The 128878-nt window shown below is 44.2% G+C and overlaps 1 protein-coding gene across 3 annotated transcripts; it reads left to right on the plus strand.

Moving 5' to 3' along the window:
- Positions 1-19324: 19324 nt before the first annotated feature.
- Positions 19325-116067, plus strand: Lrrc3b (leucine rich repeat containing 3B). Of its 3 annotated transcripts, none has more exons than XM_045135986.1 (2): positions 19325-19437; positions 114814-116067. In XM_045135986.1, exon 2 carries the CDS (start codon positions 114970-114972, stop codon positions 115747-115749), a length of 780 nt encoding a protein of 259 aa, XP_044991921.1. In that variant the 5' UTR covers positions 19325-19437; positions 114814-114969; the 3' UTR covers positions 115750-116067. The 3 variants fall into 3 exon arrangements, with proteins under 3 accessions (XP_044991921.1, XP_004661351.1, XP_044991920.1); XM_004661294.2 differs by lacking the exon at positions 19325-19437 and adding an exon at positions 19865-19957; XM_045135985.1 differs by lacking the exon at positions 19325-19437 and adding an exon at positions 108383-108515.
- Positions 116068-128878: the final 12811 nt, after the last annotated feature.

Raw genomic sequence — 128878 nt, forward strand, 5'->3', positions numbered from 1 at the left:
GAAGCCTAAGGACCCCGGTTCGAGGCTCGGTTCCCCAGGTCCCACGTTAGCCAGATGCACAAGGGGGCGCACGCGTCTGGAGTTCGTTTGCAGAGGCTGGAAGCCCTGGCGCACCCATTCTCTCTCTCTCCCTCTACCTGTGTTTCTATCTGTGTCTGTCAAATAAATTTTTTAAAAAAAGAGGCATGATGTAGAATTTGCCATCATCATCTGGTCTGTGGTATTAAGGTTCTGGGAATGGATCAGAGCTCTGAGAGAAGTATTGGGAAAAGATAAGGGCTGAGGGCAGACATGGAAAAAGAGCTAGTGAGAGAATTATGAGGCACTGTGAATGGAAGAAGTTAAAAAATCATAAAGAAAAGAAGTATATAGACATGCTTATAAAATGCAAAGGTTAGATGAAACATATTTGTCCAGGAGAATGAGATTAAGACATAGTCACAGGATTCTGTCATTTCCTTCTTTGAAGCCACAACCAGGTGAGAAGACCTTTTAGCTGTCTCAAAGAAGTGGGCATCAGAGTCATCTCACACTAAACTCAGACAGACAGAGTAAAGAAAAGTACTTTACTCGAAATCCAAGGGAGCTGTGATTAGAGGGAAGATAAGACAGGGAAGACCACAGCAGAGCTCAGGAGGTCACAGCTACTCTCCATCCCTCACTTAGAAGTTCCACATCTTAAACACTTCTTCTAACACTTTAAATGTAATTCACCATCATAAAGTGTGACATTTATAAACCGAGTCAGAGAATTCATTGTTTGGCCATTTTCTTGAATCATAATCTGGCTTGCCTGATGGGGTAACACAGCTTCTGCATAAACTAGGGCATCTGGATGGTAGTGCCAACTATGAAACTTCACCTGCCTGCCCTTCATCTCCCCAACCAACCACCTGTGTCCATTCTGACAGTGTTTTCCTTTTCTTACAGACCATTTCTACTATTGGGCTAAACGATCCCTGAATACATTGCTTCTCAACTGCAGGTTGGGGCCAGGCTTACCTACCCAGTGGAGAATCTGTACAGTGCTCCACAGCAGCGTCTGCCCAAGGCACTTCCCTCACAGACTGCTGAGGAAAAGAGGGAATGGAATAATGTATTCCAGTTAGCAAGAATTTGTCTTTTCTTTATTAATATCATGTGCTTGAAGTTAAATGATGGATCATGCTCTAATTTATATAAAGTAGCCCTTACCAGCCACAATTCTGTGAGGGTATAAACTGCTTTAGAAATGTTTTAGTGTAGGAGGGGAGAGAGAGAGGGAAAATAAACTGACTAGTGTGCGGGCTCCTGGGTGGGTCAGTGTTACCTTCTGTGTGGTCATTGTCATTGCCATGTCACAGATGGGAAGACTAAGGCTTGGAATGATGGTCCTTTGGTCAAACGAATGCCTCTTCTTACTTGAGCTGCAGTGGTCATCCCCAAGAAAGCACAGTTTTTCTCCTCAGGGGACATTGGCAAGGTTAGGGGGAGGATAGCACAAGCCCCTGACATCACCTGAGACAGGCTCCCAATGTTGCTCCATAGGCTACAATGCACAATGCAGCTCCCCCCGCCACAAAAAATATGAATAGTGCTGAGGTGGGAAAACCTAGGGTAGTGTTGCATTTCCTCAGCAACATAAATAAAAATAAATGAAAGAGTAAAAATGCAAATAAGATTTCTAAAGGACTTGCTGAAATGGCTTCATTTAGTCGTTATTCAAAGTTGCTAATACAATGAACTCTTTTAATGTTTAGATCAGATGTTTTACCATTTATTCTTATGCTTCCACTGTTCTCTGAGACGTGTTAAAATGGTTCTTTGTAATGTGCTAGGAGAGGTGAGGAGGAAAAAGCATCATCTGGCATTATACATGCCATGTGGACTTTTCCCTGTGTGAGCAGAATTCCCTTACACCAAACTGGATAGCAGGTGTGAATCTCAGGCTGCTGTGAATAACACTGTCCAGCAGCAATGCTTGGAGAGGGTTTAAGGTATTGGAAAGAACTGTTATGCCAGTGATTCATACATCTTTGAGGCTGGCACATAGGAGGCAAATGCTGTTGGTGCTTGATCCAGATGCCCCTGACAGGGTGGGGGCAAACCCCCAGTACTCCATAGTACAAGTACAGATCCCAAGGGCTTCCAGCTCTGGGAGAGTTATACTTCATGAGATGGGAGCCCCTCATCAAGGAGGTCACACCCCTCTCATGACCCACCCTTGTGAGCAGGCAGAGACCAGGACTGGCCCTTCTCCCATCAGAACTAGCTCCCCAGGGGTCAGGCTGAAGTAGGGTCTGTTTGAGACATCTTTCTTGATTCCCTCTCTTACCTGGTTTTGATTCCCTTCTGAGAGCAGTCCCTAATTAACCACCTTCACAAAATATTCACTTGGGACTCTGGGCCTATGGAGCCGACCAAAAATGCATGGGGTCAACAGATCAGAATGGCGATCGGTGAACACATCCTACCTCTAAGACAAGCCAGGGAATGAGAGGACACACAGAGGCTCGGGAAACTTCAGGCAGAGGTGACATCCTGTTCTGCTTGCTGGTCAAAGGACTGTGGTGGGCCTGTCCTTCCGAACCTGGACCCCTCCCTGGAAGACATTTGTCTCCCAGACCCCCAGGCAGGTGCAGTACCAGCAGAGACCAAGCTTCCAGGACAGTTAATGGGGAGGAACTTTCTCTGCTTTACCATGCCTGCTGAGTTCACCCTTTTAATATTGTCAGCACAAAATGGTACATAAAATTTTGTTTTCCTTAATAAGACTAATGCATCTTATGTGAATAGAAATGACTAAAGGTTGTTCCCTTTTTGTCTGTGACTCCCCAAGTGCTCCAAAACAATGGTGACTTAATACTGAGTCCACAAAGATAGATATGCTAAGCCAGTAATTAAGTAACAGCTAAGACTATTCCTAAGCACAATTTTACAAATAGTCCTTGGTAAGTGCAGACTTTCCAAAAATGGGAATGCTAAGTTTTTAATGTGCACAGTCATCAAGTCAGAGGGAGGAATTTACTTTTTCCTTGGTGCTCTGGGCATAATCACCTTCCAGAGAGAATTTTTTTTTTTTTCTAAGTGAAGATAGACATCTGTTTGTTCATTCTTCACATTTAATGGAAGAACTTGCTCATGCTGGGAGCTGTTATTGGTATTAAGGACAAAGATGAACAAATGAAGGCCCTGTCCCATGGCACTTCTTTTCTGAGAAGGAGTCAGTCATGTGATACAAGAACCCCAAGCGAGGGTGCACTGAGCTATGGTATCGGCACTGACGATGACATGGAAAGGAACCCTCAGCACGGTGTTCCTTGTTCTCCTTGAAGAGGATGCAGTCTACTTAAGATTGTGAGCTAAAGTTCCTCTAACGCCATGAAAACTCCGCAGGAGCTGAGTGGAATGAAGGAGCAACATGGATGTCTAGTGGTAAGCTCTGCAAATGCTTCCACACTTCCGAATTTGAAACATGATCGACAGATTCTAGAAACAGAATAGGAGCACGGAAGGCAAGGGTGGGTAGCAGAATGGGAAACTGGTTTATGCACCCACCCACCTCAGGTGCTAAACAGCTTGGGCCCATCAGTCTCCACATGTTAACTGCAGGACAATTAGCTTCCTTTGCCCTCAGGTATTAAGAGCTTATAGCATGCCCCCCCCACACACACTGCCACCACAAAAACATCTACCCCACACATTTTCTTAACACCCTGGGATATAGTGTTCCCTTGGATAACTGAGCTTTACAGCAACGAAGTGATAGTGTTTATGTTGCTAAGGTCATTGGAGCTGATGAGTAGGAAGACCAAATGGACTGACATGGAGAAGTGTTAAAGGTGGTTGGCCCTGAGGGTGACAAGGGGGATGGCCAAAGCCAGGTGGAGATGGAAAGCAGATGGTCTGGAGATGCACTTAGAAGGTGGGGCTGGCAGGATGAACTGGTATTGGGAATGAGGGCAAGAGGAGGAGAAAGCTCATGAAAATTTTATGGTCACCTATTGTTATTACTGCTTCTCATTTTGTTTCCAAGAACGTGTTAGAATAATGTATGCAAGTATTTTTATCCTTTTCTGGTATTTGGTGTATGTGTGTGCATTCACACACACTTGCACATGTGCACACACATACAAGCCCAGGTCTTTACTGTCAAAAGTGATGTCTAGGGCTGGAGGGATGATTTAGCAGTTAAGTCACTTGCCTGCAAAGCCAAAGGACCTAGGTTCAATTCCCCAGGACCCACGTTAGCCAGATACACAAGGGGGCACATGCGTCTGGAGTTTGTTTGCAGTGGCTGGAGGCCTTGGAATGCCCATTCTCTCTCTCTCTCTCTCCCTCTTTCTCTGTCAAATAAATAAAAATAAATTTTTAAAAAAGTGATGTCTACCCTTGGACACCTCAGTCTGGGCACCTTTGTGCTGGGCAAATGTCTTGTGCACTACAGGAAGTTTCGTCTCATCCCAGCCTCTACCGGCTGGAAGCATGCAGGGCCATGTCTTCCTGTTTTCACAACACAAGTTGCCCTCAGGCATTGTCCAGCACTGGGAAGGCACAAGTTATACTTTCACTGGTTGAGAATTACTGCTGTAAGCCAAAGTGGTCAAGGTGCCTTCATTCCACCTGTAAGCGTGTGCTCTTGTCTCACACCATTGATGGAAATAGGAAATAGTTTTTCTTTTAAGAATAAAACAAACCGCCCCAACAGTGAAAGAAGTGATTTCTCTACCTGGGCAGTATTTTACTGGGTAAAATGAGCTATTAGGTATTCTCAGATTCTAAAACAGCTCCAGATATGTTTTGCTGTTACAGGGCCTTTAGGGCTTACAGCTACCACTGTCTGTGTGTGGCTTTTCTCTGGGCCTTGCTTGTTGGCCAGGTTGGTCCAGCAAAGCTAGCCTTCAGCTGACAGTGGTGAAGGCAAAGCAGGGGCTCATTGGCTATGCCATGGCTGCTCCTTGGCCCAGTCAGAGCTTTTGGCACAAACAGATTAAATTTGTCACAACAGATCTTGTAGCAATCTTTCCTCAATCATCATAATTCCCACAAAAGTTTTTTGAAGTTACTTCATTTAAATACTTCCATGATTTTTCCTACCTACTTCAGAATGTGGAGCTGAGGACTACTCACTCATCAGCTGGTCCATATGTGAAAGTCTGCCTCCTCATTCCATCAGAATGGAGTTCAGACCAAGCCTGATGCACTTCCGCTCAGGGTGGGGTCTCCTCGCACTAACCATGTGTGCGCCTTGGCAGATACCAGTGAGCAGCCAGCACACAGACACAGGCGAACTGTAAGGTGCACTTATAAAATGATGGGTAAATAGAAAGGAAAGGAAAATTTTATGTCCTTGTGCATTTGCTATGAGGTCGCTAAAGCTATTCTCTCTCTCTCTCTCTCTCTCTCTCTCTCTCTGTCTCTCTCTCTCTCTCTCTCTCTCTCTTTGTGTGTGTGTGTGTGTGTGTGTGTGTGTGTGTGTACACGCATTTGTGTCCCCTGTTTGGATGACCTACATTGTATGCAGGCCTTCTACTTTATTAAATTTATAGATGCTTTTTAATAAATGACAAAGTTAAATTGATGTCTGTATTTATCCTAACAACCTAGCTCTTGAAGCTTGGCTATGGCCAGAGCCTTTTGAAGAAGGTAGAGCCAGCCAGGCTGGGCCTGCCATTCTAAGCTCTTTCTGAATTCTAGGCGACCAAGGATTTCCTTGCTGGTTTTAATCAGCAATCAATGCTTGATATCAAATTGTGGATTGATCCATAGCATTAATTACTTTTAATTAAGCATTTATGTGTGCAGAGCAGCCCCAAGAGGGCTGGACCATGTGGCCTTGACCAATATAACCTTGAGATAAACCTTGCGATTCTAGTAACAATAAAGCAATTAGGTCATCTGAAGACAGCAATAATACAGGTCACTGTAAGGAAGGCTTAGGATTCATCAAACACATTGGCACTGAAGAGCTCTTCCTGGGAGGCAGAATCCATCCTCAGCCCAGGGCAGCTGGTCACCAGTGCACTTTAGAATGTTTTCTGCCTAGCTACTAGGAGTTCTAAATGTTCAGAGAGGCAAAAAAACAAAAAGGTCATTTTTTAAAAATTTCACTCAGTAACTATTTTAGTTTTCATAGAGCTTAATGTTAAGTAATAAGGGGAATGTAGAAAGGGCCAGGTGATATTGCCTTCCCTTAGAACAATAAGCTAGCCATCCATAGTTAGTTGCAACTGCAGTTTCTATATTGCATTGTACATGACAAAATAAAGAGCATTTTATGATAGAACAGGATGCCAAATACAAAAGAATAACAAAATAGTGTCTATAGATTAACAAAGTAAAGTCAAAGTCAATAATAGAATAATAAAATAAAATAATGTCTACTTATGAAAGGAGTGGTTCATACAGCATGAATTAGGATGCTTGTGGTTGTAAGCATCAGGATATACAATTAGAAATGTATTTAACCCGTGCCCGGGATCTGGCTAAAATGTCAATTGTGATTCAATATCATGGCACAATACTCATGATTCTGCATTTGAAGCAAGTGTCAGCTGATGTCAATGCATTTAGCCCATTGACTACCCTTGGAGCAGTAAGAACTTTGAAAATACATCTTTGTGCTACCTTGTACAATAAAATTATGGTTGTGGGCTGGAGAGATGGCTTAGCGGTTAAGCGCTTGCCTGTGAAGCCTGAGGACCTTGGTTCGAGGCTCGATTCCCCAGGAACCATGTTAGCCAGATGCACAAGGGGGCACACGTATCTGGAGTTCATTTGCAGTGGCTGGAGGCCCTGGTGCACCCATTCTCTCTGTCTATCTGCCTCTTTCTCTCTCTCTCTTTGTCACTCTCAAATAAATAAATAAAAATAAGCAAAAAAAAATTTTAATATGCTTGTAGTGTTTACGGGGCTTTTTCACAAATGACACAACCAAGGGTTCAATCTGCGTCTTGCCTTCTGGTCTTCCATCGTCAACATACTGGCTTCTGTCTTCCACACTTTTGCATTTAGATGGCTATGCTGACTCCAGGTATCACCACGCACAGGCAAGGCAAAGCTCATGATAGAAGAAGACGCTGCTCCTTTTGTGAACCTTTTAGAGGGAGAAACGCCTTGTCTAGACCCTTCCAACAAGCTTCCCTTTCTGTCTACAAATAAGAATCGTGATGATCAACACTTAGAAGACATGAGCTCTATGGAAAGAATGTTGGGGAAAATAATACCGTGGATGGTCACTGATTGTCTGTAACAGTGGAACTGTGTTGACTACAAAAGCATTGAACAGTAAGGAATGCTTCCTCAACCTAACACGTGGAACCCATGCAGCATGGGCCACTGCCCTTACCACCAGACCATCTTCCCTATTGATCCTTGCTTTGATACTCCCATGTTCTTATCTTGATTTGAACAATAAGGTTTATCATCCGATGTGCTGTGATGGTAAACAAGTTATTTTCTTGTTTCTGTGACGAGTTACCTGACAAGAACAACTTAAGTTGGACAAGGTTTGTATTTGCTCACAGTTAAGGGTTCAGTCCATGCTGGTGGGGAAGCAATGGTGTCTGAAGCGGAGCAGATAGTATCTGCTGTTAGGAAGCAGAGATATGAGCGCGAGCATTCAGCCGGTTTCTCCTATCGTTGCAGTCCAGGAGGCCAGCCAATGGAGTGATGCAACCTACACGGAACCACCTCGATAACCCAATCCAGAAACTCCCTCAAAGGCCTGCCCAGAGACTTGTTTCCCACGCGATTCTAGATCCTGTCAAGTTGACAATCAATGTTAACCATCACAGGTGGAGTCCTAAGTGGCCTCATTATGCCATCTCTCTACTGATGCCTTCCACATATTCCGAGTGCACAGCCAGAAAGATCTATCCTGAAACACAGTGGAGATGCACCTTGTTCAAACTCTACAATAGGATCCTTTATCTTTTCTCCCAGATAAAATATTCACTCCTCTTGATTTCCCCCTATTGCTTGTCCCACTTTCTGTCCCAGCATGCCCCATTCAAAGTCAAAGCCAGACTGGGGAGATGGCTCAGAGGCTAAAAGAACGTGCTTGCAAAGTCTGCCAAGCTGGTTTAATTCTCCAGTGCCCATGTAAAGCCAGATGTACAAAGTGGAGCTGCATCTCTCCTTCATTTGCAGCCTCAGGATGCCCTCACATGCCCATACTCTCAATCTCCCTCTCCTCTCTAAATACATAAAAATATTTTAAAGTATTTTAAAATTTTTATTTATTCGCTGGCAAGCAGAGAGAGAGTAGAGAAAAGAGAGGCAGAGAGAATGGGCACACCAGGTCCTACAGCCACTGCAAACTCCAGATGCATGCACTACTTTGTGCATCAGCCTTCACGTGGATACTAGGGAATTGAACCTGGGTGGCTAGGCTTTGCAGGCAAGCACCTTAATCACTTAGCCATCTTTCCAGCCCCTAAAAATATTTTCTTAAAAAAAAAAAAAGTCAAGGTCCTACCTGTTTAAGAAGCATAAATAAGGAGCTGGCATGATGGATTAGTGGTTAAGTCACTTGTCTATGAAACCTAAGGACACAGGTTCAATGCCCAAGTATCCAGGTAAGCTAGATGCACAAGGTGACCCATGCGTCTGGTGTTCATTTGCAATGACTGGAGGTTCTGGCATGCCCATTCTCTCTCCCTCTCTTTGTCTCTCTTCCTCTCTCTCTTCCAAATAAAAAATAAGATAGAAATATATACATATATATTATATTCATACATAAATATAAATAATTTTCTAAAACACATGATTAAATTCTATAGGTATAAAGCTGTGGGTTTAAGAGTTCCTTTCAATGTCCTCCCAGCACAGAAAGAGTGATTTCTAGACTCTCTTGATTTTTTATGTAACATCTACATTTCCAAGTCATTCCACCTGATAGATGCTAGATCAGCAAGGTCATCTTTAAATTAGTTCCTACATAAGGCCAGAGAACTTCCTAGTTTATTGATGTTTCAATGTGTTTAACGTTTATTATTAACATGCCTGTTCATCCTCTTGTACCTTTTGTTACTATTCTCATTACTTTCCTTTTTATTTATTATTCAGTTCCAGCATGCCCCATTCACTTTCCCATTTTTCCTCCACCCCTAATGTGAGGGGTTTAGTGAAAATCACAAGCACACAGTGTGATATTCATCAGGCACATTATAAATGTTCTTTTCATTCTCGTCCTTGGGTATTTATTGAATATCCCTTATGTGGTTTGGTGCTAAGGAGATGGAGATTCCATACATGGATTTGGTTTCAGATAATCACATTAGAGGTCCCCATGACAATGCTAATCTATGGATTGCAATATTGGGAATATATTGATGGAGCAGAAGGTATACAGGGTTCCTAGAGGGGTTGACAAAACACCTGACAGCTTGAATCTTAAAGAAAAGGGCTATTTGGCACAGTTTCAAGGGGACACCTTCTATCACAGCAGGGAAAGAAAGGCAGGCTGACTGGTCACATTGCAGCCAGAGTCAGGAGACAATGAATGGAAAGTGGGAGTGAGCTATCAAGTCTCAAGATCTACCCCAGTGACCACTACTTCCAGCAAGGTTCCACCTCCAGAAAGATTCTACAACCTAGCCAAGCAGTTCCTCCAGCTGGGGCTCCAAGTGATTAAACAAACACATGAGTCTCTTGAAGAAATTTTGTGTTCAAACCACAACAGTGAGATAAGCCTAGAAGACATAGAGAAATTGTCTCTGTGAGATAGACAACCCAGAACGTAGTCCACTGAGAGGCACAACTAAGAGTATGTAAATTTGACTGGACCACAGCAGAAGGAAGAAAAGAAGGGGATGAAACTAATGAAATTGGCAGGCAGGATTGTAATTAATCTTGGTTGTGTAATGAAGTCAAGATTTGATCATGAACTATGGAATCATTAATTTTGAGTAAGGCTTGTCGCAGTCACTTTGTAGGCTCAATGCTGCTATGCAGAGAATGGAAAGGGGCGGTAAGGGAGGAGCCAGGGGTACTGAGGCCTCTTAGGAAGATAATGAAATGATAATGTTCCAGTGGGAAGTGATAATGTTCTGAATTAAGACAGCTGTGAGGAGGGGAGGCAGATGACTGACGTGGTGGTACAGACCATTAGTGAAGACACTTGGTTCGACTTGGAGTAAGATGGAAGGGGAGGGTGCCTTTGTCCTGAGGTGGTGTGTGGCAAGAATACAGGCATTTCCATTGCCTGCACATTGAGAAGGTTCCTCTTTGCTGTAGTTGTTCCTGGGCCCCTTGGAAACAGAGTGTGGGCCAGACCTACTCAATAACTGGCTCTGCATAACTCCATCTCCACCTTGACCAACTGAAAAGGTGCCTCTACCCATTTAATGCTTGAAGAAGTGAGAACAGGGCCTCAAAGAGGCAGCATATTGGCCACGTGTGAATATTTTTTTTCTCTTGGAATATGATCTCTATTTTTATTGAACAACTGTCAGTGGGCCATGAGCATTGCCAACAACACACTGAAAATAGAAGGAAGGCAATTACCTCAGCAAAGATTAACACGGAAAGTAAAATTGCACTTATGTAACGCACATCTTCCAGGCACCGGGAGGGATTTGGGTGGGTTTATCTTACCTGTGTGGGTATGCTGGAGGGGCTCTTGCCATCACACCCTGTTTCTGTACGCAGCGCTCCTTTCCTGGAGGAATCGACCTCACAACGCACAGCTTCTTCTGGGAACGATGTGCCAGCAAGGAGCTGTGTGCAGATGAGAGACAATGTTAGTGAGCAACCTATCAGAACTCAGCTGGCATCTGGCAACTTCTCTCAGCAAACTTAAGGAACCTGTCTGTGTGTGGAGAACATCAAGCCTGAGGAGATTTGCAGATGAATCTATCCAATTCTCTCCTTTTACTGCTGAGGAGACTTATGCCTGGGGTGACATGGATTCCTTGTTGGCTTCCTGTGTCCTTTAGTTTTAAGGAACAGATTTAAACCCCCAGGTGCCACTGAAGACAGCTTTCTCCTCACACCCCAGTCTTCTTACAGTGAAGTGGAGTGGACGGAGGCTCCTTGTCAAACTACTTGACACCCACAGTGGATGGAGAGCACTGCTGTGCCAAAGAAGAGGCCACCCTATAATTAGACACTGAACTGACTCCAATGCAGCTAGCAGAAACACTGTGCTGGCTTCATGACACGCCCCGGGATGGAGGAAGGAGAGAGCCTGCCTCAGCCACTGCCAAGCTCACACCTGTGCCTGAAACAATGGTAGCATTTCCATGAGACCCGAATGAAGATGGAAACAGTTAGGTGGAGTACAGAAGAAACATGAAGTTCAGCTTCAATTGTTCATGTCACTCTGCTGCTTTTAAACTCCTTTCCTTGCAAACCTCTAGCATCGCAAATAGAACTAGGTCATTCTACCCATGAAACAGTAGCCACGGGAGTATTAATACATGACTGAAACTCTGACGAGACCTTGCCAAGTCAAAGCTCCCATCTGAAAAGCAACAGGGAGACCTGGAGAGGCAAGGAGATCTAAGGATGAAATGGGATGACCCAGACTCCGAGGTGGTCCTAGACTCTGTCTAGTGAGAGAAGATGGAGAGAGGGTTGGGGAGAGGGAGAGAGATTACAAAGACATTGCAGCATTCTCAGGTGTTCACCCAGCTTCCATTACCATTAACATCATATGAATTGAACCACATTAGCTTTAATGACATAATATTTACCATATGTATATGTGTGTGTGTGTGTGTGTGTTACTATACTATACTATACATTTGTATAGCTACTAGAATAAGCACAAGACAGGGACAACTGCTACTCCAGTCATTTTGGAGCACTGTTACTGCTTTAGAAGGAGTCCCCCTCTCAAGTCCCATGAAACCCCTAATCTTCAACTGTCTCTGTAGATTTCCCTGCCTTGCTTGTTTCCAATGATTGAGCCATATAATATGTGGTCTTTGGGACGTGGCTCCTTTCATTTACCATGTTTCCAAGGTTTGTCCATGCTGGAGCATGTGTCAGTACTTCACTTCTTTTTAAGAGCATTTCTATTTTTAATTGACACATACGTATGTGGTATAGTGTGACAATCCAATACTTTTTTACTATATGGAATAATGCAGTCAGGGTGACCACAAACCTTCCATCTCAGACGTATATATTTCTTTGTATAGGGAACATTGAAAATCCTCTCGTCCAGCTATTTTGAAATAGCCCGTTAACTTTACTCCTTTGTGTGGTCAAACAATATCTATGGCATGGATATAGAATATTCTCTCCCACCTCCTCTCTTTCTCTCTCTCTCTCCCTCTGCTGATGAACATTTGTGTTATTTCTATCTTTTCACTATTTTTAATCATGTGGATCTAATTTTGATAAGGATAAAATTATCCACTCTGGTGCTTATAAAGTTTATTGAATAACATAATTTGGGGTTTGTGTCTTAAAATGACTTTGTGTTTATCATTAATACTTTCTGAAGGAGGTCAACCCAGCACACTACAGAGGGTGCTCTGAACCCATATGGTCCCTGACTACTTCCTCAACAGTGGGGGGCAAAGCATAGACATTAGTTTCTTCTTTTTAAACCCATCCATCACTCAATTTGATCCTCTGTTTTGGGGATCAGGTGTAAGCAGGCTAAGGAAACACCTTAAATTGGGTTGTCCCTGAAACACAGTATTGGGATAAGGGTGTAGATTCAAGAAGTTTGGGGTGTTCTGACAGAGGTAGAAAAGTGAAGCATGGGAGAGAATTCAGTAAAGAGTTCATTTTTGAGCAGGTTAGTGTTGTGGAAAATGAGAGCTTATTCACACTACAGACCCTTAGGAGATGGTGTGGAGAGCACGTTCAGAGTGATACAGTTGAGGAGCAGTGGGTTACTTATCCATCAGTCCCCTTGCCCGGCATTTCTGTGTGTTCTTCAGTGGACCAGGCACCCAGTAGGTGCTTATAGCTGGAAGCTACGTGGCTGAGAATGTGACAGCAGGGGCTTTTGTGGAGCCTCAGCAGCAATTACAAATGACCAGGGTGCCGTGGAGTCTCCTCAAGAGAAGACAATGTGAAGAAGAGTGAGTTCTATCCTGAGAATGGGACCTCTTGAGTAGATGTGGCTAGTAAGTACTGGGGACAGGGTCATTGATTTCCGCTTTCATCTAGAAAGTGTGTTCATTTGACCCCTGACATTGAGAGCTGAAACGACTTATGAAACAAATAACCAGTCCAAGCCTACTTCTTTTCAGCTTTTGGCCAAGGTCAGAATTCTACCCTATATCAAAATATGTTGACAAGATTCTGGTACTAAACGAGGGATCACACGTTGTGGAGAACTAAAATGTGTAGCTGGTTTATAATGTAAGTTCACAAGAAGCAGTTTTTCATCTTTCTAATGGGAGTCAGAGAATGCACAACAATAGAATACTTAACTTGGTAAATGCAAATCCATTAAGCTCCTACTGTGTGCAGAATTCTATCCCAGTTGTCAGAGAATAACGGCAGAAGATCCCTGTCTCAGTCTTCCAGAAGAGTACATTATGGTAATTCACCTGCCAATATCTGTTTTTCATGTTTAAGGCTTCATTTTCAAACATGTAATTTGTGGCAGATTGAATCAGATATCCCCATAGACATTCATGTATTTTGGATTCTTGGCCTCCAGCTGATGGCAACTTGGGAAATGGAGCCTTGCTGTAGGAGGTGTGTGCTATGGGTGGGGGGGGGGTGGGTTGCTGACCATGAGGTTTATTAGCTCCTACCTTCAGCTTAGTCTCTTGCTGATGTTTTCCACCTGCTGAGCCAGAGGTGCTGTCTAACGTCTATTCATGCCACATTTTCCCCTACAAAACTACCCCCCCTCCTATCAGCTATTCTTGGTTGAGTGCTTTGTTCCAGCAATGCAAAGTTACTTACAGCAATATTTTTATTTATTTATTTATTAGATGGAGAAGAATGTATTGCCATGTCAGGGCCTTGTGCCACTGCAAAGGAACTTCAGATGCATGAACTGCTTTGTACATTTGGTTTTATGTAAGTACTGGGTAGTAATTCCTGACTGGTAGGCTTTGCAAGCATGCACCTTTAACTGCTGAGCCATTTTCCTAGCCCTAATACCTCTTTTCTATTGTTTGAAAAACAAGACTCAATTTATGATGTTGACTGAGCTTTTGACTTCAAAAGAGGAAAGTTTTATATCAAAGCATTGCACTCTCACCAAGCTTTAATCAGACATTTTCTGGGAGGCATTTCTCAAATTGTTCTTCGATATTGCATTAGTGGGAATTCTTTTGGTCTCTAGTGACAGAAGCCAAATTTGAACTACTTTAAGCAGAGAAAGAGGTAAATTGATTGAAACAAGAAGATGAATAAAAGGCTATAGGAACACAGAGCCAAGGCTGAGTCTCCAGATAGAAGCCAGGGACACACACCTCCCAGGACGTCACTGCCTCTGATACTATCTCAGGGTGAGAGCTTTAGGACTCACCCTGCAGTTGGCTGATAACACATGTGCTCACGGTGCCTATTGTTCATGTCTTGAGCCAACTCAGTTCTCCCAAGCACCTTGCATAACATTCCCAGAGAGTCAAACAGGGATCTGATTTACATCATGCCATTCAGTAGTGCCGTCATAGTAAGTATATAGCCAGAATACTTGTAGCATCCCCTGGGAATCCATACCACCCAATTCAACAGACCCCCAAGGCTGATCTCCTTGCTGTGAGAGCACGTATTAATAAGAGCTGTGAAAGCTGGAGGAATAAGCAAGCAATTGAGCTGGAAGATGCCATATCTTTCAGCCCATACAAGGTGTTCATTAGCAGAAACAAGCCAACAATGCATTACTTTCTGTAAATTTGTCAAATATATTCAAAACAAACACATTAAAGGGGGATGACTCACCATTTATATGTCAAAAAAAGTAATAATAATGTCTTTATTGCACATATTAATGCTCATGAGTGCCTCTGAAGTACTGTGGAACTTCAAAATATTTTCCACTTCCACAGCATTAATTAGCTCCCCCGTGGAGTAGCTCACGAGTACCTCTGCCATCTTAGAGATAGAATGATTGAGTTGGAAAGGCAAGGGCTGCTGAATTATTCATCTTTTCAATAAGTATGTACCAAGAACACACTCCATGCATGCATATGGGTTGCAAGTTACAGGGACATAACTGTCTGATGCAGTGCCAGAGGATGTTATGGACAGGACCAGTGAGATAACAAAATTGCAGAAGCCTTTGAAAACCATGGTAAGAAATTCAGCCTTCATTATATGGAGTTATTAAAATTTATGTTTCACACGCATACAATTTACACAATTGTTAATGCTTTTAACTGACTAATTCTCCAGTTCTTCATAAAACTTTCTCCATATATAAAAGAAAATTTGATTCACTTGACAATATCATTCAAATGATCAAATGGCTCTCAAGTTCACTTCCAGAGACATTCTGGATTAAAATTTATAATACTATATGAAGATTGGATAAACTTGTATCATTGGCATTAATGAACCATCCAGAAACTCATTATCAAGGGAAGGTCAGATTGCATTTGGGCCTCTCCATGTGAATCCAACCACCAGTTAATGACAAAGACTGAGAACCCATGGGGTTGCCAACCAGAGAGAAACCAAGACTTTTGTCCCTCAGCTCCTGTGGCCTTAGGACCACAGCTTTGCTTGGCTGGGCTTGAAAAGGAGCCCTGTGTGAAGTGTGCTCTATAGGGGGCTCCCTGGAGACCTAAATGAGGCTAAAATGACTTATCCAGAGTCTAGATTCTACAAAAGCAATATTTGGTATTTTACTCCAACAAATTTTGGAGTGGTTTTTGACCTGGAACACATCTGGCAAAGTGTCTGTTGTAGTCACATCTTTATACCTTGATTCTTCTCATTTTTTGCACAACTGGGCTTCAGGCTGGGTTTTAGAAGCTCCATTCCTTGACTGAGAGGATTATATTTGCATGTCTGTAGTCACTTTCAAAGGGGCAATATTATTCCAGGTCAGAACTATATGCAAATTTTTCTGGAGCATAGTGACTATAAAATAAGACATTTCTATTTCTGAAGAAAGTGAAACAGAAAACATCAATAAATCCTACTTCCATCTATGTTTTTGTAACATTTCTAATGTATGTAGGCAACTGTTATAAAAAGCCCCCTGTGAAGCACAAGGGCCTCTGTGGTGGAATTGAAGGTCACTTAAGGCCCTTTGGTGCTAGGTTCCTTTTCTCCTTCGTTACTCAAAATATAGCTACTACAGCTTCTTTTCTCTCTCTCCCTCCCTCCCTCTCTCTCTCTTAATTGGCTGTCAATATGAGGCAGAGGAAACGACCAATCAGCTCCTCACATTAATAGCTGCACTTTGCTGAGTTGGACCTGACTCTAGGTTGTTACAAAACAAATCTAAGTTTACACCAGAGGTGACAAACTCCATGCCCTGTCATTTATCCTCCTTATAGCATGGGTGACACCAGCGCTCCGCATGTCATGTTGATGACTTGATGAATCAACTAGAGCTAAGAGCCACCAAGTCTACCTGTGTCTATGGTTACAAATATTTTTCAAAATTTAATTAAATATACTATGTATTATGGACTATTATTTTTTATTTGCTATCCGTATACTATTTCCTTTGAAGCACAACACCACCAATCTAATTATACAGTGGAGATGTTGGAGATCCATTCCAAGATTATGTATTCAGCACACAGAAATAACCAGATTTAAACCCGACCTATTCAGCCCAAACTTAAATTTTTACTATTTTATGTTACCATCATGTGCATGTAAAAATTTTAACAGAAATTATAACAATCATCATGACAAAATTCACCTACAACAGTTTAATGTTGTACTAATATTTAATGGCATAGAAATACAATATTTCACTATTCCTCTAGGTTAGAGCTCTGAGTTGGTTTTGTTCTCTTTCCACTTCTTTAAACAACAGGCCAAGGGCTAGAGAGATGGCTTAGTGGTTAAAGTGCTTGCCGGCAAAGCCAAAGGACCCGTTAGATTCCCTAGTAGCCACATAAGGCTAGATACACAAGGAGGTACATGCATGTGGAGTTCCTTTGAAGTGGTTAGAGGGTCTGGCAGACCTATTCTCTCTTTCTTTCTTTCTTTCTTTCTTTCTTTCTTTCTTTCTTTCTTTCTTTCTTTCTTTCTCCCTCCCCCCTCTGTCTCCATATATACATACATACATATATACATACATACATACATATATATATATATGTATATATATATATATATATATATATATATATATATATATATATATATATATCACATGTGTGTGTGTTTCTATCTTAAATACATAAATAAATACCAGTCTAGTGAGTGACCCTGCAGGTCAACCTTGTTGAGCATCCCTAATTATTTCCAGAGAAGGAGCTGTGAGAAGTGCATCCACTAGGACTAGGACAATGTCAAGCAGGAATCTTATACTTTCAGCAAAAATGTCACATCTTCTTCTGAACAATTATATCAAATTACACACTTGCTAGGCACATGTATCTGTTTTAGGGCCCTAAAATCTCATTCAAAAAATGCAAACTTTTAAAATATGAGACTTCAAGTCGTTGTTTTTCAAATCCCATGATGATTTGAAGAGAAGATATGTTCAGAATCACTTATTATAATGTGTGACTTGTTTGTGGTGCATGACTGCTCGGGGTGTCAATCCCATAATTCACAGCATATGGGATTAAACAAAGAACAGAAGCTGCACATTTCTTTACCAGTCAGCAATGAACTGCTCCTTAACCCACTCTAAAATGGAGCCAAAATAAGGAAGGCTCCCTGGAAAGGAGGGAAACTGTGGCAGGCTCCCCACATACTTGACACAGGCCATGAAATGATAGAAGGTTTTCTGGTCCCTTTGCACCTGGAATGGGTTTACTGTAGGAGCTCCCCACTGAAGGCCTGACTTCTGCTCTGTGCAGGGGGCTCAAAGGCTGGGCTTTCTTGCATTTGGGAATTCAGCACATGGGAAGAAGAAGATGGTCAATGGGAAAAGATTAAGTAGGAATACCAATGAATGAGGAGCTGGAGAGATGGCTCAGTAGTTATGGCGCTTGCCTGCAAAGCCTAAGGACCCAGGTTTGATTCCCTATTACCGACGTAAAGCCAGATACCCAAGGAGACATGTGTCTGGAGTTTATTTGCTGTAGCTAGAGGCCCTTGCACACCCATATTTTCTCTCTTACTCTCTCTCTCTCTCTCTCTCTCTGACACTTTCTCTCTCACACTGCCTCCAATAATAAATTAAATATTTAAAAAAAAAACAAATAATGAATGCAATAGCTTTGTATTTCCAGCAAAAGAGCCGAATACTCCTGCGTGTCCGCCTCGGCAAACCCCTAAAGGTTCCATCAGTTGAACCCTTCATTCTAGGGGCATAGGAAGCCACTGCTTTTGAAGGAGAAGGTGACCTTCGAATCGATGAGCGTCCCTTCTGTCCCATGGACTCAACAGACACTAACCACCGTAGCATGTTGCAGCGGGAAAGGATGGGGCTCACGGCTGCGGGAGATGATGGAAATGTGTCAACGTGTCAGTCCTACCAACCACTGTAAATGAAACTCGACTACAGCGAAAAGAACGGAAAGCTGCGTTAGGCCTGGAGTGGGAGAAAAGGAAGGAGTGGAAAGGCGCTTTGTAAAGAAGGTACTTGCTGTGCCTGGGGGACGGCAAGCAGTTGCTCAGCCCTAAACAGGTTTCTGGTGCAGGCCTGCTAAATAATTCAAATCACGAAACAAGAACATCACCGAAACCAGCATTCATTCATCCTTATTCTCTCTCTCCTCTTTATCTGAATACTCTATTTCTACTGCAGGTTCAAACCCACCCAAGTTGAATCCTAGTACTTCCTACTTTGGAGGCTGGGGACCAGGGATTAGGGGACCACAACACAATGCCTAAACCTTGCGTCTCATGTTGAAGAATTACAATATCATATGGAGATGCGACAATAGGGCCTTGGAGTGGGCGTGGGGGGCTCTGTCTCCTCCATCCTCCTCCACAGTTAGGCTCCTAGCAGGGTACTTGGCACCCAGCAGGCAAATATGTGTGTAATGAATTTCAAGTATCTTGCTTTTTTCCCCCACGGGTTGAGGACCTCGGGACCTCTCCGGTGACAGTAGTCAGGGGAACAGGGAGGAAGAAATGGGCTCATCGCGAGCTGTCTGGAGTTGTGCAGGGTGGGTGCGAGCCTGGAAGGAGCCGCGGTTCGGTTCCGACCTCCTGGGCTCCTCTCCCGCAGCCTCGCTCCACCCCTCCCCCTCCCCACGCGGGACCCCTCCCCATCTCGGAGGGCGCCGGCGGAGTTCCGATGGTCACGTTCACTCCCTCCTGCTCCTCCACTCTTCGGCAGCCTCGCCCCTCCTCCTCTCCCTCCTCCTCCTCCTCCTCCTCCTCCATCCCCAGCCCAGGTTTGGAGGCGAGTCCCCCTCCAGTGGCTGAGCCGCCCGCAGCGGGGTGAGTGGCTTTTTGCCTCCCGGGCGTCTTTGTCTCCTCCTCCTCCTGGTTGTCCTCCTCCTCCTCCTCCTCCTCCTTCTCCTCCTCCTCCTCGGGAGAGGCGAGCCAGCCGAGGGTCGGCAGCCGCCGCAGTCGGGCCCCGCGCGGCCGTCCCGGGGGCCGCACCCTCGCTCGGCTCCGCTCGGCTCGGTGTCGGCGCGAAGACGCCAGCCGCGTCCACGCACCGCCTGCGTCCTGCGCCCCGGGGCCACCGCGCAGTCACGCCGCCGCGCCCGCCCGCCCGCCCGCCCGCCCGCCCGCCGCTCGTCCCGGGGCGGCTCAGGCTCCGGCTCGGGGTGGGCAGCCCGGTTGGTTGGCAGCCGGCGGGAGGAGGTGGCGGCCGGCCGGCCACTGCAGCCCGGGCCGAGCCGAGCCGAGCGCACGCCCCCTCCGCCCTCCCCCGGGCCCGCCGCGCCGCCCGCCCGCCTCCTCCCTGCGCCACGAGGATGGAGCCGACATCCCAACCCCGGACTGGCGCAAGGTAAGGTGCAGACGCCTGTTGCTTTCCTTCGCCGCCGAGAGCGCGGGATCAGCTCCGGTCTCCAGCTGCCCAGCCTAGGCCGGCCCCCCGGAGAAGTGGAGAACTGTCACCGCACTTCTGAGACCCGCCCGCCCACCCCGCACCCACCCTCTCCCCCAGCCCCACGGTCCCTTAGGCACAGACCCTCGCGGAGACTCCACCTGGCCAGGGGCACGCGACCCTCGACTGCGTGTCGTGCGGCTGTCTGCAAACTTTTGTGACCCTCCCTGCGCGGTGCTCGCCCCGTGCGGTGCAGGTTCGGTTCTCGCGTGCGCCCTTCCCCCGCTCTGCCCATCTCCCTCGCTGGCTTCTCTAGCCGGTTTCCACTTTGCACTCCCCGCAGCTCCCGCTCCAAGGCGGTGGCAAGGTTTTGGGACCCAGCCGTGCTCATCCTGCCTGCCGACGTTGGGGAGAGGGGCAGAGAGGGAAACCAAGGCGAGGTGGAGGTGGGTGAAGGCTGAGGCCACCCGGGGGCTCCATCTGGAGCGGAAGGGGTCCGGAGACTCCCTCACGCCACCCTCCGCCTTCCCGAAGTCTACAATAAAACCCTTGGAGTGGCTTTTGGTTGTGCGCCCTGGGAACTGCAAGTGCTGATCTGGCGGGTGAAGTCAATGGTTCTGGGAGGAAAAATACATACATACATACATACATATATATGTGTGTGTGTGTGTGTGTATATATATATATATATATATATATATATATATATATATATATATATATATATATATATATATATATCGCTGGTAAGGATGCGAGACCTAAGGGAGGGCGACATCTGCCTACGGGTGAGGGGGACTAAGAGGTTCTGCTCATGTTGGGGTGGGGGCAACCCCGAGCGGTCCTTGAGAAGAAGAAGGAGGAAGAAGAGCGATTGAAGTCCGGAGGGCGCTGGCCCGAGTGGATAAATACACGGGGGAGAGGCTGGGTACCTTGGAGGCCCGGAGGTGGGTTGAATCCCTGGAATTCCGGGCCCTGGGCATTTGGGAAGGCTGGCGGCTGGTGCCTGGGTGTGTGGGGCGGGGCGGAGGGGGTGAGGGACGCTCCCTCCCCAGGAAAAAAACAAACCTCGTTAGAATATGCGTTGGCATCTTGGGTAGCAACTGAATATTCAGATTGCAGACCAGGGATGTGTTTCCCCTTGGCTCCAAAAGCACCCCAGCCCCTCTCCTCTCTCTCTCGGGCACCCGCTTGCTATTACAGTTTATCACCTTGGCCCCGGTTGGTAGACCCACGCCCACCTTCCCTGCAATATTTGAGCATCAAGGATGTCCCCACAGCCCGGGTGAGAAGAGGATTCCAAGGCCCATCCCTAAGAGGAAATATGGGTGAGGGACAGGGGGGTCCCCAGCGCCCAGCCGGCTGGCACGCGGGAGGAGAGCGCAGGGCGGAGCCTGCAGTGGGAGCCACCTTCTCCTTGGACAAATCACACCTGGGTAGAAAGGGACTGGGGGAGCCCTGGGCTGGGCCGGGGAGTGAGGGAGTGTGCTCAGCACTTCGCGTGCAGGGAGGCCCAGCTTCCCAACTCTGGGGGCCCAAGGGGATCAGAGGTCCGTCTGCCCACCTTGCAGTCTCCAGTTAGAACCGCCTGGCTGTTCAGGGTGGGTGCAAGAGGCCAGGCTCTTTCCTCCCATGCATCCCAGCTCTTTGAAGTTCGAGACCATTTTTGTTTGCTGCGAGGGGCCTATTCTGGGACTGCAAAGAAAGAAAAGACCTCTCCCCCTTTAGCCCCAACCCTCTTTTCCCGGTGTGGGGAACCCATTGGGGTGCCAGGGCTGCGAGAAGAGGTGCACACCCCTCACTGGTCATGCCTTTGCCTTCGTTCTTTCGCAGGTTCTTACCTAGCCCTGTGGGAAGCATTTAGAGGATGCACTAGTGTGTGGTTCTTTCCAGCACTAGGGTCTTCTGTCCACACCTCACACGTGTTGGCTATGTTCCCCTGGGGGCCCCTCCTCTGTCCTGGGCCAGCCAGCTGAAGGAACAGAAGTGGTGTGGCTCCTTTTCTGTGCGTTGTGGTTAGATCCTTCCTGGGGAGACACGGGCTCTCAGTGCCCAGGGAAGAAGTCGTTTCCATCCAGGGGCAGCCTTAGCTAGCTAGCTCCCTACCTCTGGGTGGCCGGAACCAGAGCCCTCAAGGAGCAAGAACCGGGATTTTCCCTCCAGGGTACGAAGACCTCACCTCACAGGCCAGGCCTGGCTGGTGACAGCAGCTTTTCTCCCCGATTACCTGGATACACCTGAGGTAGGACCCCAGACCCCAGCTGCTCCCTGTGCTGGGGTCAAGGCCTGTTTCTGGAAACTTGTCACGTGGATTTGTACTCTGTGTCTCCCTTTGCACAGAAGCAGGCTAGAAGAGGAAGGGGTACAGGCCCTCGCCTAAGTAGTGTGGGCAGCTGGCTGAGCTGTTCTGGGGAGCCTGGGGTAATGTGAGCAGTGCCTCTTAACATTGGTGCTGCGGGCAGTGGGGCCTCTCCTTCCCCCATGCTGACTGTGCTTGTGCTGCTCTCAAAACTTGAAAGATGAGTGAAGTTTGCATTTTATTTTATCTTATTTACATCATTGCCTAGGTGAGAACATCAAGCCATAGAGAAATGATTTGCTTATTGTCACCCTGCTAGTAGATGGTGGCCTGTTTCTTCTACTGGGCAGAGAATTCTGGGTGGGTCCAATACTCCCAGGCCAATTTGGTACCAAAGACTCCATCTATCCAGAAGCATGAACAAGGTCCCATACCCTTTGTGTTATGCCCCAAGAGCACAAGGTGGAGTGCCACCCCTTCTTGGGGAGTTCCTGCACTTAGAGTATGGGGACTGATGTTGCAAGTCCCCTGAGTCAGGCTGTGAGGGGCGTCTTGGCACCTTGGCAGGATAGGAGGTTAGTACCAGATGCCACACTAGAAAATAGGCTGTTGGTATTGGGCTTCTCTTCTGAACCTGCAAGCAGATGCTCACCTTTGAAATGAAAGGGGAAATGGAACGAGGGGTTCCGATGTGAACAGAGATTTGCTCTGTGGTCAAGAATCAGATTCATTTTGGCTAGCAAGTGTATTCTGCAAATAAGTGTCTTCCTGAGGTTGAGCACTAAGAGAAGATAAGAGACACTGGGATTGTGAGGAAGAGTCAGTGCTGTGCCCGGGCCTCTCTACTCAGTGCTTTTTATTAAAAGTAATGTGGGAATGGCAGTCTTTTTACCTTTGGTCAGATAAACTAGGCTTAAACTAGGCAGAATTAGATTGTATTCACTTCTGCTGTTTTTCAGCATCTTAAAAAATAATTAAGGAAAAGGACTTTATTTTAAAAAGACTATCTTGCTTTTTTTTCCACAAGGGTTTTCTAATCAGCAGGACCAGCAGAAGTAAGAAGGGTACCACCAGTGTGGCTGTTGTTAGGAAAAGAAAAGAAAAACTGCAGTCGAATATTTATAACCCTCCAAATCAACAAAAGTTAACTAACCGTGCAAACCTTTAATGATTCTAAACACGATTAAATGGATTCCCAGCCATGTTTGCAAAGTCCTAGTAGGTTGAGCAGCTCTGACCTATCCTATTCCTAGGCATTTGTAGAAATAGAGAAAATGCAACAGATGGGGGGGGGGAGAATCTTTTTGATGTAACAAAATGAATTGTTGTGAGTTCCCATGGATTTCTGAAACAGACTTATAGTGATGTAATTCTGAACCAAAGCATTGTGCCCCTGGTGGGCATAGTCCTCACTCAGGAAGGGCAGAAAGAATTCTGTGCCACTTCCTTCTCCACACCAAAGACTTCACAAGCCACCCAGGGACTCTGTAGACCTCCAGGCAGTCTTGTGGGGTAGACAGGTTTCTAGAAATATCACCTGGATTTTCTCTGAGGCCATCGTGCTAGGACATCACATTTGGAGACAAAGTAACAGCTGGAGACTGAGAAAGGTCTGTGTTTCTGTCCCCATCAAGATGGGAAGAGCTACGAGTGAATAGGGAAAACTGGGGGCTTTATGTCACCAGAAATAGAATGTCCATCCCCAAATGGTGACATGGCCAAAACAGAGGTCCTAGGCAATGACAAGTGGAGGGGAAACCAGAAGGTCTGTGTCAATGCTGAAAAGGGGTCCCAGTGACAAGAACATGAGTGGAGAAAGCAAGCATGTACCGTGACTACCCCTCCCTTTTCTCCCATCCCCCACCTTCTGACACCTGTGTCAGCCTGGTGGCTTTGCATCTCATAGAGCCCCTTGTCTCAAGGGACTGCATTCACTTTCAAGAGAATTCATTAGAAATGAATCCTATTTTTATGTAACTAGGAAAAAAATTGCACACCTGCCACACTCTTTAGGGAAAACCATCAACAATCATATCATCCCCAGAGGGGAGCTGTCTCGGGGTGGGGACACAAGTTTGGTGAAAGTATAGCAGTTAAGGAAAGAAAAGTAACCTTGAAATTCAGTGTAGCAGTATCCCAAGGACCAGTCTGTGTTCTGGAAGACAGGAAGGAGAGTCCACGTGGGAGACATCCAAGTTTGCCATTCTCAGGTTTCTCGGGGGAGTTGGGGAGTGAGTGCTCTCTGACCTACATCTCCTCTTCTGGTCCTCAGGGCTCTGGGGTTGTACCCTATCAAAAGGCCCACCTGGCACTTCTGCCGGCAGAAGTCTCCAAGCATGTTCTTATCGTCAGTCATATAAATGTGACCATGTGGACATTCAGAATAAGAAGCAACATGTTCCGAGACGAGAATATGAAAACTGGAAACTTTATTCAGAATACATATGCTTATGTAATATAGTGTGAGCTATACTTTTTATTTTACATTGCATACTCAAAAATTAAAAAAAATAATCTAGGACTAGGACATCTGATTTAGACTATTTTTAATAACAAAGTAAACCAAATAATAAAATTTTGTGGGAAATGTTTGAAGAAAATGTTGTAATGTTAAATAAAAGACCAAGGAACATTTGAGAAGCTTTATCATCATGGATTCTATTTTGAATTAATATCTAATGCCTTAGTTCTCATCTGGACCTGTGTAATCTACATGACAGATACATGCTGCATAGCGTCGGTTATATCTGTAGATCATGAATGAACATTGTTTGAAAAATGGCTGGGAAACAGCAAGGACTCAGCTTTCTATCTGAGACATTCCTTTTTAAAAGCTTAACAAATTAGCGCAGCATGGCACCACACGTGTAATGGCTATGTTGTATGAACGTGAAGCCTGCCATCTTCTCATGGGCCCGTAGCTTTCCTCCAAAGTGGCAAATTCATCGTCCCTTCTTCCAGAGTAGATGAATAAATACTAAAAAATAAAAAAGGAACCACTCCCAATAAAAATGGATTTTATTCTGTAAGAGGATAAATGAACAGATTAGGAAAGGTTACAAAATTTATGATTTCATTTTATCCTAAGCTCTCCAAGCTACATTTATGTTAATACTTACACAGTGCAAATGTCACTATACTCAGGCAGTTTTTCTTAAAGTGTTTTAGTGCTTTTTATTAGAAGAAAATTGGAAACAAACACTATTTTAAAAAACATTTCAAGACATCTCCAAGCATGAAGCAGCATTCCGTAGTATGGCATTCTTCCCCATATAGGCTAGTTTCTTTTGTTCTCTGCTTTTCCCTCCCTCCCCTTTCTTTTCTCTCTCCCTCCCTTCCTCCCTTTCTATGCACTTCTTTCCCTTCCTCCCTCCCTTCTTTGGGTTATTGATAGACTAAGTATTCAGCACCTTACTGAAACTTTTTTCTCAGGATGACTGTGTACCAGGATGCTGTATGGTCATAAGGACTCTCTCAGCTCTCCCTTAGTCTTCTAACCCCAGCTGGGATCTGGAGAAACAGCTTTCTCGGAGCCTGATCACAGGGGTTCCCCTGCTAGCAGTGACTAAGCAGTGTGCTTGGAACCTGGGTGCCTGGTGACTCCTCGCCAGCCTCTGGGCTTACTGAGACACAGGGCTGTCAGGGACTGGCAGCATCCTTCTCACCTGTTAAGCTTGCATTCTCCCGTTGTGGGATGATATGTGGTCATTTACGGAGGACAGCCAGTCTGGTCTTATGACTGTGTCTCACAAATAACTCCGATAAATAAAATGGAGATAATGAGGTTAGCAGCATGATGGAAGTCCCTTTCCCCAAAGCCTGTGTTGCAGAACCTGTGAAGGAAGCTGGTGTCTGGCCAGCCAGGAGAGGGTGCAGAGGAGCTGCAGAGAAGGGGGCGGGGGAGGTAACCAGAGAGAAGGGGAGAGAGAGGCCACAGGGAAATAGACCAGACCTACTAGCACCTGAGCCCGATAGCACTGTCTGCGCCTGAAGAAGTCCTACTGTGCTATGAGAAAAGTGGACTCCAGCACTCCTGCTTGTCTAGGCAGGCTAGGGAGGGCCAGCCTCTCAGATTGCAGCTCCTCAGTCAGCAGCCCCAGGCTCTTGCACACATTTAAGGGCAACCAGCGAAGGCTTGGGGTCCCGCAGTAACATGTAAAACACATATGTAATAAACAAACTAATTTTAGTAAGATAGCTATATATCCAGTTATAAGTTAAGTCACTGTGTGTCTCATATGCAATATGTGGACGATACGCTCTGGTGGTGTCGCTAAGGGTGGCATCATTTTGAAGTAACAGTGTAATACCGTAACTGGAATGCTGTACTGTTGTCCTAGGGACGTATGAGCCCTGTGTTGGTGATAGAACCCCTGGTTCTGTTAGTTCGCACGAGGCTTGCTGCCTGCATTTACAGTGGAATGGGATACTAGATTGCTACGAACAAAGCTGTGACTTTCTCCATTTCAGTTCATGGATGACTCTCTTGGGTTATTTTGGCAAATGTCTTAGAAGCCTGTGACCACGAGAACTTTGGACCAGGGTAATGACAACATTGGACATTTGTCACAGGGACCCTTGGGGAAATGAAAAGGGAATTAGTTGCTTCTGCCAGCTGATGAGTGTAAACTGGAGGGTCCAGAGTCCCTTGTAACATAGGGTCCTCTTAGCTGCTTTAACTCTCAATGGTTTTTTTCTCTCTAGATCAATTTTCACTTCCCTCTACCAACGAATTGGCTTTTTATGCCTTATAAGCATCAAGGGCGTTGGTGAGTAGAGAAGCCCACCAGCTGTAAAGCAACGTCCCCCGGTAGGGCCGCCGCTAGGCTGTCGCATGCTTTGGTAAGGTCCTGGAAGTGGGCCTCTGGGGGCAGTTGCCCATGGGATCCCAGTGGGGAGAACGTTGGCTAATCTAACTGCAAGCAGCCCCTTTGTCCAGGATCACTGTGATCTCAGCCAATATCACCTGAAGTGAGAATCAGCAGAGATTTCAGCCTAAAATGTCACCTTCCCCTTTGGCATTTGTCCTTTCAGCAGAGCCGCCACACTGGTTTTGAGAAGCTCGATTCCTTTTATTTCCCTGCCCACTTCCTAGCTTTCAGGAAATGGCCCTGGTGTAGGCAGGTGGACATGGGAGTGGTTCAGGATCTGGAAAACTCTGTGCTGAAAGACAGAGAGGGCACTGTGGTCATGAGCTGCTTCCTGAACAGACGGCTCTCTCTGTCCTGTGTTGGGGGGAGATGACAGACTGCCCTAGCTCCCGAGGAAACATATCTTTGTCAGTTCCGAAACAGAATCTGCTTAGCGGAAGAAAAATTCCAAGGAAATCTTTGTCTTGGAGCTAAGGGGCAACAACTCAAAAGCAAGCAAACAAGAAGTCCTCTTCATGCGCTTTGTAGACCGTTGGCCTGGGAATGGCAAGTGGGACCTTGTTTCCGCTACTCAGTCGGTTGCTGCCACTGGACTGGCTCTGTCGAAGGCCCAGCGAGAGGACAGCTGGGGACCAGGTATTGCCCCAAGCCCCTTCTAGTAATACGGTCTGTCGTGGGAAGTGTCCGTCCCTGACACTTGTACTGGCTTGGTGGCTTCCCTGTGAGCCGTTTCAAGCTCACACCTTCGCACAGAGCCAGTAGTGGTAAGTGAGCACTCTGTGGTCTGACAGTCAGTGGAATGAAGCTGGGAGCCTAGAACTAGGAGAGGAGGCTGGAGGCTGGGGGTAGAAGAGCTAGTTCGTGACAGGGGTGGGGAGGGAAAGGAGGGAGCTGCTGCCCTCCCCGTTCCCCTGCCAGACCACTTGGCATTCAGATATAGGGAAAACAGACAAAAGATCCCCGAATTTTGATCGTACTCTCAGCCTGTGCCCTACTCTGTCCCCGTCTACTAAAACCTGGCTGCGCATGGGGGGATGGTCTCAGAGGTCCGTCAGTCTCTGGGGGGCTACTTCCCTTCATTATGCAATGTTCTGTCATCCTATGGTACCGCTGTGTTGAGACTCACCCATTCCATTCTAACTGCCCCCATTCCTCTCTGTAGCTCTATGCTGATATTGTGAAATCAGCCATGGGAGGAGTATTCAGACCGAAAAGCAGGACATTTCCCCCAGAAATATGATTGTAAGATTTGCCTGCACATACCACGTCTCTGGCCCGCCTTTCCGCAGTCACCATCCCATTTCCTCCCTCTCTCCTTGTCTCCTTCTCTTCCTTTTCTCCCTTCCTGCTATTGGGCTTTTTTATCTACTTATGTACATGACCATCTTTCAAGACCTGACTAAATCCTGAAACCTCTTCTACCATTTAATAGCTGGATGAGTGTAGGTGAAAACTTCTTATCTCTTTGTGTGCCTCCATTTTTGTATGCGGAATGGGTTTAAAATAGTTAGCTGAGAGGCATAAGTGAGCAGCTAACACAGAGAGCAGCCTCTCAACTGTGACAGGCACTAGACAAGTAACACTCAGTCATTCTTACCGGTGTGGAGCATAGGATTGGTGGCTTACTTCAGAGCCCAGCACTGAACTTATTATATACTTATTAGGAGAGATTAATAAAGGCAGCACAAGAAAATGTTCAAGAGCCCCAAACAAGCCTCATTGGTTATTCCAGAGTTTTCACAATTGCCTTGACCGATGCTGAAAGACCATTGTAGGTTTCCACCATGCTGAGATAGGTGGGGACATCCCAGAGGAGAGAAACCACATCATCAGAGATGAGGATAAACCAGAATGAGTGTTCTGTCAGGGCCTGAGATTCCAAAAGAGAAGAAAGGAGTATTGGGTCAGCTTCTGATTCCAGCAGAGTCTTCAGGAAGTCGCTGTGATCTTCTGTTTTCTGTTACTGGCATGTGTCAGAGCCTCAGCTTTTCTAAAAGTAGGTTAGAAGTTCATAGGTTAGAAATACAGACTCTATGTGAAAGCTTCTGGTGTTCACTGGTAGGGCTCATTCAGTCAAAACCAAATGAAAGCCTAGCATGCTCACATTTGACTGAATTTTTCAGCGCTAAGGACGCTGAAACAGAAGGATTTTGAGTTAGAGGTCAACCTAGGCAATATATCGTTATCTTGTCTCTCCACAAAGAAACAAAACAGTAGTTAAAAAAAAAAAAAAACAGGGCTGAAGAGATGGTTTAGCGGGTAAGCGCTTGCCTGTGAAGCCTAAGGACCCCGGTTTGAGGCTCGTTCCCCAGGTCCCACGTTAGCCAGATGCACAAGGGGGCGCACGCGTCTGGAGTTCGTTTGCAGAGGCTGGAAGCCCTGGCACGCCCATTCTCTCTCTCTCTTCCTCTATCTGTCTTTCTCTCTGTGTCTGTCGCTCTCAAATAAATAAATAAAAAATTAAAAAAAAAAACCACACATTCACACACACTGCCACTGCTTTAGGAGCTGATATGAACCAAAGTTTCATCCCACTCCAAGTCTTAAGGCAGTTGGGTTGTCAGAGCTACGGTGTCTGATATCACTATGATTCTTTTTCCCCCTCGTTATGTTGGGAGCTGAGCCCTGTAAGACTCCTGTCATGACACGTATGATACATATGTGCTAGACACTGGTGGCATCGGATGTGCCAGGTAGCGATGGACTAGCATGCTTCATGTGAGGATATGTCAAATCTCCAGTGGGATGTATTTGAAGATGGAGGTTTGGGGATGCGATTAGGCTTTGTGACAAGATCATAAAGGGACCCTTATGGTGGGATCACTCCCTCATAAGAAAGGACACACCAGAGAGCTTGCTTTCCCCCTTGTATTTACTAAGGAAAAGTCATGTATGCACACAATTCCAGGCAAGGAGAGCCCATGCCAGACTCTGGGCCTGCTGTACTTTCTCCAGAACTGTAGAAGAGCCTTGTAGCCTCCCGACAGCCTTTGCTATGGCAGCCCCAGCTGACCAAAACAGTAGTTTCCTATAGCCTAGCTTGGGAATTCACTGCCTCTATGTGAATGAAAATGTGCCAGTTTTTCTTTACATGGTGCTATATCCTGGCTTACAGACAGACCCTCTACTACCTGAATGAATGTGTGGGCTCTAATGAATAGAGTAGAAAATATCCCACTTGGATCATTTGAAAACCATTCATTCCAGTGTTAAAGAATTCCTGTAATCATAAAATGATAACTTGAGATAAAATATATCATTGAGATAAAGATAAAATAAATAAGAAAATCTTTAAAACAAATGTGCACACATATATGTAGCAAGATTTTAACCACTTTTGCTTTTCCTAGTGGCTCAGACTGTGGAGATATAATGATAGTAGAATAAACGCAGTCAGCGTGCTTTCCTATTTGCCCGGCATGAAGCAAGTGCCAGTTTCGAAGCACTTATAATTTTATCAAGGTCTCCTAGGACTGACTGTTCTCACAGAGAAATGTGCTAGATACTGACCTGCCCAGCCCTAGTTTAACTGGAGTCTAGTTAAAGAAAACTATACAGGGCTAGAGAGATGACTCAATAGTTTAGGTACTTGCCTGAAAAGCCTAAAGACCCAGGTTCGATTTCCCAGTACCCACATAAAGCCAGATGCACAAGGTGGAGCATGCATCTGGAGCACGTTTGCAGAGGCCAAAGGCCCTGGCTCATCTATTCCCCCCCACACACTCACACACACACTCTCTCTCTAGGGGAATAAAATATTTAAAAAAATAAAGAAAAGAAAAAGAAAACCATAGTCTTTTCTTTACAAAATATGGGACTGAGGAGACGGCTTAGAGGTTAAGGCACTTACCTGCAAAGGCTAAGGACCCAGGTTCGATTCCCCAGTACCCATGTAAGCCAGATGCATTTGGTGGCACATGTGTCTGGAGTTCATTTGCAGAGGCTTGGAGGCCCTGGTGTGCCCGTTCTCTCTCTGTGTCTCTAAGTAAAAATAAAATAAATAAAAAGAAAATGCTCGCGGCCCCTCTGGAATTATCTGGGACTTTAGAGGTCCCTTCACTTTGCAATCCCCACTGGTTAGGCTGTCCTCAAAGAGTGGGAGTTTTTGACAAAGCAGTACCTGTAGGATTGGTTCTCTTTTGCTCTGAGAAATGCCTTAGACTCAGCAAGGAGTCGGTTCCAAGTTTCTTGCTGCTTACAATTGGAGAAGCGAGTTCCTCAATATGCCTTTCATCTGGGTCACATGGGGGCAGATGAGTTCACGACGTGTGGGTGAGGTGGAAAGAGTCTGACGGGCTTAGGTGACAGTTGGCATGCCAGCTGTGCAATGGAGAATATGTAATGATGGGGATAAATTGTGGGCTGAATTTCAGTGTATTTTTTTTTCTTTTTGATGTGTATGAAAAACAAACAAAATATCAGAACAAAATTTCTAAAGGCAATAGTGTTTCTTTGATGTCAGGGCTGTTCCTAACTGCTAGGCAACAGTGCTAGAAACGTGGATCTTTTTCTTCTCCCCAGTCTACATCCATGGTGCAAATCCCACACTCTTCTTTCTTTCTCTTTTTTGAAAATGAGAAAATATATTTAATATGTGACTTAATATAGTTAGGATCTCTGGACTGTGTATAGCAGAGAGGTAGATACAGTCTGAAAGATATCATGACACATTTTTTAAGAAGTGGGATATCACCATCAAGTACAATTTTATAAGCTTGGTAGTAGAGGGTGCTGTCCTGCATCAAAATCGACATTCCCAGTGGCTGATTCTACCTACACAAGGCCTGCCTGATAGGAGGGGAAAAGTATGACATCAAAATAGAAGAGAGACTAGTTAGAAAGAAGAAAGGAGTCAGTGGAGGGGGAACTTGGGAAGGAGGAAAGAGAGGGGGGTGTAAGGGAACTATGGTCATGGCATATTGTCTGTATGTCTGGAGGTTGTCATGCCAATACACAGTTTTAAAAAAGCAAAGATAATTTTAAAAAGAAAATAAAATTTACAAAAGAAAGGAAAAGGGATGAAAAGAGGAAAATTTTATTATGAAGCTTCTACAGTAGCTTAGAGTATGTCCGTATAATGAAACAGTATAGTTCTCCATGTTTTAAAAAGAATGAGTAAATAAATAAATAGGCACTTCCACTGTACTGGAGTAACTGAGGGAACTCATTTCAGCACTAACAAGGAAGGTGGTTTTCTCCCTGATGGAGATAGAAAAGTCAACTGGTTGCAAGAAAAAAATCCATGTGTATGTTTTCAGTTACTAGGACATCACTATTAGCATCCAACCATCTAAACCCTCCATGCCAACAACTGTGAGGCTTCTGCTCATGAAATAACACTGTTACTTCTCTAAAAAGTCATATTCCTTCCTCTCCTTTCCTTTCCTTTTGTGCAGACAGCAATGGCCTGTAACTGTGACCAGAGCTCTGTAATATGAGCGGCTCATAAGGATAGCAGGTGTCTCCAAAAATGGTACATGCCCTGGCCCCAGTTACAGATTATATAGATCAGAAATTTTAGCCTTTCCACAGGATGTTGTCCTAGGAGTCAGTTTACAGTCCCCTAGAGTAACTACCGCACAGAGGGACATTCACGTCCTCTGATGTAATGTTCTAAGGTAATTCGAAAATAGCTAGTAACAGTATTCAGTAATCACATTCCTTTTTTTTTTTTTTTTTTTGTTTAGTCTTTCAAGGTAGGGTCTCCCTGTAGTCCAGGCTGGCTGAAAATTCACTATGTAGTCTCAGAGTGGCCTCAAACTCATGGTGAGCCTTCTACCTCTGCCTCCCAAGTGCTGGGATTAAAGGCGTGCACCACCATGCCTGGCTTTTTTTTTTTTTTTTTTAAGACAGGATCTTCCTACCTAGCCCAGGCTGGCCTCAAACTCATAATTCTTCTGCCTCAGCCTCCTGAGCTGGGATTACAATTATTTGCCACCATGGTCAATCTTTAGTAGTCATATTCTGTATAGTCTCGAACCATGCTGCATTCTTCTAAAGAAATCCAGAGCTTGACACATATAATTTAACAATTTCCAGCAACCATCTGCATTTTTTCTCTCTTACACTCTATTACATGTTGGACACAGAATTTTCATCAGAAAATCATGGCCTTTATTTAGATTTCATGAAATTTATAATTTATAGGTTTATATGTCCACATTGTTCCCAACTTATGCTCTTTTGGGAACTTATGTTCACAACAACATGTTCCAAATAAGGGGAATCAAATATTTGAAAATTTAAATTAATCCCAATGTAACAAAATAAAGTGATTCACTCCTCATTCACGTATTTCAAGTGCTCAGTAGCCAGACATGGCTGGCTCCCAGACAGAACTCTGTAAGGAGCCAGTGAGTAAAGTCCAGAGGCAAGGGCTGCACTGGAGTTCCTGGAAAAATCAGAGGTGGTCTTGTCCCTCTAGGCTTGTTGCCCCCTCTCTGGATCTCTTCTTTGGCTTTCTTGTGAACCCAGGACTTTTCCCAACCTCCCCACCACCTCTCGGGAGCCCCTTTAAGCCACCTCCAAGCCCCCCTGCCCACTGATGCTCACTCTTTGCCTGCTGGTGCTTCAGGGGTGCTGGTTAAGGGATGAGGTTAGGAGGAGGAACTGGGAGGAAGCTGGTGCTTCTGTCTCAGGCGAGGATGAACGATGCCACAGCAGTAATATTCCTGCTTGGAGTCACAGTGGGCACTGGTGCTTCCAAGCACTGCAGATTTTACTTCTAAAGACCTGTGGTGGGGCCTAGAAACTGTATTTTTTTTGTTTTTTTTTTTAAATTATTATTTATTTGAGAAAGAGGGGGAGAGAGGAAGAGAGAAAGAATGGGTGCACCAGGGCCTCTAGCTACTGCAAGTGAACTCCAGACGCATGTGCCACTTTGTGCATCTGGCTTAACGTGGGTCCTTCAGCTTTGCAGGCAAGTGCCTTAACCACTAAGCTGTCTCTCCAGCCCCCGAAACTGCACTTTGTGGTCTCCCTTGCTACTTGCTGCCAGTGCCCCAGCCCAAGAGATGTCAAAGAGCAGCGTAATTAAGAACTCTCCCCTTAACCCTTCTTTCACTCTTCTTGTCAGAGTTTCTCCGGATGCTTTCAGAAGATCCGTTTTGTTTCAGTACCCCGAGTTTGTTCAACAGACCCTCTAGGAGGAATGCCTAAAAGCATTGCATTGTGAACCAACTCCAGTCATGTTTGTGCTGAGTAAACTCAGATAATCAATGCTTATGCAGACTCCTAACTTGGAAATGTGGATTCTCTTTCTTTCTTCCTTTCTCTCTCTCCCTTTCTTTCTTTCTTTCTTTCTCTCTCTCTCTCTCTCTTTCCTCCCTTCCTTCCTTCTTTCCTTCCTTCCTTCCTTCCTTCTTTCTTTCTTTCTTTCTTTCTTTCTTTCTTTCTTTCTTTCTTTCTTTCTTTCTTTCTTTCTTTCTTTCTTTGTGAGGCAGGGTCCCACTGTGTTGCCTGGGCTGGCCTCCAACTCCAGATCCTCCTGTCTCAGCTCCCCAAGAGCTGAGAGAGCTGGAATTACATGTCTGCACCACCATGCTTGGCTAGACTTCATCAGCATTTCTCGCTCATCCTCTTTCCCCATTCCTGACATTTAGAAATCAGTCACATGTTTACTCTGCCTCCTCTGTGGTTAGGCCATTTAACTATGGGACTGAGGAGACAGAGATCCGGATTTCAAGATGCTGGCTCTGATCTAGAGAGCTTGCAGGCGTAGAAGGTAGAGGCCGGTCCGTGGGAAGCCGAGACCATAGGCACTGTGGACTGTGAAGCCACGTGAGCATGCCGGGGGTCTTGAGTACTTCAAACTGAGCATCATGTCTGATTGAGTTATGAATTGGTGAAAAAGTGCTGCCCACCCCCCACACCCAGCTATAAGGACCCTGAGATGATTCAGGAAAAGTATATTTGGTGTTCTGCCAGAAAATGGATGCAGGAAAGGACACTGGAGACTTGTGATGAATTAAGGTGTGAACGGGAAAATAGAGTGCTACAAATAACATGGAATAATGCATGCTTTGCTAAGTTGTATGCTCCACAGTCATGGGATAAACAGAGGTCTGGCTAGGCATAGCTGGAAGACCAGGGACGAGTCATCAATCATGGGCCACAAGGGAAGGAGCAGTGAGAGGCATGTGGACAGCATAGCCTGTGGTGGGTGGTGGTCCTGAAGGTGTTCTGGGCCAGCTGTGTTCAGAGGGGAAGGAATTAGGTAGATCTGAGGAGAAGCCAGGAGAACACGGAACTATGGGCATGGGGAGTGGACCTATGCTCTGCCAGCCCATGTGCTAGAGGAAACCAGAGCCCTTCTCCCTGGACTTGGACACAATGAGAACAGCCTGCTGATCCCGTGTTAGCTAGGAGAGTGGCTGGCTTCTGCCCTCATCCACGAGACAAGTCACAGAGCAGCATCAGTGTGTGTCCCTTGGGCAGTGTCTTCCCAGGACAGTCAGTGCTTCCAAATTTCAGACAAACCCCTGGCACCTGGAATCCCATGGGAAGTTCTAGGAAACTTGGTCCACACATGAGTCAACCCAACACAGTGCCGTCTGTCCATGCACCCAGGTTAATGCAACGTGCAGCCACCCGTTCACATGCCAGATCCACAACGCAGAGCCCCCTGTCCAGGTATTGGACACAATACAACACAGGAGCCACTGCTGTCGGGTTAGAGCACCGTGCTGGGTGTGGCAGAATGGAGCAAAGAACATGTTTGTGAGAGGAGTGAGGAGAGAAAGCAGCCATCGCTCTCTGCCATGCATGATGGCAAGTCCCTGCTGAATACTGTGCCCGCTACTCCACATATATCACTGGACAGAAATAGCAGGTACTTGATTAAGTGGGGGTTCTCTTGGAAAATTATACTGGCACCCAGGCCTGGAGAGGTCCCCTCATTTTTTAATATCAGAAACCTTTTAGACCCAACATTTGCAGAGGACCCCCATGGAGTATGGTTGTCTGGATTATCCCTGTTAACCATGATGGGGATTAAAGCTGAAACATTTAAAAAGTTTACCAATCTGTTTAAAATAATAATAATCTCATTAGTAAACTCATGTGCAAATAATTATATCCACCCCCCCCCACAAAAAAACCTTCATGTAGTGAGAAGCTGAAGACTGTTGTGCACATCTGTGCTAATCTCTTTCATGTCCAGTGTCATAGAAAATAGATGGGCCCTCACTTCCATGTCATGAGACCCTTCATTGTTCAATTGTAAAAGTTCAGGAACAGAAAATCCATGTCATCCCTCAGTAGCACTGTGGAAATATTCTCATTTTTGGGAATCCCCTGATAGGGTCTTGGGAGCCTTCTGAAGTTCCCAGTCCATACTTCAAGCATCACCAGTGTTGTGTAGAGTGACATAGCCTGCAGGCCGCGTGCTAGCCTTGTCGGGTAGAGGACCTTCATAGTAGAGGAAAGAGAGATGAAGGCAGCCGTCGTGTTGTCTTCACAGGGAAGGAGAAGAAGATGGGTGTGGGGTGGAGACACGGAGATGAAAGCCACAGAAATTGGAATGGAGGCGTGGAAAGAGTCCCCGAGAACGCCCTGGCCAGTGGACAGCTGAACACCACTCCGCTGCTATTGCGGACATGATATGTCCCTCACTCACTTCCCTCTGTGCCACCAGCAGCCTATCCCATGAGGCCTTGGCCTGAGATGAAAAGGAGGTGGGAGCCGGGCGTGGCGGCGCACGTCTTTAATCCCAGCACTCGGGAGGCAGAGGTAGGAGGATCACCATGAGTTCAAGGCCACCCTGAGACTACAGAGTTAATTCCAGGTCAGCCTGGACCAGGGTGAGACCCTACCTCGAAAAACCAAAAAAAAAAAAAAAAAAAAAAGAAAAGGAGGTGGGGAGGCCCAGTCTCAGAATGGTGGCTGTTTTTTTAGCGTGATCACACGTGAGCCAGAGTTAGGATGTAAAGTTACTAGAAACACTCAAGTTTTAGCTAGGCCAGGTTGCTTGGTGCATAGTACAGGGATGTAGAAAGATAAGAGAGTGGTAAAATGTTCTTCTCCTTAAGGCTGGACACATCTGTGATTGCAAAAGCATGTGGGAGGGACTTAAGTAACCAGAATGGTTATGTGGCTTCATGTATATATATATACACACACACACATATATATATATATTTATATGTGTGTGTATGTATATACATACACACATACACATATATATGTATACACATACATATATATATATACATCTGTATATGAATATACACACATGTATATGTTATATGTATGCACATATGGCTGTGTACATGAAATCATATTTACATACTCATATGTACATGTATGTATTTATGCATATATGATATGCCTGTGTGAGGTATATCACATGGGTAGTTTTATCTTTGAGATGCTTCAACAGCCTGGCCTCAGTGTGGAGTGGAGAATGAGCTGGCCTGGGCATCTTGGGTCACCCACTAGCTGAGTGACCTTCGACAACACACCCAGAGTTTCTAGCCTCAAGGTCCTTGTCTGGTCAGAGTGGAGGGAGTGAAACGCCAGGGATCCTTCAACACCCTTGAAGAGGGAATCTCTGGTGGACATCGGGAGCACGTCTCTGTCTCAAGAGTGATGATCTGTCATAGATCCTCTGTCACAGAGTGATCTTCTGGTGGACATGGGGAAACCAACTCAGTCACAGTTTGCCTGGGTTCCATTTTCCCAAGCCTCCCTTCCATCCTGCCCATTGAGTGATTTGGAAACAGATGAGAAAGTAACCAGGCTTGTGTCAAAGGACTGTATGTAGCAGCTGTGTGACTCTGGGGAGTCAGGGTCCTATTATTCACTGGCTACATGCCTCTTTCAGCATGACAACCTAGTTGCCCTCTGTGCAGCCTTTCTGTTAAGCCTTCCTTCCAGCTGGGGCTGTACACAGACCCAAGGCTATTCACAGATTCTTGTCCTGGGAAGTCTGTTCACTCTGTTGTGCCCCTTAGCTTGTCACTGTGGTATGGGAGGGGATCCCAATAGGGTGCTCTCTCTCTCTCTCTCTCTCTCTCTCTCTCTCTCTCTGTGTGTGTGTGTGTGTGTGTGTGTGTGTAATAATCAATAGGAACCTATAGCAAAGTCATTCTATTAATCATATATTTAAATAATAACTAGTTTAAGTAAGAAAGTAGACTTCAGAAGAGGGCTCAAGTACTGATTCCTGCTAGGGGGAAATGTCATCCAGTAAGGACCTTAGTGACAGCGCAGCCTTACCATGTCAGTGATGCCTTTTCTCCAAGCGTCTCAGAAGATATCTCTTTACCAGGGGACACCCAACAGGGATCTGTGTAGTCTTCATTGGCTTGATAACTCAGCCTAAGGAGTCCTTTTGGAAACCCGAGTTATTGTACAGAGGATTGATTGATTGATTGATTGTATTTGGTACTTAGAATGTTAGGCTTTAACCTGGGTGTAATTAGAGGAAACAAGCAGGCAAATTAAACTGTAAAAAAAAAAAAAAAAAGCAAAACAACTGGCCCCAGACTCTACAAAAATGTCATTGTCATAAAACACTTGGAAGAACCAGGGCTGGGAAACCATTCTAAATCAAAGCAGACTGACTAAAGAGCCATGCCGACTGTATCAACGTGTGACCCTTCTGTGGCCTAGATGAAACACAAATCTAAAAAGCACATGCTGGAACTCTCAAGGGGATTTCAGAAAGGAACTGCTTATTTTTAATAGGATACTTACAAAGTGTGGATTTCCCAAGCATGATTGCATTACAGATAATGATCTTGGTCTTTGGAGATTCCTCCCGAAGTACTGAGGAATGAAGCAGCTTGCTATAATCAATTTGTATGGTAATAGCCTACCTAAAATATAGGTATCTTATCTTCACATATACCATGCATTGATGTGCAAGTAATACCTCCATTTGTACATGCATGCATATACTACAAACATAGATCCACAGACACACACACACATTAATATAGGCATGTACACAGTTACAGACACTTGCATGCACATGATCACAAACACACACATATATGTATATATGAATATATACATGAATGCAGCCTTTCTTTAGACTTATACTTGAGACATTACAAAAATAAAGGGAAAAAATCATAGGTGTTTTTGAGTTAAAGACAGAAGTCTAAAAATATGTGGTGTAGACCAAGAAACAGGTGTCGAGGAGATGTGTGCATTTTTCTTTTTCTTTTCTTTTCTTTTTTTTTTTTTTTTGAGCTTTGTAAGGAACCCATATCCACTGTTCAGAGGCCTGCTTTGCTGTGGTAGGTATTCATAGACTAGATTTAATCATAAAGGATCTGGTAGCTATCAGCACTGGCTGTGGACCACGCAACTGTGACCGATTTGGTTTTCCCATGTACACCAGAGGATCACTCTGTGACAGAGGATCTATGACAAGAGCATCACTTTTGTGACAGAGATGGTCACCCTGTGTCCACCACAGGATCACTCTGTGATAGAGACACATTCCTGATGTCCACTTGAGTTTCCCTCTTCAAGGGTGTTGAAGGATCCCTGGCATTTCACTCCCTCCACTCTGACCAGACCAGGACCTTAAGCCCAGAGACTCTGGGTGTATTGTCAAAGGTCACAGAGATAGTGGGTGACCCAAGATACCCAGGCCAGCTCATTCTCCACTCCACACTGAGACCTGGCTGATAAAGCCACTCAAATAAAACTAATCATGTGATATACCATATGCAGGTACAGGTACATACACATAGGAGTACGTGGATGATTTTATGTACACGCACACAATCATGGCTGCCTGGGCCTCTGCTGAAGCAGGTTTGTGATAAGGGTACTGCTCCCTGAAACCCGACCCTCGCTGGGTCTCCATGACCTGGTGAATTTGATGTTCTTTCAGGAGATGTGTGCTGAGTGCCAACAGTTCCTTGGGGCTGGTGGTAAGATGACTCGAATTCTGCTTCTCACTGAGAGTGACTTCTCAGTTGTGAGGGAGAGTATCTAGCTAAATGAGTAAGTGAATGCAGAAATTGCAAACACCAATAAGTCTTTTAAAGAAACAAGAATGATGAGGTTAACATGGCAAGAGCTTGGTGTCCAGCTGTGGTACCTATCAGGTTTCCAGAGAGAGGATGACTGGCCACTGAGGTCAGGAGAAAAAAGGTTTTCTTTTACCTGCCATTGCTGCTTCCTCCAGCATCTGAGCTCACCCAAAGGCCAATGCCAAGACCAGCTCTGTCTTTCTGACTGTGTGACCATAGCACAGAGCTGAACCAAGGCTCTGTTCTTGTGTCCTCTGGCTCCTGGGTGGGTGCACATGTTGTCATGGTGCTTAGCACAACACAGGCTCTCCTAGCTTTAAAAATGTGTTCTTCAAAATCCTCAGAATTCCCATTCCTGCTCATCCTGACATATGGAGAGCAGAGAGTGTTAGAGCCCCTGGATAATGCTTCCGGAAGTCTTCCAACCAACAGTCTGCAACAATGCTGCCTTGGCACCCTTCTGAATTGCTATCTGCTTTTGCTAATTCAATATGACAGGTTTCTAATGCAATTTTATTTCATGTCGAAGCAGTGTGCAAGAGAGCATTCAAACTCGCTCAAAGCAGGGTGGGGAGAATAGATCCTTCCTTCCTGCAGCACTAGCTCCAGTCCTCTTGGGCTCATTTCCTGGAGGCTTTGGGACAGTTTATCTTTCCTTCTACAGTCATTTCTCCAGTTACCTTCAGTAATTCTGTTCTCTATAGTGCTTGGCTGTACCCCCAGAGTGTAGAACCAGTCAGCTGACTCTTGAGCTGAAAGGCCACTATGCACAGGAAGCAAGAGCAATATCCCTCTGTATTTACAATTCCAGATTTAAAGATCAAAGAACAAGGCTCCTCGTGTGGAAACCGCTCAGAAGGTAGGGCAACAGGTAAACAGGATATAGTGCAGGATTAGGTGACACTCTCCTTCCATGTCCCTTGTTTCCACCTGGCCAAGCCAGGCTGGCTCCAGATGGCAGGGAGTGGGCGAGGCAGCATGGAGCAATGTAAGATGGACAGGATTTGTCATCAGAGAACCTGGTATGAGTCCCAGTCCCGTCTTTTACGGACATGAACTTGGCTCAAGGCTTGGCCCATAGGAGCCCCCGAACATACGGACACTGACTTCCTCCTCCATTATGAAGGGTGGCCCTTTCCCACCGCGACTCCCTGTCTCCCGCCATCCTCCCCATCTCTTCAGCCCAGCTGCTCTGCTTTCTGTGTGCAGAGCGCCCCCAGCATCTTCTTGCTTCAAAGCTACTGGACTCACGCTTCCTTCCACTCAGTACGTCCCTGCCTCTGATCACCCCACCACTTGCAGCTTATGTCCCTCCACGCTCAGCTCAAACGACATCACTAAAAGCAGTATTGTCTCCCTCAATCATTCCTCAGTACTTTACTTCACTGCATCTCTCACAGTCTTCATGGCTTATTTTCATTTTGGCTTAATTATGTGTCTCTTCTCAGCCATGAGCCTGATTACAGAGCTTTTGTTCCTTTAGACCAGTACATGACACATACTGGCTACTTGCTAAATGTTCATTGGAAAAACTCACTTAGAACAGCCACACGTGCACTTTCTTTTTAATATTAATGTATTTTAATTTTTTTGATTTATGTAATTTATTTGAGAAAGAGGCAGATAGACAGAGAGAAAGAGAGAGAGAAAATGGGCATGCTAGGGCCTCCAGCTGCTGTAAATGAACTCCAGATGCATGCTTCACCTTGTGCCTCTGGCTTACATGGGTACTGGGGAACCAAACCTGGTTCATTAGGCTTTGCACACCTTAACCACTGAGCCATCTCTCCAGCCCCACACATGTACTTTCTTGGGATCATATAACACAAGGCTTCCACGAGAAGTTTGGAAATGATAAAATACCATACAGATAACCACTTAATTCCTGAAGGCTACAGCTCCAAGTCCCCCCTTTACTTATTTACAGTATGGTTCTCCACTGTAGAGAACTGTGGTCCTGACACACTGCAAAATCCTAATGCTAACCATTGGTGAGAATTTCACAGGAAACTTGACAGAAATTTGAAGCAAGAGGAAAAATCCTTTAGCTTAGAATTTGCTACTCAGTCAGTAGTTCACAGATACCAGCTAGCTTCACTCCCCTAATACACAGGGCACATGGCATTTAAATGGCATCTATCATCAGAAAGATACTTTACTTAAGATTTAAGCCACATACACCTTTCCTGCACCAAGGCTGACCTTGAGAAAATTGCACCATGTACCTGATTTTAGAGGAGATCAGACACACACGCAAACAGTGAGACACAGAGGCCAACACAGCATTGTCCCGGTAGGTTGGTTTATGTCCTTTCTCAAGACAATAGCACCGTGATGAAGTGAGGAGCGGTGGTGAGCGCATCTTGCCCATGAATGGCATTGAGTAATTTTCTTCATCTACTTACCTTTGTGGAAAAATTTTCAACCTTTTTGCTATTTATAACCTTTCCAGGCTTCAATCAATATGTAGTGTGATAGGTATGAAAGGGGCCTGATTGAAATTGTGGAGGGAAAGAAGGGGATTTCAGAAATCTCAATACATTATTCATGATATTTAGAAGGAAAAAAGTAGGAGTTTTACATGGGCGAAAATCATCCTGATGGACTGATCTCAGAGGAGAGAAGCCCCTCCTGTCCTGCTTCTTGTCGACGAGGCTCAAAATGGTGCTGGCCTCCCGTGGTCCAGATGTTGACAAGAGATGACTAGTAGGCCTTTCTGTTTCAGTGGAAATGAACAACTCTTGCTTAAAAAAATGAAACCAAATTTTGAATCAAGGAAACAGTACTTTACTTTGGGCTCTAAAGCTGAGTGTTCTCCCCATTTCTTGAGGTACATTGCTTATAGCCTGTTTCTTCTCCCCTCCCCGGAGAACCAGCATCCTGACCATAATGCCTCCAATGGATGTGGCATCTCCTTTTTCGTCTCCTGAGAGAAACCCATCCCTGAAGGCTTGAATCCACTTTGAACATGAGCATAATACAACCATTCTGATGCTTAACACATAATCCTCCAGCTATCCCGTTTCTAATTTCTAATATGTGTCTTAAATATGTCTTCAAATAAATAACTGCCTAGAACAAAGGAAATAAATATACTGGTAAACTTCAAAATTATGCATTTCTTGCACATAAAATTGGGGCATTGTTCCTTTTTCGGGGAAATGCAGGTTTCTTTGGGGAAGCATGGTTTAAAGAGAAGTGCTGGAGAGATTCACACGTGAAGTGCAGTCTGAAGACATGGTTTTCTCCTAGGATGCACTCACACACAGCTTTTTAGGAACATAATAGAAGGGGCTGGAGAGCTGGTTCCATGATGATGGCGCTTGCCTACAAAGCCTCAGGACCCGGGTTCAGTTCCCCAGGACCCACATAAGCCAGATGCACAAGGTGGCGCATGTATCTGGAGTTCATTTGCAGCAGCAGGAGGCCCTGGTGCACCCCTTGGGTCTTTCTCTTGCCTTTACTCCATGGATATCTCATGCGATTCCATTCTTTTGGGTTCCAGGACAAAAATGAATATAGCAGTTTTCATTAGCCACCCTTGATGAAAGTCACCCTTCTGTTTAATAAACTGCTGCCTCTTACAGACTGTAACTCCAATCTGTGCATTCCTCACCGCCTGGCTGGTCACTGCCAGCAGTGTCCTAAGCAAGCAGCTCCTGGGTGTGAACACTGCTTTTTCTGTCACGGAGAACAGCTCCCATGCCTACAGCTGTCAGTGAACCTTTCCATAGTCCCACGATTGTGTCAGCTGGATTTGTTTCTCGAACAGGGTTACTATATTCCAGGATCTGAAAGATCTATGAGGAAGAGACCCCGAAACACATTCACGCTACTTGTGGAAATGAGGAGCGGCAGACACACAGCCCCCTTCATCAGCAGCACAGCTAATGCTGGTAAGAACAGTGTACATGGACCCAGGCAGGCAGCAATGCACAGAGAACTTCATCACATTGTGAGTCTGACTATGGGCTGTTCTGCTTTCTTACTGTGTAGCACTGGCATTTACAGACAATGTCAATGACAAAATACTCTTTCCTCCCAAAACATGATGTGCTGGTGGCCACTGTTAATTTTTTTTAATATATTTTATTTATTTATTTATTCACTTATGAGAGAGAGAGAGAGAATGGGTGTACCGGGACCTCCAGCCACTACAAATCAACTCCAGATGAATGTGCCCTCTTGTGCATCTGGCTTACGTGGGTTTTGGAGAGTAGAACCAGAATCCTTTGGCTTTGCAGGCAAATGCCTTAACCGCTAAGCCATCCCTCCCACCTCCACTGTTAAAATTTAATGTGAGTTCCAGATTAACATATTGTTGTTTAATGAGCACTGTTCCACATGGAAGTAATTCTGAGTTGTCCAAATTATGCATGTCGATAGAAGTTCTCAGATGTTTATTGAATAACAGGTACATATGACTTCCAGGTGCCTCTCTTGGCCTCAGACATAGCTCATGTCCCCAGTCCTTGTTGGTACCATGTAGTTCCCCACCTAGAAATGAACAATGAGGGCACAGTGACTATGAGAGGGAGGAAATGGGCCTCAAGGTACCATGGTGATGTCACTTTCTGTGAACTCTCATAGTTTTCATTTGTACTTGACATTTGCATACTGCAAAGAAGATGATTTTGTTTGGTGAGTGCACATTTAATTTGTACATAAATTATGTTTGCTCCATTTCACAATTATCATTGCAAATCTTCCTGTCACATAGGAGTGTCTCCTTGTCATGATTTGCCTGAGAGTCTTGTATATCAGATCTGCTTCCACTTTACTGAAGAGCAGTTCCCAGCACAGTCTGCAGAGAGGGCTCCACCTCCATGTCCCCTGATAACACTGTCTTTCCCTGATCAGCTGTCTGAGGTGTAGGCTCATTCCAATCTACCATTCTAGCACATTTTTTCTACACATAACTGACACCATCCAAACTATTACAAATGAGTGTGTATGCATATGAGATGGGTGGGCGTTTCTGTGTTCAGCATTGGCCTTCTTACTGGACTATAAACTCTCTGGGGTCACATAATGCATTTTGTCAATGCTGGATCACGATACCCACAAACATGCTCGGTAACTATGTGCCGAGTGAAGGAATGCAGGAATAAGGCAAGGACCACGATAGATCCCAAGAAGACCTTTGTCTGCACGTGGGGAGAATGAACATAAAGAATAGGGTCATTCATCTGTGTATGGACATCCAGGCTAAAACATTTTGTTCAACTATTAAGAAGAATGAAATTATATTCGCTGTGGTTAGTTAAATAACCAGACTTAGGAAGACGGTTACTACTTGTCTTCTTTCATATGTGGAATCTAGATCTAAGTGTGTGTGTGTGTGTGGCATGGAAATAGGAAGGGAACCACGAAAGGAGGTGCAAAGATTTTAAAAGAGGAGGAAGGGGAAGAAGAGAGGGTAACTGAACACATGTGACATGAACGTGGAAGAGGGAAGCATTGGGAGGGGGAGGGCGCTGGAGGAGGGCAATGAGTAAACACATGACATATATGTATAAAAATGCCATAATGAAGCCAACATACTTTTCCAGCATTAAGAAAAAAACATCAAAGAATGGGGTTCCATTGAAGTATGTGGAATATTGCCTTTACATTTCTGCTGGTATCAGCTCACCATATATCGAGATTGAATTACAGTTAGGTCATGCAGTATGTATTATTTCACTGAAATCTCAATAGCCATTTGGAGATAAGAAAATTACACTTTAAACGACAGTAGAGTTTGCCCATGTGCTAACACTAGCAAGTGCCAGAGATTGAGCCTGATCCCGGGTCTGGCTCCTGATGTTGGTCTCCTGCTACGCTTATGATGACTGGTTGCCAGGGGAGTGGGAGAAGGGCACCACGTCTGTGATCCCAGAGTGCCCCCTGTGCCGTGGAAGAAAATAAGTCACCTAGGGTCTATTTGGCTCCTGTCAACCCATGGGAATGCCGAGCACCTGTGGAACCCCCAGTGTGACCAGCTGAGGCTTTGAGGTCAGGAGGAGAGCCCCACCCTCTGTGGGATCCTCTCCCTTCCTCAGAGTCTGCTGCTTTGGCACCTGGTCCTGCCGGCATATGCTGCTGGGAGGCATCAGATGTCACCTCCCAGCTGTGAAGTGGGGCGGAAGACAGAAGCCAAAAGAATGGCTCAACAGAGCCTGAGAAGAAAATGCCAGCTGTAGGGGGAGGGGCAGATAAGCAGAGTCAACTCCACTACTGGGGAGTTGACCCTTAGGACAAGAACACATGGAACCCTTCAGTCCACACAGCCAGCTGTACGGAAGGACATGGTCACTTTTCTCCCTCCAGGTACTAAGCTTGCCTCAGCCAAGGGTCTCATAACCCTGTCATCAGCTGAGCTGGCAAGGAGAGCCTCACTCTCACTTTCCATGGCATCTCACTCTTTGATTACACACCCTGATTGCACACCCATGAAACCTACTGTAGCTTCCTGGGTTTTTTTTATTTTATTTTTTTCATTTTTTTTAATTTATTTATTTGAGAGCAACAGACACAGAGAGAAAGACGGATAGAGGGAGAGAGAGAGAATGGGCGCGCCAGGGCTTCCAGCCACTGCAAACGAACTCCAGACGCGTGCGCCCCCTTGTGCATCTGGCTAACGTGGGACCTGGGGAACCGAGCCTCGAACCGTGGTCCTTAGGCTTCACAGGCAAGCGCTTAATCGCTAAGCCATCTCTCCAGCCCTTTGTTTTTTTTTTTAAATTCCCAGGTGTTTCAGGGATTTGAATCAACTTCATAAAAAGTATATACATCTTTATTTTGTTTGTTTAAAACCCTAGTGGGCCAGGGAGATTTCACAGGGGTTAAAGGTGCTTGCTTGTGCAGTCTGCCAGCCTGGGTCCAATTTCTCAGCACACACATAAAGCCAGATGAACAAAGTGGCACATGTATCCAGATTTCTTCATGTTCTCCCTATGTCTCTCTCACTTACACACACTCTCTCTCTTTCTCTCCCTCTCTCTCTCCTTGTAATAAATAATAGTTTAAAAATTATCAATAAAACCCTACTAGCAAAGTCATGAAAGCACAAAGGAAATAAAGAAAGCATCTCCCTAAATATCATCATGTTAAAAATACGTTCACTTCTGGAATCTTCCATGCACTTTTCTTGACCATGTCCATGAAAATTTTTGTGGTAGCAGAAGCCTGTAGCTCTGATGTACTAGAATCTTTCTGGAGTGAATTCACCCACACACTGCACCCAGCCTAGAATCAGGTGGTGAAGGGTGATCACAACCCCAGAAGAGACACACAGAGGGAGGTGTCCACTCCTGAGGTAGAGTTGGTGGACTAAAAAGACAAAGATTGAGCTATCAGGGAATGTGCTAAAGAAGAGAGAATAAAAATGCCTAAAAGGGGTGAAAAAATTGTTCAGTAGTTAAGGACCTTGCCTGCAAAGCCTAACAACATTGGTTCAGTTTCCTAGTACCCATTTAAAGTCAGATACACAGTGTGGCACATGCTTCCAGAGTTTGTTTAGAGCAGCCAGAGGCCCTGACACATCCATTCTCTCTCTTTGTCTCTCTCATTTCTCTCTGTCTCTCTCTGCTTACAAATTAATATATATTATAATATACATAATATATAATTATATAAATATAAACTATTTATATAATATAAAATATTATATATAATATATGTAATATAATAATATCATATATATATCTCCTAGAAAATTAGCTGAAAACTAAACATAGCTACAGAAAAGGAAAAATGGAGGCAGAAGATACTAGTGTAAATTAATGAAAGGAAATAGCTTGCTTCTCCTTGACCTTCAGCCCAGCTGCTTATGTCAGATAGGGCTGGAATCTGAATTGTTTCTCTTCGAAGTCCACAGTTCCTGTCATTTCCCCCAAGACAGAAGTATGGAGATAAACAAGGCTGGATGTACATGTAAGTTCAAATGGTGCAGAAACTGGCTTGTCATTAATAATGGTTTAGGAGCTGCTGACAAGTCATTTCTCACTGACCTGAGCCTGAGGGAGGCTGATGGAGAGGAATATAATAAAAAAAAAACATAAATCCTCAAAGGAAGAACTCACGAGAGATAACATTGACTTGTCCTGTACTCAGCAGTGGGATCATCTGAGACTTGGAGAACTCTTAACACTGCAGGATATTTCTATGACACCAGCTCAGGGCAGGGGGTTGATTTTTATCAAGAATTATAACATCAGTCATTAAACTCTATGAGCTGTCTACCTTAGAGAGGCGAATGTGCCCATTGTGTGTGTCCACACTAGAAGATATCACATTTTGTTTATAAACTATATAAAGAAGTGAATTGTGCTATATGCATAGTGGAGAGAAGGCTTATAGTGTCCATACCTGCTGGCACCAGATGGTTCTTTTTTTTCTTTTTTGTGACTAATTGACAACTTAAAATAGCCTGCATTATACATTTCGTAGATGTGGGTGCAGTCCAAAGCCTGGCAGAATGGCTGGGGTGCTCTCCCTTTCGTGGTCTCTTTCTAATAACCAGCACAATAATGGAATAGAATCTTGATCTAAAATCTCTGAGATCAGGGTGTCCTGGAACAAGGTCAGGATGGATTTAGGAACTCTGGAAGTGGGTGCTTGGGTATTGCCATGCTTCCATTCCATCTATAGAAAGTCAAGCAAATAGGAGAAGCTGATTGTCCAAAGCGAGGGCTTCAAGAAGATCCCAAGTGTGTATAGCAATGGTTCTCAGACCTGTCTATACCCTAGACTCTTCTAGAAAGCTTTGAAATATACCTAAGGCTCAGGCTGCACATAATACAAATTGAGACAGAATTTCCAAGTTGGAGCTAAGGCATCAGTAGTTCTAAATTTTTTCCAGGTGGTTCTGGTGCGCAGCTATAAATAAGGCATGGCATAATGAATGCTGATGAGAAATGCCAATACATTAGGAATGCTTCTTAGAAAAGAGAAATAGCAATGGCTGGAAGGGAATAAGGAGGGCTTTCTAGGTGGAGAAAACCGTAGAAACAAAAGCAGAAATGGGAAAGCATGTAGAGGAACTGTGCAGTGTTCTCTACAGCCTAGAGGAAGGCACAGAAGGCGCACAGGAAGAGTGGCCCATCTACCAAAGCATCAGAAGGTTCTGTCCAGTGTTTTGGGTACCAAGATGCTGGACTCTGAGGGTCGCTTTCATAGGCAAAGGTATCCTCTCAAGAAAGATGGGATTGCTTGTCTTATAGTCACAGTGCCCATGCCCAGACGAAAGCATAAATTATAATTTTTGTTTTATCACTCAGAAAGACTGCCGTTGCTTTAGAGTGGAATCTTCTAACTTGAGCTGCTGCTTTACCATACCCATGGCATTTAGGTAACATTTCCTAGTACATTTCTTTAAACAGACTTCCTTATTTTTACTTAAACCTATAAAACCTATCAGCCTACCCACCTGCCTACCTACTAAACACCTCCCCACATGGAATAGACGTTTTTCATAAGTATACATTTAACACCAGAAATCAATACCAGAAGAATAAAGCAACCTGGCTTATTCGACACCTGCCCCTGGCACACATTCTGAGTCTGAGGCCTGTTACTTCTGTAGAAAGGGAAGTTTGCAAGTGGCATAGAAAACAAAACTGTGGTGGCCACCCTGGAGGCACACCGTGTGGGAATGAGGTAGCTCATAGGCAGACATGATCAGCCTTTGGCCACGGTCCTATTTTGTCTCTTCATAAGGTGAGCACTGTCAGCACCCTGAGAATTTGAGCAGGATCTGCCACATGCCAACTTGGATGCTGCTGCCATGCCTGTCAGAGAAAACATTCCATCTTGAAGGTATTTTTACAATGAACCACCCATTCTTTCCTTCTTATTTAAAAAATATTTTATATATAAATTTATTTATTTCCAAGGAGAGAGAGAGAGAATACAGGCACACCAGGGTCTCCAGCCACTGCAGAGGAACTCCAGATGCATGTGCCACCTTGTGTATCTGGCTTACATGGGTCCTGGGGAATTGCACCTGGGTCCTTAGGCTTTGCAGGCAAGTGACTTAAGCACTAAGCCATCTCTCCAGGCCCAGAATCACCCATTCTTATTCTGTTTGCAGAGAAGCACACCTCTTGGTTGGAGTATCCCAGCAAGAATATGTTTTCAATCAGTGTACATTACCCTAACTACCCACTTTACAGATGAGGAGTGGTTTGCAGAACTAAGCCGTGATAGAGCTGGGCCCCAGCTAAGGCTTGCTTGACTGCAGAGACTCACCTCATCTACTTCTCTACCCCACCTCCAGACCACGTGCCTGGTGTTCACTTCCCAAGATGACTTTTGTCCAAGGACTTTTGAGTGCCCTGAGGGACCACTGAAGAGAGGGCGCGGATAGTCTCTGCAAAGCAAAGGAGAGGGGTGCTGTGGCTGCAGCTGTAGCTCCAAAGGGCTAGCCCGCAGAGCTTTGTAACCAAGAGCTGAATCACAGATTCAACAAACATGGAGCAGCTCAACACAACTATGTTTCTTCCTTGACGACATGATGGTCCCGGGTAGTTTGACATTAGTGGTGAAATGGGAGGTGACGATAGATGACTTTCTTCCCCGGTCCTTCGGGAAACCAGGCTGTCCATGGCTCACGAGTCTTCAGTGCATGGCTTCGAAGGAGGATGCTGCTGTCATTTCCTTCCCAGCCAGCCAATGGGTGTAAACACATTGAGCAACGTACATGGGGGTCACGGAAGATTCCATATACCAAGCCTCAGGCAGCAGCATTGGCCAGCATTCATTCAGTCACGAGGCTGCACCCAATTGCAAGTGAGGCTGTGAAACATAGATCCACTGTCCGACACAAGCAAATGGACTTCTGAGAGCATTCACAGGGGGAGGCAGAGGGCAAAGCACCCAGGCCAGGATTCTGAAGGTGGGGTTTCTGTCTGGGTGACTCCAGCTGTCCACCTGAGAACTAGCGTCAAGCGGCTCTACTGCTTTCTACTTGACAGGGTCATATAAGGTCAAAACTGGAGTGAAATGGGGTGCAGTCTGCATTGTATGGCAACTTAGGGGTGAGATGGAAGGAGCGCAGAACTAGGTTGGGAGAAGAAAACCGAGCTCAGATTCCTTCTTCTGCCATCTCACAGCTATACAAGCATCACGTGCTCATTCAAGACCTCTGCGCTGCCAAGCCTGTTCTGTTAATTAAGAAACAAAGGCACTTGCTTCACCTTTGTTTTTATTTAATTATTTACTTATTTTTTTTTTTCAAGGTAGGGTCTTGCTGTAGCCCATACTGACCTGGAATGCACTATGTAGTCTCAGGGTGGCCCTGAACTCATGGCGATCCTCGTGCCTCTGCCTCCCAAGTGCTGGGATTAAAGGCGTGCGCCACCACGGCCGGCTGTGCTTTACCTTCCTTACAGGATCCACAGTAATGAAATCCGGGACCCAAGAAACTGTGTGTGAGAACCATGAAAGGTCAAAGTGCTGTTTTTAATATCACCGGGGTCTATTCTTAAAGGTCTGTTGGGCTGGGGAGATAGCACAGCTGTCAGAGGTGCTTGCTTACAAGCCTGCTGGCCTGGGTTTGATTCCCCAAGAGCCATGTAAACCTACATGCACAAAGTGGCACATGGGTCTAGAGTTCTTTTGTAGTTGAAGAGGCTCTAATGTGCCCATTGTCTGTCTGTCTGTCTGTCTCTCTCTCTCTCTCTCTCTCTCTCTCTCTCTCTCTCTCTCTGTGTGTGTGTGTGTGTGTGTGTGTGTGTGTGTCTGTCTGTCTGTCTGTCTCTGCTCACAAATTTTGAAAGTGTATTTTTTTTTAAAAAAAGAGAGAGACCTTTGTTGGAGAGAGTTGCTTTCTGAATCCCAGTATCCCAGCTTAATCATTTCAACATGAGAAATCATAAATTTTATCAAAGCACTGAAACAAGTGGCCACTTTCAACACACCTGGTGACTGTGAACTCCTGTGTCAGGGAACTGCCTCGACATCCTTGTGTTTGAAATTTTCAGCATGTGACATACTGAATATAGTTGTGCCGGAATAGTAACTGAAATAGATTCACTTTTAAAACATACTTTCTGGCCAGTGGCAGGGTCTGGTCCTGGCTAGATGGCAGCAATGACTCAGTCCCCTGGGATGGAATGCAGATCTCTGACCTCTCCTCTGTCTCTCAATGTGAGGTTCATTCCAAGTGAATACACACCACTTACTGTGTTTGCTAACTCTTCTTTGTTGTTTAAAAATTCATTTATCTATTTGCTTATTTAACAGAGAAAGAAGGAGAGTGAAAGAATGGGTGTGCCAGGGCCTCCAGCCCCTGCAAACAAACTCCAGACACATGTGCCCCCTTGTGCATCTGGCTTACGTGGGTCCTGGGAAATCGAACCTGGGTCCTTTGGCTTTGCAGGCAAACGCCTTAACTGCTAAGCCATCCCTCCATCCCATAACTCACTTTTCTGAGTTGATGGCATTAGTCATTTAAACAGACTTATGCCTGCTTAACACTTGGAGTAATTCCGGAATAACTCATGAAGCTATTTCCTTGTGCTCCCCACCCCCACCCCACCTCCTCAGAGGCCCTTGAAACCTCTCAAGTCCCACCATCCTTGGTGCTTATTACCTTTGAACTTGACTTCTGAGCAGCCTTTTGGAGGAATAATGCCTGCCCTGACATTGCATCCATTCCTGGGTCACCCAGCTATGAGTTGGCAGGCATAGCCTGTTCTAACAGTGGAGTGAGATGACTCACTCAATTCCCTGGGTAGGTGCAGGTAAGGCCCCAGCTGTCTTTTTTAAGTTTTAATAAGTAAATAACAAGAGAAATGAGAGAAAACCGGGAAACTAGCTGCCATCGGTTGTTGATCTATTATCGCATTGTACCAGAGCCCTGCCGGATAAGAAAATCTTGGTTTCTGCACCACAAGCCAACTCGTTACAAGATCCATCTGTAAGATCCAATTTGCAAATAAAGTACCTGCAGAAAGGTAGCTCTGTGTTCCTCAGATGTGCACAAGAACCAACTAAGATAGTCCACTGCAGATCCCAGTGCAGTATCGTGGGTCAGAGATCTGTGACTCGATCATTGTCCCCGGGACCACTGCTGGTCCTGCTCCCACACCTGGGGAAGAGGGAAGGGTTAAGAAGGCAGATTCCAATCTTAACCACAAAGTCTCATCATAGCACAGAACACTTTCAGGCGATGTGGTCTCTGAAAATGCCCAGTAACTAGGCGACACTTACGATAATAATAAAGAATTGGCAATCGGAAGGAAAGGGAGACTTTTCTGTTTTCCAGTCAGTATTTTCACAAAGTGCCTCCTCTAGATCATTGTGAATCTGCCTGATTTTGGGCTGCCCTACATTCAGGGTTGCATCTTTCCTGACCGTGAGAAGGAAGTGAGCAGATCTTGTTTGATCTGGTGATGACATGGCTCTAGCAAGTTGCCTGACTACCATGTGGCTAACTAACTGTAAGGGCAGGCTGGGTGGGATTACAGAGAAATGGGTTGGTGCCAGATGCTAACTAGCCCATGATTTTGCACAGTGCATGGGGATTGGAGTTTGGGGATGTTCCAGTGGAAATATTGAGAGCTGAGAGTTGAAAACAGCCAAGTCTCATATCTACCAGTCAAGTGCTCTAGCTTTGGACTACAACTTTAGTGTAGCTATTTCTTTCTTTATTTATTATACTTACTTTTAGGCAAGGTGTCCTCAAGTTGTCCCTGACAGCTCTGAAGTCACTCTGTAGGCCAGGCCTCCCTAAAACTTGTGATCCTCCTGCCTCAGCCTCCCAAGAACTGGGATCATAGACCTGTGACCATGAGTGGCTTAACGAGGAGGTGGAGCCGGTTGTCTCTCTATATGTTAATAATAACAGCCCCACTCATGGTGCTTATTGATCACCACACCTTTTGTCAACAGCAGGTCTGTGAGGCAGATATTACTATGGTCTGTACTGTGTGGATTAAAAGGCTGAGTTAAAAAAAAAAAAAAAAAAAACTAAGCACATTTCCCACGTCAGTAGAGCTCAGAGTTTGAGTCAGGAAAGGCTGGTCATCCAGTCTGTTCTGTTATTGAGCCTTCCCTGGGCTCAGTTAGAGAAACCACTGGGTAATGTTCATGCAATTTAAGGCCAAATTCCTCTACTAGCTTTTGTCCTTGAGTGAATCCTTCCGTCTCCTTCTCAGCTGTGAAACGGTGCTTTGGGGCACTTTGGAAGTCTCTCGGCATTGTTGTGAAATCGAAATAAAATAATCCAAGTGAAATTCTATAAGTAGAATACTATTGTGCACATAGATTTCAGGGGTCAGGTAGAATTCCGTACACATGCGTGGTGCTGGGTTACTATTGAGATAATTTTAGTAGAATCGTCTAAATTGCAAACGCACGCTACTTTAGTCGGTAGTTCTATATTTATAACTTCTTTGGGAAGAACCACTTTAGTCTGGACCCTTAAATGGAATGAAACAAAACGTAATCTTTTGGGGTTTTCTTTGTTTAGGTCTTCTGAAATAAGACATTACGTAGAAGCTACCAACCAGTGAGAGGCCTGCCAGCTGGTGCTGCTCATTCACGCTTTGTGAGGGTTTATTCCCTGTAGATCTTCCAGGGAGCGGCAGCTCGTCTGGGTAGAAACGACTCTCCCAAACCTCGTGCATTCAGCTCTCAGGTGTTGTGTGATGAAAGTAATTTTACTTCAGCATGTTGCACTCAACCTGTGATTTTTGATTTTCTTTTTCTTTCTTTCTTTTTTTTTTTTTTTTGCTGCTGCTTACCTCATCTCAGCAGGTTTTTGTTCTGTAAAAACTCTCACATTTTGGGCTGGAGAGATGGCTTAGCGGTTAAGCGCTTGCCTGTGAAGCCTAAGGACCCCGGTTCGAGGCTCGGTTCCCCAGGTCCCACGTTAGCCAGATGCACAAGGGGGCGCACGCGTCTGGAGTTCGTTTGCAGAGGCTGGAAGCCCTGGCGCGCCCATTCTCTCTCTGTCTCTCTCTCTCCCCCTCTATCTGTCTTTCTCTCTGTGTCTGTCACTCTCAAATAAATAAATAAAAATAAAAAATTTAAAAAAAAAACTCTCACATTTTGAGAGTGTCAGTCTTATAGCTGCACATACCTTTTTCCCAGTTACAGTAGGAGATAAGATAGACAGCTCTCACCACAGTATCACTATGTCAGAAGGTTAAAAAATAATTCAGGAATCCGAGGTTAGGCATGGTGGTGCATGCTTATAATCCCAGCATTTGACTGGTAGAAGCAGGAGGATCAAGAGTTCAAGGTTGGGCTGGAGAGATGACTTAGCGGTTAAGCGCTTGCCTGTGAAGCCTGAGGATCCCAGTTCGAGGCTCCATTCCCCAGGACCCACGTTAGCCAGATGCACAGAAGGCGCATGCGTCTGGAGTTCATTTGCAGTAGCTGGAAGCCCTGGTGCGCCCATTCTCTCTCTCTCTCTGTCACTCTCAAATAAATAAATAAAAATGAACAAAAAAAATTTACAAAAAAGAGTTCAAGTTTATTCTGGGTTATGCAACAATGCTGGTATGGGTTAGAGGAGACCCCGTCTCATAAAAACAACAAACAAACAAACAGCAAAAGAGAAGAATTCGGGGATGGAGAGGTTGCTTAGTGGTTAAGATGATTGCCTGCCAAGCCAAAGGACCCAGGTTTGATTCCCCAGAACGCACATAAGCCAGATGCACAAGGTGGTGCATGTGCCTGGCATTCATTTGCAGTGGCTGGAGGCCCTGGTGCACCCATTCTCTCTCTCTCTATTTCTCTCTCTCATAAATAAATATTTTTAAGACAAGAATTCAAGAACTTGAAAATAAAATTAGGATAGGAAGTGTTATGGGGTGATGGTCCTGGTGAAGGTGCCCCTTCACTACAGATTAGTTTCCTTTCTCATTGTTTAAAAAAAAAAAAAAAACTGAAGGAAAGATGGGAGGGGTGGGAAAGTGTTGAACCAGAACTTTGTTCTATTTTATTTCATTAGTTAGATCAGGATTTGTTTTGATTTAGAACAGAGAGTGTGATGATTCTTGAATAAATGTTAATGTTAGATGTGAATTTCTTAAGTGAATTATCAAATTCAAAGCAAAACAAAGAGTTTTGTATATGTTGCTAAGTCACATTTTAAAACTGTTTTAATAAGAAGAGAACCATCAGCGAGTTGTATCATTATTTAATTATGGTGTGCATTAGAGTGTTTTATTTATGTTTTTGAAGTGGCCAGTGAAAGACAGTGGTAAACACATGCCTGTGTCTTCCAGATTATTGAGTCCCTTCTCTGGAATGCTCTAGAGCAAAGGCTGGCAGAGGAAGATGGTCTGGGAGGACTAAGCTCTGGGAAGGCTGGGTGTGGAAAATGCAGACGCAGCAGGCCAGTAGGGAAAGGTGTGGCCCTGGAGCGAGCACTCAACCCAAAACTGGCCTTTTCGGTTACACTGCATGACCATGGGTGAGGTACTTGGGTTGTGAACAGGACCTATCTCAGGGACTGCCAGGAGATTAAACAACCATAGCATGTCAAACAGAATATACCTTTAAAATAAAAAATTTTCTGCTGGGTGTGGTGGTGTACACCTTTAATCCCAGCATTTGGGAAGGATTAGGAGGATCACCGTGAGTTCCAGACCAGCCTAGAGTCCATAGTACATTTCAGGTCAGCTTAGGCTAGAGTGAGACCTTGTCTAAAAGAAAGAAAGAAACAAACAAAAAACAATTCCCAATAGTGTTAAGTTTTAGATAACTTTACCCTTGACCTACTCTGAATCCGTATGTCTTCATAATCACTCCAGTAAGTTTCCTTGGATAATTTAACAATTTGAAAAATATCCTGAATAAATTATGAGTGCATTTCAAACAAGGCGATGAAAATGACCCCAGAAGTGTATATATCATTGATTGAAATTTCCACTGTGCATGTATCTCACACACACACACACACACACACACACACACCTGCTTAAGGAGGGTTCTTGAACAAAGAGAATATAGCACTCACCATGGAACCGCCTGAGTCCTCTCTTAAGATCACGGTTATCCTGTGCATGGTGCTGCGTACCTATGATACTAGCAGTTGGGGTGGGGGCTGAGGGAGAAGGCTGGGCTCCATGAGACCCTGTTTCTAAATAGATAAAAAATAAATACCACATTTACTCTCTATAGAAATCTAAAGACAAGGCTGGAGAGATGGTTTAGTGGTTAAGCACTTGCCTGTGAAGCCTAAGGACCCTGGTTCAAGGCTCAATTCCCAGGACCCACATTAGCCAGATGCACAAGGGGGCGCATGCATCTGGAGTTCATTTGCAGTTGCTGGAAGCCCTGGTGCACCCATTCTTCTTCTTCTTCTTCTTCTCTCTCTCTCTCTCTCTCTCTCTCTCTCTCTCTTTCTCTCTCTCTCTCTCTCTGTTGCTCTCAAATAAATAAATAAAGAGAAATTAAAAAAAAAAAGAAATCTAAAGACATATGAAGCACCCTTGCCATGTTTTCAGCTCCCATAATTGCTATCTGCTATTTGTAGTAAATTGGGAAATTGCTAATACATCAGCATATGAAGAAATGCCATTCCATGTATTGTTCTCCACATCTAACTAAACCTTGCTAATATGTTGGTGATGTGTTTATATCATTACTTCTTTTGTCATTGGTTGTGACCATAGTGCACAGGTAATGCTAGTCTCCCCTTTTTATCATCTTTGAAAATGTCTTCAGTCATGATTGCAGAGCTTGTGTAAGCATCAGTGTAATGGCCACATAATGTGACGTGCAGTGGCTGGCCTGTTTAAATAGCCTAACCCACCTCAGTACAGAGCACTTCTGACCCCCAGTTTTGAGCAGTCATAGGCACTGCTGCCTTTGAGCATCATGGCACTCACCATGAAGGCCACACTTACCCAGGACATAGGATGTCAAGTCATGAGAACTGCAACTTGGTCTCTGCAGTGGCCTGCTTTCTCATACACCTTTCTTCATCCCTCCCTCCTCCCTTCCCTTTCTTTTTTTTTTTTTTTTTTGTTTTTTTTTTTTGTTTTTTGCTAGCTCAGGCTGACCTGGAATTCACTAATTCTCAGGGTGGCCTCAGATTCTTGGCAATTCTTCTACCTCTGCCTAGGACTAAAGGCATGCACCACTTCTCTTTCTTTCTTTCTTTCTTTTTTTTTTGCATATGCATAGTATATGTGGTCTATACACATATATGTGCTAATACAGAGGCAGGAGAAAAACATCTGTGTCACCTGTCTCGTTTGTTTGTTCATTTTCTTTTTCTTTCTTTTTTTTCTGAGAGGGAGGGTTTCACTCTACCCCAAGCTGACCTGAAATTCATACTTTGTAGTCCCAGGCTGGCCTCAGACTCATAGGGGATTTTCCTACCTCTGCCTCCCAAGTGCTGGGATTAATCGTGTACACTACTATGCCTTGCTTACCTGTCTGTTCTTCCAGAGTTTGCTGTTCACAAACCAAGATAATTCTCCAGTCTCTGATCCCCACTGGACTAGGGTTAAATATGTACGAGGCCATACTCAGCTGTTTTACAGGAGTTCTGGGGATTCGAACTTGAGGCGTCGGGTTCCTCAGGCCCTCAGGCTTACACAGGAAGCAACTTTAAAAAATGTTTATTTGTTTGTTTGTTTGTTTGCAAGCAGAGAGAGAGAGAAGAGAGACAGACAGAGAATGGGTTCACCAGGGCCTCCAGCCACTACAAACAAAGTCCAGATGAATGTGCTACTTTGTGCATCTGGCTGTACCTGGGTACTGGGAAATTGAACCTCAGTCACTGGGCTTTACAGCCAGGCAACTTAACTGCTGATCCATCTCTCCAGCTCCAGGAAGCGCTTTTAACCAGCCCTATGGTTCCATGATTTATTTCTCCAGCTTCATGACTTCTCACGCACATTTCTTGATTGCATTGGAGTCTGCCATCTGAACATCTATGCTCAGGCCGTAGCATCTCACAGACTTAGCATCTGGAAGGCCAGCAAATTCAGAACAGTCCCAAATGCAGAACACCTATTCAGAAAACTTGAACACATAACTGTGTTCTTAGAACCCCTCGGAAACTTCTAGTAACCCTGAGACTAGAGGGTGCTAAAACTTTTCTAAGAGTGCTCTGCTCCATGACACAGGTCGCAAGCATGCACTCCAGTCCTATCAGAAGAAAGATGAGCTTTAGACCTTGCGGTGAAAGTCCTCTTAGCCTTCACTTGAGTCAGATAATTGAGTCATTTTTCTAGTAACAATGCTGGCCTGCTGCCGTCTTTCCCCTAGACCATTACAGTCAATTACATTCATTTACTTTAACTTTGCCATGCCCCACTGCTGTTCCACATTCAGGAATTTGAGCATGTTTCTGAAAGAAAAATATTCTTGTTTGCTAGGCTCATCTTCACCTGCTATGCATGGGTATAAGTGGTTATTTAAAATTGTAATAGATTTATCATTTCTGACATTTTGTTTCTCCTAAAGGGACTCCACCCACCCTAACTGCCTCCCTTCCCTGATACTCATGATATCGCCAGCCCCTCTGAAATCCTACCTCCCAGCTCCAGCGCTGAAGAAATGACTGCATTTCTCCATGCTGCTCTGTTGTTCACAACAATTAAATAGGTAGGTGGATAGATGATAGGTAGGTAGGTAGGTAGGTAGGTAGGTAGATAGATAGATAGATAGATAGATAGATAGATAGATAGATAGATGACAGATAATGGATGATAAACATGTCAGGTATGTGTATGCCTGTTTTAATACCATGCATCGCATTTTCAATCTATTATTTGAGGCATGGGAGATGGGTCTTATTCCTGTTCATTTCTTTAGAAGATGAGACAGCTTTTTCTTAGGTAGCGTGGCAGAAACTTCCCCCACGTTTTCCCATAGGCTTGCCCCTTTCATGGCCAGCTGTTAGCTTGACTGAGTTCTGTCTTCCAGAAAGGTGTGCGCGTCTTCGCAGTGTTTCTGAGCTAGAGTCAGGCATTGTGTTTGCTCTGACCACAGAGCGGCTGTGCGCAGTGCTCTTTGCGGAGTGCTCACATCAATTATGTTTTCACTTTCCAACCCAACACACAAGCATATCTTAATTTTGCTCTTTAGTCTTCTAATAAATTTGTGCATCTCTCTCTGTCTATTGCTGTTAAAACTTAGAATTGAAACTCGGTAGTTAAGGTACTTGCCTGCAGAGCCTAACAACCCAGGTTCGACTCCTTAGTACCCATGTAAACTGTTATACAAAGTGGTGCATGCCTCTCGAGTTCATTTGCAGTGGCTAGAGGCCATGGTCTGCCCATTCTCTCTTTCTCTCTCAGCTTGCAAACAAAGAAAACAAAAGCACTTTTTGTTTAAACATTAAGAGCCTGAGAGGCTGACTGAGTTACACTCCTCATGTAAACAGCTGGGTGTGACTTGCACATCTGTAACCTCAGCCTAAGGGGACAGAGCAGAGACGGGAGACTCTCTGAGATCACTGATGGAAAAGGGTAGCTCTGAGTTGAGAGAGAGGCACCGTCTCAAGGAAACACAGTGCATGATCAATAAAGGGGACCCAAAGTTCTCTTCTGTCTTCTGCACATACAAGCATGGCATATGTGCATCTGCACACACTCATGAATACAGCACACATATTCTGCACACACACATGAAAAACAACTTGCTATTTGATTAATTGCTTAAGCAATACTGGAAATTTCTCATAAACTTTTTATTTAAAAGTAATCATGCATAAGTTGTATTTAACTGAAAGAGCTTGTATATTAATTGTGTCTAACTGAAAGGGCTTGTATATTAATTGTCCCTGCTGATGGTGTTGATTAGGCATTCTGCATTAATGCTAATCACAGCTACCTGTGTCTTTCAACACTGATAAAGTTTCCATGGACTGTGTTGATTGGAAACATTAGTTTTCTCTGGCTTTCCCAAGGTGGGAGAACAGTTCCAGCAGGACTATTTTAGTCCTCACTCTGAAATGGCAAAATGGAAATGGTTATGAATCTAAGTTAATTGCATTGCTCCATTGAGAAGCCTGGGTTTGTCTGTGCTGTGTTCCTTCCTGCCATTCAACACTACAGTTATTCAGTCAAAATCCTGCCAATTTCAGCACCTGAACATGTCCTAGGATCGCTGTGCCAGAGAGCATCACCATTGCCTTGTACTTGAGCACTCTACTGACAGACTTACCACTCTTGATGCAAACAGAGGGCTTTCCTCTCCCCTCCCCTTCCCTCTCTTCCTCCTTCCTTATTCTTATCTCCCTCCCCTCTTCTTCCTTTCCCTTTCCTCCCTTTGTTGTCCCTTCCCCTATACTCCACTCCTCTCCTTTAGTCTCTCTCTGTGTCCCTCTCTCACCTACCCCCCATCCTTTGGGATAAAAGAGGGCTTTATGCATTCTAGGAAAATATCCCCTCACCCAGCTACATCCCAGGCCTTGGATGTTTGAAGACAGAGCTCCTGTCCATGAAGCTTAAGCTAGTCTTGCCCACCGGATCTTCCTGCCTCTGTCTCTTGATGCTAGGATTATGAACGTGCACCATTCATGCACCCAGCCAGGAGGATTTTTCTAGGAACACATCTGTGATACATAAACTGTGGTAGTTGATGTGAAATGATTTAGAAGCACTGTGGAAACAAATCTGTGGTCCTGCTAGTGAGGGAATTTCTAGACTAGATTAGTTGAGATAGGAGGACATACCCTATCGGTGGATGGTGCCATCCCATTGCCTGGCTTCCCCAGATGCTTTCAAAAGGGGAAAGCTAGCTGAATATTCAGTACTCATTACTCCCTGCTTCCTTACAGTAGTGAATGGGACCAGCCACCTCAGGCTTCCACTGTCATGCCTCCTCCGCCATAATAGACTATAACCTGAAAGTGAAAGATGGAACAAACCCTTCCTCCCTTCTACTGATTTTTTTCTTCAGGAATTTTGTCCTAGTAATGAGAAGGTAACTGATACAACATTCAAACATGTCACTCTCATGTTTAAAACCTGTCAGCAGGGCTGGAGAGATGGCTTAGCGGTTAAGCGCTTGCCTGTGAAGCCTAAGGACCCCGGTTCGAGGCTCGGTTCCCCAGGTCCCACGTTAGCCAGATGCACAAGGGGGCGCCCACGTCTGGAGTTCGTTTGCAGAGGCTGGAAGCCCTGGCGTGCCCATTCTCTCTCTCTCCCTCTATCTGTCTTTCTCTCTGTGTCTGTCACTCTCAAATAAATAAATAAATAATTAAAAAAAAAAAACCTGTCAGCAGACAACCGTTCCTCAAAGGAGAAAGCTGTTAGCACTCGACACACAGGAAGGTTTTCATATGCCTTGAAATTTCCTTTTACTTTGAGTCTCATCATCTGCCTCTCTTCCATTTTAACTGATATGCCTTCAACACCAAATTATTCCGGGGTCTTTTCTGTCCCTTACACCCATATTTTAGTTTGTATTTTGTTTTTTTGAGATAGGGTCTCACTCTGGCCCAGGCTTACCTGGAATTCACTCTGTAGCCTCAGGGTCGCCTTGAACTCACTGCGATCCTAGTACCTCTGCCTCAAGAGTGCTGGGATTAAAAGTGTGCGCCACCACACCCAGCTGTTTTGTTGTTGTTGTTGTTGTTGTTGTTTGTTTTTTAATGAGAGAGAGAGAAAGAGACAGAGACTTGGCACACTCTGCTGCACCTTGTCAACTTGTGTGACCTTACACATGCATCACCTTATGCATCTGGCTTACATGGGATCTAGGGAGTCAAACATGGGTCCTTAGGCTTCGCAGGCAAGCACCTTAACCACTAAGCCATCTCTCCACCTATGTGTGTTTTCTGTTGGGAAACTTTGTTCTCTTTCAAATGCTGACCATTCTTCAGCCATACTTGGGCAGTTAGCTGGACCTGCTGCCTATGCCTGGAATTGAGGGGAAAATGCTTTCTTCTTTTTAAGTCACTGTGGAGAATTTCGAGATCCATTCAAACTTCAGCACACTCTACTGCTGTGATTTCCCTGGGGGCAGAGGGACCCCATTGTTTTTCTATCCTCAATCTCCCCTCAATAGCCTGCAGCCTAGCAACTATTGCTAATGCAATGTTGGGGCACCAGACCATTACCAGCATTGTTGAAGTTTCTCCAAAGCAAGTTTTCTTGGCTTGGTGCCCCCCTGAGCTGAAGATAACTATGAAATGGAAATAATGGGAAGGGGTCCTAGGAACCAGTGGGAGGGAAATGAGGGAGTGAGACATAGACATGATAAGAAGGAAGCCCAATAAAATTTTGCCACTTAGAGAATCCCATAAAAGATATTTTCACTCACATTTTTAGGGAGAAACAGTTAGATGCCATGTTTGGTTTGTCCTGGGGTAGGAATGGGGTATTGATAGTTTCATATCCATCAGCATTGGCTACAGGCTGACACTCCCACGTGAACACACAGACATTTGGCATTCTACGTGTAAGTCTGTGGGACTCAAAGCTGTATGTATTGAAGACACATAAAGGGCCTGACACATACATTATTGGGCCTGAGAGATTCTGACCTAGGAGATCTGGAATAGAGTCCAAGAACTTTGCCACCTAAATTCCCTTGCTCTTGTCTAAGCAAAAGGGCGTAGGGCTGCCCTAGAGCCAGTCTTCCTTGGAGACGTGGGCCCAAGCTGCATTCTCTGGATGTTATCTAGGGCTAGTGGCTGTGAGAATCAACAGTATCCATTAGTCCTATTTCTATTCCAAGGCTAGATCACAGTGTGCAGGACTGGCTTATATCCTCATGCAATCTCTACATCAAATGTCACTTTGCTGAGATTGAACCTCATATGTACTGAAGCATTTCTTCTCAGCATCTTTATTCTCTTCTTGCCATCCTCATTCGGTCCTACTACACACACGTGCTGTAGGCACTTCTGCTTTGTCTCATGGATGCCTTTGTCGCCTGCTGACTTCTGTGTGCTCCCTTTTATTGTAATCTACCAAAACAATTACAAAATGCTGTTTTCTCAGAAAATGGTGGGATTCACAAGTATTGGCAGCATAGAAAAGAGGGTTGAGACAACTCAACATAAAAATCTATAAGCAATAAATAACCAGATATTAAAATTGGCTAAATAAGAAGGAAAAGATCTGAAATTTAAAAAAAAAAAGTTTGTCGATTTTTAAAGCATTCTTTATAGAGAGTTGAAGAGCACTTTGGCAGCTGTGGAAATTTTAATCCATACTGAGACATAATTTGATTTTCTAGAAATTTCCTTCCTATACGTCTACCAGTTGTTTGAAAATGGTCCTGGAGTTCCCTTAAACCAGTCATTTTATAGTATATGAGCTTTGAAATAAACATGACAGCTGAAAGAGTAATGCTATAATTAAATTGGACATCATACTGGAGTGTTTGCAAATGTGATAGACTATTCAAGATGTGTGGAACAGTCCTTTGACTTATTCCTTGATTCTTAATTCAAAATTAACATAAGAAACATCCCAAGCCACGACTCTGTGTAGAGCATGAGTTGGAAAGGAAAGAGAATCATGGAGCAAAAAGGAGCTGTGTCCCTAAGGGGCTTACTATAAGCTACCTTTGTGGAGAAAGGGGTGCCATCAAATGTGCTGGACTTAGGAGGCCCACATGAAGAACATACTTGAAGAAAGAAATAAGAACAACTGAGGGAAAGATGAACACATAAAGACATGAGCACTTGTTATCAAAGAATATAGCTTTTAGCCATACTTAGAGTGCGTGCCAAAGAATTTGTCTATGTGGAAAAGGTTGAGAGTTGGTGTGACTTTAAGTTTACTTGGAAGAAAGAATATTGCCATTTATTGGATTTCCACCATAAGTCCTGGACTCTTCACCTATTGTATTGACAACCATCCAAATTACTTAGCGATTGATATTGTTATTTTAAAAATACAATTTACAATTTGCAATTCACTTTGGTGCATAAAGAACTGAGGCTTTCTGTATGCCCTCCTGTGCCCAGCGCTCATCAATCTTTGTGATCTGATCACTTGCCACACAGTAGACTCCAACACTGGTGTGTCGCTTTCCTCGGCACTCTGAACACGGAATCTGTGAGAACCTTCTTTCCGGGGGTGCAGCATAATGTCCACGCTACATTTGGGTGTCGTCATTTCCCAATCCCATACCCAGCTCTTCTGGTCTGTGACAGTTTCTTGAACTTTCTTTTTTCTATTGTACTCATGATGGTTCGGGGAAAGGCTGGTCAGACATTTTGTAGGATAGAAATCACTATTTTAATATAAACATGGCAACTGAAGCATTTTAATCAAAGACAGGGACTTTGGCTTTGAAAAAAAAAGGTATCATTCAATAAACACTTCTGCCAATACAATAATTAAAATCTAAGAAGTCATATTTTTATATTAAAGCCTTGCCTTTTTGAATTCTGGTAATTGTCCCTGGTGATTTTTTTTTTCTTCTAGTGTTAATACAGTTTATTTCCAATAAAAAAAAAAATGCCTTTACTCATACCTGCTCATTGTTGAAACAAATACCCAACAGAAGCAACAGATGGGAGGAAAGGGTTTATTTCAGATTTTCAGATTCCAGGGGAAGCTTCATCATGGTGTAGGGAACTGCTCACTCCATCACACATCCATGGCAAAGGGACAACAGCCAGGACCCTTGTTGCAGTCCAGTTCGCATTGCTGGTAGAAATCACCCAACCAAGAACAGCTTCTGGGAAAAAGAGATTTATTTTGGCTTACAGGCTCAAGGGGAAGCTCCATGATGGCAGGGGAAAATGATGGCATGAGCAGAGGGTGGACATCACCCCCTGGCCAATATAAGGTGGACCACAGCAACAGGAGGATGTGCCAAACACTGGCATGGGGAAACTGGCTATAAAGCCCATAAGCCCACCCCCAACAATACACTCCCTCCAGGAGGCATTAATTCCCAATTCTCCATCAGCTGGGAACCTAGCATTCAGAACACCTAAGGGGACACCTGAATCAAACCACTACAACCCTCTAGCACAGGCTGACTCTGAACACCTCAAAATCTGCTCCCAGTGAAACAACTCCTCCAGAACAAAGTGTAAGCTTAATCAATAATACCCAAGGCTATAGAGACAGACATTACATTGAATCCACCACAATACTTAACCCATCACTTGGCAGATGTGATGAAGATGAGCCTTCTTAGTGAATTCCTAAGGATCACTAACACTTGGTAGCTATGTACTGCACCCATTAATTAAGGGTTCCAATTATGTAGAGACATCATGCAAACCTTCACATATCCATTAAACTTATGTTTGGATACAAGTACAGAGAGCTATAAAATCCTGGCCTGCATGTACAGGTATGTACTTACAAAACACAGCTCCCTTATTCTTTCAACTCCAGGGAGCCATTAAAGGCAAGTACTGCTGAGCTAGATTCAGAGCTACAGAAATGATTCAGGACCTAGAACCCTTCCACCTCATTGTTGGGGTGGGCATAGAGAATGGCTCCCACGCGCCCACCCCGTATGACCCATAACTGATGGGAAAACATAAACACTGAGTCATCATTTGCATTCCAAGCATCAGATGAATGTAGGGTCATGTATTTTCAGGAGGCTTTAATTCTAGCTATGCAAAAAAATGACTGAAGCTTACTATATAATATGATTCAGCATCCCTGATGTTGAGGAGATTATTGAATGGCATGCACCTTCATGTGCACATGTGGATAACATCATTGTACGGAGTGTGCCTGGGTGTACAAATGTAGATGAGATCATTGTATGGAGTGTACCTGTGTGTGCACATGTGGATGAAATTATTGTATGGAGTGTACTTGTGTGTACACAGGTGGATAAGATCATTGTGTGGAGTCTACCTGTGTGTGCACATGTGGATGAGATAATTGAATGCAGTGTACCTGTGTGTGCACATGTGGATGAGATCATTGTATGGAGTGTACCTGTGTGAGCACATATGGATGAGATCATTGTATGGAGTGTACCTGTGTATGTACATGTGGATGAGATCACCGTATGGAGTCTACCTGTGTGTGTACATGTGGATGGAATCACTGTATGGAGTGTACGTGCGTGTGCACATGTGGATGGGATCACTGTATGGAATGTATGTGTGTGTGCACATGTGGATGAGATCACTTTATGGGTTGTATCTGTGTGTACATATGTATATGAGATCATTGTATGGAGTTTAGCTGTGTGTGCACATGTAGATGGGATCACTGTGTGTAGTGTACCTATGTGTGCATATGTATATGGATCATTGTATGGAGTGTATCTGTGTGTGCACATGTGGATGAGATCATGTATGGAGTGTACCTGTGTATGTACATGTGGATGAGATCACCATATGGAGTGTACCTGTGTGTGCACATGTGGATGAAATCATGTATGGAGTGTACTTGTGTATGTGCATGTGGATGAGATCACCGTATGGAGTGTATCTGTGTGTGCACATGTGGGCGAGAACACTGTATGGAGTGTACGTGCATGTGTACGTGTGGATGAGATCACTATGGAGTACCTGTGTGTGCACATGTGGATGGGATCACTGTATGGAGTACCTGTGTGTGCACATGTGGATGGGATCAGTGTATGGAGTGTACCTGTGTGTGCACATGTGGATGGGATCAGTGTATGGAGTGTACCTGTGTGTGCACATGTGGATGGGATCACTGTATGGAGTCTACCTATGTGTGCACATGTATATGAGATCATTGTATGGATCGTACCTGTGTGTGCACATGTGGATGAGATCATTGTATGGAGTGTACCTGTGTGCACACATATGGATGAGATCACTGTATGGAGTGTACATGTGTGTGCACATGTATATGAGATCATTGTACAGAGTATGCCTGTGTGTGCACATATATATAACCATCCTGTAACTGGAATACATTACTCGGCTCGGCTCTGATTTCCTTTTTAACTGGTGTCTGCTCCCATCTCCTACTTCCAGCTATGCTCACCCCTTCCAGGAATCCCCCTGTAGCTGTCCACTTCTGACCTTGTAGCCAAGGGAAAAATGTGTCCTCTTTTTCATAAAGACAGTTTTTCTATTTGTTCATATGGGCACACCTAACCTCAGAGGTGGCTCTTCAACTTATCTTCACTTTAAGTAGGGATGTGCCTGCCAGCAGTAGAGGGCTTCTTATCAGAGAAGAGGCTTACAGGTGACACTGGGCAATGAAGGATTGTCACCACCACCCTTCAGAATGATTTTCCTTTCCTGAATATGGTGGCAGAGATAATCTAATTAACACAATTATTTAATGTAACATCAAGTAAACTTGATGACAGGATCATATCTGTGCTGCTGATAAATGTTTTAAAACAATGGTGTACCAAGGTATAAAATGCACATTTTGGCGTCCATGTTACAGGAATGGATCCCAAGGTAAATGGAAACAACTTGTAAGGACTTTTTCAAGAACCTGAAACTTTAGGTTTTCCAAAAACTGCTAAGATCTTCATAGTAAAATGCCTTGGTGTCTTCCACTAAGTCTTTTGCCAATTGTTTTCGCTACTACAGGGATAATCATTATGGAAAACTTAGAAAACACAGAAAAGCAAATTTGTCACCCAAAAAGGTTACAGCCAGCAATGAACAGTCACCATTTCAATGTGTGATTTTCTTGCTCTCTTTCAATACATAAAAATTGCAGGATTTTGCAGAATCACATATTAGAATGCTGTGCGGGCTGAGGAGATGGCTTAGTGGTTAAAGGCATTTGCTTGCAAAGCTTGTGGGCCCAGGTTCAATTTCCCATTACCCACATTGAGCTGGTGCAGAAAGTGGCTCACGCATCTAGAGTTCATCTGAGTGGCCTGAGGCCCTGGTGGGGCCTACACTTTCCCCTCTCTCTTTCTCTTTCTCTCTGCTTGCATGTAAGTAAATTTTTTTAAAAGAAAAGCATGCCTTTTAAAGGCCCTTTGATGACCCATATACTCCAATATGGAAGAAAAGTTTCACTGGGCATGGTAACACACACCTTTAACTCCAGCACTCTGTAGGCTGAGGTAGGAACATGGCAGTGAGTTCAAGGCCAGCCTGAGACTACATAGTAAATTCCAGACCAGCTTGGGATAGAGTGAAATCCTACCTTGAAAAAAAAAAAAAAAGGAAAGAAAAAAAGAAAGAAACCGTTTCAATAATTCCCACCCAGCCACTAAAGATCCCTGGGGAGCCCTGCATCCCTACAAAAGTCTCCAATCCCACATGCATGCTAGACAGCATCTATCCACTGAGAAAACCAATGTGTCATACACAGGGTCAACCACTGGGTAAACATGTGAAGATGCTCATTGAGATTAGTACAGTCCTTCAGAATGTAGAATAACTTGCTGCTATTTTTTCCAATGAGCATTCAATGAATTCAACTGTGCTTTTTGTTTTGTTTTGTTAGGTTTCATTTAGTCAAGTTCACTTTGAATCATTGGGGATGAGACTATCCTTTTTAGCCATCCCATTTCTTTCCACTGTTAATCACATTTTCTTGAATTTCATAAAATATTTTTATCACTTTCTGCTGTGCTTTATTTTTGCTTTTATTTGTTTCTGAATGCTTTGTGAACCTGATTCAGCTGTAAGTTTAGCACCTTGTCTTAATCGTTCTCTTCTCTGCTCCATTTGTTTTTATCCCATGTGCACTATTGCTGAATCAGGGCTTCCTCACAGAATATGTGAGGATGGCTTAGGAAAGGGTGTGCCTCTGCTGATGGCTAGTGCTCAGTTAGAGAGTATAAATTGCTTCATTCCTTTCCTTTGCCTTCCATCACAAGGAACTGATGTGACATTCTCCTAGAGTACAAAGGTGTACTTGGAGTGTCTTCAGAACATCACACTTGCTACTTTCTCATCCCCACTGTCTGCCAGGAGGCTGCTGACATAGAAGACTTACTGTAGAATGCCCTCACACACAAATTCTTATTCATCCTTCTACTTGTATCCTTGAGGAAAAAATTATTCTTTTTCTGAGCCTTGGGTTCTTAACCCAATGGATCAAATGTTATACACAGGTTCTTCGGGAAAACCAGGAAATACAACATGTGCTATAAAATTGTCAAGAATTAGCACCATGTTGATGGTTTTAAAAACGAGCTAAAGGCAAAAAGGAATTTGTTTCCTCACTATGTAGAGGAGTAGTGAGTCATGGGATGAATCTGGGTCCTATTGTGTGACCTGAAGCAAAGTTCCTGACCTCCTGGTGTCTCAATTTCCTGAACAAGATATAGAGCTAAACCTAACTGCTGCATTTGCATGTTGGGAGAGTAAAAGGTGATGATTTTCCTAACAAGGTCTGCTTATCACTGGGCATGTAATAAATGCTCAGTAACCATTAATGGCTTCTATCATCTTCTATACAGAACCTCCAGGGAGAGTGTTGGCATCCTCACTCTTTGATTGAAGGTGGCTTTATTACACGTGTGGAAGTTGCACAACACTGCGCTCAGCATTGGGAGAGGGGGACGCAGTCTCCTGCTTATTTGCCTTAAAAATACTTTCACAAAATATTTTAGAGAGGGGAAAGAGAGATAATCGGTACACCAGGGCCTTAGCAACTGCAATCGACCACCAGCAGCTTGTGATACCTAGTGGGCATGTACGACCTTGCGTTTGCCTCACCTCACATGGGATCTGGAGAGTCAAACATGGGTGGGTCATTAGGCTTCACAAGCAAGTGCCTTAACCACTAAGCCATCTCTGCAGCCCCCAAAATACTTTTTATGGACAGAGTGTTCAATAGTAGTCCCAATGTGCTAATGGAGACATTGATAACCACAACATGAAGCAGACTCGGGGTATAAAATAAATTGTCTTCAACATGGGCCCTAGGTGATGTCCTAAGTTCATCTTCTTACATCTGAAATTTGGCTTTGACCTCTTTTCTCCACAACAAGCTTCCAGAAAGGACAAGAATCAAAATGCTGTGGATTTTAAATGCAAGCTCTGTTTACTTGTTAGAAACTGAGAATTTAGCACAGTAGTAAGGACTGATGGCTAAGCTCATTTTAAATGCATTTTATATGCCGGGTGTGGTAGCTTACGTCTTTAATCCCAGCACTTGGAAGTAGAGGTAGGAGGATAGCTATGAATTCGAGGCCAGCCTGGAACTAAATAGTGAATTCCAGGTCAGCCTGAACTACTGTGAAACCCTACCCTAAAAAGCAAAATAAAAATAATTAAGTGCATTTTATGGATCACTCCAAATCACTGTGTTCTGTGATAGCCCATTCCCCCCAGGTCCCAACTAAATACATTGCTGTTCAGTCTTTATTTCTTAAAAACAATCCATACTCTTTTATGTTTAAAGTTATAGGAGAACTACTTAATATATAAATATCAAATATGTAAATACATAAAAGCCTATATATTGCATATAATGTAAATTATATTGTGAATAAACACACCCTAAGGGAGTACTAAACTTTTAAGATGCAACCCTTTAAGATTAACATTGACATCCAGAGTTGACATACATCTGTAATCTTGGCACTCCAGAGGCTGAGTCTAGAGCTAGATTGTGAGTTTGAGGCCATTCTGAGCTACATAATAAGTCACTATCAAAAAATAATAATAAAATTTGTAAGCTTTTGGGGAAGATAAAATCATTTTAACTTTAATTTTTTTTCAAAAGTAAAACAGAAGACATTAAAGAGGAGGGACTAGGGAAAGGAGAGATCACATTTTTTATTTATTTATTTATTTTGGTTTTTCGAGGTAGGGTCTCACTCTGGTCCAGGCTGACCTGGAATTCACTCTGTAGCCTCAGGGTGGCCTTGAACTCATGGCGATCCTCCTACCTCTGCCTCCCGAGTGCTGGGATTAAAGGCGTGCGCCACCACGCCCGGCGAGAGATCACACTTTTTAATGGCATTGTTCCCCAGGCACCACAGAGAGTTTTCTTGTGAAGGAGGGTGAAGAAAATAGGTTGTGACAGCTCAGCCTAAATTCTTACTAGTTTCTTCGCAGTCATCACAGAGGTTATATCAGTTCTTAATTATTTGATAAGAGTTGTCTGTGGTGCTAAGATGTGAACACTGTGGTGGTTTGAATCAGGTATCCTCCATAAGCCCACGTGATCTGTTTGCTTGGTCCCCAGCTGGTGGCAGTTTGGGAGGTGGAGTCTTGCTGGAGGAGGAGCGCTGGTGGGGGCAGGCCTAGGGGTGCTACAGCTCCTCACCCTTGCCAGAACTCAGCTCACTCTCCTGCTGCTGTTTTCCACCTGCTGTGGCAGAGGTCATGTCCAGTCTCTGCCCATACCATTCTTTGTCTTACCATCACGGAGCTTTCTGAGACTGTAATCTGGAAAAAAACCTTTCTTCCTTTCAGCTGCTTTTTGTCAGGCGCTTTAGCAGAGAAAGGAGAAGGTAATTACAACATATACTTCTCCCAACAATTTCAAGGTACTTGTAAGGTATCAAGTTGCAGCCCTTCACCTGTGTGAAAACACTGGCTAAGCCACCTGCTTTTGAAAAAGAACATTCACTCTATTATCTACATCATTCTACATCCTACTCAGACCCTACTCCAAGCAAGCCTCTTACTTACTCATCCCAATGGCAGTACCATTTTTATTATAAAACATGAAATCCCAAATTTATTTTTTAGCAGTTATAGAATATGCCCCAAATCTTCTGCCAAAATCAGAGTAGCTATCTAAGTCATTGCTTAAGGTTTTTGAATTCAATATTTGATCTTTTCCCTTGTCCTGTCTTTGAAATATACTTCTAGTCGATTATTTCCAAGTCTTTCTGGGACATCTACATTCAGACACAGCCCTGTAGCTTGCTTTTGTAGGGAGAGGGGGCACTTTTTGTAAAGCAACATACTCGGCAATACTTGGCAGTCCATCAAAGAGGCTGTACCAGATAATGTCAGAGATCAGCAAGGCTGCTGGGGACCTGAGGGTGATGGACATAAGGATGCTGACAAGGAGGATGCTAGAGACCTGAGGATGCTGGACATAAGGATACTGGGCATGAGGATGCTGGATGGTGGGTTAGGCTTGCTTCATGTTGAAGTTTTGCCCCCGATCTGCTAGCCCATGTTCACAGCTTCCAGGATTCAACCCTAGCCTTTGTAACTATCAACATCACACGGTGAGGACGCTGAGGATTACTCTCAAATAGTCCAAATAGGCTGCTGCAAAAGCAGACAGTTATTTTTGCACCAATAGCTCAAGAAAAATCAGAATGTTCATCGATTTCTCTTTCTACAAATAATATTCTTTTCAAAAATGGGCATATAGAACTTCTAAAATGGAACTTATAAGTCATGTGTTTCTTATCCTAAAGTTCCTATGTCCAACCAGACTGATTAGAGCACCATATTGATTGGAGTGCTGTGTACTTTAGAGATACCATGTGTGAGATGAAAACCCAAAGATGCTGAGGAGGGAGGGACCTTGGAAGCACACGGACAGAAAGGGATGGCACCCATGGCACTAAGCACAGGGCACCAAACACTGCAAATGTCCTACTGTTTTTTATTATTATTTGTGTTTTTTTTTTCCTGCAGTTTGGAGGGGGTTTTTAGAGCAGTGTTGGAACCAGAGGTCAGGCTATAAGGTAGGATGGGAACAATTTGCCTACGTAGTGAGACCCATTCAACCAGAAAGCAGAGTAGGGTCCTCTGGTGGCTCCGTCTGGGTGCACACTGCAGAGCGGACAGTTGTTTTCACTTTCTGGTAAAGGTTTCTTCAGTTGCTCACTTTTCAGACATGCCTTTGACCTGTGAAGTCCAACTGCCATGTCCCTGAGAAGCCCCCAACCCCACTGAAGTCCAGGGGGTAGTGGCCTCCTGGATTCTCCCTGAAGTCTGGAAATTAAGCAGCTTTCAGCAAGATCTCTGGGCACAGTGGCAAATGCTAGAAAGTGACACCTCGTCAATACACTCCTCTGACTTTTCCAGGTCCTAAAATTGGGCCTGTCATGAGCCACACTGGAAAGGGAAGCAGGCTGTCAAAGTCTCAACCATTCAACCTAGGATAGATTAAACATAATGAGGGCTGGAGAGATGGCTTAGTGGATACAGCACTTGCCTACAAAGCCAAAGGATCCAGGTTCGATTCCCCAGGACCCATGTAAGCCAGATACACAAGGTGTTGCATGCATCTGGAGTTCCTTTTCAGGCAGCAGCTGGAGGCTGTGGTGTGCCCATTCTCTCCTTTCCTATTTCTCTCTCTCTCAAATAAATTAACTATTTTTCAAATAATAAATAACAAATACATGAACAACAGGAAGAAAAACATTGTTTGGATGCAGATGTTGAAATTTTGATTTAAAGAAACCAGTGATTTGATAGAAGGCAGTTAAACCACCTACGCTCTGAAGCAGGTGCTGTCCATGTTTTCCAGGATAGGGATTAGGGAAGGACTAGCTCAGCTCTCTCAGAAATGGGGCTGTAACTGACCTCTGCTTTCAGTGTTCATTAGTGGAGAGGACCCTTCTAAAGTCTGTGAGTGGTAGAACCATCTCCAATCCATCAGATTAGTTCTGTAATATTTGGTAAATTTTTTTGGCACATGAAAGCAAAACATTTACTTATATATGTGAAAAACATTAAGATGAAATTAAATGGTCCCAAATGAAACTTAAGCTTTTGACTAATTTAGCAGATCAAAAATAAAGCAAACTTGGGCTGGAGAGATGGCTTAGTGGTTAAGCGCTTGCCTGTGAAGCCTAAGGACCCCGGTTCGAGGCTTGGTTCCCCAGGTCCCACGTTAGCCAGATGCACAAGGGGGCGCACGCGTCTGGAGTTCGTTTACAGTGGCTGGAAGCCCTGGCGCGCCCATTCTCTCTCTCTCCCTCTATCTGTCTTTCTCTCTGTGTCTGTCGCTCTCAAATAAATAAATAAAAAATGAACAAAAAAAATTTAGAAAAATAAAAATAAAAATAAAGCAAACTATTGGCATTATAGAAAATAACTTATAACCTTTTCTTCAAAAAGAGTGAAAGTTTCTTTTAGCTTTTTATTGACAATCTACATGCATAAAAACAATGTATCATAATCATGGACCCCTCACACCATCCTCCCTTTTCCCCGTCCTGAATCCCCCATCTACTGAATCCCTTCTTTCCAATTAGTCTCTCTTTTATGTTAATCTCATCACTCACTTAAACTTTCTAAATTTTATATCCCAAGAGGACATTACTCAAAGAATCGTAAAATTGTATCAGTTACCGTAGGCATTGTTTCTATTAAAATCTAAGTTCTCTATGGAACCAGGGCCCACATTCTTTCCTATTCTTAGCATCTAGCACAGGGTTTGACCATCACAAATATAAAAAAGAAATATTTCAGGTGACTTAATGGGTTTAGATATACCTGCAAGACATCAAAACTTGGTAGTCCCCAAGTTCCTCAAACCTCTGAACATTTCTGAATGATGTGAATATCCTTTCCCCTCCTGATCTGCTTCCTCACACAGGCCACTTCTTCCAGATCTACCTTCTCAATAGGGAACCACACATCCCGACCCCTGGTGTTAGAGCAGATGAATCCCATCTTGTCTACATTCCCTCCTGAATGTTTCTCAAAGAGCAGGTGATTAAATACCATGGAAAATGGATTCTCATGTTGACATTCCGTTACTGAAACAAAATCCTAAAAAACTCACAGTGAAAGAACAAGAAATCCTTCCCATTTCCAAATCATGGACCTTCTTTTCTGGTATATTCACCAGGTTCCCCCATGTGGTTCTTCCTACTTGATATGAGCTGTGTATGTGTAGCTAACTGTACAGACATGTAATTCAGAGGTGGGAAAGTCAGTGATTTTCCTAAACTAAAATTGATCATTCCTGGTATAGAAGGTACACAAAGTTCTTTCTTTTTAATTTTTTTTATTTGAGAGAGGAAGGAAAGGAAAGAGAACATGTACACAAAGGCCTCTAGCCACTGTAAACAAACTTCCAACACATGTGCCACCTTGTGCAATGAGTACTGGGGAATCGAACCTGGATCCATAGGCTTTGTAGGCAAGCACCTTGACTGCTAAGCCATATCTCTCCAGCCCACAAAGTTCTTTCTTCTAGGTAGTTTTTCAATTGTTTTTGCTGTGCTGGATACCAAACCTGCGCATACTTAGACATGTGTTATACCACTGAGATACATCCCCTGCCTATGTCTGGGTTCTTAAAATCAGGTTGGCATGCCAGTGTCTGACATGCCTTAATGAGACACTTCTGACTGGCAGGCAAGTCAGGCACATGCAGTCAGTCCTGGGTCTCAGTGGTGGCTCTCAGTGCCACATCATTCTGCCTACAACACTCACTAGACACACAGTCTGCCAACTCCCTACAGTCTCACTGAGCTCCAGGGAAAGGGTGGGAAAAGCCGCTGGCAGCAAGGCGACAATTAATTCTCAACTTGTTCAGTTTGCCCAGAATATTCTAAGTTGTGTGAAGAAGCCCCAGTGAGCATTGTTTCCATTGTTGCCAAACTGTGTCAAACTGGAGGTCTTATGATGGTACAGAGTTGTTTGTTTGTTTGTTTTTTTAAGGCCAATTTGAATAGCTGTTTCTCTTACATATATATGTAAGAAAACTTAACATATATATGAACAAACATTATGTTAGAAAAGATGTCTCCTGGATGATGTGGCTACGAATGTGTTCCTTCATGTGATTGAAAAATTTCACCAGCTCAAAGCTCTAAGAAATTTGTGGAGTGTAACCATAGGTAGTCTTATCTAGGGAAAAATAATTTGGGGTTAAGAAACCTTAAGTATCTTATTCATACTGTCGTCCTTCTCAACATTTTTCCAGAACAAGACAATATCTTTTCTGTGTTTCATTTATAAATAGCAGGAACAGACTAAAGGAGCCATGGAAGACCACACACTTTCACTTTCACTTTATACATGAGTCACAAAATCCCAGAGCTGGTACTTGGTCTGCCAGGATCACAGCAGCAAGCCAGGACTACACGTCAGCGAATCCAGGCTTTCTTTCTCCTCAGGGCACCTTGCTGTTGCTAGTATTTAGACACAGAAGCTACTTGTCAAATGATAGGTGATCCCTCTTATGAAGGGCTCTCTGTTGAATCGACTCCTACGCCCACATCTCCTTAGTCATTTTCTGGCGCATAGCTGACTCCGAGTACATAGCTGATGGATGAATGAGTACCATTGCTGTTTTCTAACACCCCATTTCATAGAGACTTGCTCCAAGACTGGTACGCCCTGGTGGCAGTGTCTTCCATGGCACATTCTTCACTCAGCCACATCACACATGCTCTGTCCTCCTGGTGTACATTCCTATTTTCTTATCTCTATCAAATCCCCCCCCCCCAACTTAAAAATCACCCTTGGGACCCTTATCTCGAATCCCTTGTGGAAAGGGCTCCATCTCTGTTTCTCCCACCATCCCTCCCTGGAACAACACCATGAAAGAGAAGCAAAGCCCATCCCAGCAGCCTTAAAAGTGAGGTCTGTGATTTAGAATCCAGACACCAGCTCACCTCCCACCTGCCACAGTGCAAAATGAAACCCCATAACTTTATCACTTGGAGGGTTCCGAACCGCATGGTGTTCCTTTGGACAATCTGGTCCAGGAAAGAACATATGCCCTGAGGCGCCATGACTACAAATAGTTTTCCATTCTACGAGAGGGCCACCCACAACAGCATCTTAGCAAGAGTTTGAGAAGGTCCCAGCCTGAAGACCTCAACTTTTGTACCTTCAGGTGTGGATCACCTGTCCAAAACTGGAAGTTAGTATGGTGACTGTGAGCCTTGAGGTTGGACAGTCACTGTCTCCATTTAGATCAGGGGGTGAGCAGCAGAGAAAATAACTTTCTGCATGTTATATGGTTGATAATTTGCAGATTTAAAGCCAAGAGGAGAGTTTTGTTTTTATGGAAGAAATGTCAACTATGATTGATAATAGGATCTGTTTTATTGCTTCTTAAAAATGAGAACGGGATGCATAAACCTTTGCAATTAACTGAAATTTATCCTCAGAAATTCTCACAGGGATGTGAATCTCCTGCTTCCTTCTACATCAAATATTTCATGTTTTATATGAACCTAAAGGTATCTATAAATTGTGATTATTTCCCTAGGGCCTCAGGCACTGTCCCATAAAAGTATTCATTAAGGAATAAAAATTAGATGTGTAATTAAAGTTCGTTTGCATGCTTGGGAATCCTGCTACGTTGCACTTCTGCGTAGTTTAGGAAGTAGCCTAAGCCTTTGCTTCACAAATCCAGGAAAATGAAGTTCTGATGAGATTTCTCCCATATGAGGTCACTTGCCACAGGCAGAGATGGCAAATTCCTCTATGGACATGGGAAATGTGGTTTCAAAGCTCAGATATTTGTTTGCTTGCCAGGATTCTCCACACATCAGACCCCTTGGTAGTTCCCAAAGCCTCTCTGCCCGCCCCCACATCACAAACATGCAGAACCCTTCAGCACCCCACAGCTGGCCCTCCATGACTTCCTACACAATGCTCAACTCACAAAGAACAAGCAGAACTTGGTTAGTTGGCATTGCCTTGGATCGGAAACGTCGACAGCCACCTTTTCTTACATGATAGTCAAAGTTGTGCTTCTTTTGTTTGTTTTGTGATCAAAATAAATAAGCAAGGCCAAGGCCAGAGAGACGGCTTAGTGGCTAAGGTGTTTACCTGTGAAGCCTAAGGACCCAGATTTGATTCCAAAAACCCACGAAAGCCAGATGCACATGATGGTGTATGTATTTGGAGTTTGTTTGCAGTGGTTGGAGGCCCTGGAGCAGCCATGTTTTCTCTATCAATCTCTCTCTTTCTCTCTCTCTCTCTGTCTCATAAATAAATATAAACAAACAAACAAATAAATAAGCAAGCAAACATAGCCTCTCCCAGTGACAGTCTGTTGTGACAGATCCCCCCCCTAAAAAATACACATTTCCATATTATTTAGAGAATCATTCTTATTCAAAAAGTGGCTTTATCTTTTTTATTATGTTGTGAACCTTTAGACTTTGTTTTTGAAGCTAAAGACTTGTGGTAATAGTGGGCAAATAAGAAAAAACTTTTTCATTTGTTCTCTAAAATATTTATTTTTGCCACTTTGTGGTGGGTTGAATTCTATGTCCCCCATAAACTGATGTGTTCTGAATACTTGGTTCTTAGCTGGTGGCAATTTGGGAGGTGGAGCCTTGCTGGAGGAGGTGTGTTGTTGGGGTGGATGTAGGGCTGTCATAGCCAGCTCCCCTTGCCAGTCTTTAGCTCAGTGTCCTGTTGCTGTTTTCCACCTGCTGTGGCAGAGGTGATGTCCAGCCTCAACTCATACCATGCTTTCCACCAGACATCATGAAGCTTCCCCTCAAGACTGTAAACCAAAATAAGTTCTTTCCTCTCATCTGCTGCTTCTGGGCATGTACTTTGTCCCAGAAATTTGAAAGTAATTACAATGTTTATATACTAGTAAAGGCAGCTGAATTACTGTGACTGAGGGACTTAGAAAGAAGGAAGGAAAGAGGAAGATGAGGTCATTCTATACTCATTCATATCTACTCACATGTTTTATCATTTTTTGTATTAATGAAAGTTCTTTTTAACCTTGCATGATCAATTCTTTTATTTTTATTTATATTTGAGAGAGAAAGAGGTGTGTGGGGGGAGAAAGAGAGAGAATGGATGCACCAGACCCTTCAGTTACTGCAAACAAACTCCAGAAGCATGTACTACCTTGTGCATCTGGCTTATGTGGGTCCTAGGGAATCGAGCCTGGTTCCTTTAGCTTTGTAGGCTAGCATTTAAACAACTAAGCTGTCCCTTCAGCCCCCTGATGTCAATTCTTTAGGCTTACACTAAATTGTATTAACCAGCATATATGTAGGTATATATTTTGTAGGGAAAACTTATAGCACTGGCTATGTAGTTACAAAAGGAGAATTGATAAGGCTATGTTACTTTTTTATTATTTGGAGAGAGAAGAAAGAAAGAAAGAAAGAAAGAAAGAAAGAAAGAAAGAAAGAAAGAAAGAAAGAAAGAAAGGAAGGAAGGAAGGAAGGAAGGAAGGAAGGAAGGAAGGAAGGAAGGAAGGAAGGAAGGAAAGAGAGAGAGAGAGAGAAAGAGAGAAAGAAAAGAAGAAAAAAGAGAAAGAAAGAAAGAAAGAAAGAAAGAAAGAAAGAAAGAAAGAAAGAAAGAAAAAGAAAAGAAGGAAGGAAGGAAGGAAGGAAGGAAGGAAGGAAGGAAGGAAGGAAGGGAGGGAGGGAGGGAGGGAGGGCGGGAGGGAGGGAGGGCGGGAGGGAGGGAGGGAGGGAGGGAGGGAGGGGAGGGAGGGAGGGAGGGAGGGAGGGACTGTGATCATCCCAGGGCTTCCTGCCACTGTAGACAATCTCCAGGTGCATGCGCCACTTGTACATCTAGCTTTATGTGGGTTCTGAGGAATTGAACCTGGGCCAGCAGGCTTAGCAGGCAAGCACCTTTAACCTTTGAGCCACCTCCAGCCCAAGTTACATTTTTATGATAGCCTAGCATAGCATAGCCCCTCTTCCTCACTCTCTTCCTCACAGTCTGCTGGAAAGGTTTAGACATTAACCTCATTGTCTCTCCCCAGTTAGAGACAATATTCCATATGCTCACGAACTTACCTAGGCTTTGCAACTGCAGTAAGCAACTTCTCTGAGCCTTGACTTCCTCAACTGCAAAAGGGTGGATGGGGGTGGGTAATGGCCTGGACATTTCAGTGTGGCTCTGAAGGTGCCGAGCAGGGTGTGCTATGTACAGAGCATAAAGCCTGGTTTAGAGGCCCAGTCAGCACCACCCCCAACACTTACAGTAGTTATTCTTGCTGCCATGTTAGCTGCAGTGCCAGCCTCTGTCTGGTATGAGAGGAGCCACCAGATGGTTGGTGGACCTGGTATAAATAAAAGGATTTTTGAAATGAGCGAAGGCTCTTGAATATTTAAACAAAGTGATTCATCTAATAAGTCAGTGCATGCAATGTGTTTGCCAGATTTAGTACTTAACTAGATCTATTTTACACTGTTGCCCAAGTAAATCTGTAACCAACTGGCAGTGTAGTCAGCCCTTCCTCTTGCCTACCTCTTAGAGGAGGAAAAGACCATGACATCAAAATAAAAGAGAGACTGATTAAGATGGGTAGGGGATATGATGGAGAATGGAATTTCAAAGGGGAAAGTGGGGGGAGGGAGGGTATTACCATGGGATATTTCATGGTTCTTTTGTCTTCCTCACACGTTGCCTAAGATGGAGACCCCCCCCACTGCATGCATACAGACCCTCCCCTGCATACATACAGCTTGCATTTCATTAACACCACCCTTATTCTAGCCAACATGGAAGTTCACCAGCTCTTTCCTTCTGACTCCCACGCCTCTTCCTCTTCCACTTCCTCTTCCACTTCCTCTTCCACTTCCTCTTCCTCTTCCTCTACACTGCAGTGTATGTTGAAGCCTCACTGTGGAGACCATCTGTAGTTGCTCAAGTCTCCTGGTTTATTGAGAATCCATATTTCCTTCTGCCTTGTTCTTGGTGGGAAGAGCTATTTATTCCCATCTAGGAAGTCCTGTCATTGAGAGGGGAAAAGGATTCCTGGCCAAATGCCCCAACTTGGACAAACACTAGTGCTCCATTTGGGGATTGCCACCCTTCATTGTGAAGCAGCCTCTGCTCCGCCCCAGGAGGTGGTGGTGCCCACGAGGAGAGTCCTTCCCATCTCAGCATTCACAAGTGGCATACAGCCTCAGCACCTGAGCTGGCAAAAGGATTGTTGGTTTCCCTCTACATTAATTAGTTCCATATTTCCTTCCTCACTTTCCATTGTGACTTCCCTAAACAACTCAAGAACTGAGATTTCTTAATTTATATTCTGTGTTTCTTTGCACGAGCATTCCGCAGCATGTGAGAATGGCAGAAACAATTCTGCCTTCATTTGTTATACTCCTTAAACCCAAGAAGTGCTATTCAGAGAGCATTTGTTTTCTTTTTTCCTTTTTCTTTTAAAAATATTTTATTTATTTGAGAGGGAGAGGGGGAGGGAGGGAGGGAGGGAGAGAGAGAGAGAGAGAGAGAGAGAATAGGCATGCCAGGGCCAACAGCCACTGCAAACAAACTCCAGATGCGTGTGCCACTTTTTGCATCTGGCTTACATGGGTACTGGGGAATCAAACCTGGGTCCTTAGGTTTTTCAGACAAGCAACTTAACCACTAAGCCATCTCTCCAGCCCTCTTTTTTTTTCTTTCTTTCTTTTTTTAATGGAGAAGATCTCACTGTGTACCTCAGGCCAGTCTCAAACTGATGATTCTGCACACACTACATCTGACTTGGAAACATTTTATTTTCTAGTGATATTTAATGATATAGTGGAACTCCCACAGCACCATTTGGGACTGGGGGAAAGTTAAGAGAGGTCAGACCCAGCAAAGTGAAGCTAAGAAGCTATGTAGAGCTTCCTTTCTCTCAGCCAGGGAGAGAACAGATCACATATTACACAGGTGCATATTGAACTGACCACAGACATGGTGAACACTGGCCTACTGCAGGATGGCATTGCAACTCTGCAGCTATTGGATACCGTGCTCAAACTGTAGATTGCTGCTGAACTGTCCACGTGCTGGCAAAGCTGGGGTCGTACGGCTGCAACACCATGTTCCTGGTCTCCAACATGGTCCAGGGAAATGCAAAAGGGGCAGAGGTTCCTGGTGGGGGATCTTGAATGCACGGGCATGTTCAGAGTGCTGGCCCATCATGGAGATAGAAGGGTCATGGCTACATAGACTCACAGTGTCTAAAGTGTACAGCCATTTTTTTTAATTTCATTTTTAGTTATGTATTTATTATTGAGAAGTGTGAGGGAGAGAGAGGAGAAAAAATATATCAGCATGCCAGGGCCTCCAGCCACTGCAAACAAACTCCAGGTAAGTACACCACCATGTGCATCTGGCTTATGTGGGTACTGGGGAATCTAACCTGGGTTCTTAAGCTTCACAGGCCAAGTGCCTTAACCACCAAGCCATCTCTCCAGCCTTTACCTCGGGCTCCAGTCCTTAAAAAAAACTCCCTACTCCAAGAAGAGCCTCTCTACTGTCCTGTTCAGCCCACTGACCATCCGTCCTTCTGGCTCAAGACAATAGCCTTGGCAGGTTTTAATTTTGCATCTGTCTCTGCCTCTTCAGTTAGTCAATTCTGAGTTAAGATGTTTCCCACAGTATTTCTTAGGAATGGACCTTGGTACCTACTTCACAGCTCTTTTCCAGGCAAATCCTAGCATGAGGTTCATTGACATCTAAGAGTTTAACCCTGGTTCAGGGCTTCTTCCTTTTAATATTTTCTAAAGATCCTGTCAGCTGAATTGTCTGCTATGGATTTGTCCTGTTTCTGCTGGTGAATCAGCCAATTTAGATGATTTGCTCAAGTTATTCTCAGGATCATGGCTGGCTGAACAATTTCTTGGAAGCTCACCTTATTTTGAAAACAAAGTTGGGAACATTTTATGCCTGTCTGCAGAGAAACTTTGTATCTTCTAAGAGTGGCCAAAGAACCAAGGCTGAAACCACAGTGTATCGAGCTGGTGGTCTGTCCTGTTGGGTCTCATGAATCCAAGTCAATTTTCGGTTGTGGGCCATCCAAGGTACCCAGCGTCACTGGGTCTCCAGTGGGCTGTGAAAGGTCTTGATGGGGTCCTAGACGTACACTGCATCGCTACCAGCTCTTCTCTGTCTTGCCTTGACAGTGGATGTCCACTACTTCTGCTCTCTTGCGGTTTCGGTGGGTAAGAAGCACGCTGTCTGTCTGTTGTGTGCTGTTATAACAGAATATGCCAGAACTTGCAACACAGAGAGATTTATTTCTCACAGCCCTAGAATCTGCTTAAAACCAAGGAGCTGACATCTACTGAGAGCTTTCTTCTGGTCATCACATGGGGGAGGGGGCGGGTGTAGAAGGACAAAGAACCAGAGGGGCCACAGCTGCCTGCTGTGCTATCCCTTCTGAATACTGCTACAATGGCAAGTGCATTTTTAAATTATTTTTTACAAATATTATATACATATACATATATAATCTTTATATGTATGTATAATATATATGTATATATACATGTATATGAATAATATATATGTGTAGATAGATAGATATAGATATATCCCACTTTCTCTGAGGGCTCTCCTCAGTTTGGTTGTTGGTGTTCACTTTTGGGTAATTAAGACCTCAATCAGTCTCTGGAGTGCGGCCTATGCCTCAGGATAGTTCTACCCACTCTGTAGCTCTTACCGTTCATGGACCCCCTCTTCTGCAATGGTCTGAGAGTCTTGGTAGGTCTGTTAGCAGTCTAATTTAGTACCGAGTTCTCAGTAGCCTCTAGGTTTCTGATTCAGTATGCTTTGAGTGACTAAATACAGTACCTGCCACCATTCTCCTGGAAATGGTTGTCAGGCTAGTAGTGGGAGCAATACTTGGGCAATTGCATTTGTTTTTAACATGATGGTTTTGAGACACAGCTCTGATTCTATGACCAGATGAGCAAGTGTGGTATCTCCAAACCCAAGTTCTCTAGCAGCTGAGTCCATAGGACCTCCACAGAACCCAAATATACATTGCTTTGCCTTCTTGATTGTCTTGCTTCCTGCAATTGCCCCTTTGTTCATGTTGCTTGCCAAATGCTGTCCCAAATGCTGCCCACCTCACTACATGGCTCTGACCCTCCATTCCTATTTACAGACTATAATAGTGAGGTTGGGTGCCACAACACAGTGGTGATAATGAGCCCCATATCTAATAGGCTCAATGGGAAAAAAAGTTTATTTCTCATTCGAGTAAGTGTCTAGTCTGGGCCAATAAGGAATCTGAGTTACTCCCTGAAACAGGGCCACTAGGGTGGAAACTGGTTATCCTGAAGAAGCTTAAAACTCACAAGTTCTTCTCAGAATTCATTAGTCAGTGTTTCTGGAATCCAAAGAGTGTGGATAAGAACAACCCTTCCATGTCTCAGGCAAATCAGTGCCCAATGAGGCTGACCTCACTCAAGGAGCACGGCAACCCTGAGGCAGGTACAGTAATGCCAAGATATGTCAAGGGGTGTCAGGATGTCAAGATTCTTCCTTTGAGAGCCTGAGCAGCTTCAGTGTAGTGGCAGAGGAGAAAGAAGAGGTGGCAAACATTTGGTAAAACTGCACTGGCAATAGATAACCCCTCCAAGTTGCTCGGTCATGGTATGGAATCACACCCCCCAAGGTGACACCTCTTACCTGATCAGATAAGCTATGTACCCTCACCCTTCTCTGTGCTTATGCTTGGTCCCAATATGGGTGTCCATAAACACTACATGAAGCATATAGTTACTGCTTCCTCGTGATCCCCATTCCTTGCTGCTGCCTTTATTATTGAAGTCTGCAGTGGTTTGATTCAGGTGTTCCACATAAACTCAGGTGTTCTGAATGCAAGGTCCCCAAGGGGTAGTAATTTGGGAATTGGAGCCTCCGGGAGGTGATGTACTGTTGATGATGGGTTTATGGGTGTTATAGCCAGCTTCCCCTTGCCAGTGTTTGGCACACTTTCCTGTAGCTATTGTCCACCTTATTTTGGCCAGGAGGTCATGTCCACCCTCTGCTCATGCCACCGTTTTCCCCTGCCATCGTGGAGCTTCCCCTTGAGTCTTGCAAGCCAAAATAGACCCTTTTCTTCTGCAAGTGGCTCTTTGCCGGGTGTTTTCTGACAGCAGTGCGAAAATGACTGCAACAAAACCCCACATGCTTGCTGGATTCCCACTAGGATCATCCAGAACCTTCTTCTCTCCTGTGTACTCTGTCTCTCTGATCAGGAAAGAGCCTCTCTTTTGTGAGTCATTATATAATAAAGTAAATCCTCAAATATGGGGGGCAGGGGGAGGATAAGCTGATTGCGTCATGGGCAGGAAGAACAAGTGAACTGGTGCGTGTGGCCGGGGATTCCAGGAGCGAGCACTCTGGAGCGAGGCTTGCCATGTGCAGGGTTTACTGAGGAGTGCCCTGAGTACTTGTGGGTGGATCAGAGATGGTGGCCAGGGTTCGGACCACCCGCAGGCATGAGATCTAGAGAGAACAGCCCTTCACAGAGAAACCCCCATGCTGGGTTGAGATGGTTAGTTGCTGGCTGTGGCCCAGTAGCTCTCTACCAGAGAAAAATCTTGGAAGGGGCCAACACCACAGATTTCCCTGCTTCCAGCCCTTCCAGTGGCTAAAGCCAGCCTCACTGCAGGTACCCAAGTGTTTTTCACAGTGAGCACCACACACAGAACAGGCGAGGAATGTGACGACCACTCTACCTCTGCTCTGCTCTGCAAGCTTAGAGGCATGAGGGTTGTTCTGTGAGCTGCAGCTTCTGCCTCCTCAACGCCCCCACCCGTGTTGGTGACAGTCGTTTTAAAGTGTCACTGTGCTGGGCGACCGTTTTCTTACACCGCCTTGTTGAACTCACCATCCTTGGCCTGGTCTTTCCCCAGACCTCATTGTCACCCTTCTGCTATGACTGTCAGGACACCAACCCTCTGAATTACAGAACCTTTAGGGTGTGGTCTCGGGGTTCCTTTCCCTCCGGTTCTGATGAGATAGTGTGTTCCCAAACATGGGTTCATTTAATAAAATTCGGGCTACTCGGTGGCATGCCATCCTGGAACATAAAATGCCTCGTCTTTGAAGACGCTTCCAGGGGAGAGAACTCCCACTTTCTTCTTTCATCCCACAGATCATTTCCATATAACCCACTTGAGGTTGCCTGGCAGCACAGGGGGTGGACAGGAATAGCAGAGGGAACTGAACCCTCGCAGAGCTGCAGCCTCTGCCCCCTGTGAGCTGTGAGCCGAGCTGCTGCCGAGTAGCCATGGGCCCGCTTGAATGCCGTCACCCTTCCTTTCCTCTGCCTTCCCTCTGGTGCCGGTGACGAGCAGTGGAAACAACCTGGAGTAGGAGACAGATGAAAAAGGGTTGAGTCAATTGAGTTGAAAGAGTCAAGAACTAGCCTTCACTCTGCCACCTCATACAGATTTAGCTCATCCCTCCCAAGCCCCTGGGCAGAGCCAGAGGCCATGACATGGGGAGACACCTCACCTCATGGGGGAAACCTCTGGAAAGCAGGTTCTTTTGTGCTTTGGAATCGCCAGGATATGTGGGTGAGGTTCCTTCTCGTTGTGGTGAGTTCGGAAAGCAGCTCAGGTGTTCCTGACTCTGCAGGAAGAACAACATGAAGACTTTGAGACTATGGATTAATAGTGAAGGGATGAGTGTCCAAAACTATGTCCATACTTCATACTCAGATCAGGGAACATGGCATAAAGGGGATAGAGAGAATGTAAGAAGAACCAGCGGATGTGGAGGAAGGATTTGCAACACTGTCTTCCGGACATGAAATGGCCATTGCATTTATGACCTCCCAGTGACTGTGCCTGCCCAAGACCTGACAGCGTTGGCCCCATACTAGTCAGGGTTCTTGAGAGGAACAGAACCGCTATGTTAAAAGGGGAATTTATTTGACTAGCTTACAGTAGTCCAAAAGCAGTTGCAGACCCGAGAATCAAGGAACCTGGTAGCTGCTCAGTGTCCATGGCTAAATGCCTCAGCAGTCCCCATCTGGCACTGAAGGCCTGGAGGCTTCCTGAGGTTTGCAATCCACATGGGTCTTCAGTTGACGCTGGTCTTCAGTCAGCACCGGTCTTCAATCCACGCTGGAAGGCAGCAAGCAGTTCAGGCAGCCAAGTGGAAGGAAGGGGATCTTTTCACCCAGAGCTTCCTTACATAAAGTTCCCCTCTGAGAGTAGGGCTCACTCTGGGGAGAGGACTTCCTCCTTCAGATAATCCTTCCCGGAAGCAACCTCAGAGACCCACCTGAAAGGGATTTCTGTGTGTTACTAAACAGATCAAGTTGACAATACCTTAACCATCCCAGGCCCCATCAGCATTCCGTCATAAATAGTGAAAGAGGGCTTGAAAGATGGCTTAGAGGTTAAGGTGCTTGCCTAAGAAGTCTAAGGACCCAGGTTTGATTCCTCAGAACCCACATAAGCCAGATGCACAAGGTGGCGCATGCATCTGGCGTTCATTTGGAGGTCCTGGCACACCCGTTCTTTCTCTCTCTGCCTCTCTCACTCTCTCCCCGTCTCTCTCTCAAATAAATAAAATATTTTAAAAATAAAATAAATGGTGAAGTAGGGAGAATACATACATGCATATATAGATAGAAATAAAAAGGGGTTCAATGATGAAAGGAGAATGAGAGACAAGAGAAAGTAATGGGATGGGATTATTATATACATGTATTAAAATTGTCAACAACAAAGAGTTTAAATATTTTTTACCCATAGATCCTTTCAGCTCCCATAACATTCACCCTTTTCTGGTCACGACAGACTCCTCCCTTGAAGAAGAACCAGGCAAACATTTTAAATACAGAGCCACGGAAAGAATGCTGCCACTTTCTCTGAGCCAAGGAAAAGCTGATTCTGGGCTAGGACTGTTTGCCAGTAGCGGCAGGGAACAGTGGCTGTCCCCAGCTCACCCTCATAATCGCTGCTGAGAGTATGCTTTTCAGCCACCTCTGGTGTTCTGGCAGGAGAACCACAGGCCCCTGCTGCCAGCTGTCACTGGGGTGCCATGAGCACCTCCTCCTAGGGCCCTAGGCAAGACTCTGTTAGCTGGAAAGAATAAACCGTGCACATGACCAAAGCCTCAGTGTTCCCACCATAGGCCAAGAGCCAGCAGTGGCCACAGTCAGAGCCACCTCAGAGTCTGCACCCCAAGAGGCTTACCTGACCCCAGGGGGGCCAGCATTCAAGTACTAGATGCTCAAAACCACAGTCTCTGGATCTCCCCAGGGTCCATAATGATGTTTCCCCTTCAAACCAGAGTCAGTAGATGAACAGAAGACGACGACAGCATATTAAGAACAGAAAATCCTGCTAGCCCAGCACCATCTCTCCTCTCACTTCCTGTGATTATTTATCTTCACAGGACCCTCTCTCCTCTCACTTCCTGTGATTATTTATCTTCACAGGACCATCTCTCCTCTCGCTTCCTGTGAGTACTTAGCTTCACAGGACCATCTCTCCTCTCACTTGCTGTGAGTACTTATCTTCACAGGACCCTCTCTCCTCTCACTTCCAGTGAGTACTTACCTTCACAGGACCCTCTCTCCTCTCACTTCCTGTGATTATTTATCTTCACAGGACCATCTCTCCTCTCACTTCCTGTGAGTACTTAGCTTCACAGGACCATCTCTCCTCTCACTTGCTGTGAGTACTTATCTTCACAGGACCCTCTCTCCTCTCACTTCCAGTGAGTACTTACCTTCACAGGACCATCTCTCCTCTCACTTCCTGTGATTATTTATCTTCACAGGACCATCTCTCCTCTCGCTTCCTGTGAGTACTTATCTTCACAGGACCCTCTCTCCTCTCGCTTCCTGTGAGTACTTATCTTCACAGGACCATCTCTCTTCTCACTTCCTATGATTATTAATCTTCACAGGACCATCTCTCCTCTCGCTTCCTGTGAGTACTTACCTTCACAGGACCATCTCTCTTCTCACTTCCTGTGATTATTAATCTTCACAGGACCATCTCTCCTCTCGCTTCCTGTGATTACCTTCACAGGACCCTCTCTCCTCTCACTTCCTGTGATTATTTATCTTCACAGGACCATCTCTCCTCTCACTTCCTGTGAGTACTTAGCTTCACAGGACCATCTCTCCTCTCACTTGCTGTGAGTACTTATCTTCACAGGACCCTCTCTCCTCTCACTTCCAGTGAGTACTTACCTTCACAGGACCATCTCTCCTCTCACTTCCTGTGATTATTTATCTTCACAGGACCATCTCTCCTCTCGCTTCCTGTGAGTACTTATCTTCACAGGACCCTCTCTCCTCTCGCTTCCTGTGAGTACTTATCTTCACAGGACCATCTCTCCTCTCGCTTCCTGTGAGTACTTACCTTCACAGGACCATCTCTCTTCTCACTTCCTGTGATTATTAATCTTCACAGGACCATCTCTCCTCTCGCTTCCTGTGATTACCTTCACAGGACCATCTCTCCTCTCACTTCCTGTGATTATTTATCTTCACAAGACCATTTCTTCTTCCTCTCACTTCCTGTTAATACTTCATCTTTGCATTTTGAGTATGAATTTCTGAAACTTGTGTCACACAACTTTGGGAATACTGGACACCAGTACCAGTTCTGATAGGTTGAACAGGGGCTGCCCCTTACTTAGCCTGGTATTTCAACAACCAGGACCATTTCAGGTAGTTTCTCTGTACTGACAAGATGCCAGCTGCAAGGAATTGGCCACTGCCTCCTTCCCCCAGCGATTGAGGTATCTGATTATACTGGGAACCTAATCTCACAAGGAACAGCTCTCAGTTAGTGGCTCTCTGTTCTTCCCCTCCTCTCTCATTTCTGAACAAACCACCCACAGCTCAGTGGAGGCAAGGCCGGCACTGGGGAGGGTTGGAGCTCAACCTATCCTAAAACCATAGCTGCAATGTTCAGATAGTCCACTGGCCAGACCATGCAGGGAAGTCTGCTCCATCGTGACCTCCCATCTATGAAGTTAGGAAATGCTGAGTGAAAGAGAGAATGGAAAAGAGGTGTTCCATTGGGTCATAATCTTACTAAGGCTCATGATACTCAATCAGGATATTAGAGAGACCATACCAGATGCGTTCCTGTCCTTAGAAACTGTGACTCAGAAGGGTAGACATAACAATTGCACCTGACTGAGCCCTTGTTCCATCTGCCTGTGTGTAAAGATTGGCTTAGTAAGGTAGTTGTTTGGTGGGTGAGAACCCCTGGAGGTATCCAGCAGGCAATGAAACTTGGAACTGCATGTCAGTATGATGACTGTTCACTTTTAAGGCTCATGCATGCTTTGGAAGGAAACACAATGGGGATTTACAAAATGTTGCTCAGAAATGGACATCTCTTTTGCTGGACTCTCGGCTTGACCTGAGCAGATTTGTGTAGCATTTCCTTATCTCACCTGCCAGTTGGCTCACAAAAGTAGTCAACATGAGGGTGAAGAATGTCTGTTCTGTTAAGCCCGAGCAAGGAGATAGGGGAAGCCTTACTGCGTCATGCAGGCAATTAAAAGGCTTGGAAAGTTTCATTTGGCTTGTTGTTGACAAAAGCCAAGTCCCTAGGGTGGCTGTTAATTTTTCCGGACAGGTCCCAGAGGAGAATTGAGCCAACTCAGGGCTGCGTATTTCCTGGTGGAACTTTGATGCACTGCCTAGGACAGGAAAGATGGGCCACAGTCACAATTCTCATTTACTTTTCAAAATTTCTTGGATGTCTTTCTGGGGAAAGGAAGATTGCTTTTGGCTGGAAAAGATTATCAATGTTTAGCTGAGAAAGTAAAGGGGTTGAGTGGAAGACGGAGAGGCCAAACATTCAAATCTAGATCCATGCCATTGATCTGTAAAGACTGCCTCTCAAATCCCCTGGAATCTCAGGTGGGATGGAGGCAGCCTGTGACCCTCCTATGACAAGTACGACAGTGCCCAGGCAAGCTTGGTGTGAGCTCACAGCTCTGTGGCTTCAGTTAGATGCTCTTACACTTTGTCTTCTCATTTAAAGTGGAGTTCAGTTTCTTTCAAAAATATAGATAACAAGCGGAAATCAAGGAGCTCAACTTTGGCCTTCCATGGCTCCCCTGTGTGATGATGGAGAAGGTAAGATTTTCAAAAGTGCATGAGGGTGCACGCCACATGGAAACCTAAATCCTAAGCCAAAGGCAAGTCATACAGAGGCTGACAATTGTTTGTCCACCACATCTGCGGGCAGATTGTAGGGCCTGGGTTCCACGTGGTATGGTTCTGGAAAAGAAACTTATGAGTCAAAAAAGCTGCTTTGGTTATGAGCTGGTTCCTCACTGGCCTGGCTTTCTGTTTTGTTGTATGATCTGCCTGCTTTGCCCCTCACGCACCCCCCTGCCTCAGCCCAGGGCTCTGAAGCCCCAACTAGGAAAAAGAACAAGGGTTGGGTAAGCCAAGACATGTGACTTCACTACTCATTGAGGTCAGGAGCCAGGCTTCAGTCATCCCAGTGACTTGGAGTCACAGCTCTGGTGGGCGGGGAGGGGAGGGGGGAGGTTTTAGTGGCCACAGTCAGATGGGGAGAGCTCCCTGGGGCTCCAGGGCTTAAGGCCGTGTCTTCTAAATTAATACATTTCAGCTGTACATCATAAGGGTCAGCAAGACATGGCCTTTAAATTCTCCACTGGAACCCGTGCATCCTTTGTTGTTGTCTCTTTGATGTTTGTCTCTGTCTGCTGGACAGCTCTGAGACCAGACCTAGAGACAGCAACCAGCACACTGCCACTTGGGCTCGGTTTCCAAGAGCAAACTGGAAACAAACATTCAGCAAAAACAAGTAGCTAGCATTCACTGCGCACTGACTGGAGCTAGGTCTGTCCAGGACAAAAGCAAGGGGTTTAGGGTTGCTCTTCTATAGCTGAAGGACGGCCAAATCCCTATGTTGACTTGCAAGGTACAAGGCAGAGCATGTGTCCACTCTCATCTCTTTTCAAGACATTGAAGATATACAGGCCAATACTTACATCTTTTATTCAGATTTTGTTTTGTTTTGTTTTGCTTTTCGTGGCAGGGTCTCACTCTAGCTCAGGCTGACCTGGAATTCACTATGTAGCCTCAGGCTGGCCTCAAACTCACAGCGATCCTCCTACCTCTGCCTCCCCAGTGGTGCGACTAAAGGTGTGCGCCACCACGTGCGTGCGTCTTGTTATTTAGATTTGGCTTAGCATTGCATAAGTATCTCTATCTGCTTAAAAGTTACCATAACAACCTGGAATATTATTGACTGTGATGGTCAACAAATAGAATAAGGAATTTGGTTTCAAATGAAAATGGAATTGCTGTTGTCCTTAGAACCTTTGGATGAGGTCTCTATTTTACTTTGTAAAGAAGCATGCTCATTAGTTTTCAGTGTATTCAAGTTAAACAATGCCAATTAGTTCTTATGCTAAGGAGTAAACATATTAACTTATTTAATTATTAAGATAGCCAAGCGTGTCTATTGGTTTTAGCTAATGTATCTCCAACATAGAGACACAGAACATTGCTCACAAATCTGCATAGTTTGGGGTTCTTTTTGTGTTCTCTCTGAGCTCAGTCTATTCGGCTGCCAAGGGGACAGTGGGCTGTGGGAGGACGAGGGTCTCTCATCTGTCTGGAGCGGGGACAGCTAAAGCTGGGATTCCTCAGCTGGAAAAGCTGGCGTCTTCATCACGTGACCCAGCTTCATGCGTCAGACTTGCAGGGCCTCACTGATACGTGTATGGACAGGCTCTCGAAAGCAAAAGAGAACACCCCAAGGCTTTGAAGGGGCCTAGTGTCAGACCTAGCAGAGTGATTCAAAGGGATGGGAAAGTGAACTCCATCTCTGGAGAGGTAGAGACTTAAGGTCGCTGCAAAGGAGCATGGCTACCACAGAATGGGGAATAACTATGAAATGGGTCTAATCATATTCATTTTATAGATGAAAACACTGAAGTCTAATATTAAATAACATGCCCTGCATATCATAAAACTGTTAAGTATCAAAGTGTTACCAGTTACTAGTTGAATGACAAACTTAGCAGTGTCTAATTCTAAAGACACTTTTTTTTAGTTTTTGAAAAAGTTTTTGGCTATTTTTATTTATTTATTTGAGAGTGACAGAGAGTAGGAGGGAGAGAGAGAGAATGGGCACACCAGGGCCTCCAGCCACTGCAAATGAACTCCAGACATGTGCGCCCCCTTGTGCACCTGGGGAATTGAGCCTCAAACTGGGGTCCTTAGGCTTCACAGGCAAGCGCTTAACCACTAAGCAATCTCTCCAGCCCTTTTTTTCATTTTTTAAATTTATTTATTTTCTTTTATTTATGAATAATGCTGAGGGCTGAACTTAGGTTCTCATGCATGCCTGGCTATACTTCAGAGGTACAGCTTCAACCTCTTTTTACTTTATATTTTGACACAAAGTCTCTCACCGAGTTACCCAGGCTGTCCTTGAACACTGTAACCCAGGTTGCTCTTGAACTTGTGATCCTCCTGTCTCAGCCTCCCACAATTATGGGATTATAGGTCTGGCCAAAGCCTGGTTTTGTTTTTGCTGAAATAAGGTCTCATGCAGTCCAGGCTAGCCTCAAACTCCATGTATAAGCAAAATAATCTTGAATTCTGATCTTCATGCCTGTACTGCCCAAGCACTGGGATTATAGGTATATTCTACCATTACTGCAAAGCTTCATTTTCAAAACAACACCGTGTAAGATTTCTAGTGTCATTCAGAATTATATTATTAATTGGTCTTTATTAAAATGAAAGTAATAACAAAAGGTGAAGAATGAGGAATGTATAAAATTCAAACATAATAATAATCATTCATTTTCATTTACTTAGAGGCATATATAGTTTTAATAAAGAGACATCACTTTAATTAGATGAAAAATGAGCTTTAGTGACAGAAAGAGGTTGTTCATTTGTTATCTCTGCCTATGTAGACACTAGTTAATGTTAGGTGTTTATCATATAATATCATCCAGCTTGCTAATGATCACGTGGGACTAGAACTGTAGTTACCTCATAATCCTCCAGTCAGTAGTGGTAAAATGGGGAGGCATAACTAGTACTTGTTTTAGGAGAGGGAATATTAAATACTGTTCAATTAGATCTGAACTTAGCAAATGCCCTTCCAGTGTGAACTTAAGGCTGCAAAGGAGTTCTTCATCTGGGGATATGTGTAGTTGGGAAAATCTGGTTATTAGCTCTCTGATGCACTCTCATAAACTTTAACAGGCTAATAGTGCAGGCAGAGATGTAGGGGGCTGGGAAGAAGGCTCAGCAGTTAAAGACTCTTGCTTACAGCAGAGCCTGTTGGCCTGAGTTCCATACCCCAGTACCCATGTAAAGTCTGATGCACAAAATGGCTCATGCTTCTGGAGTTTGCTTACAGAAAAAAAAAGAATTACCAGCCGAGCATGGTGGCGCAAGCCTTTAAGCCCAGCACTTGGGAGACAGAGGTAGGAGGAGCGCCGTGAGTTTGAGGCCACCCCGAGTCTCCATAGTGAATTCCAGGTCAGCCTAAGCTAGCGTGAGACCCTACCTCTAAAAAACAAACAAACAAACAAACAAACAAACAAACAAACAAACAGGGCTGGAGAGATGGCTTAGCGGTTAAGCGCTTGCCTGTGAAGCCTAAGGACCCCAGTTCGAGGCTCAGTTCCCCAGGTCCCACATTAGCCAGATGCACAAGGGGGCGCACGCATCTGGAATTCGTTTGCAGAGGCTGGAGGCCCTGGCGTGCCCATTCTCTCTCTCTCCCTCTATCTGTCTTTCTCTCTGTGTCTGTTGCTCTCAAATAAATAAATAATTGAAAAAAATATTTAAAAATCTAACAAACAAACAAAAAATAATTACCTAGCTTCCATCTCTGCTTACAAATAAACCATAAAATATTTTAAAAAGACAGGCATGTGGCTTCAGGATATGCACTTGGTAGAACTCTCAGAAACTTAGTTTTGCATAGAAACTTTAGAAATCGAAAACTGGGGCTAGGAAGATGGTTTATTGGTTAAAGGCACTTTGTTTTTTTTATTTATTTTTTTTTTTGCAAAGCTTGCTGGCCCAGGTTTGATTACCTAGTACCCATGTGAAGCGAGATGCACAAAGTTGGCACATGTGTCTGAATTTCATTTGCAGAAGGCCAGAGGTCCTGGCATACCCATACACTCATTGATTCTTTTTATCTCCCTCTCCCTCTGATCATAAATAAATAAACAAATATTTCTTAAAAGATGAAAATCCAAAATTGGTCTGATTCCTTTGCACACATATTCAGCCAGGAACATATGGGTCTACCAGTGCCTGGAGGACATGCGAAAGTTTTAATCTTTTTTTAAATGTACTTATTTATTTGAGAAAGAGAGAGAGAGAATGGGTGTGCTAGGGCCTCTAGCCACTGCAAACAAACTCCAAATGCACGTGCCACCTTGTATGTATGACTTACATAGGTCCTAGGGAATTGAACCTGGGTCCTTTGGCTCTTCAGGCAAGTACCTTAACTACTAAGCCATCTCTGCAGCCTGAGAAGGTATTATTCTCATTTACAGATAAGAAGTTGAGATGTACATAGTTCATTGGCTTGCCTGAGCTCCCAGGCTACACGGGACTGAGGGGTGAAGCTAGGTCTGGCTAGCTTCAGCCTGCTGAACTCCTGTACACTTTACTAAAATTCAGAATGTTTCAGCTGTCCAGGGTAGCTCACTGTAAGACAAGAACTATGACTCACAGAGCTTTGTGTCCCCTGTAGCTCCTAACAGAGATCAGGTTATTAGTCAATGCCAAGTGGCCAAGTGTGTTATTTATTGCCTATTTTCTGGTCATGCTCATGGCAAAAAATTTACATCAGTAGAAAATGATATAAGATAAAAATAAAAATTCTCCTCAGTATAGTCAGTCTCCAGAGCTGTCCCCTGGAGGGTAGGTCTGCTATCATCTCTATTGTTCTTTAATTTTCCATTAAAGCTATTGCCAGTGTGTGTGTTAGTTTGCATACATGTAACTACATGCATGTGTGTGTGCTGTGTGGGTGTGTGGTTGTGTGCAGGTGTATGTGTGCGCATCCTTCTGTTTTATGCAGATGGGGCCATTCATGCAGATGTTTCCAATTCATATGTATATTTGAAATCTAAAATACTCTCAATCTGCAGATCAGTTCATTCTTTTTACGTCTGCACCATATTTTCTTAAGCAATTTCATTGTGATGAACATTTAGATTAATTCTAGACATAAGTATTTAGTTTCTTTTTGTTTGTTTCCACAGTGTTTTAAACAAAAAAACTAACCTATATCTTTGCATGGTTATGTTTTTCATAGAAATCCCACAGGGTTGTCATTTTCCTCCAATGAATCTTCTTGAAAAAAAAAATAGTGAACTATTGCCAAAAAAAAATGTTATAGGAGCTATAAATAAACAGCCTTCTTAATATAAATTTTTTAATTTTGTATTTTTTATTTATTTGACAGAGAGGGAGAGAGAGAGAGAAAGAGAGGGAGAGAGAATGGATGTGCCAGGTCAGCCACTGCAAATGAACTCCAGAAGCATGTGCCACTTTGTGCATCGAGCTTATATGAGAACCTGGGTCCTTAGGTTTCACAGGCAAGTGCCTTAACTGCTAAGCCATTTCTTCAGCCCCTTAATAAAAAATGTTTAATAAAATAAGCAGGAACCTGACCTCTTGATCTTATCTGTTATAACCAGAAAGCCAAAGGAATGAGGTTCTGGTCCTATCAGATTCCACTTCAACCAGGATGCACAGTGGCCAAACGCTGGAGGGTGTCACTCTCCTCCGGATGCTTCCCCATGAGACAGGCCAGCTCTGCGGTTGACTTTCTTTGCAGTGGACACAGATTCTACACAGGCTGGGCACATGTGGGTCCATAGCTTCCAATTTAAAGCCTTCACCCGCTATGTTAGCTAGAGACTCTTCCAGATATAACGCATAAGTAGACATAATGTAGCCATTCAGTGGGGCTAACACGTCATGGGCATTTAGGAACTTGAGAAAGGAAAACAAACAAACTCATCCCTTGTGCTAAACTGGCAATTATAAAGGTGGTGTGCCTGGACTGAATGGATTTTTATTAGCCTTAATTGAAACATTAATTCTGTCTGCATGCGGTACTGCTTATGAACTTCTAACTTAATAGTTCCCAGAAATCCATCTCTGCTGACATTCAAGAGGTCATAAGGGCCACACTGAGGTCTGTCTGAGTCCCTGGCCAGAAGCAGCATCCTTCTCGTCTGACAGATCAGCCCAACTCAAGGGTGCTGTCCACAAGTAGGTGGTCCTGTGTGTCATTTCACCCAACAGCTTCTACATGGACTAGTTTTTCAGTACGTTTTTCACCACCACTGATCTCGGGCAAATGTGAAGTCATCTTGGTGAAATCCACCCTGAACCCGTTCACTTCAATGGACTATTCTGCTCTGTCTCAGTTTCCGTCCCATGCTGGATTCACCCTGGTCTCTAATAGCCATCACCCTTAGATAGTAACAGAGCTTTCCAGGGTGCAAGAAGCCTTCCACAGATCGGTGGTTTCATGTTATGCTTAAAGTCAAAAACAGTCTCGATTGTTAGAGAGATTTTACAAACCTATCTGTCAGTAGTCTTTGCTCAGAATCTTGTACAGATTCTGAAATCGGAAATTTTTTCTCTTTGACTGTACAAAATAAAAAAATTCCAACTTGACATTTTTTTTTTATTTCTTTCTTTGGCTTCCAAGAAATTTTAGACTAAGCCATGTACTTAGTTATACCAAAGGCTCTTAATCCTTGTGGAGGGAAGTGGCTTCAAGTGGCTTCAAGTTCCATATTCCCTGATAGCTGCATTAGTTTTGTTTTGTTTTGTTTTGTTTTGTTTTGTTTTGTTTTGTTTTGTTTGAGGTAGGGTCTCGCTCAAACCCAGGCTGACCTGGAATTCTCTACGTATTCTCAGGTTGGCCTCCAACTCATGGTGATACTCCTACCTCTGCCTTATGAGAGCTGGGATTAAAGATGTGTGTCACCACACCCAGATTGTTTTAGCTTTTATTACTGATACAATAAACTACAACAAACTTTGTATCAAAACAGAACATCTATCCTCTTATACTTCCAGAGGCAGAAATCTGAAATTATGGGCTCAGAGGGCAAAAATCTATTTGCTATTCAGGTAGGATGGCATACACTTGAATGCCAGCCCTCATGAGATTGAGGTTGGAGGATTGCAAGTTTGCAAGTTCATTGGCAACCTGGGCTACATAATGAAACTCTGTGTCAAAAAAAAAAAAAACCACTTTTCTCAAAAATTATATGACTTAGGGCTGGAGAAATGGCTTTCTCCTTCTCTTCCTCAAATAAATAAATAAATATAAAGATGCTTTTTAAAAATTATATGATTTAGCTGGGTGTGGTGGCGCACGCCTTTAATCCCAGCACTCAGGAGGCAGAGGTAGGAGGATTGCCATGAGTTCGAGGCCACCCTGAGACTCCACAGTGAATTCCAGGACAGCCTGAGCTAGAGTGAGACCCTAACTTGAAAAACAAAACAAAACAAAAAAATATATGCCTTAAAAATGCCTTGATCTCCTAGTGACACATGCATAGTAAGAATTCCTGTGACTTTGATCCTTCAAACATTCATGTAAAATATCTTCATTATATCCCAACAAACCCAAAAGTGTCAACTCATTCACAACATCAGGGCACAATTCAACATCTCACCTTAATATCACCAGCTCAAAGGTCCCCACACTCATCATCTCAATCTTGTAAGCCAGATATGGGGCTACTCTGGGCATGAGCCATCCTGGGGCAAGATTAGCTTCCATCTTTAAATTTGTTTTGTTTATTTTATTTATTTGAGACTGACAGACAAAGAGAGAAAGAGGCAGATGGAAAGAGAGAAAGAATGGGTGTGCCAGGGTCTCCAGCCACTGCAAACGAACTCCAGACACATGCGCCCCCTTGTGCATCTGGCTAACGTGGGTCCTGGGGAATCGAGTCTCGAACCAGGGTCCTTAGGCTTCACAGGCAAGTGCTTAACTGCTAAGCCATCTTTCCAGCCCTAGCTTCCATCTCTAAAAGCTTGGTGCAGCGATTTGTACACAGGAGATGCCCACGTTGTATCAGCTGTCTTCAGAGTCATCCTTTCCATGCATGTGACCCTGTCTCTACCGCTCCATCATTCTGCTGTTGCTACATCTTTGAATGGATATCATTCAAATCCTTGTTGGGTGAGCAGCACCTTGGGTTCTGTGTTGTGGATTTTAAAAGGGGACTTGGGGGAGGGGCTGACCCATTTTCTTTTGTGATGGTATTTTTAGCCACCCCCCCCAGACAGGTACCAGCTTGCTTTCATCCAACTCTACTGCACATGTCCCAGGGTCAAGATGCCCCTGTGGTCCATTTATGATCACTGTTGGTGATCATGCATGGTCATTGGTAAAGTGCCCTGGCATCATAATTTCTGATAATGTTAGGAAGAACTTAAATGCAGCTTTAAAGATATTATGCTGCAAAGAGGTTTTAGCCATCATGAGACACAGCTTCCAAGATTCATATGCAGTTTCCTTGGTTACATCACATCTAATTCCTGCCTACTTGTCCAGGATGTACCTAACTGCAAAAAGGGCGGTTGTACCTACCACCCTCCTCCCTCTTGCTCACGTCGGCCAGCTACCTACTCTAACATTAGTGAGTGTGACAATTCTCTTCCTGACAACTCATCACGTGACTGAAGATGCTCTGTGTACTTGACATGTGTAATCTTAGTGAATCTCCACCATATTCTGTGGGATGGGAACCACCATGTTGTGATTTGAATATAAAATGTCCCCCATGGAACCCTGTGTTTGAACACTTTGTCCCCGGCTGATGATGACATTCAGGAAGGTTGTAGCACCGTTAGTAGGTGGAGCCTTTCTGGAAGATGTATGTCACTGGAGGTGGGGCAAGAGGTGCTGCAGTTGGCCCTGCACCCTGTTCCTGCCCCCTGCTTCCTCTCTGCTAATGTGATGAGGTGAGGCAGGCTTCCTGTTCAGTCCTATCATGCTTTCTCTGCCATCATGGGCTGCAAGCTGAATTAATCCCTTCCCTCCCATAAGCTGTTTCCAGTCATGTATTTTGTCCCTGCAATGGGAAGTAAATGATACCACAAATTGGTGCTGAGATGTGGAGCCACTACTGTGGTAATCCTGACTATGTGGTTCTTCATCGTTAGTAGCTGGTTTGCAAGAGAGATTAGAAAATTTAGACGTTTGGACTAAAGAAGGCTTGTAGTGCTGTAAGTGGTGCTTAATGGACCATTCTGCTAGGATTTTGGAAGACCAGAAAGCTGAAAGAATTGTGGACTGTGAAGGCTAAACTCATGTGGTTCAGAGGGGAAAAGAGACTCCATTAGGAACTGGACTAGAGGTAGTTTATATCATATCCAAAAAAAAAAAAGTTGTATTCTGCCTGTATCTTGAAAACTTGAGCAAGGTTGGATTTTAAAGTAATGGACTAATGTTGTTGGTGGAGGAATTTCATGGAGAACAAAATTGACTCTGAGGTGTGGCCTCTCTTAGCTGCTGATACTCAGATCTATGAGAAAAGAACAAAATTCAGAGCAGAAAGGTATGAAAAATATGAAGTTTGGCAAGGAAAGTAAAAAGAGCATGATTAAAACCCCAAGCCCAGAGACTACTTCAGTTGTAATTATTAAGGAGATTACCATTATTAAAGGAAAATCTACTGGTTTGCACTGGGATAATGGAAAAGTTGCTCCAAGGGATAGACCCAACCCATTGGACACTCAAAATTGTAATAATGCAAATGCTTTTTAAATTTACTTATTTATATGCAAGCAGAGAGAGATGGACAGAAGAAAGACAGAATAGAAATGTTTATTTTGTGCAATTATATGTTGGAAATGTAGAACTTGTGCTTTGATTTTTATAAGTCTTAGAGTTAAAAGATTGCTTTGAGTCTCAGATAAGACGTTAAAACTTTGGACTTTTGAACAGTATTATGAGCAATAAAACTGTGGGGATCCAGGTATGGTGGCACATACCTTTAATCTCAGCCCTCAGGAGGCAGAGGTAAGAGAATTGTCATTAGTTTGAGGCCACCCTGAGACTACATAGTGAATTCCAAGTCAGCCTGGACTAGAGTGAATCCCTATGTCAAACAAACAAAAAAACCGTGGGGATGTTTCTGTTGTTGTTTTGTTTTTTGGGGTATTTTTGTTTTGTTTTTTGTTTGCTTTGGTTTTTTTGTTTGCTTGTTTGTTTTTCAAGGTCGGGTCTCGCTGTAGCCCAGGCTGACCTGCAATTCACTATGCAGTCTCAGGGTGGCCTTACACTCACAGTGATCCTCCTACCTCTCCCGAGTGCTGCGATTAAAGGTGTGGGCCACCATGCTCAGCTTGTGGGGACATTTCTAAAGTTGTACTGAAGGTATTTTGCACCATGAGATGGCCATGGAGGCTGTGGGGGCAAGAAGAACAATGTTTGGTGTGAATGTTCATGTATTTGGACAATTTGTCCACAGCTGTGGTGCTATTTGGAAAGCTTAGGACCTTTGGGAAGTGAAGCCTTGCTAAAGGAAGCGTGTCCCTGAGGGTGCACTTTGAGATGTCACGTTAGCCCTGTGTCCTCTTCGTTTTCTCTCCTTCCTTCCTGCTGATGTGAACATGTGAGGCAGGCTTTCTGCTCAGGCCTGCCATGTCTTCCCTGCCACAGTGGGCTCTCTCCTCTGGGATGGTAATCTGAATCAACCCCCTTTCCTTTTGTAACCTAGTCAGGTATGTTTTCCAGAAACAGAAAAGTAATAAATACAGTCCTCCCCCACCCCAATTTTAAGTGATAAAATTGGAGAAGAAGAGGTTACACACGTAGTAAGTGGCCATCCCATGACCCCCATGTTCACGAGTTAAAAGTATGTCCACCCACCGGGTATGGTGGCACATCCCTCTAATCCCAGCACTTGGAAGGCAGAGATAGGATGATTGCCATGAGTTCGAGGCCAGCCTGAGACTACATAGTGAATTCCAAGTCAGCCTGGGCTAGAGTGAGACCCTACCTCAAAAAACTGTGTTCACCCTGTACACATGTCGTATAGCAATGTGTTGGCTCTGGAGTGTATGACTTGCTGTCATGGAGAATCCCTATTCACTGTTCTCTGGGTCTCTCATTGGTTGACTGCGAAAAGATAGTGTCTAACGCTGACCAGGATTCTGGAGACTCCCTGGCTCCAGGAACAGAGGGTTTCTTCTCCTCTTTAGGTTTTTGTTTTAGAGAGAGCATTGGCCTGCCAGGTCCTCAGCCACTGAAATCGGACTCCAGAAGCTTGCACGGCCTAGTGTGCATGTGTGACTTTGTGCTTGCATCACCTTTGTATGACCGTCTTACGTCAAGGTCAAGCATGGGCCCTCAGGCTTCACAGGCAAGCACCTTAACCACTAAGGTATCTTTCCAGCCCTAGCTTCTTTTTTTATAAGCCCTCATCTCTCTCTGTTTTTAAATTATTTATTTATTTATTCATTTTCAAACAGAGAGAGAGATAAAGAGGAGATGAACAGAGTGAGAATGGGTGTGCCAGGGCCTCTAGCCGCTGCAAACCAACTCCAGATGTATGTACCCCTTTGTGCATGTGCTTAAATGGGTACTGGGGAATCGAACCTGGGTCCTTGATATTTGCAGGCAAGCACCTTAACTGCTAATCCATCTCTCCTGGACCCTCATATCTCTCATCCATAAAATTTGAAAATTATTTAAACTTCCATACAAGTTTTAAAAAATGAGTTAAGGCCGGGCATGGTGGCTCACGCCTTTAATCCCAGCACTCGGGAGGCAGAGGTAGGAGGATTGCCATGAGTTCGAGGCCACCCTGAGACTCCATAGTGAATTCCAGGTCAGCCTGGGCTAGAGTGAGACCCTACCTTGAAAAACCAAAAAAAAAAAAAAGAGTTAAAATGAATCCTGGGCATCTAACACATTCCTTTACCAATTGTTACTCTTTGGCTGCTTGTGTCTCTCTGCATATAGCTGAGCCTACCTTGGTTTGCTGAACAGTCAGTTGTTATGACAACTTAGCCAGTACTTCAGTAGGCATCTCCTAAGAGTAAGGACCATCTCAATCCTTCTCCTATCATCATAAAGCCTAAGAAATTGGAATTTGTTGTAATGGCATCTAAAATGCAGTCTGGGGCTGGAGAGATGGCTCAGAGGTTAAGACACTTGCCTGTAAAGTCTGACTACCTGAGTTTGATTTCCCCAGTACTCAAGTAAAATCCAGATGCACAAAATGGGGCATGAATCTGGAGTTAATTCGCAGTAGCTAGAGGCGTTAGCATGCCCATTTCTCCCCGCTATCATCCTCTTAGAAATAAAAAGTTAAAACATGCAGTCCAAATTCAAGTTTTCCCTATTCTTCCAACAGTGTCCACTTTTAGCATTTTGCTAATTCAAAATCTCATTTCTTCCATTATCTTCAGTTACCACATATCTTTCCCTTCCATCTAGATAGTTCCATTGGCTCTTTCTTCTTGCTTTGGCATTTTTGGCTCTGTTTTCCTTTTCCATTTGTCTTCTGTGGCTTTTCACTATTAGATACCTCTGGCTCTGGACTATTCAGAGGCTATTCTTTCCTCTCGGCTAGGTCCGGGTCACGCATGTGTGTCCAGACACGAACACTGTACAGGTACAGCAAGTATAATTTCCTACCAGATTATACCTAAGAAAAAAACTGAGACTCCCAAAACTCAGTGATTTAATATTTTAGGAAAGAACTACTTGAATTTTGGGGAGATGATTCCCCTGATGTGGCTGAATTGCTTCTGAAACTCCTTTGACATGTCTTAAGTTCAATTTACCCTTGAAATTGACACCATTGGGGTGGATACTGCTGATGTTTTGACTTATCACTGAGTTGGACCTGGGGCAACTGTACCACGCAAGTGTGACTGGTTTGCTAGATTCCTGGAAATTTCTTTTTCTTTAAGAATCTGATGTCTCAATCCATTTTTTTTAGAATTTTGATCTCAATCCTGTGCTTTTCGTATCAAGCCGATGACTATTATCACAGCATTTAATGTAGGAAAGTTAATGTTGTGTTAAGAAAAATAAGTTTCTTTGAAAAAAAGAAATAAATAACAGTCACTCATCCTACACAAAGCTCCATTTTTATATCCAGGCTCTTGGGGCTTTATAAAGGCATTCTTCAAGTAACTTTGGACTCTGGCGATTCTTTGGAAGTTCAGTTAGTGTGGATTATATTTTAAAAGTTTGCAAAACTCTGACTGATATAAATGCACAGGCACTTGCTAGGAAATAATGATAGAAAAGCAGAGAACAAACAATGTGGATGAATTCCCACTGAATCTCCTCATAAACTTGAAGCATGCAGTGTAATAAATATGGCTACTTAATCACAACATGGTGACATCTTTACCCTGTGCTCTGAACCCACAGTGGGATAGATACTAGGTTTAAAAAAGAGGGTTTGGGGATGAGAAGATTTCTCAGTCATTAAAAATGCTTACTCCATGATTATGTTCATACAAATTCTATCCCCAACACCCATGCAAAGCTAGACACACAGTGACATGTGTGCCTGGAATCCCAGAGCACTGATAGCACTGGGAAGTAGAGCCAGGAGAACGCCAAAGATTTTGGTCTGATTTCTGTTCTTTAGGATGTCTGGCATCCTATTTCTGTTTGGGAGCATCCAGGGTCTGAGTTCTATCCTGAGGAACATGTAGATTCTGATATTTGTCCCTCTGCTTCTGAGAGTTCCTTTGTAATACGAAAGAGGATGAATAATGTCTGCCATATGGACTTTTAATTATTTTTACTTGTCTTTTTTAACTTTTATTTTATTTTGAGAGAGGGCGGGGCAGGCAGTTACATAGAAAGAGAGAGAGAGTTGGTACACCAGGGCCTCTAGCCACTGTAAACGAACGCCAGATGCGTGCACCATTTTTTGCATCCAGCTTAGGTGGGTACTGGAGAATTGATCCTGGGTCCTTAGGCTTCAACACCTGTTTAAGTGCTAAGGGATCTCTTCAGCCCATGTGTAGTTTTTAGGGAGAATCAAATGAGAGTGTATTTGTGAACTTGCCCCACAAGTATCTAAGGTAGGTCACACATACTAGGAAAACATATGACTTTAAAACTTTCGCTTAGAAACATCCTTCCACCTTCTTCACTCCTTTTATATCGCCCATAGTTTTTACAACATGCAGCAATTGCCTCAATGTGAAATGTATCTGGGTTCTTGCTCCCCATCTTGGTGGAGTTGGAGTCATTTGAGAAGGAACAAAGAACCTTCTAGTTCAGTTATCACATGTGCATGGTGCCATATTTCACCACGGACATCCTGAGGTCTTCTGTCGCCAAGCAGGCAGTTAGAGGACCAGTTTTAACATATTTAAGCCTTATTTGTTTGTCTGCAGAAGGGTCACGGCTGCTCCCTATCTGCTTTTGTGAAGGTGGTGTGAGAAGATGGATGTGCAGCTTCCATAAAAGGCAGCTCCACTTTCCTCTCCGGCACTCCTTTGATCCCATCCCTTTGATTGCTTAATCCCTGAGTGAAAATGTTATTTGGCCCCATGGGTCTTTGATTAGTGTAAGGTGACAGATGGATTTACTGTAGGTCACAAAGCACAAATGCAGTATAATCGTTTTGATGTGTAGTCCTGAGACAAGCCAAACCATGGATTCACCCCCGTACATGCATTCTCTCTTATTCCAGCCTCAAAGGAAGAGGGGAATTGTGAATGCCTTGTTTTCTCCTTCCTGCCCCTCCATCCATCCACTCTGCCTGCACGTCAGCATCACTGGCTATCACTTGTCCTTATAGACAGTGGGACAGAAGGGTTCATGGTCGCTGGGTGCTTTTCTCCTGAGACTCTTTTATGACACAGCCCTCTGTCTGTGGCTCTCAAACTGTGGAAGTACGTATATTCCAGATGGCCAGGTCTCCAAACCTAAGCCCAACCTTTAATTTCTTGTTGCTAGAACCTCTTTGCGCTATCAAGGAATCACGTGGGACTTAGGGGAATTTTGAAGACCTCTTTCTTCTTGGTGACATATCTGACCAATGGGAGCAGCTTCTTACCCCTTGTTGACAGATTCTAGAGAAATGGTTCACTATAACTTCAAAGGACACAAAAGCAACAGGTTGACCCAGTTCTAATTCTAGAACTTTCTCCTCCATCCTCCTCGGGAGTTCATGTAATAAATTTACCTTGAGGAAATGACCTTTTTACCCTGAAAACAGACCCGGAGGAAATGCTACGCTCAGCACCTATTCGCTAGGCACCATGTGACAACTTCTGCCTTGTAATTCTCTGTCCATCTAATCAAGAGCATGGTCAGCATTTTGTTTTATCATCCCATCAGATGAGTTCATTACTTCACCAATGCCAGGCAGGTAATAAATGCCAATTAAGTGATTCTTTTATGATAAAATGAAAATGCACCTTAATTCATTTCAACAAATGTTTATTACTTTTTACACTGACTCACATAAGAATATATGAATGGCTAACATACTTATCTTGCCTCCCAGGATCATTTGGTCTGGTAATCAGGAAGATAATGGTAATGTCATTAAGGTAGAAAATGATAATAGAGGGTTAGAAAGATGGCTTAACAGTTAAGGCACTTTGCAAAGCCAAAGGACCCAGGTTCAATTCCCCAGGACCTCCGTAAGCTGGATGCACAAGGTGACACATGTCTGGAGTCCATTTGCATGCCCTTTCTCTCTCTCTGTCTCTGTCTCTCTCTCTCTCTCTCTCTCTCTCTCTCTCTCTCTCTCTCTATATATATATATATATATATATATATATATATATATATATATATATATATATATATGTCCCTCTTTCTCTCTCCCTCAAATAAAGAAATAGAAATAAATAAATAAAAATACTTTTTTAAAAAGAAAATGATAGGGCTGGAGAGTTGGCTTAGTGGTTAAGAAGTTTGCCTGGAAAGACTAAGGACTCAGGATCAACTCCCCAGGTCCCACATAAGGCAGACACACAGTGACACAAGCGCACAAGGTTGTACATTCACACAAGGTTGTACATTCACACAAGGTTGTACAGTCACACAAGGTTGTACATTCACACAAGGGGGTGCATACGCCTGGAGTTTGATTGCAGTGCCTGGGTGTCCTGACAGCCCACTTCTCCCCCCCCATCTCTCTCTCTCTCTCTCTCTCTCTCTCACACACACACACACACACACACACACACACACACACATAAAAAGGCAGGCCAGTCTATTGGGCTTGCCTCAAAAAATAATTAAAAGAAAACGATAATAAAGTAAAAGTTTGAGTGCGGAGAAATGGCTTAGCAGTTAAGGGACTTGCCTGCAAAGCCAAAGGACCCAGGTTCCATTTCCAAGGACCCATGTAAGCCAGATGTACAAGGTGGAGTTTGTTTACAGTGGCTGGAGGCCATGTTGCACCCTTTTTCTCTCTCTCTTTCTCTCTCTCTCAAATAAATAATAATAATTTTTAAAAACACCAACAAAACCTTTCAAAAAGAAAAAAAAAGATGGATTATTCTGTCCTTGACAAAATGTTTGAACTAGGAAAGTGGCGGTGTGGGTATAATACAAGGGAGAGAACAATAGAGAATGAAAGCGAAAACACAGAAGACAGAGGAAAGAACAGGTGGTTTGTGGTCACTGGGGGAAGTTAGGAATGAAAACTATGGTTTTACTTTTATACATGCCAGGTGAGGCTCTGATAGAATCTCCTGTGGTGAGTGGCTCTGGATGTAAATGGAGAGAGACCTAAGATTCCCAGCAGGACTCCGTGCTGAAGATGTGAATGTGGGACTCACAGCTGCAAGTATGATCCCAGGGGCAGTGATGGAGAAAGCTACCTATGTAATTCATTTGACAACTCCGTTTTCCTGCTTTCTGTTGGTCAGGTTTGCTAGGTATGTATTTCACAGTTTTAAGACAGAAAACCTGATCATAGAAGTAAATCTGTATATAGTCTCTATAATAGTTTATTTTTTAAAAAAAAGCAAATTTTAGAATTAGTGTTTTGAATCATCCACTTTATGCAGTCTGGGTTTGGCAAGGGAAAACCATAAAATGAGAGTAAGTGACGACTTTAGTCAGAGGCTTTTTTAGTAGAGCAGCCAACCACACTGGGTCCGACTGACTCAAAGACAGGTAGAGCTATGTAGACATTCACAGCGCAAATGCTGGAAAGCTTCGACGGCGCCCTGACTGTAGGCCACTGGTCTGTGGGGCTTACGGCACCCTCCACTGCTGGGCACACGAGGCTTCCTCTGCTTGTCCTGATGCTGAAAGCAGAGGCAGGAATTCATAAAGCTGTGCTTCTTCATGAAGTCCTTGGTGAACTGAGCTGATTGCCACAGAAGTGATTCCTGGGCTGCTTCTATTTTTATACACTATACATGTATATACTCATTCTCTCATCCCAAAGCATACCCGCTGTGTTCCCTGGTCATCAACCTGTGCATGGGGAGAGCAAGTATTTTCTGTAGCGTTAAATTGGATTAATTTTCCAGATAAGCCATGGTCTCCTTGTGCGACTGTCATTCTAATCTTTATTATAATAGACTTTTATGCCACCCCAATTTAAAACCATTCAGAAAGGTGGACAACATACACTCTTTTCCATATGTGCTGGAGAGATGGCTTAGACAGTTAAGGTGCTTGCCAGTAAAGCCAAAGGGCCCAGGCTCAATCACTCAGTACCCATGTGAAGCCAGATGCACCAGGTGATACGTGTGTCTGGAGTTTGATTGCAGTGGCTAGAGGCCTGGGTGTGCCCTTTCTCTATCTCTATAATACATAAATAATATTTCTTAAAAATAATATACATTGTTATTGTTTATTTTTCTGTCTGTTTTATATAAGATTAGTTTCTTTATTCTGACTATTCAAAAACAATTGCTTTACCAAATTACCCTCTGAATATTTTTGCTTATTCCCACATATTACCGTTACTCTCACTTTTGGTTAGAGAAGCTTCTTTTTCCAGATGGCAGTGCCTACTAGGGAGACTCAAAACTCATCAAGGTAGCTGGAAATATGGCTCTGCAGTTAAAGGTCTTGTTTGAAAAGTCTACCAGCCCAGGCTCAATCCCCCAGCCACCCATGTAAGCCATATGCAAAATGTATTGCAAGTGTTTAATATTCATTTGAAGCAAAAGGCTCTGATGCACCCAACAATGCAAAAGCACATATGTGCGCACACACACACACACACACACACACACACACACACACAGGCACACAAGCAAATATATATTCGTAAAGTGGTGGTGACTACTAACAAGATTCAAAACTCAGGTGGTGAGAGGGGATTATAATCAGGGTTCCTTGTGCACATATATGGAGATTGTCAAGCAAATCTTTTAAAAGTACACACACACATACACACACACACACACACACACACACACAAAGAAACCCAAGCCGTTTGTTTTATCTATGTCTTTTGGCTTGTATGTGGCCTTACTTCTGTTTGGTATGCAGAAGCTATGTTTATGTAATTATAAATATGAACCATTTTCTCTGTCATTTGACTTTTGTGCTATGAATTTAAAGGTTTCCCTGTCTTTACTTTTGAACCTAATCCTCCTGGCTAGAAGTAGAGTTTCTCAGAATGTCATCAGTTCATCGGCATTTCTTCTGGATTGGTACACTCCGTTATCTTAGAAGTGTTGCTAACAGGCTTGGGTTAGGACCCCTCCATAGCCCTGACCATTCCTCCACGGTAAGAAGACATAAATAGAATACAAGACAGGATGATTAGTTAGCTACTGAGTGAACTGTCTTCTATCTGCCAAGTACACACTTTGGTTGTTGTATTTGATGGTTGTTGCCCAGTCCCAGCATTAATTGCTATAGCTCAGAAACCTGTGTGGCAAGAACAGTGAGCAAGGCATAAGTCGGGATGAAATGATCCTCTTTGGGACCAAGGCCACACCCATGCAGCATATTTAGAAATTCCCTAGCCTTCCAGTTGACACGTGGAAAGGTGTGTGTAGGGACAAACGAGTCCAGTGACTTGAGACCAGCAGAAGTGTCAGGAGCTAGAAATGGTGCTACATAACTTGGTCTGTCCCTTGAGCGATCTGGGTTCCTGAAGGACTCACCTCTGTGATCCTTTGTGGACATTCATTCTGTAGATAGTCAAGAGCCTCACTTTTCCCAGAAGTATATCTCATCTCCTGCTGGGGCTCTGGATGCAGAGATGATTTGAAACAGAAGATGAGGAAGGTTTAGGTTTCTAAGATCCTGTTTAAAATTGTTCTCTGCCAGTCAGCGAGTGTCTCTTTCTCGGAGGCTTAGCTCCCATGTCTTTCCTCTCTGCTGGCTGTGGTTGGTCTCTACAGTAAGTTAAGGGCATGTCAGGTGGCCACTTGCTTTGGAGACTAGTAATTCTACCTCACGATGGGATGGAAAAGCAACCCCTGGTGAAGATGCCCTTGGCTGTGCGGTCTGTCCCCAGGGATCTGTCTTAGTCTGTTTCTGCCTGTAAAGTAATAGAAATTGACTTCTCACGTTTCTGGAAACAAAGAAGTTCAAGGTCAAGGTCGCAAAAGATTCGGTGTCTAGTGAGGATTATTTCCCAGTACAAAAATAGCACTCTCTGTGTCCTCACGTGGCAGAAGGGTCAAAGAAGATCCCTTAGAACTCTCAAAAGGCACTGATCCTGTCCACAAGGGCTCTGCTCATCCAGACACCTCTGTGATAGACTAGAGTTCAACATATGAGTTTGTGGGGGGCATAAATACTCAGGATATATAAACATCCAAAGGCCCAGCTAAGCACACGCTGCATCTCTTGTCGCAGTGGCCCAGCCATCTAGCCAGTCTCAGAAGGTCTTGTTCTCTTATTAATCATCACAGGTAGACAAAACACATATCTGATGCTAACATCTTTGAAAGAAAGAGCAGATCTGTTTTTCTAACAAGTTTTCATTCCATCCACCGCATGGATGACCCATCCGAGCACAAGGGGCCCCATCTCAGGTAGCTCAATCTTAGGTTAAGGACCTAAGATGTGTCCTGAGCATTCCTTTTCTGTTACCACTACCATTTGGAAGGAATGTTCTGGAGAAAGTATGACCTAGTCAGAGGAGTTGACTGAAGATGGAGTCTAGTCATCCATGTCCTACAAGCCAATACTTAATGATGTTTCCAAAGTCCATCCAGCTGGCATGTAAAGCCAGTAGAAAATGAATGAGTCAATGTTTATGTTAAAAATAGTAGTCGTCACCTGTAGAAAGGAACGCTATTGTGTCACTTCATTCACGTAGCTTTTCCTCACTGTGTGGATGCTGGGACAGTGTCCAGGAAGGGCGTCAGTGACTGTAACTGAGCTCCTACTGCCTACATGTAGATTATTGCAAATCAGCCTATCAGTAAGTGCTTTTATACTGTGTAATCAAATATAAAACAGTGAGACTTAGAGAGGCTGAATAACTTACTCAAGAATGCACTGCTTAAGTGCTCGAGAGATGAGTCACTGATTAAGGCACTTGCCTACAAAGCACAAGCACCCAGGTCAGCTTCCCAGTACCCATGTAAAGCCAAATGCACAAAGGGGTGCACGCATCCGGAGTTCACTTGCAGCAGCTGGTGGCCCTAGTGCACACCCATGCTCTCTGTATGTCTGTCTCTTTTCTCTCTGTCTTTCTCTGCTTGCAAATAAATGAATGAATAAAGGAATAAATACATATTATTTTTAAAAAGAAGAATGCACTGCTAACAAAGGTAAAAACACACAGTCTGCTTTTAAACTACTTGCTGTTGTTTCTACATGAGATCAAAACAGTTCTCTATCCTTGAGGCATTTATAGTGTGTACTAATGAAAACTTCCACACACAAAAAAAAAACAACTTTTAAAACTTTACGAAAAGTGCAAAGGTCTTTTTGCCACCTTTGGGCAGATTTTTGGTTGGGGACGTACTCAGTTGGCGGAAATCACTTGCTTGACACTTGGTTAGACTTCCTCCAAGTCAAACTCTCTTGTCCTGTCCTCCGTCCTTCTCTAGTCCTCTTTCTATCCTCCGTCTCTCCTTCTATCCTCCCTATTTAATGTATAGAGGATCTGATTATGTTGTCTTTCTTTGATTTATTTGATTATTTTGATTTATTTCTCCTACCTAGATAATTACTAGAGACCCCCAAAGTTCATACAGTGAAATTTCAAGGAAAAGATATGGGAAGGAAGAGTACCTGGTTGCAAATGAAGCCAACTATTGATGGGAGGCTGGTGAGCCTGGGCGCCTTCCTTAGCACTTTCTGGCATTTAAGGGATGCAGGATTCCAAAAGCACATTCACTCCATTCTGCTGTTGTTAATCTCATCTTTCCGTGATTAACAACCCAGTTCATTATGTTTTCAGCTCACATTAATCATCTCTTCTGCGAGTTTGGTAACATTTGGAGTCATTTCCCTCTGTATTTATCCATCTGGGATCTTTATAAAAGATAAGTTTGCATAAAGCCATTGGATGCTCATTACTGAGAGTTAATGCTCTCCTTCTTCCTCAGATCCTGGGAAGGAAGTTCTATAGTCAGGCATGCAGGGTCCTCCACTGAGCTCTGTGAGGTCCCAACATGGAGCAAAACCCACAACACAGGGAGCCAGGACACTAAAACACACTAAAAGAAATGCTCACTGGTCCTGTCTGTGCTCTGAGCAGATGGGAGTGGAGGTAACTGCTGGGGTGGAGAATGGTGAAATTAATGAGTCAGAGCAAAGACTTTGGCTAGATTCTTGTCTTTATACCTCTAGGCTGTGGGACCTTGGACAAGTCACATGATCTCTCTCTGTGAACTGGTCCCAAAGAAGAGTCCCCTCTCCTATATCAGAGAGTAGCTCTGAGTGCCAGTTTATCATATCATATTATCTCGCTCTTGACTATTGAGGAAGCTCCAGGATTTTGTTTTCTCTGTGGCTCCTTGCAACACTAACACTAATGTAATGTTTATATTAGAAAGAAAAAGTATTTGGGGGAAATTCTGTGCTGCTTTTCAACACAAACAGCTTAAATACACATATGTACATGTATGTATAGTATGTATATAAACACTGTGTATAAAACAGTATATGCTGGTATATAATATGTACATATATTAGACTCTAATGTGCATTTGATAACATATACTAGATAACACAGTCTGTGGGGGAAGTCTAGCGGCCAATATTTCTTAATTATCCTTTACTTAAACTATTTTTTAATTTATTTATGTGTAATCAGAGAGAAAAAGAGAGAGAGAATGGGTGTGTCAGGGCCTCCAGCCACTGCAAATGAACTCCTGAGTCATGTGTCACCCTGTGCATCTGGCTTTATGTGGGCACTGGGTAATTGAACCTAGGTCTTTAGGCTTTGCAGGCAAGTACCTTAACCATGATTCATCTTTCCAGCCCCTAATTATTCCTTTATTTTAAAATAAGTTACAGGTGTATGTCCTATTTGAAAATCTTTTGGCAGAAGACATGTTTATGCAGTTAAGAGCATCTTCCCAAGTACAAGTGACTCTCAGGAGTCATTTCTTTATATATATATTTTATTTATTTATTTGAGAGAGAGATAGAGAAGGAGAGAAAGAGAGAGAATGGGCACACCAGGTCCTCCAGCCACTGCAAACGAACTCCAGATGCATGCATCCTGTGTATCTGGCTTACATCTGGAGAACTGAACCACAATCCTTTGGCTTTGCAGGCAAACACCTTAACTGCTAAGCCATCTCTCCAGCCCGATTTCTTAATCCAAGTAATAGAACTCCTTTAGAGATAATATTCTAAGTTTGCTATGACAGACATTCCCATCTATGGACTTTAACCATGAAATATTGTTATTTCTCATTGCTGCCCAAGTTCAGGACTTCATTACATAATGCTTTCGTTACAGTAGGAAGGCTCTGATATAATTAAATTTTATCATCATAGAAGGAGTCCTGCAAAGGAGTAGAAGGGATAAAAGTGGAACTGTTTGTTTTAATTCTGTCCAGTTGAAGACAGGTGACAGCATTTGCAAATGTCCTCTATTTTCAGTCCTTGCCTGGCACCTGGGTTTCAGCAGGAATTCCTATTATGCAAGTAACTCCCAGCGGCCTTGACGGAAATTACCTGCATAACCAGCCCTGCTGCTTGTGTGCACTGCCAGACACCTGAGAGCACTTAATTGCCATGGACTTCCCTTTGCAAAGGAGCTAATTCCATCTCTTCCCTTTCCTGCAGGTTCCCAAGCAAGGGCAGGAAGAGTGGAGAGGCGCGTGTGATAGGTGCAGCCTTCTGAGTCACCACGAAGGAAGTCAGCAGTGCGCGCGGAGCCGGAACCATTGCCACACTCGGAGTCAATGAGGGATGGACGTGTGATTATGCTGACATTCCAGCATGAATCTGGTAGACCTGTGGCTAACTCGTTCCCTCTCCATGTGTCTCCTCCTCCAGAGTTTTGTTCTGATGATACTGTGCTTCCATTCTGCCAGTATGTGTCCCAAGGGCTGTCTTTGTTCTTCCTCCGGGGGCTTAAATGTCACCTGTAGCAATGCAAATCTCAAGGAAATACCTAGAGATCTTCCTCCTGAAACGGTCTTGCTGTACCTGGACTCCAATCAGATCACATCCATCCCGAATGAGATTTTTAAGGACCTCCACCAGCTGAGAGTTCTCAACTTGTCCAAAAACGGCATTGAGTTCATTGACGAGCACGCTTTCAAAGGAGTCGCTGAGACCTTACAGACTCTGGACCTGTCAGACAACCGGATTCAAAGCGTGCACAAAAACGCCTTCAATAACCTGAAGGCCAGAGCCAGAATTGCCAACAACCCCTGGCACTGTGACTGCACGCTCCAGCAGGTTCTGAGGAGCATGGCGTCCAATCACGAGACGGCGCACAATGTGATCTGCAAGACCTCCGTGTTGGATGAGCATGCCGGGAGACCGTTCCTCAATGCTGCCAATGACGCTGACCTTTGTAACCTCCCTAAAAAGACCACCGACTATGCCATGCTTGTCACCATGTTTGGCTGGTTCACCATGGTGATCTCTTACGTGGTCTATTATGTGAGGCAGAACCAGGAAGATGCCCGGAGACACCTTGAATACTTGAAATCCCTGCCAAGCAGACAGAAGAAGGCAGATGAACCTGATGACATTAGCACTGTGGTATAATGCCTACGCTGACTGGCACTGAGGAAGTAGTTTCTGATGGTAGTAGAATAAATAAGTGGTTCGCTTCTCCTTCCCATTGTACACATTTCAACCTTTGTATTCAGTTTCTTTGGACTCATACCACTGTTGAGCTTTTCACAAACACTCTAACATAACAAATAATTTTAGTTTAGGTGACCTCCCCCCCCCCCTTAGTTGTACCCCTGGTGGTATCCTCCTGAGTAAGCAACTCCCTCTGAACATTAGTTAGACCCATCTCACTATTTAATAATGAAATTTATTTTTTTAATTTAAAACCAAATAAAAGCTTAACTTTGAACCATGGAAAACAGAGTGACTTATTGGTTAAGAAGCAGGCAGCCATGCCTGCTGCGAAGAGAAATAGCCAGCCCTGTGGCCCTAAAGAATGGTTATAATGAAAGATATACCATTAAGCCCTACTGTACCCTGATAAGCCAGAGCTGAATTACTAACCAAGTTAAGTACCTGGTAGCTTTAAATCCCTGGGCCTTAGCTATGCAAGTGTGCGTGCCTCAAATGTCTATGTGGGAATGCCTGCTGACATTTGTTCCTCAAAATGGCTATGATTAGCAATAAAGAACAAATAGTTGCTTCTACTCTGTACTAGATACAGTGGGAAGGAAAAGATGGCACATACCTTATCCACACAATGACCTTACGGTAGGCAGGGATGTGTGACAGGTGCAGAACCAGCTTTGCTCAGAAGTAAGGGCTTCAAAGTCAGGTAGTATCAACTGTGTGAAAGCGCTGTGTGAGACACTCAGATATTATTACTAAATCTTCAGTACCAGAGGAGAAAGAGACTGTTAGGTATGTATGGAAGTCAATGTGACCTGTGACAATGACCCAGTGGACTGACAGGTTAAAAAGTATCAGAACTTAAATTTGCAGCAGGTCTGCCTCCAAAGACTGAGGTCTTTTCATTGATAGTCCTGAAGTGACTTATAAAATATATAATTTATATGTTAAAAATGCTACCAAAATTAAGTCTTATGAATTTTTAAATTATAAACACCTGTGCCACACACAGGAGATATTGTGTCCCTGCCATGGTGAGTGATAGGAGAAGCATGTGTGGCTCCTGGAGAGGGAAGCAAGGCACTTGTGGGCTTGTGCATTCATTTTAGGGTGTCCCCTCAGACGATCTCATTACTGTGCTTATGTAGACCACAAGGCTGGGGGAGTGAAGGAATGATGGTGGGGAAGCATCTGGGGTGAAGGAGTTTATGGAGAGAAGAAGTGATTTGGTAGGGATCTTGATTCCAGACTAAAAACGATTAATTTTTATGAAATAGCATTTATGGCACACTTACTTTGGATTGCTAATTAATTGTTATTAATTAATGCCTGAAAGATCCTACCATACGGTCATGGGTTAGTTACATAGTTGATCAAGGATGCTGGAGATATTGAGGACTGGCAGATACTGGGACTTGGCCAAATGGCTCTAGAGCCTCTGAGAACTCTCCTGCTCTGCTGCATGCACAGAGGTGGACCATGCAACCCGAAGTGACCTGTCCCTCACACCCACAGGTTTTCAAACACCTACATGATGGCTGCAGTGAAAGGCAGCCCTCTGCCACTGTGACGCATGTGACCTTTTCCAAAACACATGTGACATTTGCTTTGGTACTCCAAAATTCACCTTCCTACCTTTGCAAAGCCCTTGAGCTCCAATCTGTAGGGGCAGTCTATTGAGTGCTTTACTAGGGGGACAAGCCAATCTGAGAGCTGTAGCAAGACGGTCAGAGCTGGGCTCATGACACACTCAGAGAGAAGTGCTGGTCTGGCCAAAAAGCCCGAGATAACCCCCACATGTGAAATTCTGCATATGAGCCTACAACTCCTCCACACCAGTAACAAGAGGGTCAGACTGCCAGTCTTTGATCCGCATTGGAGCTCCTTCCACAAGCTGAAGCGTTGCTGAAGGTTTAGCGCCGCCTGGAGGACAATGCTGCAATGCAGCTCTGTAGGTGCCACCTTAGTCAAGTGAATGCACACTTGGTTTTTTTTTTTTTTCTTTCCAAAGAATAGGAAAGTTAAAGCTTTCTAAGATGAACCTTTAAAAATTAAACCAGACATGGTTATTGGAGCATATGATTCATGGTACTTTTAGAAAAATTTTCACAAATGGAGTGATTCATTCCAAATTGTTCCTTCCAAAGTAATCCTCATCCCCTTACCAGTAAGAGCTTGTTTTCCTAGCGGCCAATTACAGTACTCAATGGAAAGTTCTTGCAAAGAAAAGCCTCTGCGGTGTTGGTGAGGATGATCAATCCTTATTCAGACATAAGAAAGTTAAAACCTACGGGCTAGTTTGTCATCCTCTAAATACACAGAATTAAGAGGTGTGTCACAGGTTAACAGTGGCACCTCTCCCTGAGTTCAAGATGTAGGCGTCTTTGCTGCTTTAAATTTAGGTGGCCATGAATTTTTAGAAGCTATTTGGTGACAAAATCCATTAAAAATATTTAAAATAACAAATCGTCAGGTCTATTTGTGACCAGAACAAGAGGAAAATGACCAGTCAGCTTGTAGGGATGTCCACACCAATCGCACAAAATGTGCCGTGCCAATGAGGAGAAAGAACCAGGGAGCTGCAGCCCCTAGCCTTGATCTCATCTTGCTGCTGAATGTTCGAGATCTTTGCCAATGTTTATTTTCAGAATGATCCACCGGAAGGCACATACCATCTTGCCTCATAATCAATTTAAATAATAGCACCTTTTCTCAGACCGTATCTTTTCTCCTAAACTCAACTTTTCCGATTTGAAAAGAAAAAGAAAAACTGGAAATTTCAATTGAGTATATGACAATGTGCTTATCTCTGAAACAGGGCAAATCAGGAAATATGCCAATGCGACGGGAACATTTTTAAAAGGAATAAGCCTTATGTAATGAAAATTTTCACTTCCAGTCAGGGGAAGTTGTGCTGCACTGCTCCACACAGTCGGCCAGGTGTGCATCGCTCTTGTGAACATCTTTCTCTGGTTCCCCACAGTCATTCTTGTTCTGACATCACCCAGCACAAGGAAATCTGGGGTGTCATGAGATTTCCTTACTGACCCAAGACACTCAGACAGGAAGTTCTCCCATCTAGCTGGCAGAGAGATGGAATGGAAAATTCTGCCTCTCACTGCTTAGCTACTAAAGATGGGTGAACTCTACACTGGCATGGCTAAGAGTCTTCAGAGTGGATTTAAGCCCTGAGGATTCACATCTATGTCTCCATGGCCCCTGTCCAGTGACTCGTTGCCACGCCAGATAAGTCATCAAAGAAATGTTATGAAAATAATATCCATATACACTGAAAATGTCACTGGCTACTAGCAAATTTCTTTGAGGACCCAAATGGCAAGTTCCTACCTCTGCAGTACCAAAGAGTCATTACAAAGAACATCTGAGATTCTGAGAGCCTTCTTGTTCCTTCAGGACAAGATGAGGGCATCTATTTGTCTTTGAAACAGCCCCTGGTGACATGTTGAATGCTGTGCACAGCCTGGCTTCCCAGGGAAAATGTGGAGAAAATGATGCAGTGCCAGGTCCTGGAAAGAGAGGGTGGATTAGCACTTGTTTCCTTGGGTAATGAAATGGCCATGAGCAGTCAAGTGCTGCCCAGCTGGCAAGAAAGGGCTGCCCATCAGTGATGTCCTTCTCCATTTCCAGGGCTCTTGTCCGCCAGGCTTCTCAGAGTGGCATCACTGATTCATCCAGCTGGCTAGTTTTGACAAAGAAAATGGACACATGAGGCAAACTCAATCAACACGCATCTATAAATGCCTCACCCAACTCTCCCAAATCCTAATCAGTGGGACAGAAGTCATGGAAGGAAGACTTGCAATCTTCCTTCCATATTGGATCATTTTAGCATATCATCATTTAGCATATCTATGGTCCAGAATGCATTCAGTGACTCAGTGGGCTACACAGACCTTGCTGGGGATCTAAGATGTTTTCTTCCAACTCAAGAAAAAGATGCTCTTGAGGATAGAAGATGGGCATAGAGTACTCTAGTTGTATGAGTGGGTACCAGTAAAAAGGAAAGTCATTAACTTTTATTAACATAACTTCATCAGCATTAAAGGAACCAAAAGCTATGGTGATTCACCCACATGTGGGGGAGGGGAGGTATCTTTGTATACATTTGCATCACATGGATAATTAAGTTCTAAAAGCACAGGGAGCATGTATTAGTGGAAACACTGAAAAGGAAGTGTACTTGCCAATAGTTTGGTCTAGACATGGCCTTGGTAATAGATTTCTGGGGAAATGAGAATGTATTTTTAAAGATAACCCCAAGTTCAGTGAAACCATGTGCAACGTGAGCTCTTTATGAGCAGTGTTCTTTCTGAGGCTGACAGGAGTTCTCCATTTTGTTATTTCAGAAAAATATGCTGCATTTGCCACTTCTTTGCTGGACCCAGATATGCAAATGACACAGGTTCTCTGCCTGTAACTCTAGAAGCCTCCATGAGAGCCCTGTAGTTCTCCCTGGGGCTCAGACCGAAACTTCATCATGTTATCTTTCATTTTTTTCTAAGTTTTTTTTTTTTCTTACAGAGAAAAGTCTGTAAAATAAAAGGCACAATCTAAAATCTGGCTGATGACCTAAGTATTAATTAGCTGCCCATTGAGTTAATCATTGATTGTTGGGTAGATTTTAAAATAAAGTTACCCTGTGGGAAAAAGATGGTACTGACTCATGCAACTTCACCATCCTGGGGATCCTCTACATTTTCTCTAAAACAAAATATCTGAAGGACTCTGGTCTTCTCTCAGAGTCTGACATCCACAGACAACCTTGCCAATCACGTGACTCTCGGAGGAGCTGGCTGTGGAAACAAGGCGAGAGAGACTCAGAGCTAGAAGCAAAGGAAGCCTTGGGAATGTGCTGCCCACAAGACGACGGAGGAGCCGAACAGGACTGGAAGACTGGCGTTGCCATCGCTTCGCTGCCCGCTGTATCGGCATGCTCAAATATGCATGGAAAGTCTTTTGAATTTAGAGCTCAACACATATTGAATAATTCTACCTTTCCCTAAAAGTAATCATTTTTTACTTAGCCCAGTGCAAAGAGAGTACCCTTTGTCTCATCTCACAGCTGAGGAAACTAAGGCTCAGAAAGCATCCCACCCAAGGTCAGTAGGTAGGATGAAGTGTTGGAACCAGGACATCCAGTTGCAAAGATCTTTGCTCCGTCTATGTCATTGCCTATTTGGGGACATCTTTAGTTTTGTGACATTTCAGCTTATATAACCCATGGTGGAGAATGAGGGCAAAGGCAAAGCAAGGCTTCTCTCACTCTGCTAGTTAGCAGGACCTGGGGCTGAGACTGTAGAGTTCTGCTCCCTATTACACCTATCACCCGTGCCCAGCTCTGAATCCCATATACAAAAAAAAAAAAAAAAAGTAAAGCAGTTGGCCAGAGAATATGCTTGTACAGCTCCCACTCAGGAGAATGAGGACTTTGGTTCCCAAGATTTCTCTGACGATGGCAGTGAAGGCGCTGGTGGCAGCCAAGTCTCGTTGCTGTGATCTCCCTGTGTGCCAGGCAAATGCCCAATGGCATCTCCACCTCCAAGGCCCTGAGAGCTTTCTCCGACCACAATGGCATATGTTGTCCCTCACACGGCAGGCCTGGATACCAGGGCACTGCCACGGCCTGAAAATAGCTCTGCCTGGTCACTTGATGACAATTGAGAATTTGGTGTATAAACCCCAGCTTTCAAGCTGGGGAGATGACTCACAGTTAACGCGCCTGCTTGCAAAGTTTGTTGGTATAGATTCAATTCCCCAGTACCCACGTAAAGCCAGATGCACAGGGCACAACATTCACTTGCAGCAACGAGAGGCCCTGGCACAACCATATACTTTCTCTCTGGTTGTCTCTCTCTCTCACACACACACAAATATAAATATATTTTTAAAAACTAAACCCCGGCTTCCTCACTCGGCAGCAGGGATCCTGGCTGGTGTTCACTTTTCCTAGCAGGGTAGGGTGCTGCTGGCCATTGTGGGAAGGGGTGAGGACACACTTGCTGACTTTCCTCCTTTCCTAATTTCCCCATTCCAAATTGGCATTTCCTTCACCCCCAGATGAATTCTGCTTGCAAATTCTTGCTGCAGTGTCTGATGACTAGAGGAGCTCAGGTGAGCGCATCTAAGTATCTCATCCAAGCAGGTGCGGCTCACCTATAGCCACATGCAGCTCCAAGTTGCTCATGAATGAGAGCCAACAGAAAGCCCTCAAGTTCCTTAACGCACTATGAGACGTGTGTGCAAGTTTTTGTAACTCAACTGCAGATTCCCTCGGCAGCATGAACTTTGTAGAAGATGAGAACACGTGGTAGTGTCAAAAAGTTAGATAAATATACCACTACCTTAAAATCCTACCTGGAGAGATGGCTCTGCAAAGTGCTTACCTGAAAAGCCTGAGGATCCATGTTTGACTCCATAGATCCCACGTAAGTCAGGCACACAAGGTAATGCATGCACAAGGTCACACTTGAGCACGATGTGGCACATGCATCTGGAGTTCAATTACAGTGGCTAGAGGCCATGGTGCACCAATTCTCTCCCTCTCTGTCTCTGTCTCACTCTTACTCTCATAAGAAAAAAAAAAAAAATCCTGGGCCTGGTGGCACATGCCTTTAATCCCAGCACTTGGGAGGCCGAGGTAGGAGGATTGCCATGAGTTCAAGGCCACCCTGAGGCTACGTAGTGAATTCTTGGTCAGCCTGGGATAGAATGAGAGCCTACCTTGAAAAAGCAAAGTAAATAAATGAGTAAATAAATAAATAAGCCAATTTTTTGGGCTTGCCTCAAAAAAAAATTCCTATCTAAAGCTCAAGTATACTAAGATAGCATTTGTAAAATTTAGATGTCTGTATCTTTTGCATTGCAGTATCCCAAGCTAGGTCCAACTGTTTTTGGCTGCCCCTTCTCTTCCATTTAGAGTGAATGTGACTCTCTGAGTGGGAACACTGGCCCGCAGGGCGTACTCTGAGAGCGATTTCGTTGGCAACATTTTGCTGGGTGAGGCTGTACTGCCGTAAAGAAGTGGACTGTGTCGTCTATTAGAGCCCTGTGAGTCTGTAATAAAGTTTCCCTTTTGCCTCACGAGCTGAGAAATTTAGAGGAAAGAAAACCAGACTTGAACCAGTACCAGGGCAATGGTAATAGATACAGAGATCAACCCATACCTGTGAAAGCAGAAATGCAGAGACTACAGAGAACTCAACAATAAATCAGACTGCCAACAACCTTCCATGGCTCAGGGGATATTGCAGAATAGGTGGTGGAAAGATTGTAAAAGCCACAGGGTGGGTAAACTGAGGCACATCCCCCTGCTGCCCCACAGGGACTGACTAAGGCCTCCATGACCCCACAGCGAGTACCATAACCCCACTGAGGAGCCCCCCATAGTAACAGGAACTGGAGTGGGATAGATGAGTATAACCTGTTAGACATAAAATAAAGTAAAAATTAAATTTTACAAAAAGGAAAGAAATTCATGCTTCAAATTTAGTGAGTATGCAGTATCTCTTAGCTGACTCTAATGACACTCTAATTCCTTCCACTTTTGATCATCGGTTATCTATAAGTCATCATTTATTCTGATGGATTGTAATATACTGTTTTCATACTAGTATTTAAGATTAAGTATTTAGATCCCAGAGGGTCAATCAAAATTCAAGATATTCTGAATAAGACATATGGAAGCCAGCTTTTTGGGATAATGCCACATCCAGAAGCCATAGATTGCTACTAGAAAATTTTCAGTGGCAGGGATGGAATACCTACCAGTGAGTTGTTGGCCAGGGAGGTCCCAGTTGCCTCTAAAACATTACAGGCTATTGCCAAGGCCCTTGGTTTCCCACAAGTAACCAATGGTAAGACTCTATTGATGAAAACTTCACATGCCTGGGCAGCAAGATCACTGAGAAATCAAGCTGGTACTGTGCTGAAAACCTCCCTGTAGACCAGCCAACTGAAAGCTGGAAAAAGCCGCACTGCATGCAGCCCTATGGGAGACAGAAATCATCAGCGGTGAAAACAGTGGACACTGGACGCTTTGTGGCAACTAAGATCCAGACCTGCCCAGTGTGTCCCAGGTGTGAGAGAGCTAGAGCGTTCCGGAAGCTTGCCTAAGGAGCCCATGCTACAATCCTTCTCCTTGATGAGACATGAGTCAGGAGAGGCTCCAGGCGATGCCAGAGGAACCTTGATTTGGCTCCTGAGAAGTCTTGTGCTTGAGTAGAATGGAGTCCAAATTCTCTTACTCAACGCTGGCAGATGGTGTACCCACTGTTTGGAATATTCTAGACCAACGAGCACTACCTGTAGTTCCTTACTGTTTTGCTTTCCCGGTTTCCTCTGTACAACTGCCAGCATAGTTTGAGGGGTGCATTGTGACCATCCAGGTATATAGGTGGAAGCCCCAGGCACAGTACTGCAGACAGAGGTTAAAGGAAAATGTGGCCCGTAGGCTTTGCCGTGTTATCTGCCCACCAACTCAGAGGAAGAGCAGATAGGCTAGACAGAGACCAAACCCATCCGCACCTTGATCTTGGACTTCCAGACCCCAGAGCACTGAGAAGGTGAATTTCTGTTTCCATCGTATTATTGTTGTGGCCGACCTAGCAACCTAGTGTTTGGGAACTTCAGGGTTTGGAGTTCAAGGACTGTCCTAAACACCCCATTTCATTAGGACTCTTGGAAGGCTGCACTAGAGACCCTATAGGAAAGTTTCAGCAGGTGTTTTAACACCAGCACATTTTGCGTGCCACATCTGAGTCTGCCTGTTACCCTTAGCTTTTGGAGGCATGTTTGCCTTTAAAATGGATCCACCATGTCTTCTGGACATGACTCCGGCTGAGAAAGAAATAGACCAATTTAGGAATGAAGACTTGTGCGTAGATGTATGATATAAAATGATTAAATGCTCAACTTTTCTGGATTCATTTCCACATCTTAAATGAGGAAAGGGCCATAGGTAGTATTACATCTTAATTGGAAGAATCATATGATAATCTGCATGCCCCATACTAATTAATTTAATCTGTGCCAGATTTATTAGGACTTTTCCTCAGAGCTAAAAAAAAAAATCCTAACAACTTCATTAGAATAAGTTGTCCTTAAAAACAGGGGCTTTGAAATGAGGAAAAGGTCGCATCGATTCTGTTGCAGCCATTTTCACAGCAGACCTGCTCGGTTTACAGCTCCAGCGATCACCTCCGTGATTAGGGGCTTTACAAACGCTAACAAGAGTTGGAATGAGGCTCTTGTCTCTCACTCCTGAAAGCACAACAGAAGCCCTGTAATTAGTATTGGCTTACCATGTGGTCAGTGACACACTCAGCTGGATCTGCCAGTAAAGGTTCAGCAAGTGACTGTAGACCGGGCACTGTGAAGCCTTTCAGAAAGCAGCTCACAATCAGCTATGATAACAACCTCAACTGATCCAGTGTTTTACCTTGCCCTGCATTCGATTTACCCATAACTGATGGCTAACCCCACAATGCACAACCCATATTCCCCAATGAGGAGGGGCCCTGTGGAGGGGGAAGGACAGGGAGGATGCTAACAGTGGTATCAACATGACTGTATACATACTGTGTACATAACTAATTAAAAAAACTAAAAAAAAAAAAATTTTAATGGGGGCTGGAGAGATGGCTTAGCAGTTAAGGCACTTGCCTGCAAAAGCCAAAGGACCTCAGTCTAATTCCCTAGAATCCACATAAGTCAGATGTGTCTGAAATTTATTTGCAGGGATTGGAGGCCCTGGTGCACCCATTCTCTCTCTCTCTCTCTCTCTCTCTCTCTCTCTCTCTCTCTCTCTCTCTCTCTCTGTGTGTGTGTGTGTGTGTGTGTGTCCTCCCTCCCTCTTTCTCTCTCTCAAATAAATAAAATATATTTTTTTTTATTTTCACAATTTTTATTAACATTTTCCATGATTATAAAAAATATCCCATGGTAATACTCTCCCCCCCTGCACTTTCCCCTTTGAAATTCCATAAATAAATAAATAAAATATATTTTTTGAAAGTGTTCATCTGGCCAGGCATGGTGGCACACACCTTTAATCCCAGCACTGGGGAGGCAGAGGTAGGAGGATTACCATGAGTTCGAGGCCACCCTGAGACTACATAGTGAATTCCAGGTCAGCCTGGGCTGTTGGGCCTTGAGAGGCCCAAGCGTGAGGCCTAGTGGAACTTCCTGAGCTAGCCACAGTTTGGTGATCTGCCTCGGACTCAGCAAGACGCCTAAAGGCTTCTTGTCTGCTACTTCTATGCAGGAGTTGGAATTATCATTTCAATAGTCACATTTTACTATTGGCCCTTACCTCTCCCTCCAACCATCCTAAAATCCCCGCCTTCGTTCTCAACATTATATAGGCAACTGCTTGTAACAATAAAGCGAGTTCCTGCTTTGACAAGACTCCTGACTCAGTGTGGTTTTTCTCCAGTGACTAGGAGCGGTTCTGAGTCGTCCAATGCTCTTCCTTCTCCTCAACTCCTTGGGAGGAACCAGCGGGCCTGGTCCCCTCAACTACCTACCCGCTGGGGAGGAGCCCGGCACTGGGCTAGAGTGAGACCCTACCTCGAAAAAAAAAAAAAAAGTGCTAATCTGTACTTCCAACACTAAATAATAAAAATAAAAAATAAGCCGGGCATGGTTGCACATGCCTTTAATCCCAGCACTTGGGAGGCAGAGGTAGGAGGATTGCTGTGAGTTTGAGGCCAACCTGAGACTACATAGTGAATTCCAGGTCAGCCTGAGCTAGAGTGAAACCCTACCTCAAAAAATAAACAAATAAACAAATAAATAAATATAACATAAAAAGATGACAGGGCTTGTTTTACTTTGCTTCCAACATGAAAATAAGTCAATATTTAAACACTTGAAGACATAACTGAGCACGGTGTGTGCATCCGTAATCTCAGCTTTGGGAGGCTGAGCAGAAAAATCAGGAGCAGCACAGTAAGTGTGAGACCAGTCTGAGCTGTGAAGCAGCACCTTCCCCAAAAGACAAAATAGTGCACACTCTCCTGTTGCTGTTGTCCAGGTTGTTGTCCTGATGTTGGCCAGGAGGTGATGTCCCCCTCTGCTCATGCCATCGCTTCCTCCTGTTCTCCAGTGTCTAAAAGGCATGTTCTCCCACCAAACATGAAAGCAGCGTCAATCAAACGCTGTAAACATTTAGAAGGCTTTGATGAGAATAACCTATCCACTCACCCAAAGAACAGTGACAGCTTCCCTGTAAGGTCTATCACCTTCAAAGCCATAGACTATCAGCTTGGTTCTCAGTACCAGATATGAATTCCTTCTCACAGAGTGGGACTCATATCCAGTCAAAGAGCCATTGATTAGCCCCATAAGTTATGTGCCACTATTGTACCAGTGAGTACACCTCCCCTGGTGGATTTTCTAACTTGCAGGATCCACTGTTCATGCTGTTGATGACTTTTATGTACCAGCAGCTCTCATAGCGCTTTCCAGCATTATGACATGCAGGAACTGGCTTCCAGCTCGGTGATCGCTTGATTTCTCAATGTCTTACAACTGCAGCCTGTGGTATATTCAGCAGTAGGGTATTTCCACCTAGTTCTGGTGGACAACCAAGAGTTTTGACAATGGCCTGCATTGTTTGGGGGCCTCCCTGACTAATAGCTCACTGTAGAGGTGGACCCACCTCTGGAATTGGGCTTTACCAGCCACAGTCTATGGCTTCTAGCTAAAGCTTTCTCCAACTCAACAGGGGGCTTCCACCCAAATCGTCTCTCTCTTTTCAAGAAAGTTATGGGTGCTGGAGAGATGGCTTAATAGTTAAGGCAACTGCCTTCAAAGCCTAAAGATCCTGGTTTAAAAATACTCGAGCAGTGAGCAGTGACTCTTCCACCGGCAGAGCAACACAGTGGAAAAAGAAGCAGTGAAGACAAAAGGGAGGAGAGGGCTCTCTCGTATTGCTGTAGGTCTCAGACCTCGTATTAAATCTTGAAAATAAAAAAGTGTTTTGGGGGCTGGAGAGATGGCTTAGCGGTTAAGCACTTGCCTGTGAAGCCTAAGGACCCCGGTTCAAGGCTCAGTTCCCCAAGTCCCATGTTAGCCAGATGCGCAAGGGGGCGCATGCATCTGGAGTTCGTTTGCAGTGGCCGGAGGCCCTGGCGTGCCCATTCTCTCTCTCTATCTGCCTCTTTCTCTGTCTGTTGCTCTCAAATAGATAAATAAAAATAAAATAAATGTTTTTAAAAAAAAGTATTTTGGCATGCCCAGGACCACATAAATTAGGAGAAAGACCTTTGCTTGGTTCGGGGGTTTTTGTCTCCATCATCCCCTTCAACGAACTTTCTACGTCCTTGCTATTCTGCAGTAGTACAAATCATGAATAAAAATAAGTTTGCTGTTTATTGGGAAAACTCGGGTTGGGGGGTTCATTTCCAATTATATCTCTGTTAAGATGCAAGTATAAAAAATAGCTGGTTTTGTTTTTGTTTTGCTTTTGATGAGTAAAACAATGAAACTTAAAAAATATAAATAAATAAAAATATTCGAATAGCCCATCTGGGAACAAGGGGTCAGGAGGTTCTTCATTCATCTCAGCCCAGCCAGCCCAAGACATGTGGAAACCCACCAGAACTTGGAGCTTCATGAGTGGTCAAGCAGCCCAGAGAGCTCGCCGTCCTCTTACAAATGTGTTTATAGACTTATGATGGTGAACCCTACTTTCCTGCTCAGGGGAGTCAGCAAGGCAACTGATTGGGCTGGGCTAGAGGCTGTCTCTGGAAAAGGCTAGCTGTGACACCAAGTTCTGGGAGATAAACTCAACCAACCACAATATTAGAATTAGATTTAAATCCTGAGAAAGACCTCCCTCCCAGGAAGAAACCCAGGTTCTTTGTGGAAAAACAGATCTTCTTTAGGCAAGAGATAAGGAGTCAGATAATGTTTTGATCTCTAGCAAAGTGGAGAATGCAAGGAGAGGCCCAGAGACATTCCTGCTTCTCACTTCCAGGTGCCCAGACACCCTAAGTGTCTAACAAAGCTGCCTCACTCCCGCTCACAGCCACCATAATTTGCAGGAATTATATTGAGAAATTTTGTG

Source organism: Jaculus jaculus, chromosome 16 (genome assembly GCF_020740685.1).
Source record: "Jaculus jaculus isolate mJacJac1 chromosome 16, mJacJac1.mat.Y.cur, whole genome shotgun sequence".
Classification (NCBI taxonomy): Eukaryota; Metazoa; Chordata; class Mammalia; order Rodentia; family Dipodidae; genus Jaculus; species Jaculus jaculus.

Coding starts and splice junctions, on each gene's coding strand:
- Lrrc3b (XM_045135986.1), top strand. CDS start 114,970: ATGAATCTGGTAGACCTGTGGCTAACTCGTTCCCTCTCCATGTGTCTC.